Raw genomic sequence first — 142,474 nt, forward strand, 5'->3', positions numbered from 1 at the left:
GTACAATAAATTTGTAGAAAATGGGTAGAAGAACTAAGTTTTAGTAAATGGGATAACCGTTATAATGAGTTTCCAAGACAATCAAACAGAAACGAACCAAGTTTGTACAAGAAAGTTTGTCCTCGGCACACTCTGTGGAGGTCTGTTCTAGTATATATTGGATGATAATGGTTACAGGAGTTGTTGAGATTGCTACAGTGCTTTCTCTTCTCCTTTTTCTCCTTCTGATCTCTGGGGTCTCTACCCTTATTTATACCACATATCTTTCTTCATCTCCACCCTACACGTGGATAGTTGATGGTTTATGCTAATACTTGTCCCATCAGCCCCCTCTAGAAATCTTCTGGGGTGGTTGTAAGGCTGCAATAATACTGTGCAGAGGTCACTTCCTCATTAATGCGGTGATAGCAGTTTTTCCCAAGATATTTTGGGATTCTTCTTTGTCTTTTGTTCCTGCAATGCTTATCCATATTTCCAGAACTTCATGGATCGCACCTCTAGATGGCAGGCATCCTTTACGGACCTTGGCCTTGGCTAGCCGAGGACAAATTCATCCTCGGCACAAACTCCTAGGCCATTATGCTCAATATTGTCTTCCTTATCCACTAGCATGGGTTTCCTTGGCTATACTTACCCATCCTTAGATGGCCCCTTATCCTCGGCTTGGGCCTTAAACCCAAAACCCAATTGTATGATCTGGGCCCATGACCCCATAAGTATATTTTACCTTTTTTTTAGTTGATACTTACAATAAAGGGAGATTTGGACTTTATTTTTTTGCTAATCAAAGGAGGTTTAGACTAATTCTTCTTATAAAAGAGAATATGTAATGTCATTGAATTAGACAAAATGTATGTACAGCACTTAGGTGTGGTTACTTAGGTTCCCAATTAGATCACTACATGTGGTCAATTTATCAAAGTCAACATAAATGGTGTTAACCATACTTTTAAGTTTATGTAGAGATTAAATTGGGACTTTTTTTTTCAAAATAACACAATTTTTTTAACAACTTCATTAGTTAGCATCATTTCCCAACAATTTAGGAAACTAACATCTCGAGTCTGTAAGAGTCGAATTCACAGTAGCAACTCAAGTATAAGAGACTCGAATTCCATGAAACTCGATTGTTAGACACTCGAGTTCCCTGTTCTTTTTCCTTTGTTATTCATTATCCAAAGGCCAAACCCTTTCTCCAGACCAAATCAAGAACAAACCCACAAAGACGTGGGTAGAAACCTTTCTCCAAACCCAAATCATGAACAACCTCAGGAACCCAGGAACAAACCCACAAACACCCACAGCATAAGAAGAAGAAGAAGAAGAACACCCACCTTAGGAACAAACCCACAAACACCCACAGCATAAGAAGAAGAAGAAGAAGAACACCCACCTTAGGAACAAACCCGCAAACACCCACCCATGGCAAAAACCACACCCACTTTAGGAAAAAAGCCACAAATCACAAAAATGGTTTTGGTTTGGGATGAGAGAGATGAGCTGGAGATCGGACCCCCGCCAATGGTGGCAATGATCGAAGGAAGAGCCATGGAGGCTCGGCCATGGAAGTTCAGAGAGTAGAGGCATAGGTTCGTTGTTTTTTATTAATCTGGGTTCGTTGTTTCTGTGTTGATATGCCTTCTTCTTCTTTGTTGATCCGCCTTCTTCTTTGTGATCTACCTTCTTCTTCATGATCTCTGCCTTCTTCTTTCTTCGTTGTTGATTTCCACAACTTGAGTCTTTAGATTTCTTGGATTTCTTTTGTGGAACTCGAGTCTTTGATACTCGAGTTGCTACAGTGAACTCGAGTCTTTGATACTCAAGTTGCTACAGTGAACTCGAGTCTAAGAGACTCGAGATGTTAGTTTTCTAAATAGTTTAGAAATGATGCTAACTAACGAAAGTGTTTGAAAACGGGTGTTATTTTGAAAGAAAAAAATCCATTAAATTGTATAAGGACTTGGTGTAAACCCTTTGGTTTATATATCTTCCAAAAAGGACATGCCACATTATCATATTACTAAACATAAATACATTTGATAACATAGGATAATATCATAATAAACGCAAGTTTTAAGTAAAAGGCTGATGTTGTGTTATTAGGTATGGGAGGATGTATTGAGTTTTAAGTAAGAGGTTGATGTGACAAGCTCTTATTGGATGGTGTAAAACATTGGTTTTACACCCCATCCTAACCAAATTCAGATTCTTAAAAAAAAAAAAAAAAAAAAAAAAAAAAAAAAAAAAAAAACCAAAACTCAGCCACGAACGTCTCCCTCAAACAGATCTCAAACCTCAACCTCCACTACTCCTCCTCCTCCTTCTCCTTTCCTCACAACCTCTCCAAGATCTACAACACCACCACCGACATCCTCTTTTTTGCCGGTAAGTGCCCAGGAGTTGGAGAAGATCTTGAGAGAGAGAGAGAGAGAGAGAGACATCATCGTACAAGGTCTTGAGAAATACCGTCCGCCACACTGACGCTGGAGTTGGAGAAGGTTTTTTGGCAAACCTCCTCTCACATTCACAAACCTTGGCTTTTGTCCTTCAATGGTGTGGAGGCATCGCCAACCCACCACCCGCTGGCATGGATCACTCTTCTCTCTCCTCCATCGCTCACCAACACCACTCCTCCTCTTATTGTGTTTTTATGTTGAATTTTCAGTGGGTTGATTTATTTATGGGTTTTTCCTTCTTTTTTTTTTTTTTTTTTGGATTGGATTTTTCTAGTGTTGGAAATTTTGAGGTTGAGATGGTTTTGGTCTTCAAAGGGATGTTGGAGATATTTTTGGCAAGGTAAAGGATGTTGATAGTGGTGTGGTGGAGCTTAGAGTGGTCGTGAGGGAAGGAGGAGGAGGAGTGGAGCTATAGAGGTCAAGGTTTGAGAGAGACATCAATGGTTGATTGGATTTTATTTTTTATTTTATTAGACATAAGTTTTGTTAGCATTAAAAGTGAGGTTACTGCCGTTAATTCTGATTGGGATAAATTCACTGGATACAATAATGTAATTGAGAAATCTAAGGAATCACACCTAAGGTACTGTATTTTAGTTTTGCCCCATTGAATTACAAGGCTTTTGGTATGAATCCACTTAAGTTTTCATTCAACCACAATGCTATAATCACATGAAATTTTGGAATATATTTTTCAAAAAACTATTTTACATCCAAATAAATACAATGAGAGAATTTTAGAATATTATATATATAGAATGCTTATGATAGATTGGTGTTGACATTTCCCTTATAGAGTTTTTCTTTTGGGAATAATAGCTGGTAATGTGTTATATTTTTCTCTATGAAGAAATCCGGTCAAGAAAAGAATATTGAACTGGGATAGGGCAAGATTAGGTCCATCATTGTTGGAAAATTGTAATTTTTTTATATAATAATTCTATAGTTGAGGGTGGGAGAATTTGAATTTAGGATGTTTTCATATAAAACACTAGGAGATGCTAAGTAGTTTAGCTACATAACTCTTGGCTAAAATTGTAATTTTGGATAAAAGATTTGATGTATTTAGTGTTCCATGTGATTCAAATCCTATTTCTCCCCCTCTCACTATCTACCTATATATAAAAACAAAAAAATAATAATAATAAGAATAACTCCCTGAGTTCAAGGATTTAATTCTTTATTTTGAGTATTTTCAAGAAGGCTTAATTGCAAAAACACCCTTTAGGATTTTAATTATTCCTTATAATTCTTTGAGATTTCCTTATCCGCCAAATTGACTTCTAACACTAAATTTTGTTAGCTCTTATGGCTCACATGATCATCACACTAATGAATTTGACAAATATGTAAACCTAAAGTGGGCATGACTAACATGTAAACCAAAAATGGGCATGCTATTAATGTTTTTTTGTATTTTGGCCTTTTCTTCATTATATCAATTAGGGATGTTTGTCGTGTGGTTTTAGGCCATTTTTAGCACAGCACATTGCGATGCGGTTTTTAGCACAGCAATTAAAGGTGTTTGTCGTGCGATTTTGGGCCATCTCCTCAAATAAGAAACCTTTCCCACAAAGCTTCTCAACTCTTTTAGAGTTGTAGGAGGACTAAGAGTAGTTATTACTTCAGCCTTCGTAGGGTCCAAATCAATTCCCTTGTGATGAACAAGAAACCCTAAGAATTTTCCTGAGGACACTCCAAAGGCACACTTGGAAGGATTCATCTTCAAACAATGCTCTCTACATCTTTTCTCAAGTGCACTAAATGCTCGAAAGGATTCCTCGCTTTTACTTCAAGATCATCAACGTAATCTTCCACCTGCTTATGCAACATGTCTCCAAAGATTGAAGTCATAGTTCTTTGGTAATTGCACAAGCATTCTTTAGTCCAAAAGGCATCACCCTATAAAAGTAATTCCCAAAGGGTGTCCTAAAAGTAGTTTTTGGAGCATCTGTTAGGTCCATAAGGATTTGATTATACCCACTATAACCATCCATAAAAGAAACGCTCATGACCAGCTGCTACATCTACCAAAATATCAACATTAAGAAGTGGGAACTCATCCTTTGGGCAGGCTTTATTGAGATCCTGAAAATCTACACAAACTCTTATCTGGCCATTTTTCTTCTCTATAGGAACCATGTTAGCTAACCAGCTCGGGCATTCAATCTCCTCAATGAATTTTGCCTTTAAAATCTTTTGTACTTCAAGCTTTATCTTTTCCTCAACATCTAATCGATATTTCCTCAGTGGCTGTTTCACAGATTTAACATTAGGATCCATCTTCAGCATGTGCACTACCAAATTCGGACTTAAACCTGGCATTTCTTGATAACTCCAAGTAAAAACATTCTTATACTCTTTCAATAGAGCTACCAGCCTTCCTCTCTCCTTTTCGGATAGATTCTTGATAATCTTTACCATTTTCTCATCTTCTTCACCATCACCCAGGTTAACCTCAACGAGCCCTCCTTGCACGTTCTTAACTCCATCATTCATACACTCAGGGGCTTCCTTCACAAACTCCTCAGCTATTTGAACTTCCTATGGCTATTACGTTGGATTAAGGGAATTAGGCTCGCCATCCTCCTCATCCCCTCCCTTTAACCGTCAGAATTCATACACCACTCAGCCATCAAGCCTAGTGACCCTTCTTATCTTGGAAGGGCTTTCTAGTTCTACCACTTCACCATCATCTTCCTTTTCTGCTTGCAAGGCAATAGGATTGAAAGGAAGAATTCTATTCTCGCCTTCAGGTTCGTACTCTTAATATAAAGCTGCTTCAGCGAAATGAAGCTCTGCTCTATCAAAAGGCATCTTGGTGGCCTTGATAACTACCTGCTTGTTCCTCCAAATGGCCTTCACACATTGGTGATATGTGGAAGCCATTGCTCTATATGCCTTTAGCCATGGACGGCCTAAGATTGCATTACATGCATGAGAGTAGATGCCCAAATTAGCCCAACCCTAAGGTCCAAAGACACATGCCCAAGAGTATTCTACTGTAGAGCTCCTATTCCTACCACCTGCATTGGCTCTGGAATAATTCTTTCCCTCAGGATTCCCAAAGCATCAAAAGTTGGAAGAGACAGAATATTAGTGGATGCACCAGTGTCCACCAATGCCCTTTGATCTAAGATGCTCCCACAAAGGCAGTGACATACAAAGGTTTATCACCATCAACAGCTCGGTTGACTAGATCTTTATTAGAGAAAGTGACTGAATCTTTTGCTTCTTGGTATGCCACTTGCATCAAACTCCATTCAACAATAGCTACTTTGTGGTTCCTTTCCATCACCCTGGTCAAGGCTTGGGCTGTTTCTCTTCTAGTCATTGGTCCAAGATCTATTCCTTCGAGAAAGGAATGTATCTTATCTTCCTGCTAGATTCTCGCTATCATCTCTTCATCTACTAATGATGGTAGTGCTGAGCTACTGCTAGCCATGTTCTCTGTTTCTTCCTCTATAGGATCTTCGCGACCTATGAAGAAAGTCGTTGCCACCTCTGGCCTACACATTCTTGGGTTAACTCTCTTCCCAGCTTTGATAACCAAATCTCCCTTGGCTACCCTATCATAGAAGATATTTCTCAAAGCATAGCAATCCATAGTATGGTGGTCACATTTCCTATGATACCTACAATAAAGTGGATTTCGCTTTTCCTCATCTATAGGCTCATGCTTACATTTAGGCAATGTCACTACACCATCTTTCACCCAAGCTTCTAAGATGCTACACAACTCTTCAGTGGACATAGTAAAAGGAAGGGGAATACCACCTCTATCCCTCTTCTTTCCTTTGACTATCTTCTTAGATTCTTCTGTCACAGTAACCTCCACCTTCTTGTTTTCTCTCCTCCACGGTTGTCTAGGAACACTTACGATTTGTGAAGTGGATTCTTTTGAAGGCTTCCTTACAGACGTGCTTGTCCTCCTTGTAGCCTCTACAAGTCTAATAAAACTAGAGATCTGGAGATTCTCTAAGTAAGGCCGATATTCATACAACATACCAGCAATACAAACATCCACCTGCCTCTCTTCCTCCACAGGATCATAACATAGCAAAAAGAGATCTCTAAACCTCCAAATATACTCCAGCAATCCCTTAGACACCCTTTGCTTCTCATGTTGCAGATCTGACAACGTAAGCTTTTCTTCCAAAGCAAAGAACTTGTTCATAAACTATGTTGCCAACTCGTTCCAACTTAGCACTGACCCTGGTGTGAGACTGGTATACCAAATAAAAGCTCGACCTTCCAAAGATTTAGAAAACTCTCTGAGCCTCAACTCATGGTCGTGAGAGTGAACTGTCAACGCATCTACATACCACCTAATATGCTTTCTAGCGTTCCATGTTATGCCATCATACTTAGGGAATATAGGAGGTGTGTAGTTAGCAGGGTAAGGTTTCCCAGCTGTTTCTTCAAGATAAGGAGGCCTGGTATCAACATAGACAACACTTCCATCTTCATAGCCTCAAATAGAATAGCATGTATATCCTCCCTAGTCAGGTAAAGAGACCCCTAAGGACCTTGAGGAACTTAAGGTACAGCTGTCTCTTGACGTAAGGACTGGAACTCTGCCCACATAGTAGCTTGAGAACGTTGAAGGTCTTCGATGGCAGCCATCATCTCTTTGCTCTCACGATGAGCAGTTCCACCTAAAGACCCTGTGCCTTTAGAATGCATGGATATGTGGTCTGTACTTGGTTCTGACCAATGGTTCTCACCCACACCAATCAGTATCCCGGTACCCACCTTCTTCCTCGAAGGCATAGAGAAAGTGGCAACAGACAGGTGTATAACCCAACAAAAACACCCTTAAAAAGGAAAGTAACCATAGATCCCCAGCGGAGTCGCCAAAAATGTACGTGCAAGTTAGATTTGAGCTTATTTATGGAAGTGAAATAAGTTATCTAACAATACATTTACATGAGAAAGCCCAAAGAGATGCAAGCTTTGACATGATACTCAACAAGAAATAAAGAAAGTGATGGTAGGACATTAAAAAGACACACATTTAGACAAGAAAAAGAAGATGATTATCAAAATAACACAGGATGTACGTGGAAAACCCTAGAGAATGGATAAAAAACCATGGTTTGAGCAAGAACATCACATTCTTGCTCGACTTAGCTTGTATTATGTATCAGAAGGAGATCAGTTTACAATAAAGTGGCCTTTTTTTCCTACCAACTCTCCACTTTCATGTCAAAATATCCAGTTGGGTTCTTGCCCTAAAAGTTCCTCTGCATGTTCCTTTTATACTCTAAGGAACATGGCTGAGTACAAGGACAGGTGTCAAGTCATCATATTCTATCTTTTAAGATCTTTTTATAGCTGTGATGTTATTTGCTAACTAAGGAATAAGGACTGCGCCAACGTGGCACTGGGTCCCATGGGTGGGTAGCGTTACTACTACATGGGAGACAAGTCTTGAACATTGAGAGGGACATCAAGAGTATTGTGATTGGTACACGTGTGACTCATGGTGTACTCAAGTAATAAAGGGTGTCCTCATAGTCTCTGACCTTAAAAAGTCACTATATCCCTTTTGGTGAGTGCTTGAGTACTATGTCAGGTGTAAATTTTACTTCCTTCCCAAGGTAGTCACGCCTTTATCACTAACCAAGACAAAGCCTCTTAGCCAAGACCTACTCTCCCTTCCCTCACAGCTACTCCACATGTAAGGTCCGAATTCAACCACTCACGCATTCTCCCATGCCTTAGTGGTGTTCTGTACACCCTCTATGTAAACATAACACCGTTTACTCTATTTTGTGATGTAGTGTGGTGCGATTCATTGTTACTTACAGTGCAGTGTAGTTACTTCATTTTGCAAGTAGTTTTGGTTGGTTTGGGTGTAGTTGTGTGGTTTGGTGAGAATTCGACAATATACTTAATACTTCTATCTTTTCGGTATTAAAAAAAAAACTAGTCGCTAACCCGTGGCACGGGAACCTACCTATTTATGAGGTAAACTAAAATAATTTCATAAAATCTTAAATTGATTAAGAAACTAAAAATAGAAAAAGATAAGAAAAAAGAATGGGTTACATTCAAAAGAATAATTCATGGCTATAAGTTTGCACCATCTCATAAAATATCACGTTAGTGAAGTAGAGATATAATAATAATAATAATAATATAAACATTTGAGTTTGAGTTTAAGTTGGACTTGTTAGAGAGATAGAGTTTCATTCTTTGTTAAATTTGGATTAAACATAAATAATTTTGTTTTAAAAAAATGATGAGTTTGAGTTTAAGTTGAACTTGTTAAAGAGATAAAGTTTCACTCTTTGTTAAGTTTGGACTAAAAAATAATAATTTTATTTAAATAAAATGATAATTTTATTTAAATATTGTGCTGACATGGAAAATTGTAAGAGCTTCAGAGGCTTCGATTATATATAATAATAATAATAATAATAACTAGTCACAAACCTGTACTACACACGGGAACCTACCTATTTTTGTAACACCATATGTTTAAATTTGATAAAGAATCCATCACTTGAACGTGTAATGGCTTGCAAAAAATTTGCTAGACGTTTTCAGATTTTACAAAAAAAGAATCGTAAATTTAGATATAAAAACTTCCAAAATGCCAAAAAATATTAAAGAATCAAAAGATTCACTATCTATAAATTATTAAAACAAAACAATATATATATATATATATATATAGATATATGTGACTACACAATAGAGAAACATAAGAGATAAGAGAAAGATGTGTTATCTTCAAAAGAATGATCTATGGTTACCAAAAATATCGATGTTAAAACTTCTAAAATGACAAAAAAAAAAAAAAATTAAAGAATCAAAATAGTCAAAACCTACAAATTATAGAAACAACATAAAAAAAATGTGACTATAGCGTTACCTTTAAAAGAAATAATTCATCACTATAGTCGTGGAAATCTGTCAAATAATTTCAATATTGCAAAGTAATATCTCAAAAACCTTCCATCGCAAAGAGCTTTTAAGCCATTGTGTTTTCAGCTAATAAAATTAGTTTAATTATTAGCTGAAAACAAAACCATACGACAAACGCACCTTCAACTTATTTGTATTAATAAGAATCTTGACATTAATGTTTGATATGTCAAAACTCAAAGAGTCCAACAAAAGATGGATTTCAGTAAGAGAAAAAACTACCCCTCCATAGCTTTGTATGTTTTTTTTTTTTTTTTGACAATACAATGTAGCTAAACAATAACTTAACAGAAAACGGCCATACATACAAATATAAGACATTAACCAATCTTTATAAAAAGATGTCAGTTTCAATATTCACTTTGTGGTGAGGGTCCTCATTTTTGTTTCACCACAACATGGTGAAGCTCCAACATCAAACACTCAAACCCTTAAAAAAAATCAAATAAAAAATAAAGTCAGAGTTTTTTATTTTTAACAATATTATTATTAGATGATATTTGTTCCACATCACTTAAATAAATGTTCTAAGGCATCCTATAAAGGAAGAGACAATCTTATACTGATGTAGCCTATAATAAGATTCACAAGTAATAGAGATAACAATGGTTTATAACATGATCCTGCAAAGAGCTTTTGAACCTTCAACAGAGCAATATCTGATAGAGGACCTTATAATATCAGACAGATGGGAAATACTTGTTTAGATTGAAGGGCAGGGAATAAAATTCTTCACTCCTTGTGTCACCCTTGAAGGACCGGAACTTGTCCCACCAATGTTTACCTCTGTCTTTCCTGATTCTAGGGTCTTGATGCAATGTGTTGTCCAGGAAATATGACATGCATCCAGCAACAAAAGGTTCTGATCAAACATCATCTCTCTGCAATTAGTTTTTGGGTTTTAGGTCTTCTACACAAACAGTTTTTAAATGGGAGAGACTAGAGGCGGTGGGAGGGTATTATTGTATTTGGCTAGAAGTCTAATTTGCATTAGGTTTTTTTTTTTTTTTTTCATTAATTAATTATAATGTTTATATTTGTTGAAATATAAAAAAAGAAAATAGCGATGACGTGAAAAATTGTGGAAGTTTAAGAGGTTTGGGTTTTATATTGATAATATATATATAGATATATATAAATATATATATATATATATATATATAGATAAAAAATAAATAAAAGAGAAAAGAAATTAGAGTCACACGACACCGTTTAGTATTTCTGAAATCTGAAAAAAAATTGAAACATGAAACAACTAGTGAACCTTCCGTGTAAATACCGTTTCATCGTTAGCTCCCAAGTTTTTTGGACTCCAAACGGTGGCAAACGACCGCCGAGGCCGAGCAAGTCACTGAAAAGATACAAGACGCTAGTACTGTTTCATCAAAATTCCCAAAACATCACCAAATTTCCCTTATTATTTGTCCAAACAAAAAACAAATGTCACAATCACAGCCACAGTCAAAATCAAAGTCGGAGCAGTGGCAATGGGAGAACGCCACTGCCGGAGCCGCTGCCGGATTCGCCACCGTCGCCGCCATGCACCCCCTCGACGTCGTCCGTACTAGGTTTCAAGGTACTATCCTTTATTTTGTATTTTTAATTTTTTTGATTTGAGGTTATGAAGTTGTTTGAATCGAATTGGTTTTGTTTTTGTTTTTTGCAGTTAACGATGGACGAGTTTTGACTCTTCCAAGTTACAAGAACACAGCTCACGCTATTTTCACCATTGCTCGCTTGGAGGTTATGTCTGGTTTTATAGTTACTTTTTAGTCACTTAATACTTTATTTTAATATGAATTATAGTCATTGTTCAAATTTGTGACTTATATATCATTATTTTGTTAATTATATGTCCTTTAAATTTGGAAAATTCTTGACCAGACTTAGGTACATGTACAATTGTTCTTTCCATTTGTTCTTTATAAGAATCATAAAGAACCTAAGCTATCTTGGAAATGCATCTTACTTTTTATTGCTAGTACCTTGTTTTTTATGTGGGAAAAATGTTACAGATTTCTATTCATAAACTAGAAAAAATTATCACAGATTTATAGCTACATATTACTGGGTTTGCCTAGTTCACTTCACCTGTTAGAACTAAGGTTTGGTACTCGGCACCATTACAACTATGACTTATATTATTTCCATGAGCCTGTTATTGTCATTTATCATTTGATTTGAGTACTTTCTTTGACTCAAAACACTTCTTTCTATGGTATACTATTTTTTTTGATAGGAATGTTATTGCTTTGTGTTCAGGGTCTCAGAGGGCTTTATGCAGGCTTCACTCCTGCAGTTATTGGGTCAACTGTTTCATGGGGTTTATATTTCTTCTTGTAAGTACCAATGTTTTGGTTGTCTGAGATTTGAGTTTTTAGATTTTTCTTGTTCTTTACGTGGCCAATGCCTGTTTGAAAAATGTAGAGTTTTATTAGGTAGACAGTCAAATGTAAAACTTGTTGTCACACCTTATATACATTTAATAAACTTGTATTCACACCCTAAAATTGTAATTACCAATGCTTTCACTTGTAATTTCTAATTTAATTTTTTGAATAATTTTTTACTTTTATTTTTAAATTTATTAACAAAAAATTTTGTTTTATTTGTAGCTATGATAGAGCAAAACAAAGGCATTCTAAAAACAATGAAGGGAAGCTTAGTCCTGGTCTTCATCTTGCTTCTGCTGCAGAAGCTGGAGCTTTGGTGAGTTATGCAAACTTCTAATATATGATTGGGAAGACTAACATAGGGTATCAATTATTTTTTGTTCAACACATTTTGACGGCTGTTCATCAAAAAGTGTTGTACAAACCTGTTGTCATAACCTGCTTTACTTGTATCTGGCACATGATACCCATTTTGGCCCACATGTCCAATTAATGCTTTTATTTCCAAATCTTTGCACTTGTTTAGCCTGGGGTGTGGCGGGACAGAGGAATTTATCAATATTGAAATTATGTAATTAATAATTGGAGATTAGAAATGAAATTTGTGGTCTGTAAACTGTGTAGAAATGAAAGAAGTAAGTTCAGTTTATTGGGTACACAGCAACAACCATGAGGGGTAGCATAATCAGCTGGAAATCACGCCCCATGAAGCAGAGGTCATTGGTTTGAATCCACCTCCCTGTCCTTCCATACTCGGGGTTGAAGTGTTGGCATTGGCTCATTTTGAATTGTTATTGTTTTATTAATTGTTGTGACATTATCACTCCATATCCTGGTTGCTTTAGTTTCTAAGTGTTTAATGAGAAGAGAATACCTTATTCCTTACATATGGCATTTTTATGAGGTAGATACAGGTGTTACGTTTAGTTTTCTTACTGATGATTCCAAATATTTGGCTTTGCTAGGTTTGTTTGTGCACAAATCCTATTTGGCTTGTAAAAACAAGATTGCAGCTGCAGACACCTCTTCATCAAACTCAACCATATTCTGGGCTTTATGGTCTGCTCTGCATCTTACATTAAATTGCTAATAATCTGCACTCTCAGATATCGCTTTTCCTTGTGAGTCATATCAACTTTGGCTCTAAGTTGTAGCATCACATTAAACTTAATTATTTTCTCTTGTGCCACATAATTTCTTTTTTTTGAAGAAACATCAAAGCTTAGACTTATTCCAATCCCACCCTGCACCTTAATCATCTCAGCTAAAGATCAATCATAGTGATGTTGATTTTTAGAATTTGGAAGATAGCCTTTTTTATCAGATTGATTTTATTTTAGTTGTTTTTAGTATAATTTATAATATCAAAGTTTCCATCATGATCGCTTTGTTTAGATGACAAGAATTTTTTTAAATGAAGTGCTAATTAAGGATATTAATTGTATGTTGAACTAGTTTGCACTCTTTTAGTTGATTTTATTAGTTTTTTTTAATTATTTTTTATTTTTTATTCTGTTCTTCACTTGGAAACCAACTGATATGCTTATATCTTTTATCAACTTTCAGATGCCTTAAGAACCATAATGAGAGAGGAAGGCTGGAGCGCACTTTATAGAGGGATCATTCCTGGTCTTTTTCTGGTATTTTGTTGTCTCTTATCTATTGCCTTATGCTTTTTTTAGCTTGTATTATTCTCTTTCAATTTTGCCATTGTGCTCAAGCAGAAATGAAATTCACAATTTTAATACTGCAGGGCAGAGAGAATAAAAAATTATTCTAGAATGATGCTTATGTATATAAATTTGGTTGCATGTGAATATTAAAGAACTACACGTTGCCAGCATTAGTAATGCTACGATAAATTTTTATGCTTTTTATTGCTTTAGATTTTTCCCACTTAGAGGTGTTTGTGCTGCTTCAGCAGGTTTCTCATGGTGCTATTCAGTTTACTGCGTATGAGGAACTTCGTAAGGGTATTATTGACTTCAAGTCTAAAGACAGAAAAAAGGATTCTGAAAGTGATGATAAACTCTTGGTAAGTCACTACAATCAATGCTCTTTGGAATTTGGGTCTGCATAACTGTATAAATGTGCATATACTAGAAGTATCAATGTACACTTCTGCATTGACAAATGGGTCCCTTACTCCCTTTTGGCAAATCTGGAAATTTCCTGTCCTGTCATGTTCTTGAAAATTCAAGTCCTAGTTTAATGGAGAGATGTCACTAACAGAAATCTGTATGTTGAATCTGTGGGTCTATTAGTGGACCGGATAGGGTGTGTACATGTAGGATTGTATAGTGGATTTTAGTTTGTTTCTGCTGATAGTTGCTATACCAATGGTCATTTGGCCTTGATGTGGGTGGATATAATCTAACAAAATCTACCAAGGTGAGGTGCATGATAACTTGGATATATCTTCTTGCCCATGTCACACATCTGTCTAAATGGATCTCTTGTCCATTCCATCCTTTATTTTTATTTTTTTTTTTTTTTTATAAAGAAAAATAAGTATATAGGAGTATTAAAAGGTAGGATTTTGGTGCTATGGCCAGTGCCCTCTAAGTGTATAGGAGTATTGCAAGTATGTTCTCTTGTGCAGGAATTTATATCATACTTCATCGTTATTTATCTGTAATATTACTCCACTTAAAAGAAATAAGACACAATAAGTTTTAATGTCCACTATAATTTATCTAAAGCATTTGGAACAAGGGGAATTCTGAGTATTGTATACGAGGAGTGTTTTAAGTTTAAGAAAAATACATTGGAGTTAAGTATAGGCTTTTGCACTGCTTTTAAAACTCTGTAAGTTACGCATAGTTCTAGAAGTATAATTGCTTGCTTTGTGATATTATTAGCTGGCATTTGTTTGTATCTCTGATATGAATGTTTGATGGTATATTAATTCTTATAGTCTACATAATTTTTTTTTTCCCAGAATTCAATGGATTATGCTGTTCTGGGTGCATCCTCAAAAATTGCTGCCGTTCTTCTGACATATCCATTCCAGGTAGGCATTTGTCTTGGGTGGCGTTAGACCATGAATTGTTGATTTCATTTGTTAGTTGATCATTGCTTCTTATATGGTTGGGTGACTTGATTTTCCAGGTTGTACGAGCTCGATTGCAGGTTTGACAATGTGACCCTTTAATTCCTTTTTATCTCTGTATATGTTGTGTAATTATCAAACATATTGAAGGAAGATGACTGATCCATTCATCATAACTATTGAAGTTTCCCCTTGAAATATTGCATAGCCTTTAGTTTCATTTGTATTTTTTATTAATGGCTGGAATTTGGTCATATCTGTTTCCCTCTGCAGCAAAGACCTAGTAGTGATGGAATTCCAAGATACATGGATAGCTGGCATGTTGTGAAGGAAACTGCACGGTAAGTAATTTAGCCCAGATTTAATTATTATAGCCAAAGAAGGAAAGCTCTTACTGGAGTACAAACACATTGCTCTTTTGTAAATTGTAATTGATTGGTCATGCTTAACAGCTTGGCAATTGAGGTTATATAATCTTGGTGAATAAATTACTGTTCTCTGCTTTGGTCTATAGTGGATCCATGTTGTTGGAATTCCAGTCACCATATAGATGGGTGATATTTGGGACTGTTAACATGAATTTTAGTAGTCCATATCCTTTACAAAAAAACTCGACAATGCCAAAGAGAAACCCTCCACTAAGCATTTGTTGCTCCAACGAAGATCAGATGAGCTGATTTTTCTATAAGCAAAATACTAAATCTGTGCATTTTCTTGCAAATGCTATAAGAGAATAAAGAGCTATTGATCTCAAGTTGTCAATGTGAGAGATTTTGGCTCACCCCAGTGAGTAACAAACTTAGACCAGGTTTTTAGACGTTCTTACTTTCATTATAAACCTGAGACATTTCCTCATCTGTAAGGCTAATCTATTCTGTTGGGGCTTGCAGGTTCGAGGGTGTTCGAGGTTTTTACAAGGGCATTACACCAAACCTCCTGAAGAATGTTCCTGCAGCTTCAATAACATTTATTGTGTATGAAAATGTCCTAAAGTTGCTAAAAATGGCAAGAAGGAAGGACTGAATTTCTTTTTGTTCTAGGTTTCTTTTAGATTCTTTGTTACAGGCTTACAGCCTACTTTGATCTGAGGGTGAAATTGAGGAAATAAAAAGTTTTGGTATATACAGTAGTCTTAGTAAATAATTTTTCCCTCGCATTGAATGTTGAATTGGCTAGAGACATCTTGATTGCTTAATGGATGCATTATATGGACACTACTGATGGACTCGCTGTTATTTGCTAGAATAGTGATATATGCTTACACGTGACTGTACTATCTGCAAGTTTGGTTTAGAAGCATTTAAATGTGACTTTCCAAAAAATTTAGTACCACTACCGCATGACAAAGACAAACTGCGAATGATGGAGAAAAAATTGTGGGTTTATATGAAAGTGACAGGTAGCTTGCCATATATTACAGTTATGAAAAAAGTTGTGAATTTATTGTGATACTAGAAGAAGAAGTGAAGAACATACTTTTTTGCCTTTCTTTATAAGAAAAAACAAGGGAGGTAAGACTTTGTTTTAGACTAATGTTTGATTGGACCAAAAACAAATTTCAAGGACAAAAAATAATATTTCAACCAAAAAACTCTCTTTATAAGAGAAAACAAGGGAAGTAAGAGTATCCTTTCAAGGACATCCGATAAAATTGGAATGATATAGAGAAGATTAACATTGCTTCTGGGTAAGGATGACATGCACAAAACGAGAGATGGTTCAAAAAAGATGTCTTCCTATTTTGCCTTCTCTGCCTCTCATTTTGGACGTCAAATTCAAAGGTAAGCTCACACTCTGCCCATCCTTGTACGGTTAATCACTTGAAGGCAGAAAATTCCTGTATGCTGTTACTTTTAATTTGTATTTCCTTAGCTGTTTTAATTTCAGAAATCAGAACACACTGATACAAGGGTGATTTTGAACCTAGGTAATTGATATTCTTCAATGTTGAAGCTTTTAAGGTAGTCCCACATCTTAAATTTGTTGGGGCTTAATGAGGGTTTTTTTTTTTGGAGAAAGTTTGTTAACTCTTTTTTTTTTTTTCACCAAAAACCATTTAAAGTATGACCTTCTTGGCTAATCACTTAATCAGCTAAAGGGTTATTTTCCGCATATTCAGGCTGTTAAGCTATTAGAAAATATTGTAAAATATGTACATGCTGATTTACTTGTTTTTCTCTTTAGCATTTGGTGATGAGGTTCTAGTTTGATACTGTTTTAATGATTTAGATAGGCCCTAGACAATTCTTGGTGCTACTTGTTCTACAAGTTATTTTAAGGTTTACAATGACTATAAGTTTGTAGTATTGGTCCCAGATGTGGATGGCAGCCCTGTTAGGGTGAGAATCACAGACATAAGGATTTGAGTTTGTAGAGAGAATATATTTTGTTTTTCAAGTATATTGTCTAAATGAATGCCTAAAGGTATTTATAGGCAAGCACATATTCCCTGGAAAAGAGATATTTGTTGTGAACAGATATATCAATTTCAAGAGTTATACACTTACACAAATACCATGCAATTAATAATTCTCTACATAAACAAATTTCGCATATGTGAAGCGATACCATCCACCAAGTGAGAAGTTATTGCACGTATGAGGATATATCATAATATGGTGTGATCATCCATCGCAATTATACACTAACATGCAGTTCCATATGTATAGTGCTACTAGTATTAATCACGTTTTAATAAATTGCAAGGACTAAAGATTCAGCTAGGCAATGAGTCTGAGCTCAGGTTGGTTAAAATCTGTGTATGAGTTGAAAAATTGTTCAATAAGACAAAATTGCAATTTTTGCAAAGAAAATAAACCTAATATATTATCGACAATTTTTTTTTCCCTAATTGGTCCAATAAATCATTGTTAAGTTTTATTAAATTTTTAGTTACGTCTTTTAGTGTTTTGGATTGCAAGGCAAAAAAAAAAAATGGTTTGAGAAAGTTTATTTAAAACTAAAAAAATAATTTCCAAATTTTAGTAAACTTCATCGTGCAAGCTATGTTATAAATATTAGTACAACTATTTTCATGACCATCTCCAGAAGACATCTCTAAGAAAATTAACAACTGCCTTTTCTCTAAGTAAAGCTTGCCTAAGGCTTGTGCCCATTTGCTCATCATATGACAAAGCTCAAGGCAGGATATAAAATAAAATAAGAAAATTTGCAATCCTGAAGCTTATGCATGCAGACATACCTGCTACACAAGGTTTTTTCCCTCAAAAGATATTCACTGGGTAGCCAAGTTTACAACCAAATTCTGGCTCTATCATTTTTTGCCCAAACAGGATTAAAGAAAATGGAAACTAATCAAATTTTCCATTTAGGAAGGGTAGTCGGGCTTGGACTCGATTTAATTTGGGTTGTGAGTGCAAAGATTGATCGGCTGTCTATGTGCTTATAAGCACGTTGAACTCACCCCAACTTGAGGGATGTATATGAGCTGTCATAATCATGAGGGGCACTAGTGGAGTTGCAGACATTAGTGACAGACTCTGATGACTGGCCTTCCTCAGCAATCAGATTCTCTAACCCAGTGCCAATGTGTCTTCGATCATTAGATATATTTACCACCTTAGCCAAACTTTCAATTAGCAATCAGAGAAGGAGAAGAAGAAAAAGAGAGAGACTTCATACTTCTTGTCTTAATCGCTCATTCTCTTCCTTCAATTGCATCCCTGCATGATTCATGAATTCAAATAAAGGTATGACAAGAAAATGTCAAGCATGTTAGTACAAAAGTTTAACAATCTAGATAATTATAGAATATTCTTGCAATTACATGGATGTTATATAAGAACTGAGATCCCGTATGTTGTGCGGTACAATATATTATTAATTTTTTCCAATACTTCAATAGGTACAATATATTATTAATTTTCTTCAATACTTCAATAATTTTTTTCAAAAATATTGTAGTTTAACTGGTTATCATCTCATATTATTTCCAACAGAGACATTCAAGGCTAATTCAATGAACTAATATTTTGATATAAATGCAAATGTTATTGAAGTAAAAGCTTAAATAAAGAGAATATCATAACACAACCTCATACTTTCCAATATGAGGCTTTTGCTTTTATATATATATATATTGATTGATTATAAAAGAGTTTTATGGTTGATAAGTCTAATGAGGATCGACTAAGTAAAACAATCTATGAGAGGCTTCAGTCTTACCCAAATGCTTAAGTAAGCAACAAGGTCATGTTCAACTTTGAGGCCAATTCGTTTTGTGGATAATATAGTGTCTATGTTTAGGGGGGCTGAAAGGTGCTGAAAGGTTTAGATCTAACGGGGCAGCTGCCTCAATAAATTTTGAGCGATGACAATATTTCAATGACTAAGAGCTATTTGACAATATAAATTTACTGGGATTCTCTAGAATTGGTCTTTTACATAACAAGATAAATTTACTTCTTTTTTGTACCCTTTACCTTTCTGTAGTCATTTTCATCTTTATGGTGTATTCAACTGAAAACTACAACTCTAACGGGCCATGGAGCTGATGAAGGAAATAACTAGCCCTACTTTTACTGTAATTGCTTCTTGCGATGATATTTTGGTTTGGCTTGGCTTTTAAGGCCACTATAGTTTATAGAATCAGTGTGTTATCAGATGTAGGTCCTTGTTCATAATCAATCCAATTTAATCAGATTTGAATTCGTATTAGGTTTGTTATTTTTTAAAACTAACATAATTCTATTCAACACTATTTGTAACTCTAAGAATCAAATTAAAATGTTAACATGGAAAAATATGGGCTTTCAAAAGTTTACGTAGCAAAATTAGAAAAAGTCATAAAAATAAAAGGCTTTGTATAATAATAATAATAATAATTATTATTATTATTATTATTATTATTATTATTATTATTATTATTGTACGGTGTACGGTGTACGGCCATAGGCCCACTTACCTTGGGCCTAGGCCCAAGGAAATTTGGATATCACCAAGCCCAAGACCAAAGTTAGGATCGGCCCATTGCTCATAAACTCTGTATATGAATGCACCTCGCACATAAGGTGCTCGGGGAGTATCCTTACCTTGTTCAGCAATACGCCGATATCCCGAGAATGCCCTTGGGAACCATGCTGCCGAACAGTTTTTGGAGGCTAGCACCAGTTCCAATGGTTTCAACCCCATTTCCAATGGAGCATATTTCTCGTCAGGAATAATCAACTTGGGCCCCTCCCACACGAGTGAGATCAGGGGGGCAATGATGATCCCCCCACTATCCTAAAGCTATAAATAAGAAAGAGCAAGGGGGGAAAAGGGGTTGGATAATTGGAAGGTAAGAGAAGAGAGAGAAAGAGAGAACACACAAGCACGAGAGCATAAGGGTGAGGAAAGGCATCACGACAAGAGGGTAATTCCTCTTTAAGGCTGTGTTTGGTTCGCGTAAAACCATTTTCGGAAAATATTCTATTTTCCGAAAATGCTATTTTCCGGAAAGGAAAACGTTTTCATGTGTTTGGCTGTCACAAAATTCATTTTACGGAAAATTAATTTTGGTGTTTGGTTCATTTAAACATTTTACCAGAAAATGCATCAAATCCGGCAAAACGCTCATCCGACGAGCGGCACGATCGACAATCGCGATCGCGCCGCTCGTCGATCGACGAGAGACAAGTGCGCTCGTCGATCGCGATCGTCGATTGCGCCGCTCGATCGACGATCGCACAGCGCGATCTCATCGATCACGATCGTGCACCGCACCGCTCGTCGGCGCGGCGCGGCGAAATCTGGGCTCTCTCTCTCTCTCTCTCTCTCTCTCTCTCTCTCTCTTTCCGGAAGTGATTTGAAGTGAAAATGAGGGGAGAAAATGATTTCCGGGTCAAAGGTGAAAATATTGGTCAATCGGAAGTCATTTTCCGGAAAATAATATTTTCCGTGACAGCCAAACACTCCGGTTTTACGGAAAATGATTTCCGAAAACAGTTTTCACCCAATTCAAACACAGCCTAAACCTCACCTGGGAGCTACCTAGGGTAGGAAACCCAATACCGACAATATTAGTAAATTGTAAGCCCAAAACAATAGGCCCAGTTAGGGAGAAGGAATCTTGGGTACGTATAATAATAATAATAATAATTATTATTATTATTATTATTATTATAAAGATTAATTTCTCATAATTAACCTCATTAAAGTTCTATTAAATTTTTCTAGATTATACACACAAGATTTTAATTAGTTTTTTCAATGAACTAGTTATCATTTTTATTATTGGACTTATTTGATATTAATAAAGTACATAAAAAGTACTACTATCATTGTATCATTCAATAACTTATAAATTTTAATTCACATTAAGTGCTACTTAAAAAAATCAATTCATACCTATTCACATAGATCTACATATCACTTAAATAGAAAAGTGAAAGGTGTCGTGGGGTTTCTCTGACATAGGGGGCGGCTTCACAAACCCTAGACGTGCAGTAGAACGCGGTGTCTGCTTTGGGCAGTCTTCTAGTTCTCTTCGTTGCTACAGCAGTGAGTGAGAGGTGTCGTGGTCAATCATGGAAAAGCTATTTGTTTTGTGGGAGAAACTGACTTATCGAAGGGAGAGGGGAATATGTATAAGTCTGATTCTTTTGAACAGGGTAGTGGACAAGTGGTCACGGCCAAGTTTTTCACGCACAAAGCACTGAACATGGAGGCCATTGCTAGAACATTCAGGCCTCTTTGGCGGACCAAGAGTGATTTCGAAGTAAAGGATGTAGGAAACCACACGGTTTTGTTCGTGTTCTCAGATAAAACAGATGCGGAAAGAGTTCTCATGGGGGAACCATGGAGTTTTGATAAACATCTTGTTTCGCTTCGCCGCCTGGAACAGAGTATTGCGGTCAAGGATTTGGACTTCAATAGGACGCTCTTCTGGGTGCAAATCCATGATCTTCCTATTGGTGATATGAATCCTCAGTCCGCTTGTGAGATAGGTGCGATTATTGGGGAAGTACAATCGGGGATGAAAGAATGGGGAACTCAGGACGGCAGTAGTTATATGCGTATTAGAGTGTCAGTGGATACTTCGAAGCCGCTTTGTCGGGGACGAAAAATCTGTTTGAAGGATGGCACGGTTGGCTGGGTTCGGTTTAAGTATGAGAGATTGCCTAACCTGTGTTATTGGTGCGGACTCCTAACGCATAGCGATAAAGATTGTGATCTGTGGGTTTAGAGTAGAGGAAGCTTGACTGAGAGTGATCAGCAATATGGAGGCTGGTTGCGTGCCCCATCTGCCAACTCCAAGAAGTGCTCAGTAGTCCGGGTTAAGGGCAGTGTTGTTTCGACAGATAAGGAAGTTCACTCTTCTTCACTGGCTAGGGGTAAGGAGATGGATACTAGTGAGATAGTAGTGGTTGACCGATGCAAGGAGAATGAAAACCAAGAAGGCTTGTGTGAGGAGCAACCCGGGCTAAAGGTAAATGAGGCAGATCCTGATCCAATGCCGGAACAAAATTTGAATGTTCAACAGAATTTTGAGGATAAGTTAAACGAAATTGATGTGGAATTGGCTAGGTTCGATGGTAATGCTGATTGTGAAGGATCTAATGGTGGTAGTGAAGGAGTTAAGGAAGGAATAGACGTTGATTCGGGGGTTTTTTTGACAGCATCCATAGGTACTGTGCAGGAAGGGGTTGGGGATGGTGTTACTAAGATTGTAGTTATGAATGGAGTGCTTGATGAGACTGATGCATTGGGAGGCCTGGTTAGAACTTGGAAGCGTTTGGCCCGTGAGAAGGCTTCATTGGTTAAGGTTAGTCCTCCACTTACTGTAAAAAGGGGCATTCAGGATAGTCTGGAGGGGTTGGAAGAATTGGTTCCTAAGAAGCGACGATGTGCTAACATCAAAAATAAAGAAACGGTGGAGGCTGGAGTCCAGCCCCGCCGAGGCCAATGAGTTGCTTAGCTTGGAATTGCCGTGGGCTTGGGAACCCGCGTGCAAAAAGAGAGCTTGAGGATTTGATTCAAGCACAAGGTCCCCTAATTGTTTTTTTATCTGAGACGTGGGCTGATAAGGAACAATTAGAAAGTTTGAAAGTTAAAATTAAGTATGCTGGTTTATTTTATGTTCAAAGCCAGGATAGAGGGGGTGGGTTGGCTCTTTTTTGGAAGCATGGTGTTTCAGTTTGGGTAGATAGTTTTTCGCGTTTCCATATTGATGCGGTGGTCAATGGGGTACATTGGAAGTTTGGAGATTCACTGGGTTCTATGGCGAACCGGATACTAATGAAAGGATGGAGGCTTGGAATATGCTTAGAATGTTACATTCAAAACCTCATCTGCCTTGGGTTTGCATAGGAGATTTTAATGAAATCCTTTTCTCTGAAGAAAAGAGAGGGGGGCGAGTTCGTCCACATTGCCAAATGCAAGCTTTCCGAGATGTTTTAGATGTGTGTGGTTTTATGGATTTAGGGTTTACAGGTCCGGAATTCACATGGCAAGGAGTGAGGCATAGGCAGGTTATTTCAGAACGTTTGGATAGGGGAGTGGCGAATTATAATTAGATGGCAAAATTTCCTACGGCAACCATTCGACACCTTCATTGTATTTCCTCAGATCATCGGCCACTCTTGTTGACGTTGAATCCGAATGGTGAGTTGGCTAGGTGGAAAAGAAAGCCGTTTTGCTTTGAAGAAATGTGGCTGGCGGACCAAGGCTGGCGGACCAAGGCTGTGGTGACATAGTTCGTCGGGCTTGGGACATTGGGACGGATGGGCACAAGATGTATAAGGTGGTGACTAAGATAAAGAAGTGTAAAAAAATGTTGAAATTATGGAGTAAGGATCACTTTGGTAATGTGAAAAACCAAATCAAAGCTAAGAAGGACCTATTATGGAGGGATGAGGAGGCATCGGCAAAAGGTGGAGATTACGGTATAGTAGTTCAATTGAGGAGGGAGCTTAATATCTTACTTGACAAAGAACACCGCATGTGGGTCCAACGATCTAGAACCCAATGGCTTGCTAATGGGGACAGGAATACTCATTATTTTCATGGGGTGGCCACAAATAGAAAACGCAAGAACTTTATAAAGGGTATTATGGATATGCATGGCACTTGGGTCACGGATGAGGAGACTATTGGAGCCACTTTTGTGGACTTTTATTCCAAGCTGTTTACTACATCTTGTCCATCAGAATTAGAAAGAGTTTTGGAGGGAGTCCAACCCGTGGTCAATGACACTATGAATGCTGATCTTACAAAGCCGTATGTCCAGGAAGAGGTTGATGTGGCAATTAAGCAAATGGCACATTTGAAAGCACCAGGTCCGGATGGAATGCCCCCTCTCTTCTTTCAAACATTTTGGCCTGATATTGGAAGGGATGTGTCTGAAGCTGTGCTTTCTTGTCTCAACTCAGGTACAATTTTAAAGTCAATAAATCACACATTTATTACTTTGATTCCTAAAGTTAAAAATCCTGAAACCGTTGCTCAATTTAGGCCTATCAATCTATGTAATGTTATTTATAAAATCCTGAGTAAAGTTATTGCGAATAGACTTAAGCCAATCTTGAATTCTATTATTTTGGAGGCTCAGAGTGCTTTTGTGGTTGACAGAGTTATTATTGATAATATTTTGATTGCTTTTGAATCCCTTCACCATATGAAAACTCAGTGTTCAGGTAATACAGGTTTTATGGCCTTAAAACTTGATATGAGTAAAGCCTATGACAGGGTGGAATGGGTCTTCTTGGAGAAAATTTTATTGAAGATGGGTTTTCATGAGACTTGGGTGGCTATGATTATGCAATGCATCACAACAGTCTCTTACTCGATTATGGTGACTGGTGAACCCAAGGGTCTTATACACCCTTCTCGGGGTTTACGGCAAGGAGACCCTTTATCTCCCTTTTTGTTTTTATTTTGCGTAGAAGGATTGAATGCTCTCCTCACTCAGGCTGCTAGAGCTGGAGAAATTCGTGGCTACTCTATTTGTAGGTCGGGACCGAAAATCACCCATCTCTTTTTTGCCGAAGACTGCTTGCTATTTTGTAGAGCAACCTCTTCTGAGTGTGAAAAAATCCAGAATATCCTTACCTTGTATGAAGGGGCTTCGGGGCAACAAGTTAATTCTGATAAGACTACGGCTTTCTTTAGTCGTAATACTTCTGAGGCGATATAGGGGGAGCTTCAAATTTTGTTGGGAGTACCGGTTATTAGAAATTATGAGAAATACTTGGGTCTTCCCTCTTTTGTGGGGCGACAGAAGAAAGCTTGCTTTAATCAGATTAAGGAGCGAATTTGGGCTAAGATGCAAGGTTGGAAGAAGAAATTACTTTCCCAAGCGGGTAAGGAAGTGATGATTAAAGCTGTAATTCAATCCATTCCAACGTACTCCATGAGTGTTTTTAGACTTCCCATTGGTCTTCTCAAGGATATAGAAGCAATGATTCGAAAGTTTTGGTGGGGGTGTTCGGAGAATTCCAAGAAAATTCATTGGGTCAAATGGGAAACACTTTGCTCTTCAAAATCGGTGGGAGGTATGGGTTTTCGAGACTTGAGAATGTTCAACAATGCTATGTTGGGAAAGCAAGTGTGGCGACTTTTTCATGTGAGAAATTCTCTGGTTTTCAAGGTCCTTCAAGCTAAGTATTTTCCTTCGGGTAACATCTTTGATGCGGAGATACCTCCTCGTTGCTCCTTTGCTTGGAGAAGTATCCTACAAGCTCGCAAGGGGGTCTTAAGGGGCGCACGATGGAGAGTGGGCGATGGGCAGAATATTCATATATGGCAGCACCGTTGGTTGCCATCTGAAGGGGGTGGACGTGTTATTTCACCACAGCTGGACCCATCTGTGCGACTGGTGAGTGATCTGTTTCTACCTAGTTCGACAACTTGGAACGAGACCCTTATTGATCAGCATTTCTATCCGTGGGAAGCAGCAGCCATTAAAAGTATCCCAGTTAGCCCGTTTGGAGCTGTAGATGCTTTGATTTGGCCATTGACGTCTGATGGTGAATATACGGTCAAAAGTGCTTATCAGTTGCTATCTATGTTAAAGCAACAAGAGCAAGCTAGTCCGTCGGATATGGAGGCAGGGAAAAGTCTGTGGAATGGCATTTGGAAGCTTTGGGTAACAAAAAAAATGAGGCACTTCCTGTGGAGAGCGGTTCAAAATTCCTTACCCACTAAACTCAACTTGTATAAGTGTCAGGTGGTGTCTGATGGATGCTGTGACGTCTGCAGAACCTGCCTTGAAGACAATACCCATGCCTTGTGGTATTGTGATGTTGCACGGGCTATATGGCAGACGGATGTTTGTTTTAATTTTATTCAAACTAAAAAATTGTCTACCTTTGCAGACATTGTTCAGTTCCTGTGTTCGCATGGTTCTTCTAATCTGTTTACTCGGTTTGCCATGGTTGCTTGGAGCATATGGGAGCGTCGTAATAGGTTGTGAGTGGGACAACCCTCATGGAAGGTAGATGAAGTAGTTCAGCGAGCTTCAGAGCTCCTTCACGAGTTCTAGGATGTGCAGAAGCTGGTTCGTCAGGATGTTGGTCGAAGTGAGGATTTACGATGGAAGCCACCTGACTTTGGCCTTTATAAAATCAATTTCGATGGTGCTGTGTTTGGTGATCAGGTTAGTGCAGGTATTGAGGTGGCCATTAGAGATTGGGAGGGTCAGATCATCGCTGCCTTGAGCCAGAAAGTGCGGTATCCGAGCTCGATGGATTTGGTAGAGGCCTTAGCTGCGCGTAGAGCAATCAGCTTTGCCAAAGAACTTAGTATTCATCAGTTGGTGATTGAAGGTGACTTTGTGCGAGTTATATAGGCGATTAATGGGTCTAGACCAGTTCGGACTATGTATGGTCATGTTATAGATGATATTTGTTTTTTGTCGTCTTCTATTTCTTGTAGTTTTTTACATGTTAAGCGTAAGGGTAATAGATTAGCTCATGCCCTCGCTTGTCGAGCAGTTTCATCTGCAAATACTGATGTGTGGTTAGAAGATCTACCACAGGATTTGGATGATGTTTTTCAGCTTGATTTTCAGTAATAAAGTGTCTTTACCTTTTTCTCAAAAAAAAAAAAAAAAGATCTACATATCACTTTTTTAATTCATATTGTCATTTAAGTTTTCTATAAATATTTATTAGAATGTAAACCAATTAAATTCAACCAAGTTTTTGCCAACTTGAGAGAGAGAGTAATACCTATGTATAGCACGAGTTATAAGCTAGTATAAAATAAAAGAAAAATAATGAAATTAAACAAAAACAATTAAAAAAAAAAACTTAAGATATTCACAGGAAAGAATTATCATAACTTATTCAACACATTGTAAATTATTTTATTGGACAATTGTTGATTTTTATTTTAATATATACAATATTCACTATCCTATTAGACCAGGAACAAACGGAATTCCCGAACTTGGTAGCCAAATGGTTCCGTTGATAAAGTTTTCAACAGTATAGGGTTTCACTTCTTCGGAGTTTTTGGCAATATGATACCCAGGCCATTGAACCCTTCCTTTAGTATTAGCTCCTGGGCCACGGTTGGCATATTCTATGTAATTTAGTGTGGACAATGCTTTCTTATCACCACTCTCAAGCCACCCTTTAGGGTCTATCAACTTATCAAGAAAACTTTCCATTACAATGGTTTGAGAACAGTTATACCATGGCCTCCCTAAGAATGCTTTGGTTTGGTTTAGGTAGGGTTCAAGATCTTTGTCAGCCTTAACAGTGCAATTGTGTAGCACTATTCCATTTGTGTCATTGACCTTTCCACGACCTTGGGCTGTAATCACAAGTAAGTTGCCTGAGTTTGAGCGTTTTCTCAGATAAATGTTACAGTTTTGGAAGACAACATGTGCGAATCCAAATATGAAATCTACTGTGCCATAGATATCACATTCGCGGAAAAAGTGAATGCCATATGCAGTCAACAATGTATCTTGGTATCCTTGTATGGAACATTGATAAAGTGCAATTCTGTCACCGGCTAATCTAAGTGCCACAGCTTGGCCACCATCGGGTCCGACATAATTCACAAATCTGATGCCTTTGACCAACACATCGTTGGCACTAATATCTGAACGAAGAAACATAAGTAAAAATAATCAATAATTGGGGAGGGGGAAATCCTTTTTACTTAACAGAAAGAAAAATTCTAGAAATTAAACGTTTAGACCAGAACTCTTATAAGGGACAAACCTAGGATTTTAAGCTAGTAGAGGCCAGAGTATAAAGTAAATAAAAAAATTTAAAAAAAAAAACTCCAAATAAGCATTATTAAAAAATTATAAATACTCAAAATCATTATTTCTAAATACATTAAGATGTAACCATTTACTAACAAAGACGAAAACAAAAACAAAATAATACATTTTTTTTTTTTTAATACTAGGCTAGCTAGGATTTTTTTTTTTTTTTTTTTTTTTTTTGTGTGTGTGTGTGTGGAAATTAGAGCATTCATAGTGGTGGTGCTAAAAACTTTAGCTATTAGCATCTCAAAAAACTACTTTATCTATTTAACTACTTCATTTTACAATACATCCAATATCAAATGTTCTATTTTTTTTTTATCACTTTATCTAAAATAATATAAACAACTCATTAAAATAATAAAGAAAGAGAGAGAATTTGATTTTTTTAATTGAAGGAAGAGATATAATCTTGATAAAATATTGTATTTTATTATCAACAACTTGCTATAGTCAATTGGTATTTATACCAGTTTAGCAAAAAATTTAACTTCTCCAATAACACATGATTTTTTGGTTCTTTGGTGACAAAATAGTTTTGTTTTGCTAAAATACAATCACCATTATAAATGTTTTTATTGTTTTTGTTAAGTTTTTGGGTTAGATAGTTGCTATTTGGATGATGCTAGCTAGGCTTATTGAAGAGAATGGAGACTTAAGGTTTTAAAAGGGCCTAATTACAAAAATTAAACATATAATAACTATAAAAAATAAAAATAAAAATTGGACCCGGGGGGCCCAGGCCCCACATGGGTCCGTCCTTGACTCTTATGTAGCCGATTATGAGTGGTGGATCCATGTAAAAGTAATTGTTTGCCACTCATGATCATTCACTTCAACAAATTAGAGCTAAAACTGTGACCAATGGTATAGCCATAGAAGAATTGTTGTAGAATGAATAAGGTTGTATATAAATATAAAGATGTACGTAAAAATACAGTAGCTGAAAATTAATAAGTGAATAAGACATTACCCACTGTAGCCGAATCTGAAGTTGAGTGAACAGTTTTTGCGCTATTGTTGAATTGAATAATTGTTTTGTCCATACCTTCTCCAATGAGGACTAAATTTGACTTATTTTGTCCTATAAAAATGGCTTCATTGTATGTTCCTGCTTTTATTAAAACCACATATGGATCATTTCTATTAACTGGTATCTGTGAGATGGCTTCGCTGATTGTACCAAAGTTACCACTTCCATCAGTGGCAATTGTGACATTGGGAGTGCCATAAGTGGCAACCATGACATTAGGAGGGCAAGAGAGAAGGCTACCAAACAGGGAAAATAGTGTGAATGCAAATACTAACATATTAGTATTTAGTGCCATTGGCAAAACAAGTAATCAGAGAGACCGAATTTGAACTTCTAAATTCTAATGTAGAGTGTGCAAAACCATGAACAGTATTACAGTCTATTTATAATGTCGAGGGCAATAAGAAAACACTATCTCCTTGTGCACCTGTAAATCCATAAACTCCTTTGTTGACGCTTTCATTAGTGTGAAAAATTATCTTTGTTTCTCATCATTATTACTTTCTAGTAATAATTAATATTATGGGAGTCCCTTTTGCTAGTTTAAGATAAAGAACCGCCCCTAACCATTACTGATGAAAGCATTTGATTGCATGGACATTTCCTATCAATACAGTTTTTTTTTTTTTTTTGTGGGGGAGGGGGGATAGATAGAATTGCTGCATGGAAATTGCCTATCAAGATATGTTATATTTGATAGATAGGATTGCTTGCATGGAAATTGGGCTATCATATCATAGCTTTTTTTTTTAGATAGGATTATTATTCATAACAAGTACGAATTTCTTTTGAAAACTGCGAAGTTTTCATAGTCATGAAATATTAATTTCTAGTAGTAGTTAATATCGTGCATCCCTTTTATTCGTTGATGATAATGAACTTTCCTAATAATTAATGACCATGAGATGCATTATACGTACTGTTGAAAGCATTTGCTTGCATGGAAATTGCTTACCAAGGCTTTTTTTTTTTTTTTTTTTTTTTTGGTTATAGATAGGATTTGTTTGAATGGAGATTAAGCTATCAAAGGGCTTTTATTTTTTTGCATAGATAGGATTGTTTCTTTTGGATGGACATTAGGCTATAGATAGAATTTTTTTTGCTTTGGATAGATAGGATTATTCATAACAAGTACAAAAAATTTGTAAGTTTTCATAGCATTGATTATTAATTTCTAGTATAGAATAAACATGTATGATGGAGAATATCTAATAATCAAAGATTGCCTTCATGTATAATAATTATTGAAGAAGAAATTAAGGCACAACTCTGCTTCAAACACCAGGAAATCCATTAATCCATGGTAAATTTGCGAAGGAAGGAAAGTATTTCATCCGAGACTTCTTGAGCTTTCTCCTGTTGGATAAAATGGTGCCCGTCTATAATAACAACTTCGAGGTTGGGGACAAATCTCTTGAAAACATCTCCCGTCACATATTCCCTTGTACCAATGGATTCAAAACCAATATCTTTGTCACCTATTATGAACTTTGTTGGGACAGTAATTTTTGATCCTTGCCATGGTGCCAGAAGTTCCCAATTCCTGTCACATTTTTGGAAGTAGCTGATTAAACATAGTAATGGTACAGGCCTCCAATGTTCATAAAAATTTAGGAGATTTAAGTTTATGTGGGATTGACCAATCCAAATTTCAGTCAGTATAAGATGATTCATTTCTAGGAGGCTTTTGAGTATTGACTTTTGAGCAATTAGAATTCAGTTTTAGATGACTTGGTCAATAATATCTACTTAATTATACCCAAATGAACATTAGGAGTCAATGAGGTATATCTCCAGCCAAGTAATAAAATAAATAAAAACCTATGCTGCGATTTTGCAGACACAATTTGTTTATTTATTTGTTAAAATAATTAATGAGAATGAGAAAACTAAGCAGATGAATGACTAGGTTTAAGTTCCAAATCCACCTCAATCTAGAAAAATAATCATTTACTTTGCAGAGAAATGTATTTTGATTTTTTTTTTTTTTTTTTTTTTTTTTTTTTTTTTTTTTTTTTTGCATTCTGCATTTTGCTAAATGTGCCTAGAATTTGTTATTTCATATTGCTACACCTTTTAGTTATGCTGCAATCCAATATTTTTATTAGATGCTAAATCCTAACTCAAGCTCATATATAGATTGAATTATTGAAAGTAATTTGCTTGATTGCATCTCTTTTGAATGTTAAAATTAGGAAGTCCCAAGGTGTGTATGGACTTACAGGTTCATGGCTCGATAATAATTGAGAGGACCTGTGAAGCCAGACTCTTGGAACTTGTCAGCATAGACCTGGAGTTCCTCCTCAGTAATCCATTTTGGCAACACTGATGGTGTCTCTAGATAATCAATGATTTCCATTCCCGGAGGAGCTACCAGATAATCTGTCTTGGTTAAGAGCAAGAACTTCTTCATCACCGTCAAATAATCATACCTTGCAAAAGCCTTCTCTGCTCTTCCTGGCTCCTACTCAACCAAACACATCATTTAGATATTTACCAACTAATTATAGTCGCATACAATACAAGTATGCAACATATGTACATACATTATACATTACACATGAAAATGTATTTCTGAAGTACAGCTAATGTGCTATTCCAAGTCCAAGCCAATAAAAACACGTCACCTAATATACATATGTGCATCTCTGTGTTAAGTAACACAGTCAAATAAAAATCTTATGTTTTACTCTAAATGTTACATTTTATACTTCACCAATCATAGCTTCTCATACTTTTTTTTCTTTTTCTTTTTTTCATGTTATAAATTAACCATAATTTAAAATGTATACATGTATATATATATATAAAGACAGATAACATACTCTTTGTTAGTGAAGCATAAAGTGAAATATAAGAGTGGGATAGACGATTTGTATTTCACATACATATACAAATATAGGCATATATACCTGGAACTGATAGACGTAGCAACCATCACCAAAAAGTTCTCTGAAATAATCAACAACTCCAGAAGTTTGAGATCTTTGAAAGTATGGAGCAGATAGATTAACTAGCGCCTTAACTCTATCTGGCCTGAACAAGCTCAGATACCACCCAGCAGTCGCTCCCCAATCATGGCCCACCACAAATACCTTTTCAGTTAATAAAATTATTAAGACAGAGATACATGCCTATATAGTTATATTGATATACAAATCTATATGCATGCATATAAATCATACCTGTTGTTCACCAAAATGGTCAAGTAGGCCTATGAGGTCACCCACAAGATGTATTAGAGAGTATGAGTTGGGATTGAGAGGTGAGTCAGAGTCACCATAGCCTCTTAAGTCAGGTGCAACCACATGATAACCATGATTGGCCAAGAAGCTGATTTGGTGGCGCCATGAATACCAAGTTTCAGGGAAGCCATGAAGAAGAAGCACTAGTGGTCCTGTCCCTTGCTCTGCTACATGTATCCATATCCCGTTGGTTTTGACCCTTTGGTGATTCACATTGATTAACTCACTCATGGTCTCTCTCTGGCTTCTCTCAAACCCCACACAGAGGGAGAGAGGGAGAGAGAGAGAAAAAAAAAAGAGAGTGGTGCTCAATCAAATCAATGGCGGCTCAATCAGCATGATTGTGAATAATTGAATTGTATTGTATTAGAAATTTTTAGGAGGTTGGTGAGTTTGGTTGTAAAAGTCAAATTTGATAACTTTGACGCACGTACACTAGGCAAAGAAATGGAATGACTAGTTTTATGACCAACGCGCTTTTACACGCTTGATTTTCAAACCACGGAGGGAAATAATCAAATAGAGCTTTCACATTCATATTCTCAAAAAAATAAGTAGAGCTTTCACATGTCAATAACATATGAGTTGAAATGGTTCTAGCAAAGCTGAAATTTATTGTGTATTCTTTTTTTTTTTTTTTGGATAAAGGTGTACTACATAATTATTTCACATAAATTTGATTCTTATATAAAATCCATTTTCATGTGAGTAAGGTATAGTACACTAAATGTACGGAACAATTTCTCCTAATAGCGGGCTGTGACGGGAATACTTGGAAAACAGTATGAAAAATCACTAGCTGGTGAAGACAAATACCTAGTTGAATTCCTATATATAAGGCTGGCCATTTACAAATTTGTACACATAAAGCATAGTCCCCGACTGGTACTTTAAAAATCAACCTTCATTAGCTAAAAGGTTGTCTATGTATTTCAAATTCAAGAAAGTGAAAAATAAAACAATATACATAAACCCATTCCATATTTTTGTAGCACATTTGTTGAAAACAAGAAGCAAGGTGGTTCTCAGCAACAGGGAAAGCTTCAAGATGCAGCTGTGGCAAGTAGCAGTGATCAAGTGGTTACTGCCGAATCAGGATGGGCTAGCAAAGAATTAATGGACCTGATTGAAGCAGTACCTTACTATGATCAATTCATCCGTTCATTCGAGGAGATGAAGTAGTTGCAAAATTGATTAGCTAAGACGCACGTGTACCATTTCGATAGGATTTGTTGTAACTGCTTTTCCCTCCATTTTGGGAGTTTGTTATTTTGTTTAGCTTGTTTAGATCATGTATATATAGGAGCAGTGGTAGTGAATTATATTCATTGGATTGTATTCATTTTCTCTGATCAATAAAATTCAGTTTTCTGTTTAGAAAGAGAGAGAGAGTTCTGGAATTTTACTACATTTTTGGAGCCAAGAGAGAGGAAGATCAATTACACTAAATTTTTGCCTCAAGATAAATCTAATGTAACTTGTTAATAGGCAGCCATCAGAAATTGTTTGTGCTATGTATAAGAATTAAGAAGTTTAATTTTTTATTCAAGATTGCTTACATGATATAATTATCAAAGATGCAGGTTACAAATACAATTAAACTAAAGACAAATCCATTAGTCCACAGAAATTTTGGAAAGAAAGGAAAGAATTTCGTGTGAGACTTCTTGAGCTCTCTCTTGATGGATAAAATGGTGACCATCTAGAATAACAACTTCGAGGTTGGGGACAAGGCTCTTGAAAACATCTCCTTCCACATATTCCTTTGTGCCAAGAGTTTCAAAACCAATATCTTTGTCACCAGCAATGAACTTTGTTGGAACGGTTATTTTTGATCCTTGCCATGGTGCAAGATACTCCCAATTCCTGTCATCATTTCAATGGTAACATAACTAAGGCATGGGCAACAATATAGGTAAATCAAAGGCTTAGGCTGATGGACCTTATTCGGAAAAATCATGGAGGACCTTATTCTGATGTTATTAAAGAAGACAAATATTTACATGCCTCATCTTTATACTAGCCCAAACATTGCCGTTCTTCCTTGCCACTTCAAAGTATAAAATTTTATTTCTGTTGTTCCAATGAAATTGTCTTGGACAATAATTTACAAATATTTCTCAAATGATAATTTATGAAAAAGTCATATTGGTCCTATGCTAGTCTGCAAATATTTCTCTCAAGAAGTATCTGTTGTTTCGTGTGAGAATTTTATGGTGGATATGGATTGATTGTTGTTGTTGTATGTGGATTGATCAACTACTTAAGTTGAATCTTGACAAAAATAATCATTTCAAAGATGAATTAGAGCTTGTACATTCCGGGGAATGCAACTGGTGGGGGGGTCAACGGTCAACACACCTTAAAACAAATCAGTTGTGCTCATCAGATGGAATATGCTCTAGTGATAGAGAAACTTACATGCAAACAAATTAAGATGTAAATTAGATAATAAGGTGTGTGGAAGCTTTCACAGCAGACGTTCCAAGAGATTTGTTTCAATCCTTATCATTTTTCTTGTATTTTGAATTAAACAAAGAAAGTTTTATTTCAGAAATCAATCTTAGATTAAAAGGGAAAATTTTTTTGAAGACTAGTGATTATACTTACAAATCCATGGCACGGTAATAGTTGAAAGGACCAGTAAAACCAGATTCCAGAAATTTGTCTGCATAGACCTGGAGGTCCTCTTCAGTAATCCATGATGGCAACAATGATGGAGTCTCCAGATAATCAATGATCTCCATGCCTGGAGGAGCTACCAGATTATCTGTTCTGTTTAAGAGCAAGAACTTCTTCATCACTGTCAAATAATCATACCTTGCAAATGACCACTCTGCTCTTCCTGGTTCCTTCTCAAACAACCCCACAAAAAGCTCCAATTATATACAATCCTATACATGTCCCTATATTGTAGTGGTACACACATGAAAAAATCAAAAAGGCAAGCACATATGAATGTTGGCATATGGGGAAGTAGGAGTACCTGGAATTGAAAGACATGACTTCCTTCTCCAATCATTTGTCTGACAGATTCAATAGGTTTAGCATTTGAAGATCTTGGAAAGTATGGAACATTTAAAGTGACTAGTCCCTTCACTCTATCAGGCCTAAATAGGCTCAAATGCCATCCAGCAATTGCTCCCCAGTCAGTTCCCACCACAAATGCCTTCCCAAATCACAAAAATTAGAACAGTTAAAATCCCTCTCATTACAAACAAACACATAGATATACATGTACATATAAACATAGTATAGTACCTGTTGTTGATCAAAATGGTCAAGAAGACCAATAAGGTCTCCAACAAGGTGTACGACCGTGTAGGAGTTGGGGCTGAGTGGAGAATCAGAGTCCCCATAGCCTCTCATATCAGGTGCAACCACATGATAGCCATGGTTAGCCAAGTATGTTATCTGGTGGCGCCAAGAGTACCAAATCTCTGGGAATCCATGAAGCAGAAGAACAAGTGGCCCTTTCCCTTGTTCTGCTATATGCATCCATATCCCGTTGGTTTTGATCCTTTGGTGGTTAACTTCACTCATGGTCCTAACTCCTCAAATTTCACACGCATACATACCCAGAGACAAGAATTGTTCAATGATTGCAAGCCATGGTAAGGGTGTTCATAAATGATTTATAAAAATTGCATCTTGCTTTGGTCCTTTGGAGAAAGACGCAAAAGTTGTTTAATATGATGGCAAAGGATGATGGCAAAAGTCAAAGGCGAGAAATTTGACTTTAAATTAAGGGAAAAGAAGTTAATTATCTCATATATTATTAGGTGGGAGCACGGTCCAAGTGCAGTAGGTGATCCGCTTATAAAATGAATCCATGTGTCATGCACATAATTTTTTCTCACATTGAATAATTCTTTCTTTTACCAAATTCTGAGAGTGAGACACACTTCAAGTGAAGCAGAATGCAGCAAACATGCCAAAAGGCCCAAAACTCCCTTTACTAAGGAACTATTTCAATTTCTCTACCCAAAAAAAAAAAAAAAAATGAATTACTTCAATGGTAATTGAAAACTTTTACAGAACAATTATACACACGACAAGCATGTATACTATTGAAATGAGAATGGTAAGATCACTTTGCAGCCAAATCAACAGCAGAGACAAAATTTAACCGTGTGGACATTAGCACCACTTTATTATTAGAAAACAGAAAAAGGATCAATGGATTAAATTTATGTGCAGGTATTGTACCAAACACCTCTCATCTTCTCACCTGGGAAACAACCCCCCCCCCCCCCCCCCCAAAAAAAAAAAACACACACACACACATATATATATATATATATATGAGGAGTTCATTAGCAACCAATTGTTGCTATTCCTTGACATTCAGACTACAGCTACTGAGAAGTGAGAACAAAAAGAACAGAAACAAAGTTTTATTGGATTAATGATTATCAAAGTTTTATGGACATTGATTACACAACTAATGATGGAGAATCCTCCCTTTACACATATATCCTTCCAACCCCCAATTCTTCAATGTCTAGGATTTTGATCATTGAACTATCCAAGCCTAAAACTTTGTCAAACTAAAAGCCATATTAAAAAAAACAATTGATGTATATCTCCAACAATCAAGGACTAAAACTTCTCAAACTACTCACTAAAATCAAAGAAGAAGGGGGGGTGGTGGTGGGGTGTTAATAGAGGGGAAAATATTTGCTCACAGAGAAAAAATGCAAACAAACCTTAGTCCCACACCGCCCAAAAACAAAAAACAAGACCACTTCATATGCGAGAGAGTCCAACTGGCCAATCGCCGAGCTCGGAAGTGTGAGCTTGTAACCTAAACAGGGGCATAAGGGTAATGGAACAATGGTCCAACTCGACTGGTCGGGTGCGAGGGGGCTTAATGCTAGCTCGCCCGTTCCAAGCCAAGGGTTTGAATCATGCGACTTGAGCGAAGGCTCTGGGTTTCGTGGTTCTTAGAGAGGAGGGCATTGCGTGAGGCTGGTTTCACAGAGCAGCGACAACCTCCCGCCCCTGGCAGTGGAAGGATTACGGGCCGGCGCCTCTCCGTACCCCCCCATCAAGGCCCGATGAGTTGAACCTGAATGGACCATTACCTTTTTGTGAGACATTAGATTTTTGCTTTATCTTCTCTTTCCTCTAGAAAATTTTGCCAATCGTGGTGATTTTATGTTTTCCATTCACAAAGAGAGATAAAGAGGACAAAATAATATTTCAATAAAATTTTTAAAGGAAGATTATGAATTAGGCTTGTGAGGGGATGAGAATCCGAGAATACAAATAAATGAATTAAGGACAATGATGAGGAAACGAACTTTCGAAAAGCACCAACAGAATGTCCCCGGAAAAATACAAGTGACCTTATGCAAGTGCAAAAAGACTACAATGGACAAGGATTTTGAGAATGCCAACATGCCCTCAAAAACCTGAGAACCAAGGCTAAATATTGTCGGGTGCAAACCGCGGGCGAAGAGAAAGATTTGTCGCTGAGCGAGGAAGAAAGGAAGGAGGATGAATAAAGCAACCATCACCTTTGCATTTAATGCACTATAACCACTTAGTTAGCCTGTATTAATGAGGAAATGACCTATGAATAATGTCCACTTAGCTTATACCTCAGGGTAGAAACCTTTTAGTAAGGCATTGATGGGACAAATATCAAGGAAATTTGATCCTGACCTTCCAAATGTAGGGCTCAGATACATCTTGGTTGATTATATAAAGCCAAGAAGCCCCTGGATCGAGGGATGGATTTCTTGAGACTTAAAAACTACTTATAACCTCTATCTCGGACTAAACTCGAGGACCTCGATATAAGCATTTCAAGATTGTTCCTTATCAAATGTCACTTGTCTACACTTGGAATTAATTCTAACACACTCATTTAAATATTTTCATCTTGTTAAGGGCATTTAAGGTTGATTGAGCATCTCACCTCTTAAAAATTAATTGTGTGAGCAAAAGTAGCAAGTTAGTACCTGACATAATCCTTACTTACTTTTTGCCAGCCACAAGGCTGAAATACAATTATTCCCAAATTTTTAAAAACAATGTTATTTTCATGCTAATAAATTTGTTTCAAATCACTCCTAACTTCTTTGAATTTTTTTGGACAAAATTGCAATTTTGATCAATTGTTATGTCTCAAATCTTATTTCCCCCCTTTTCTTTTATAATGTTGTGGTGGGCCTTTTTGAATCCTAGGCTAGACTGTTCCTACCGTACTGAGGCCCAGTAGTTCTGGGGTAGGAGAGTCAGTACTAACTTAATTGAAACTCACCTTAACCAACTTTTGCACAAGCTAGGACCTCTTTGCAAAGATCTTGGTTACGTGCTCACGGCAAGAGATGCTGTCGTAAAAATGTTACGGCATGAGACACACAATATAACATGATAATAAACGAGAATATACTGCCAACCAAAAATAATATTTAAACAACTTAGCAAGAGGAGAATACAATAGTATGAGTACAGCAAAAATAAGTTAGCAATAATGAAAAGAATAATGTTAAATGCTTAAACGATCATGATAAAAGAAGGGAAGGAGATTAGTCTGCTGAACTTGGCTCCTTAGCAAATTTAAGTCCAAGAAATGAAACAATCTCCAATGTGGGCAATCTCACAGGGAAATTCTACCATAGAAATTGCCTATTTTGAAAGAATGGGCCTAAGTGGTTTATTCTCAAATACTTAACTTGCTAGAGAGTAGGCTATTGAGAGGGAGAGAAGGTAGTAGCCTATTGGTACATCCCTTATTACACTCTTACTTTTCTCACTTCATTTCCTACTCTCTTGTTTTTCTTTCTTTTTCTATTTATCCTCTCTGTTCTTCTTTTGCTTTCTATTTCTCTCTTATTTCTTTGTTTCTTGTTGTTCCTCCTTGTTTTTCCGTTTTTGTTTACTGTGCACAGTTAAGGCCCTTTTATACTACCTGTCGTGATGAGATTTACCATTTTACCCCTCAAGTACTTTTGGCTTGGTGTGGGTGTCCTTCCCAAGCCATCGACTAGTTTGCTGGCTGCTCAGCCAACACCACTACCCTGTGCTGGCTGTGCCACTTTCCATGCCCAGACAAAAGGAGTTTTGTTTTATTTTCTTGCTTTCCATGGCATTCCCATTTGGATAATGATTGGATATTCTCTCTTACTAACTCCTATGGCATGTACCTAGTGATTCCAACTCATCTTTTCCTCTTTTGGGTGGTATGTCATCCCAGCAGGACATTTCCCCTAAAAGAGGTTAAGTGGGGTTCCCAAAATAGACTACCCCCTTCTCCCCACCGCCAGACAATACCTTATCTTACCTCTGACCCATGGCCCACTGCACCTGTATTGGCTAGGTAGAAGTGGGTAGTACTTGAGCCTTGTGTGTGCTCCACTCCCATGTGAGTCCATGACTTACCTGCTGTTCATGCATTTGCCATTGCCTGGGGTTTGTCTGGTCTTGTTGCGCATTCTAGTGCTTATTTTTAACCCTTTGTGGTGTGGATGAATCATTGGGTCTTCATTCTTTGTAGCTCGTTTCTTCTTTGGGCTAGGTCTTGCTTGGGTATGGGCCCTTTCTTATTCATTTTAGCCCCAATCTCCTTTTACTTCTAGTTTGTGGATCGACTAATACTTCTGCCACACCATTGCACTGCTTCTACCATGATATCGTTTAACTGTGCTTGTTGGGCCTCCTTTGGGCCTACCATGTATTTTTTCTTCACTTAGTTTGCGTTGCCCAGCATTTCTACTGGGTCAGTTTTCATATTATCCCGGGCTTCCTTGGCCCATTTTATTTCTTTAGGCATCCTCAGCTTGCTTCATTCCTTTGAATATCCTTGGCCCATTCCATTCTTTCATTCCCATAGGTTCTTGCTAAATCTTTCGGGCTTCCCCGGCCTAATTACTATATCATTTGCTTTTGGGGTTTGTTGGTCTTTGCACCAACCCCCTTTACTAATTTCTTTCTTTGGACTCTTCCAGCCCATCTTTGCTCACTTTCTACTTCTAATGATTCCTATGAGCTTACTACTTTCTTCTCTGGGCTCTCCCGGGCCCGTTTGCTTTCTTTAGGTCCTTTTTTTTATTGCTTTATAGGCCTGTGAACTATTATTCCTGCCATTAGGACTTAATAATTTTTTTTCTTATTTTACTAATTCTTCTTTCTTCGCTCCTTTTTATATTGTTCGGCTTCTTCTTATTATTGGACCCTTTTGCCAAAGTGGGCATCAACAAATGTAATTCAAAAATATATGCGTTAAGAAAAAGTTATGGAAAATCAAATATCACTTTTACCTTATCACCTTATGAAAGTAAATTTTTAATTCTTAAGCAATCCTTTGCAATTTGTATATTTTAAATTAATAAAGTATTATAATTATTGATTTTCATGTTTAAATACTAACACCATTTTAAGGTAAATACAAGTATGAGATCCCGAATACTAGGAATGCAACTTTTTTCATATCACCGAATGAATGTTAGATGGAACAAACTGGAGATGATTAATATAAGTTAAATATGAATATATCAGCATTGAGAAACCTAATGGAGACATCATTCGAGATCTAATGGAGTATGGGTGTTTGGCTCAGTACTTGTTGAGACAATTGGTACATCTACAAGTGTTGAAGTGGAACTCTAGGCCTTGCGTGATGGTTTAAAAATCCGTTGTTCTTTTTCAAGTAGTTGAAATTGATCTCGATGCTAAAGTAGTGATGGAGTGGGTGTCAGGTAGTTCTTATAGTAACTCTGCTCACTATACTCTCATTTCGAATTGCAGGCAACTTATGAGACATGCCCCAAGAATGAAGAATAAGCACAATTTTCGGAAGGCAAATCAATATGCAGACAGACTAGCAAAAAATGGAACAAATTAACAGTAGGATTTTACGGTTTTTACTAATCCACCTACAGATATCATTTTATTGATGTATTATGATTCAGTGGACTAAGGGTGGTAAAATTGGATAGACCCGCAAATCCAACACGACATAACATGAAATTAGCAGGTTATGAGTTGAAACTTAATGGGTTCATGTCATATTTAGGTTGACATAACTGGCCCGTTTATTAAATGGGTTGGGTTAGTGTTCAACATATGGAACCCGTTTGACCTATTTGACCCGTTTAATTAAATGACATTTTACTAATATACCCATTAAACTCTAGGTACATAAACCTATTAGTGGTTGTGGTTTATTTTCTTTAACATATTGTGATTGATTATTTGTAATATTTAGATATGTTTTAGTTTTGAGTGAATATTTGTGATGCAATTACTTGTTAGTTACGAATTTTATATTAAAAATATTTTTTTCTTTGTTTTTTCATAAATATTTTTGGGCTCATTGTGATAAAATCTGATAAACAGGTCGACACGACTAACCTATTTAATAAATGAGTCATGTTAGGGTTGAGGAATCTTAACCTGTTTAATAAACATGTCGGGTTAGTGTTGACCTATATAGTCGAATACTCCAAGAGTTGACACGACACAAACCCAATACACGAACACAAATTGCCACCCCTACAGTGGACTCTATTATGAGAGATTATTCCTTTAACTCTTTAATGTTAGTTTAATGCAACCTAATGTAATCCATCTCAACCACTGTAAAGTGGTGGGCTATGCTAGTAGTGTTGGGCTGCTTCCTGCTACACTAGACCCAAGTTTTTTGGATAAGGGAGTTGGGACCAGTCCAGCTGCAACTCAATTTGGTCCGGCTTGTGCACAAACTATGTCTGGTTTGCCAGGAACGTGCTTGCGGCAGGCAGAGCTGTTTCAGACAAGTTGTGGCAGACAGACATAATAATAAAGGAAATAAAATATCTGGCTACTTAGTAGGAAATGACCGAATGATCTCCAAACACAATCACAGTAATAATAATCACTTTTATAGAAAGAAAAGAACAGAACAAAAGGGAGCAAATAGTAATATGTATGAGTTAATCAGAAGATGAAGAAATTAACTTAAACTTGGTCCGCAGGAGCAAAACCAGAGAGGAAAGAACATTCCTTCTCAACACAATTAATCTCTCAGAAAAAGTCCTACCGTGGAGATTAACTACCCTGAGGGAAACGGACCTGAATGGTTGATGCACAGATACCCCTTTTGGTTTTAACAAAGAGCAGGATTTCGTGAGGGAGAGAGGGAATCAATCTACTAGTGCATGCCTACCGTTCTAATTCTCACTTTATTTTCTTTCTGGTTGTTTTCTTTCTTTCCTTCCCACTCGTTTCTTTTCTATTTTCTGGTCTCTCTTTTTGAATTCCTATTTCTTAGTTATGGTTCCCGTTGTTACTCTGTTTTTTTGTTCACGGTAAGGTTCTCTTTTTATAGTGCCTGTCGTGACCGGATTTTACTGTTTTAGCCCTTAACCTCCTTTGTCTGGTCTGAATGTATTGGCCGACCACCACTGGTTCGTTTATGTGTCATCCCCCCCATCACTAGACAAGGAAGGGTATTTTGTTTGTTTGTTTGCCGTGACACCCTTTCCTGCTACGGTATGGGTTCTTTCTCTCTCTCTATCCCTCATGGCATGCACCTAGTTATTCTAACTAAGCTTGCTTCTTTTGGGTAATAAGTCATCCCAGCAAGACACCTCCCCAAAAGAACCTAAACTAGAACTTCAAAAATAGATTTTCCCCTCTCCACCACTAAACCATGCCCTCTGAATCTTTGACCCACAACCTCACCATACCCTGTATTGGCTGGGTACAGGCTGGTGGTGCTTGGGCCTTGCGCGTGCCTCTCTTCCATGTGTGTCCAAAATCTGTCTGCTGGTCATTCGCCTGCCGTAAGCTGGAGGCTTGCCTGTATAGTCTGCCGTCCGTTCCTTTTGACATTTTATGTGAGCTGCTTTTCGATTTCCCGCTCCCCTGAGGAGCTGGGCTTTATTTGATACTGGATTTTACATTTCTTTCGGCCCATTTCTTGATTATCCTCATTTTCTGCCATATTACTCTGTCACTCCTGCTGTAATGACTCATTCCTGCTGGGCCTCTTTAGGCCAGCCGTTTACTCTTTCCCCCAGTGGCTTGGTATAACCATTGGTTTTCCTACTTATGGGCTCCTATGTCCCTTTGGGCATCCCTGGCCCACTTGCTTTCTTTGGGTTTCCTTGACCCTTTTACTAACTCTGCATTCCCATGGACTTTTACTAACTTCATAGGGCTTCCCTGGCCCAATTACCTTATTCTCATTCTTGGGGTTCATAGGCCTGCCATTAACCCCTTACTTTCTTTGTTTGCATTACTTTGGGTCTACGGTGACCCTTTCTCACTTTTCTACATCATATACTGCCCATGGGTATGCTATTTTTCTTTTTCGGGCTTCTTTAAGCCCACTCGCCTCTTTAAGGCCCATTTGTTTATTTCATGAGCCTGTGATCCATTATTTCTGCCGCTTGGGCCTAATGGTTTTACCATCTGTTTGCTAGTTCTTTGATGCCCTTGTTGTTGGACTTTCTTCTTCCTACTTGGATTCTCACAAATGACCCTCAACAACCACCACCACCACCACCACAACAACAACAACCAAAAATAAAATAAAATAAATCATATCATCATTGTCACACCTCCCATTGACACCAAATTTATTGTGCACATTAATTGAAACAAGCCACATAAGCAATTGTCAAAAATGTATTAAAAGTTGTATCCTAAGACTTATTTTATGAGTTCACTTTATAATTAGCAGCACTTCAGAAATTCTCACGTTTTAAGTTCAGAAAGAGCCCAAGTAACATTATAAATGATGGGAAGGACTAAATCATCTAATATAGATAATAGATACCATATAAAATTACAAACTACTTTAACAGTTAACAACAAAGACATGAGTTTGTTTGTCCCACACCGCTCACAAACAAGAAAAAATATAATGTCAAAGAGTCCAACTAAAAAATTCGCCAAGCTCAGTCGGTCACTCGATCGGTGGGCTAGTGGGCTCTATGTTTGCTCGCCTGTAGCAAATTGGTTTGGACCGCGAGACTTGGGCGGACTCTCATGGTTTCATTTTTCACGACTTAATTAACACAAAATTTTTTTAATGGAAATTATATCATTCATTGTCTATAATCAAGTTCGTTGTCAAATTTTGTCTTTAAAAAATAATATTTCAACCAAATTTATACAAGGAAGATTACAAATTAGAATGAAACCCAGTTAACTTCAATTTAAAAAAAAAAAAACAATTATTTCAACCAAAAATTTTTAATGTTTGTGTCCTTAAAAAATAATATTTCAACCAAATTTATACAAGGAAGATTAGAAATTAGAATGAAATCCAGTTAACTTCAATTTTTTTTAAAATACAATGTTATTTCATCTCTAAAATTTTTAATGTTTGTGCTTTTAATATTCCCGAAGGACAAAAACAGTATTTCAACCAAATTTATTTAAGGAAGATTAGAAATTAGGAAAAAATACAGTTATCTCCAAAAAAAATTAAATTAAATTAAACCCAATGCAATTTCATCTCTAAAAAGGTAATTCAAACTATTAAATTTAGTCCAAATCACCCCCTTCTTTTTAAAGTACCATGTTAGGACTCCATTTTATAGGTCAATACTTTCTTTAAATTTTTTACGACAAACCTGCAACTTTTAAAAATTTGATCAATTGTTACGTCTTGTAGCTTATTTTCTCATTTTTTATCCAATGGTTATTGTAATTCAAAATTGAGACTAGTTAACGGGTGTCCTTATGTTAATTTTTCAATGAACCATTTTAAGAAAGTTATAATACCACTTTCATGTAAAATATAAAAAACTATCAAAGAATCGATTACTTTTTTCTTTTCCCATAACAAGTTTCTAAAAATGTTTTCTAAACCACCCTTAGAGCATCCGTTAACTTTCCCTTTCAAAATATACACATAAAGAAAAAGTTTATGGAAAATAAAATACTCCTTTTGAATACAAATCTTATGTATCACATTTTGTGAGATTCAGATCTTCTAGATTTTCTAGAGTACTCTACTAATAGATTTCCTTAAATCCTAACCACTCTTTTATGATTTAAAGTTCTAAATTCTTCCATGTCAGCATTCCACTAACAATACTCTTAAAATAATAAAATAATATTGCAAACAAAACAATTAAGATTATTGTTAGTGAAATGCTGACATTGCAAAATCTAGACCATTAAATTATTAAAGAATGGTTAAGATTTTAAAAAAAAAAATTTATTTGGTAGAGTGCCCTAAAAAATCTAGAGGATCTAAATCTCATTTTGTATTCCACTTTATATTCCATCAAGCACAACTTGTCATGTGTTTATATGTTTATTTTTCATTTTAAACTATGACTATTTTATAAGAAAAGTTAAACAAATACTTAGCAAGTTATAATTGGTAAAACATAAAATAAAACACAAAAAATAGTTCAGAGCATTTGTATTCATTGCTTTTACCCATCAACTTATGAAAGCAAAGTTTCAATTTTTAAGTAATCCTTTCCAATTGAGTGGGTCATAATTATTGATTTTCACATTTAAATACAATATCATTTTACGGTAAATACTAGAAAAAGATTGAAAATGCTAACAAAACCTTTTTATATCATTTTTTACAGCTTAGGTAATAAATTACAATTAGAACACCCCACAATTAACACTTATTATGCACGCCAATCACAAAATTCACAACAGGCCCCACATAAACAATTGTTAAAAATGTTTGAAAAGTTGTATCCTTAAGACTTATTTTATGAGAGCACGTTTTAAAATAGTAAGCATAAAATAGTAACACTTCACAAATTTTTACGTTTTTAGTTCAGAAGGAGCCCAAATATCATTAGAAAAGATCGGAAGGGCTAAATCATCTAAATTTAGATCCCATACCAAGTACTCTCACTGTTAACCACAAAGACACGGATTTGTTTGTCCCCTTGCTTTGAAACACAAATTGTCAATCTTCCTTTACAAATACCAGGCATTGCCAATATACACGAGTTATTACGCATTTAGACAAAATCCTGGTTCAGAATACTTTCTTTCTTTGCCTTCATCTTCCTTTAAGAAGGCTAGCCACCCACTATTTCTTGAGCAACCGATTAAGGAAGAAGATGCTTTAATTATTACACTTTATCATCATGGAACCACCACCTGGTCTCCTTGGGAGATCTGCCATTCTTACAGTTCTTTACATAGCGATCATTATCTTCAGGGCGTTGCTGTAAGCAAGGTCAAGAAAATTAATGATTTAGATACAACAGGAATTAAGTGTGCGCCCATCATTTTACCAAAACATTGTGCGCTCATTCTCTGGTTATAACAATTTAGTACAATCATATTTATACTCTCATTGATCAGTAGTAAAATGCAACACAAGAAAAATATGACCCAATGATTTGGAAATGGAAGGAACTTGAAAATTCCTAAAAGTTAAAAGCAGATGATTAGGTACAAACCTTCACAGTTGAACTTGAGAGCATGGAGAGAATGCTGATACAGATGGAACTAACAGTCATGGCTGGGGACCATGAGTCGTACAAAATATCTACAAAATGCCACATTCAGGTAGTAAATTAAATGTCAGTCTTGCTGCAAGGTAATCAACTGCAGATAATCCATATACCTCAAGTCAGAAAATATTTTTTTTTTTTTTTTTTCAACATGATTTCATTTAATAATAATAATAAAAATAAATAAAACACTAAACTAAACAATAAAAAAACTAAACTAAAAATTCCCTGCTATTTCAAACTCATTCAGGATGAGAAAGTAAGAAAAGGCAGGTTTTGATTACTCTGCCCATATGCTCATGCACAGACAGAAATCTTACATAGTCATTACTTTTGAGTAGCAAAATGACCAATTGAAATACCATGCTTCATTATGAGCTATCATAAATAAATATCATTTCCAACTTTCTCAATGGCCGAAGAGATTATGATTTTGATGTTCCATGCATAACTGCAAGTGACATTAATCTTAAAAATGTAGGATAAATTTAAAATAATGATAATAATAAATAAACACAAATGTAAAACCCTAGCAATTCAAAACTGAACTCGTACTAAGATTTTGGAAAACTGATACGTTCATAATTTAAATGTCAATAACAGGAAGAAATCGGCACAATTAAAACTATCTCCAGGAAGAAAAGATAAATAATACAGCATACATAATAATATAATATACTTGCTTGTTGTTACTTTGATGTTAACCATAATGTCATCTAAAACTAATTAAGTTAACCTGCAGATACCATAACAGATATAAAGCCAATTGGCACTGCCCTAATTAATCATAACCATATTAGATAAGTATAAGCTGTGAAGCAATTGTAACTAAAATTTTAAGCTTTACTCTGGAATTCTTTTCCTCTTATTCCCAAACCTTTGGCTGCATATCAGAGGCCTGTCCCATATAATTCCAATCATCCACCTATGTTTAAACTAAGCACAAGACAGAGGGACAGGAGCAGGGGAGATGGGGATTTGAAACAGTTGAGTATAAAAGTACATAAGCAATTATGGGCCAAAATTCATGACCCCAAGATTTTGAATAAAAAGCAGAAATTCAACTTCACCCTTCCTGTTTGATGCCAGTCATGAATAATGTAGAATTTCTTATAGTCCCAGTCACTTGTTTCAAAATCTCCTTTTTGGGTCTTGAATTATCAAGGAAAGAAAGCAATTCAGCTGCTCAAAGAATGGTGCCAATTATCTGAAAAGTTATTTCATTACCCTCGTGACTCTGAACAAATTAAAGAAAAGAAATGTTCACATGTACTGTAGAGACACTATTCATGGGAACTGTTCACAAAGTACTGTAGCAGACTAGTTTATTTCAGGTTATTTAAATGTTGGGTCTTTTAGGTTTATTTTTTATAGTACATCAAGGATTAGTCTAAATTAATTAGAGGATTTTGAGGTTCCTGTCATAGTTTGACTTGTATTATCAATAAATGAATAAATTTTTTTTTTTTTTTTTTTTTTAAAGATTAGTTGTTATTTACAAAGTCCTCTCAAGAACATGATGTTTGCTCGATTAAACACTAAATAAGAGATCTTCCCTTGTTTCCCTCAAAGAAGCTAAGATTTCAATGGACAATATCAAAGTAAACCCTTGTCTCATCCCGCTCCCAAGTCCCAACTCAGTCAGTTAGTAGCAAAGCTGAAAACAATCTATTGCTTTGCAACAAAGTAGATTGCAAGAGATTAAACTCCAAATGGAATGGACATTGGAGTGGATTTGTAAGTAGATTGATGAAATGGAAGCCTGTATGGACATTCTAGAAAACGATGACAAGTCCTTTCATGATGCCTATTTTATTAAGCTCTAGTAAATTTGCTGTTTGCTTGATAAACTTTGTACTCTTTAAGTGTCTAAGCTTTGTATTATTAGGAATTCAATGATGGTTATGTTGATTTTCTTTCAACACAAATAGCCCACATAGCTAAATAAGAGAAATTACATTTTATGTAGAAGACTTATTACTACAAGATCAAACAAGGCAAAGTAGTAAATTAACGTTTATGTGGGGAAAATAATTGTTCATGTATATACAGCGCACCACTCATGAGGACCATTCATGCAGCCGGCAGCACTTAGCAGCCTAGACTTGGATCTTCTTGCCCTTGGTTTGTTTTTATTATATATTGTTAGGATTAGTATAAGTTAATTATTTCTTGGGTTTTAGGGTTTTGTCTTCTTATGAAAAGAAGATTATGAGGCTCTTGTAATAGCATTTTTATTATCAATAAAATTTGTCTTTGGTTTACAGTTTGTCTTAAGAACTTAGGGTCTGATACTCTGATTGATTAAGCACCCTAAAAAATAATTTTCCTTTGCTTCCCTCTAAGAAATGTAGGAAAAGGTGGAAAATCAAAGTAAATCCTTGTCTCATCACACGTATATTTCAATACTTAACCAACTAAGCATTCAATTCATTTGTGCTACCTTTAGTTCGAAGGAGGTTATTCTTATCTCATGTCTCGGAGAGATTTAAAGCTATGTATATATATTTTATAAGCATTAAGGCAACATATATTAATTTCATATCCCTTCAGACAATAACATTGACCTCATGTCTAAAAACACGTGAAAATCTACCTTAAAAAAAAAGAAGTATCAATATTACGCAAGAATTGGGGACAAAACCATACCAATCAACAAATGAATTGATGCACAAGAAGGCGCAAAAACACTCATGATGTAACTATAATAAATCATAAATCAAATACCAAAAACCTCTAAGAAAGAGCAGGCCATAATAACAAGGATGGTATGTATGCTAAGAAGGGGGAAAAAGGAAGCTAGTAATATGATTTCCACAAAATTACCTAAACAAATATGGCCATTGCTGTAAATGTGAGGATGGAGCGGAGCAGGATGCAGAAATATCACCTGTTAAACCCACCAACAGAATAAAATATAAATATATATATATATATATATATCATCACCAAAAACAAATACACTAATTGAACTCTACCCAAGGTTAATTACATATTACGAAAATAAACGGCTTTATGCAAACCTGTGGGGCTTCCATTGGGTAATGCTCAGGAAAGTCAACCTGAAGTTGATAAGTTTCATTTGCATAAAGAGTTCCCTGAGCTCCATTGACTTCAATAACCCACCTTTGAATCCAAAATTCCCACAAAATAACAAATCAAATTCAATAAACTAACTGAAGAAGCAGGACATCATAGAAACTTAAAGTGGAATATGCATGAGGCTTGAAATTTCCACAGCCACAAAAAGTCTGGTCATAGTTCTGACTGAATACAAATTATAGAAGGAGTTCCATCTGGCTGACCTAGTGTGCGGCAAGCACTTCAGCCCTAAGTCAACCTATACATATATATGTTAAGCTACTCATTGTTTTTCACAAAGAGAGAGCAGACCCATAAAAGAAAAGATCGTTTTCTAGTCTTGTTCTTTTTTGAAGGAGAGTCTAGGGTGTATTCAGAGTTTGGGTTTCTTGAGTGAATCATTGTGTCACTGTTGTAAACTTTATCCCTATCACCACCCGTGGACGCAAGCACATCACTGCCGAACCACGTAAACTGCTGTGTTTGTTAATTTATTTAGTCTTTATTACCATTATTGGTTTTGAATCCCACCCTACTTTGCACAACATTCCAATAATTTGAATTATCAAGAACCAAAACATACATACACATAACTCAATTCAACAACCCTAATATCACTATGTTCCTAAATTTTGCTTAGTTATGAACAAAAGAAATCAATCAAAACCCAAAGAATCAATCAAAAAAACAAAAACCCTAAAGAAGGGAAGAGAAGAAAACAAAACCTTTGGAGGTTATCGGTGACTTTGTGTTTGAAACCAGCAGGAGGGTTGACCTGCCACTCCAGGAGCTCCTTCTGGAGCCGATTGCAAGCAATCTTACTCAGAGCCTAACAAAAGACCCAAAATTCACAATCATCATTAACAAAATCGAACAAATTTAAGGTTTTTGATAAGATATATGAAACACATATATTAGTATTTAGTTTCTATAGTACATAATTAACAGCTGATTGAAAAAGAGTACGATGTGTGAAAGCGAGGAAATTAGGGCAAAACCTTGCGAGCGTTGGCGGAGGAGCTGGTCATGGTGAGGTTTCTAAAAATGGCGGAGAGTTAGAGAGAGAGAAAGAGAGAGATTGTGATGGTGGTGGTGTTTGACGAAATAGACAAAGAGGACCAGCGACCGTTTATAATGTTAATGAAATATATGTATGAATGAATGACCCAAGGTTGTGTTATTTTTTTGTTTATTGTTGTTGTTCCTTGCACCCCACCATATCTTTTCCTTTTTTTTATTTCGATGTTTCTGTTCTTTTTTACTTCTAATCTTTTGCTAAGGCGGCTTTTCGTGCATATAGGGCATTACTACAACTTTATTTGTAATGCACTCGTCTTATTTCACAATTTGAGATAAGGTACACCAAAGCTATGAGTAAACAATTAGTGTTTTCAAATCGAGCTACTACTACTACTACTACTACTACTAATGGACATAGTGTGCTTTTATTTTTCACCACTCACAATTTATCATTATGGGTGTCACTTGTTTTTTCATACGCTGATAATACTCAAATACACCCTTTAATTAACGATGTTATATTCTAAGTTCTGCACTCTAATCCCTAATGTAAGGATGACAATAGGATAGCACAGGATTGGATTAACGATGTCTTCTTTTTAGGATGAGGAAAACTCGTGTAGAGTAGGAGCGATGCAAGGTCAATTATAGGCAAGTTGAAGGAATTTGGTCATCCTTGATGCGGTGGCTTTGACATTAGGTAGATATGAAGTTAAACCAATTATTGAGCATAATGCACACCCATACAATTTAGGGCTGCCATAAAACATAAAGCACATATTTAGACACAACAAAGTTTTTAGTACATAGTGACCAGACTATGCAATGAATTCTAGAGCCATGACTATTGTAAGAGAGATAAAGGGAAGAGATAACAACTATTTTAAGGGATGATAATAGAGTATGTTGAAAAAATAAAGTATATATACACATTCAGGCATGTCGAAGCAAATAAAACCTATCATCGTCACATCACCTCTTAGGATAGAGAAATCCATGCAAAGAGAAAATTTATTATATATCGGATACATGCATCTACTATCTCACATTTGGGTCAGTCTCACAAATGTGAAAATCTCTATGTGAAAGGATGGATACATGTAATATCACCTTTCATGCAAGGGAAAGCAAGACATAATTAACCAAATGAGATAGAGAATTTTTGTCATCCCTACTTTCATGACACATGAGTGCCATATGCAATGTGCACAATATTTATATTTTTATCTTGTGTCCCTACCCTACACATGGGCCCCACCACAAATCACAAGTTAAAAATTTTTAATCATCTATATGTAGGTTAATTAAGGAATATTGTAAAATTGTTGTGATTTTTATTGTGTCTTACAAGTCTTCTTTTTTTTTTTCTTTTTTTTTTTTCGGTTCCCATTTGCCACCATCTATTGATTCTGTTCACTCTTTGGCGTTTGGCCACCAAAAAACGGGCAATTTGTTCTAACATTTGGCTTGGAATTTTACTTTCATCAGTATTAGATGGTAATAAATAGTAACTTAGGCTCATTACTACTGTCCAATATTTCCCATTAGGAGAAATGGAGAATCTAGTTTGATTCTTATCCCTCACTTCTTGTAAAGGAAAAAAGAAACTCTTACTTTTTTCTTTTTCATATAGTATACATTTAGAAAGAACACAATCATGCCAGCTTTATTCTTGTTTTAGCTCGCCACGCTATAGCTATTGGCGTTTGGGTATTGCGTTTCTTGCATTGCATTTTTTTTTCTTCCTAGACGCGCGTCTGGCACTGTTCGTTGTCCATGAACAGTGATGTTAGGCTTATGAACAGTGCCAAACGCGTGAATAGTAACTTTTTTATTGTTTTTAATTTTCAGCAAAATAAGCGGTATCCAAACGGACCCTAAAACTCTCCATCTCTAGCTTGGAAGAATTGAGCTCTTAAAGTTGGCAACCGTTGCACAAGATTAGAATTGTTACATGCAAGATCTATTAGGAGTATTAGTTGACAGGTTTTATTATTGAATAATTATCCTCTGTTTTGTATTTTCAAACGGAAATAAGTGTTATATTCTCTCTTTGTTTTAGGATAACTTAAGTTTAACTTAAGCAGAAAATTAATCAATAATCAGTAGTAATGCTATTTGGGAGGTTTGGTATTTCTTTGAACTAAAACCATTTTAATTGCTTTGTGATCCTGGTGACTTGGGTCATGACAAAGAAAGTCCCTACCTACACCAAAAACCAATTAGTGTCTTGGTCTAATAATAAAAAGCTATTATTAGAAGCAAACATCATAGGTTGAAAGCTGAAACTCTCTAAAAGAAAAGTATTCATATTCAACATAACTTGTAGTTTCCATCATAACATTACAAATTAGTGTCAAATGTACCAAATCAGTATATGGTTGGATGGTAGATAGCATTATTATGTCAAATTTAACCGATTAGTTCTATTAATTATCAATCTCCATCACAACCATCACAATTAATTTGTTGATTTTAACATTGATCTATATTGTGGGGTTGATAGACAACTTAAAATATCTTTTTTGAGTAAATTAATATAGATTTAGGGGCTGTTTGATAAGGTGCTTTAAGTAACAGTTTTCAATGTTTAAACAATATTACACGTATTTCCATACACTTTTTCATCCACACATATTTCTAAAAAATACAAACAACTTTACTAGAACAACATTACCGAACGACCCCTTAATGTTTTTTTTTTTTTTTTTTTTGGTCTAAATCAACTCTCATGCTTAAGCTATAATTTCTAGAGTGTGCAAACAAAAGACAAGTCAAACTGAGAAGGCAGCCCGTTTGTGGATTTGTAAGTAAAGGTGGTAGCAACTTTTTAGATCCTTTTACTTCGTAGTTCGTATGAGGATTGTTTTATGTCCCAATTCCTTCTTATTATCCAGCACCAACCACGAAGCAATAAAGAAAGAAACCCATTTTCTAATTACTTTGTAACTTTTTACTTTTTTTTTCTGCATCTTTTTAGGTATTTGTATGCCCTCCCTTTGACTTTAAGTTTATTCTCATATCTCAATCAATTTAAAATTCGCGGGTCCGTATAATTTAGCATTAGCATATTCCAGCCTTGATTAATGGAAATGTCCCCTACCAATTTGTCTATTGGAAAGGCCTTCAAGGTAAGGACCTACAGGTCTATTTTTAAAAACTAAAACTAAAAGCAACATTCCGGGCTGCTCAAATTTTTATTTTAAAAAATAAAATTTAATTAGCAATATAAAATTCATTTTTGGCTTTGATTTCTTTTTATTTTTTTAATTAAAACCAACAGAAGAGGTATTTCTGTTTCAGACTTTTTAGTTCACTTCCTTTCCTTTGTTTTTTAATTTCCCCTGAAAGTTGAAAGCCGAATATGAAGATGCGGATTTCATAATTTGATTTTGCTCCATTCATTAATGCTATATATTTTAAGACATTTTCTAAAAGAAGACCATAAAAAATTAAGAGATGGTGCCTAATAAGAAACGCATCTAATATGAGTTGGATGAAAAAAGTTATTCAATTATTCCTTTACGATTGCTTTTACATCTCTCATAATTCTGATGCCTTTTCGAAAAATGTATCTTTTTTATAAAGGCATCAAGCAGCAAAAGTTTTAACAAAAAAACGAAAATGCTTTCCCAAACTAAAGAAAACCGTACAAGGAGTCATGGGCCCACAACCAAACCACTTCATTGATCGAACATCAACATGCACAGTCAAGATGTGCTGAACAACTTAGATTTTGCTATGACACGATACATTTTGTCCAAACACACATTTTACCACAACTTAATGACATGTGCAATTGATTGGTGAATCATCATTTTCACATGATGAACTCGCCACTTTTTTCTCCAGCACCACTTTTACATGATGAACTCACCACTTTCTTCTCCGCCACAATCGCACATGTCGAGGTTGTGACAAATTTCTGTGTAAAGCACTGTGCCAACAACCGACCGGTCTATATGAACTCAGAAAATAGCTTATAGAGGCATTATCAAATCGAAGAGAAAATTTAAAGTGACTGAAGCCTCAGTCAAAAGATTAAAGTGAACCTGAACATAGTGGATTCATAGGAACATGCTTTTATTTCATTTAATCTTCAGTACTGTTTAGGTACTCATCAACTACACAACTCATTGCCACGGCATGGAGATTACTATCTTCAAGTGCCATACAATTACTAGTGCTTTCTATTTAATAGAACTTGCTCCTTCTCCAATCAGATGCCAGATAGTATTGAACATCTCTAACTTCATAGTTTAATAGAATTGCATCCTACTGAGCTGTAGCTCAGTTATGTCCACTTGCTACAACTTGAGACAAAACCATCATGCTTGCTACCTCAGGGAATGTTGAATTTCAGCTTTGGACCGCATTAGAAAAACATGAAATGACATCAGGTAAAAATAACACAAAATAAGACATAATTCTCTAAAGTATTACATTTGAAAGGCCTGAACAATATTATTTGGTGCTTTCAGTTTAAACTGGTTATATAATATGAGTCATATGCATCTTGCATATTATCAATTGATTTGCCACATGGTGTTTTAAAATCCAGATTGTTAAAAGAACTGAAAAAGCGAGAATCAAGATTAATGTCCCATTGAAGTTCTAACATCATAAATAATAATAAAAATACTAATTAAAGAACACACCAGTCTTTCATTGAAAAAATGAAGGGAAAATGTTTTAAAAAGAAGTGTTGCAAGTCCCGTATTGAAAGAATGAAAGAAGACGTAATGATTCTCCTTGTTATAAGGGTAGGATTGCTTAGCCAAAAAAAAGGTAAGGTTTTAACAAGAAGCGTTACAAATCCTATGTTGGAAAAATAGAGGAAGATGTTATGTTTCTTCCTCTATAAATAGCACACTCATTCAAGTATCTTAAGTATTGAACACATGGACTAACTTTTACTTGGCTTAGTATTCTTAAGTTTGATGAATAGCTTAGTCCATCTATTTTTAGTATAATAATAACAATAATGTATGTGAATATTTGATCTCTTTTCCTCAATTGCTGGTTCAGTTGCTAGTTGCTGAGACAGGCCCAAAAACAAGAGAAGGATATCTTTTTTCTTAAAAATTGGAGAAACTTTCAGTGTAAAAATGAACAAAATGATTCCCTCTCCCTGTGTACACATATAATTTGCTTTTTGGGTTGAATGGACTTCATAACAGGTGAAATTTTTTATTCGGAGAATTTTGCAAATTTCTTTTTAATGTCTATAGTTATCATTGAAAGAAAGAAGAAATGGCCCGTCATTCCATATTTCAGCTGCCTTAGTTCACAAAAACTTCAAAAGCAAATTTGCAAGCCCTTTTCAGGAGTAAAACTTCAAACGCAAGTGTGAAAGTTCAGAATGAGAAAAAAAATAAAAAATAAAATAAACAAACCTTATCTCAGATGTAAGAAACAATTGAGTATGGAAGAACTTTATATGGGTTCAGTATCCCATTGGGGTCCATCAACTTCTTAATTGAAGCCATTAGTTGCACCTATACAAACAGATTCTTATTTTAGACATCAGTATAAGAAAACTTGGCATTCTAAATCTAGAAATTAAAAGAAGAACAAGAAGCACATCTTAGATGTCTAGCTATTCACAAATTCTCACGGTTTCATGTGACTTGCTGTAGAAAATCTTATTAGCCTTCATCAGTCCCAAGCCATGCTCTGCACTAATACTTCCCCGCTGCTTAGATGTCCATTCATAGACAAAGGGTTCAATTTGTGCTAAAATCTGCAATTCATTGAAGATATCAATACAAAGCCATGTTTTACAGAATAAATACACAGCTTTTTAGGGTATGCTGAAGGAAATCACCGCATCATCATACTGTGGAGTTGAAATATTAAAATGCAAATTTCCATCTCCAAGGTGGCCATATCCAATTACTTTAGCTGAATTACCTGATATTAAAATAATAATTCAAAAAGTGGATTTATATACCAACCCAGTCATAGTCTGTGACATGCAAGATCATGATACTATTAGCATAAACAATTTTTCAAGTTCAAAGAAATAGTACTGTTTTCACAGGAATATCTTGCAACAAATTTGAAACTGCACACTCTTAACAAGTTAAGGGCACATGAAACTGATGTTTCCGCTGTTCAAATTATTCTTTTGAAATTTACTGTTTCTGCAAGGACACCCTTCAGTTTCACATCCACACCTATCCTACCCAACCACTAAAGAGAATACATCTGATCACCAAAGCGAGAAAGAAAACAATATTTCAAAATGCATGTAGCCATTACAAAAAGTTGTCTTACCAAGTATTGTTCGCATTTCCTCTACAAGATTGTACATCGTTTCAACAGGTAATGACAAGTCATATTTGTAAACAGCTCCTGCTTTCATGAGTGCCTCTGGTACACCCTATGGTGGGGAAGAAAATCCACTGAAGAACTTATAATGATTTACAAAGACATTTAGGTTATAAATAATTCCAAAATACTTGACAGAGATAATCACAAGTTAAGATGAATAAATTTGAAGAAATGGCAACTGTAAGTGGCCGTTGAGGATCAGCAAATGGTTAGTTTTTGTTACACAATAAAGGTCGGAATCAAAAGGGAGAAGCATCCAAGAGAAGCAAAAGGCAGAACCAATTGCGAGATAGATATGAGAAAATCCACAAAAATAATTTGCTTATGATCAGCAAAGACCACTTAATCACCATAATAATAATAAGTAATATCATTTAAGTTAAAGGAACTTTAAAGATGCGCACGACAGAAAAAAAGCACAGGTTTCCATCATAAAACAAGGGGTGGGGTGAGATGATCATTGATATAGAAAATATGATCCAGACAAATAGTAATAAGAAAGGAGTTGTAAAGCTGAAGAACCGGACTTCTCTTAGTATTGGTCCACAACAATAGGTGAAATAACTAACAGTGGAATTTATAGAAGTAATTCATTACCATATGAAGACTAGGTGTTCTTTCCTGAATAAAAAGGAAATGACGAAACTACACTATTAGTTCCTGAAATTTACCTTGTGAGTGCAATTGGTCTCTTAAGTTTTAAGTGAGTACTATTGGTCCATTAAGTTTTAATAATTAGCATTGTTAGTCCGTTTATTAACTGCCGTTAATATTATTATCTATGTGTCTATCGAAATAGTGACATGACATTTTTTTAATTGATGTGGCACTATGCCACATCAATGATAAAAAAAAAAAAAATTAACAGATCATATTTTAGATAAAAAATTCATAACGATTTCCTTAAAAAACTCATTAAAAAAAAAAAAACAAAAACAAAAAATAGATCAGTGGCAAGCAAGTCCTACAGGTCAGTCTATTTGTGTCCTCCCAGGTCTTTCCATCAATGTCCAAGCCTCCATCTCACTGCCAGAGCCTCCAAGCTTCTTGACCCTTAAAATCCTTATGAAGCTGTTCAGCCACATTCCAAACATACATATTGCCTTCATTTCCATCCACCATGGCAAGTCTTCCATAACAACTCAACTATCCATATCCAGAGATTCTCCACCAACCCAAGTACCAAATTACTCAAACATCTCCATCCCATAAATAAGTGGAAAGCATAGAAAGGAATTGCAAATGTAACAAAGTAAAAATCGTCAAATTATAATTTATGTTTCTCAAACCATACAAGGTTTAAGACATTATCCTTTTTTATTTAAAAAAATCCTTCCAACCTCACTAGGTTGATAATTATTATTATTTATAAAAAGGCTAATAGCTGGTTCATCTGAATGAAATCCAATAATCATGGATTCTAAAAGCAAATTCTCATCAATGCCTCTAGCAAGCAAAGCATATCTTTACACAACACTCTGGCCAAACCAAATATCATTTGCTGTAGTAGATTAAAATGCAATATCAAGAACAGGACGATGATAGCCAGTTTAGATACAGGCTAGGATGTGGTGGATACTTTGGCAGTGAGGTGGAGGTTTTGACAAGTCGAGACCAGTGAGGACGTGGGTGGATAGTCATCAATGGTGAGCAAGTCTTGAATGTGATGCCGACAAAGAGACTTTGGGAGGAGATGGACGGTCACTTGAATGATTTGGTGTTTTAAGTGATTTTAAAGATTCTAATGAATTCTTTAATCTTAATAATCTGACCTGTTTTCTAAATATAAATAAATATGACTTGTTAATTTATTATTTTAATCTTTCAATATGACATCATGCCACATCAAATGTATCGAGTTTATTAAAATTGAATTTTGTAATATTTTAATTTTAAAAATTCCATATAAATTTAAAATATGTCAAGTCACTATTCCGCTAGCCACATAGGCAATAAAACTCAAGGCAATTAACAAAAGGACTAACAATACTCATTATTAAAACTTGAGAGACCAATAGCACTCACTTAGAACTTAAAGGACTAATTGTGCTCACATGGTAAACTTCAGGGACCAATAGTGTAGTTTCGCTAAAAGAAATACATACTAACATTATTTAAGTCTGAATATAAAGTAGTCCATGTATAATGAAATTCAATGAACTGAAAAAATGGTAACCTCACGAATACGCCAAAATGATGAAGCTTGGTTAATGTCTTGTGCAATAACACCATCAGAAATCAAACCATCTTCCATTGATCGAAGTAGGAAAGCTTCAAGCTTTTCTCTGGATATGTATAAATAAAACTGTAGGGTCTTAGAAATTCAAACATGCCATTGATTCAGAAGGCATTTAAGAAAACATTATATTTCTAAAAATATAGCTACAAAAAACACTAGACATTACAAAGCGAGGATGCTATTGTTGTCCATAAAACAGAAAACTGAAGAACATGTTAGTTTGAGAATCTGTAGTTGATTTAAGCATGCAGTAAAGGTTCATGGTGGAGAATTCCAGGAAGGAATCCAATCTAGTTTTATGTGAGGTGACTTTTCAGGAAAATTAGAAAAATATAGAATCACTTTCCATTTTCTCCTAGGGTGCAGTTAGACGCTATATGTCACACAACCTTTCCATGAGTTCTATCTAAAAACTGAAGAGTCACAACCAAAATGAGAAAAGCAATTACACAATGTCTAGATGTTATGGATTGGTTTGTGAACCTTCGAAAATTTTCATTTTACAGTTTTGTTTGTACTAGTCAATTGATAGGGGTCCAGTAGGAACTAAATTTCAATACTAAAAAATATTTTTCACAAGAATATAATCATTCTCATTCAAGAAGATAAACAATCAAACTTAAAGGAGCTTACTTGTCATAAGATTCATCACTGCCTGTTGTCTCAATCAGAACATAGAAGTTGTGCATTGCGGGAGGTAATGGATTCCTTACACCTTCTAAATGATTCAGAGCCTGTTACATAAAATACAATGAGTATGCTTCAAAAATATAACAATGATAAAGTAAAAATGCCATGCCATTCACTTTCTCTTCAAATGTATAAGTGGTTCTTCAGAAAAAAGTTCTTAAAATTTTAGGAATAAGAATAATTTAGATCACTTTCCAACTGAAAACAATGAAGATGTAATCTGTAATTTCTAACAATTATCCTCATAGTAAACTCCTACAAAAAACGAAGAGCAATTTTGTTAACTACAAGAAAAATAAACAAGAAAACACAATCCCACTAAAAAACTAACATAAGATATGGTTGCCCATGAAAATTGAAAAATGAAAACTTTTTTTATAAACACTGAAAATTTTGTTAAAAGAAAAAAGGGAAAGCCCAAGTACTCGTGAAGTACAAATTACAAAGATAAAAAAACCACAAACAAGAACAACTGAAATCCCATATGATCTTTAGCCAATCAAACAAAGATCTATGAAAGATGAACTTCAAATGAAGCAGGGATTCAATCCCTTCAAAAGACCTAGAATTATGTTCATTCTGAATACACCACACAAGACATAGAGGAATAGCGTTCCACATATTGGTGATTTGATGGCCCTTGAAGCCACCTCTCCAACAAAATAGAAGGTCTTTTACTGAATAAGCCATGACCAAAGAGACACAACATAGAGAAGAAAAATAAAAAACAAGACCAAAGGTCCCTTGCTATAGCTCAATGAAGAAAAATGCGGTAATGTTCTCCCCATCCCTTTAGCACATACAACACCAATCAACCATGTTGATCTTTCACTTATGAAAGTTATCCATATTAAGAATTATACCATGGGCAGCTGTCCACACAATAACAACAAAAACCAAGCCTTAGTCCCAAAATTTCAGGGGTAGCTGTCCACACACACAAAAAATAAAAAGCAACCTTCCCAGGAAGTTTTAGACTTCCAAATTTCTCGCCAAGGAATATCCAACATAGGGTCACCTCAAAAAGCTCCATAGAAGGATTTTACATCAAATTTGTGGTTATTGGATAAAGTCCAATACATCCTATCCAAGCCCCTCCTGGAAATATGAGAAGTATAAAGAGTATCAAAGAAATTTTCAGTAGTTTCAAGCTTCCAATCATTCTAGGCCTGAGAGAAAGTAGGAAACCAGTGGATTGCATCATTGTCTATGCATATACCCAGAAACAGTAGCTTGTTAAGGACCGCAGAAAACTGTGAACTTCCTTTTTATGGACACATCACATAGATAGTATACCTCCAACTTTCATAAAAATGTAAATTGAGATTCACCATTAAAATTACATAGGTAGAAACGAGAGGCAAACTTAAAAAATTCTCATCAATTACACAATCATCAGAATGCTTACCAGATTCAGTGACTCATTATCTAAAAATTCAAATGCAGATAAAATCTCCCCAAGTCTTCTCTTCGCTTCAAATAGAAGTTTCTGACAAACATTAAGACAAAAGGTGGGAGACAGCATAATTCATTCATTTTTCTTGCTTAGAGTCAAGAACAATTAAGGGTGCATAAAGGTGTAAAAAAAGGTTAAAATCTATATTTGTAGCTAAATATCGGCCATTCTAGAAAACACAACAGAAGTCGATATGGCTATTAAACACGGGAAATTTATAATGGTATAAATTTCAGGAAACCAAACTATTATAGCTAGACATTAAGTGACAATTAAGTCAATAAGGTTTGAACTAGAGCATCAAGTTCTGGTATACAGGATATGATGAGACATAAAACTCCAATTTTTTGATTTAGCACATGTCACAAAGGAAGATTTTCTTTTTTTCTTTCTGAGGGAGGTGGGGGTGAAGAGAATTTTGTTGTTTCAGAATTAAACTATCATGATCTTTCTGGCTTACCCTTACTAATAACTTATTGTTCTATTTGAAGATTACTTTTCATTGTTCTTAGGATTCTTTTTTTTTTCTCCAGATTATTATTGGTCACTGTTTCTTTTCAGTATAATCTGCTGAAAAAGAAAAGAGAATGAGACTGTAAATTGTAATACTTTCTGTAATGTATTTTGGCATCTGACTGATAGAAATATATTGTTGATTTTGATTGCTTAGGGCATCAAACTTATGGATAAAATATTACATGTAAGCAGAAGAAAATTAAAGGTAAAAAAACTAGTCATACCTGGCAGCTGGAATAGTCTTTACATGCAAGAAAAGCTAGATTCACCGAAGATAGCTTTGGAGGAGTGAGAATGGAAACCTTAGTTACAATTCCTAAGGATCCTTCACTTCCTGGATTGATGATGGTGAAAGTTAATTCACTTGCATTATACACTTAAAATTACAGTTGTTTACTGTAAAATATAATACAGTTTATAAACTGTTTGATACATACCTATAAACAAATGCTTTAAATCATACCCAGTATTATCTTTCCTGAGAGTCCCTAGCATGTCAAGCACATCGCCATTTGCTAAAACAGCCTCAATGCCTGTATTATTAGTGGAAAAAATGCTTCAAAATTAAGAAACTAGAGCAGCCAATTTTACCAAGTATCTGCAGTTAAAATTGCAAGATATTGTCAATAGCAGCACAAATACTTTGGATACTGAGATGGCTATGCTTTTCTGCTCATGGAAATGAGCTAGTATGTTTCAATTGCTAAATAGCCAAGTGCATATTAAATCAAACAAAAGATGAAGATTGAAACAGAACAGACAGTAGTCCGTTTTGTGCATTAGACTTTAACAAATACCAGATTTTTTTTTTTTTGAAAGGTTAATAGATACCAAATATCCTCACCTAGTACAGTTCCATGAAGAGATCCATAACGGACAAGACGTAAACCACCAGCATTAGTTGAAACATTTCCACCAATCTGGCAGCTTCCTTTTGCACCTAAGTCCAGTGGCATAATAAATCTGAATAGAAGCATAAATTACTAAAATAGGACAACAGAAAAAATGTCAAATTTCCATGTTGTATAATTTAAATGGACAAAGAGCCGTGACAGCCCACCAGTTCAACATTCCGACAAGAGTATACTTATGTGACATCTATTAACACTATACTTCTATGAAATTTGAACTGTCATTCTAATAAACATAACACATTACAGATCTTATGAGAAAATAAATGATGGTTAATGGAAAATTACCCCTGGTTGTCTAGGAAAGAAACCAAATTTTCCAAAATGCATCCTGCTTCACATACCAATACACCACTGACCTGAAAAAGGTGCAAGGAGAAAAATATAAAATAAACCCAAATTTGTGATGCTGAAACCATGCTTAGCCTCCGTTTGGATACCAATGAAAAATGAAAATTATTTCACTATTCAGCTTATAGTTGCTACTATTCATGGACCCCACTGCACTTTTTGGTACTATTAATGGGTCTCATTGTACTATTTCAGCTAACTTTTACCTTTATTTACAGTACTTTCAACAATAAGTTTTCAGTTTCAGCAAAATAAGCGATATCCAAACAAACACTTGATATTGGTTTGGGAACACTACATTACTCCAAAATGCATCTAAAGGTAAAATTTATTGGTGAGAGTCTTCAAGACAAGGATAGCAAGTTATCTCTCTCTCTCTCTCTACCAGCTCTTACACCCCTAACTTTAGGGTCTTCAAATTTCATTCAAGGCCAACAAGCTACAAAGAGAACTAGCACTAGTAAGACAAGAAGAACAACCATCAGAGAAGGAAGGTGTGAAAATGTTGTGCTATAACTCCAATGAAATGAACAATTGAGCAAGTTCAAAAACTGAAAGTGTTCACAGCAACAGTCCCAAAAGTAAAAGCAAGTACTACAAATGGAAGGAGAGAGTTCAAAACAAGGACAACATAATGATAAGAATCATAACTGCAAGGCATAGCGGGGGAGGTCATAAGCGTCTATACTCTAAAATCTATTTTAGACAGAATTGTAACCATAGTGTTAAAGACTGAATGCCTCATTGTTTTCAACTGTGTGTTGAATACTGTACAAGAGACTGCATTTATATAGTTAGAGTATGAGTGCTATACAAGAAATCGATGTGCAGTACAAGCGAATGTAATAAAAAATATTACAATGGGCCTAAAACCAAATAGGCTTATATTCTAACACAGAATACGAACACAAACATAATCAAAATGCATTAATTTGTTGCATACACTATGGAAAATGGTGCAATGTCTACCTTGTCAAAAGATATGACCTGTTTCATTGAACCAACATTGATAATGACCTGTAGAAGATATCATAGAACAGCAATTCAGATGTATGATAAATGAGAAACATGATGTTTGTGAACTGTTATTCATTGAATCCCACAGAAGAGAGAGTCAAAGAAAGCGAAAAAACGGAACAAATTACATTACTTCATCAAAGACGGGAACACTTCCGCCTACAAGGCCAGTATTTCCACCTTGAGGAACAACAGCTAAGCGTCTCGAATTACAGTATTTAAGAACCTCAGAGACCTGCATCACCAATGCAAATAGTCAATAATAATAATAAGATTAAGGTGAAAATGCAAAACTCGAACTCTAAGATTCACTAGAAATCATTTCAGTCTTCTAACTTTGCTTCCGTTAAATTTAGAAGACTGAAATAAACGAATGCAAAGTTAGAGGATTGGAATGAGAATATTCTCATGAAACATAGTGGGCAAGTTTTTCATTTTAGCCTAAAATTAAATTACAAACTGGACACTCTAACTTTACCCAAAATTCAATTCAATCCTTTAAATTCCAAGTTATTCATTTCAGTTCTTTAACTTCCATTTTTTTTTTTCAATCAAAGGAGTAGCCGTTAAGTGCCCCTCAAACAACATAGTTTTAATATTTTTGAATTCCCAAAACAACTTAATTTTTTAAGACACCTAACGGCACAATGTGACAGAATAAGACGGAATGACTACGTTGAATAAAAGTGAAAAAGGTTACAAGATTGAAATGAATAAAACAAAGTTAGAAGGTGAAATTTGAAATTGAGCACAATATTAATTAATAAAAGAAATATAAAGGACCTCTTGAGTGGTTCTAGGTTGTAGCAAAAGCTTACTGGAGCCCTTATATTTTCGCATCCAATCAGTGTTTGCAAAGAGAAGCGTGTCTTCATCTTCAATCACATTTTTATCGCCTAATATACCTTTGAAATGGTTGATATCATCGGAATTCAACGTTGAAAACGATGGGTTTCTTTGAATCATCGCTGTAGCAAAGTGTCTGTAGTGGAGGATTCTGCTTGTCCATGATTCAAAACCTAAAAAAAATATATATAGCATAGCAGTTAGAGGGAATTGCTTTTAAATTTTTGTGAGCTAATTGTAATAGGTTATATATATATATATATATATATACAGTACCTGAGGAAGAGCGGGAAATTGTTGTGGAATGATCAGAAATTGGATTGGATCGAGGATGATCAAAGCGGGACTTGGATGAGTAACTGTTGAGGAGGAGACGACGTGTAGCTCTCCACTTCTGCATTCTACTTTTTTTTTGGTTTCCAAATGGTTGTTGCAATTTTTTCTGTCCGGAATGGGGATTCACTTGGAGGCAAGAGCAACTAACTATTTAGCAGTATTATCTCAAAAAAAAAAAAAAAAAAAAAACTATTTAGTGATACGGACACAATGACCATAATGCCCTTGGCGAGCAAACCTGTCCAAAAAATTGTCTATTTTCATCAGATGAACCTACTTTTTCCTATGTTGTGCACTTAGGGCATATTTGATAGACTGTAATAAGCACCGTAATGTAACAACTAACTATTTAGCAATATTATCTCAAAAAAAAAAAGCTATTTTGCAATATGGACACAATGACCATAATGCCCTTGGCGAGCAAATCTATCCAAAAACTTCTATCTATTTTCATCGTATGAACCTACTTTTTCTATGTTGTGCACTTAGGGCATGTTTGGTAGACTGTAATAAATACTGTAATGTAACAACTATTCCTATAGTTTAACTATTCAATAGTTTGGTTATGTTTTTATTATAGGAAATAGTCATTCCTTATGAATAGATATTCTTCAAAGAGAAATGATATGTCTACAATATTTCTACAACATTTTTACAACAAATCCTAAGTGAAAGGTTGTTATTGTTGGAGCAAAAAAGTAATCTTAGTGTTGGTTTCAAATTTGAACCAATAACAACTAACCACTTGTGATTTGTTGTAAAAATATTGTAAAAATGTTGTAGACGTAGCATCTCTCTTCTTCAAAATGAGGAATAACTATTCCTCTCTAAAAGAGTTGTAATAACTATTTCTTAGTAGATGTAATAATCTCTAACATTAATACATTTCCAAATAAATAAACTTTTTATATCCACCTAACAATTATGGAAATAAAAAATTATCAAAAAATAACTTATCTCTCTAAAATTTAAAATATATTATTTTCTAGGAAATATAATTGTATGAATGAAATATTTCCTAAAATAGATCATATGTTTTATTCTAATGTTACAACTCACAATCAAACTAATGAATAGGTTTAGTTATTCAATTACAACACATTTATTTACTATTCATGTTGTAATCCACATTCAGTGTACCAAACGTACTCTTATTTTTCAAAACACATAACATTACATTTTCATTAAAATACTATTTCCTTATTGAAGTTTTATTAGAAAAATGCTAAAATCATGAACTATTTTACAAAATATGTTACAAATTGATAATGTGATGGGTAGTTATTAGTAAGTAAAAAAAGATGTTAATGGTGAAGACAATTTGTCATATCAACCGTTTATAAAAATGTTGTAAAATAATTTGTAACTGTAGCATTACTATTTTTATTATTATCTCAAATCATGAAATCATATCTCTCTCTTCCTCATGGGGTGAAGTAGAAAATTATTAAAATATGCATTTGTAAAGTTGCGGTGTGGATTTAGACACACGGTTATTATAGAAAAAATGGATTTTTGCACAATTTTATATTAACTAATGTGGGAGGTTTTTTGGGTTGGTTGGGTAAAATGTGGGATTTTTTCTATTTTACATAAATTGATGTAAATGCTCTTACACGTTGTAGAGATTTACAATTTAAAAAAAAAAAAAAAAAAAAACCCCACATAATTGGATAAAGTTTAATTTGATTCCTTGCGTATTAATGGTAACAATTTAGTCCCTTAATTTTTAAAATTAAGTCATGTCATCTTAGGTTACCTCTTCAAAATTAATAGTTGAGTGATTTAATGATTTAATGATCTTATAGGATCATTCATCTAAATGAAAGCTTTGGAAGACTCGCAAATGATTACTCAATTGGAGAGCACTGGTGTGGTACCAACTTAGAATTTTCTAATACTCAAGTAAGAACTTAGTAAAACTCAATTTACAAAAAGCAAAAGAATCTTCTATGATTTTTCTCTCATATGTTGGAGTGGGTGCCGCCTGCTGTTTATATGGGGTCATTTCTAATCACAACTTCCTCTATATTCTCACGGTGTAATGAGTGTTATGACATTAATGGAAGGCGAGAATCTTATGATTTACGCCCATAATTGAAGATCGTGGATTGATAGAGCGAGAATCACACAACTAAACTCAAGAGACTACATCTTTTCTTGAATAGGAACCTTATTATTCCTCCCTTGTCCATGCTTAGTTGGACAAGGCAATATTGTATGATGAGGATAAAAAGGAGAGAGAGCCTCATACTGACGGTGTTATGCTGTCTTCAATAAATAGACGGAGCAATAGCTGACGGTTGGATTTGATGGCCTCCAAGACTGACGGTTTTATCAAGTGACGCCCAAAAAGCTGAAGGAGATGCGTTGAGGCAGACGGTCGAGTCATGAAGTCGACTTGCTTCCCATGTGATAAGTCAAGAGTTGACTTGTTTCCCACGCAAGAGAATATTCAAAGGGACTCCTATAAGGAAAGGATCCCGGAAATTACGCCCAAAAGGACTCCTATAAGGAAAAGACTTCTACTCCAAGGAAAAGAGGGATGACCCTCGCTACTATAAAAACTTTAGCACTCTCGTTACCCGAGGTACGCATAATTTTACCCTCTCTAGCACTCTAGAGCAGTGAGAATAGTTCTAACTTGACCTTCGGAGGGTATTTGGCCGGTACCACACCGGTACACTCCGCTAGGTTATTCCTTTTCGTTGTGCAGGTGCCGTTTGCGATCGAGTGAGGAGCGTGTGACTCATTGGTGGTATTGTTTTCGGTATCATCAGTTGGCGCCGTCTGTGGGGACGCTTTAGCACGTTCTCGCCTTCAAGACAAGAGAGTTACATGGTACTCACTCGCTCAATGGCGACCAACAACGACATTCAAGAAGAAGAAACTCCTACAACCGCGCTTGAAAGACAGGTGAGGACTCTCGCCGCCGCCGTGGAGCGCCTCACGAAGCAAAATCACGACCTAGAAGAGCAACTGAGACAGAAGGATGCAGCTCCCAACAACCAAGGAGCAGAGCAGGAAGGAACCAGCGCGGACAGGAGAAACCAGGAAGGACCCCAGGCCAGCAACGCCCCGAGCAAACCTGAACGACAGAACACGAGCATCCCCTCCCTCGCGGAAACCACTCCGCCCCTCGTTCTCGCGGAGATGCAAGCCATGAAGGAACAAATGGAGGTTATGATGAATGCTCTCAAGGGACGAGTATCGAGCGACCTTGACGACCTTGTCAACCGAACGGACTCGCCGTTCACCACTACCGTCAACGCCTACCCATTGCCAAGTAAGTTCCGCATGCCGCAGATAGACAGTTATGACGGGGTCAAGGATCCACTGGACCACCTGGAGACCTTCAAAACCCTAATGCACCTTCAAGGAGTAGCGGACGCCATCATGTGCAGGGCCTTCCCTACAACGCTAAAGGGCGCAGCAAGAATTTGGTTCAGTCGACTGGCCCCAAACTCCATCAGCACCTTCAAAGAACTCAGCGCTCAGTTTACCGCACACTTTATTGGAGGCCATCGGTACAAGAAGTCTACGGCTTGCTTGATGAGTATGAAGCAGCGAGAAGACGAAACTCTAAGAGCCTACATCTCCCGTTTTAATAAAGAGGCGCTCTCGATCGACGAAGCTGACGACAAGATACTTGTCGCGGCATTTACAAATGGGTTGAAGAAGGGCAAGTTTTTGTTTTCCATATACAAAAACGACCCAAAAACTAGGTCAGAAGTGCTTTATCGTGCCACAAAGTATATGAACGCTGAAGATGCACTCTTAGCTCGGGAAGAGAGGCCTAGAAAAAGAGAACGGCAGGAAGACGGTCGGCAGGACCAAAACCGAAAGAAGGCAAGAACCGCGGACCGAAGGGACGAAAGACGCCCTAAACCCCCGGGGGGAAGGTTCACAAGCTTCACTCCGCTGACAGCCCCGATAGATCAAGTCCTTATGCAGATCAAGGACGAGGAATCACTGACGTTCCCAGGAAAGCTGAAGAGTGACCCCAACAAACGTTCCCGAGATAAGTACTGCCGATTCCACCGCGACCACGGCCACGACACAGCAGATTGCTATGACCTCAAGCAGCAGATTGAAGCCCTTATTAGACAAGGAAAGCTGCAGAGATTCGTTAGCAAGGAGAGGGCGGATCCCCCCGCACAAGACCAGCACCCCCGACGGGACAATGAGCGACCAAGGCCCCCAATTGGGGATATAAGGATGATCGTAGGAGGGATGACCGCTGCCGGGTCATCCAAAAAGGCCCGTAAGACCTATCTCCGGATGATACAGAATGTTCAACTGACGGGAGCTGTGCCGAAGATAGCAAGAAGAGAAGGTCCCATAATCGGATTCTCAGAAGAAGACGCGCGACGCCTTCACCATCCACATGACGACGCACTCGTCGTCAGCTTGCGTGTAGGAGATTACAATATGCACCGGGTGCTCGTCGACAATGGCAGTTCAGCAGATATCTTATACTACACCGCGTTCCAGCAGATGAGGATCGACAGGGGGCGACTGATCCCAACAAATGCCCCGCTAGTCGGCTTCGGCGGGAGCCGAGTATTCCCATTAGGCGCGGTCACCTTATCCGTAATTGTGGGTAATTACCCCCAACAGATAGCCAGGGACGTGACATTCTTGGTTGTTGATTGCTCATCAGCTTACAACGCTATCCTCGGGCGACCCACGCTCAACTCATGGAAGGCAGTAACCTCCACCTACCACCTAATGATTAAGTTCCCAACTGACTACGGAGTAGGGGAGTTGCGCGGGAGTCAGATGGCCGCGCGCGAATGTTACATAGCCATGGTGGAAATGGAGGATCAGGTTCAAACTTTAAGTATAGAAGAGCACCGGACGGTAACGGAGCCGGTTGAGAAGCTAGAAGAAATACCCCTTGACAGTTCCGATCCTGGCCGAACGACCAAAATTGGAACACTCGCTAACCCCACGACCCGTCAAGAGCTCATAACATTCCTTAGGCAAAATCAAGACGTATTCGCATGGGGTCATGAAGATATGCCAGGAATAGATCCTTCAATCATGGTGCATAAGCTGAATGTGTCGCCCGCCTTTTCACCCGTCAGACAAAAGAAGAGGGTGTTTGCCCCGGAGCGAGACCTAGCCATAGCAGAGGAAGTCAGAAAGCTACGGGAAGCAAGCTTCATCAGGGAAGTGTACTATCCCGACTGGTTAGCAAATGTAGTAATGGTGAAGAAAGCGAGCGGGAAATGGCGGATGTGTGTGGACTTCACCGACCTTAACAGAGCTTGCCCCAAGGATAGCTACCCCCTACCCAGGGTCGATGTCCTAGTAGACTCCACGGCCCGACACCAGTTGCTGAGCTTCATGGACGCTTTCTCAGGATACAACCAAATCCGAATGCACGAAGCCGACCAGGAGAAAACGTCGTTCGTAACTAGCCAAGGCCTATTCTGTTACAAGGTCATGCCCTTCGGCCTCAAGAACGCAGGCGCAACGTACCAAAGGCTCATGAACAAAATGTTCGCACAACAGATTGGGAGGAATGTCCAGGTCTACGTGGACGACATGCTAGTTAAGAGCCGGAGGGAGGAAGATCATCTAGGAGATCTCAAAGAAACATTTGATACACTCCGCTCCTACAATATGAAGCTCAACCCAGGGAAGTGCGCCTTTGGAGTAACGGCAGGAAAATTCTTGGGATTCGTGGTGTCTCAAAGGGGAATCGAGGCGAACCCGGATAAGATCCGAGCCATTATGGAAATGACACCGCCAAGAAGTATAAAGGAGGTGCAGAGCCTAAATGGAAAAATAGCGGCACTTAACAGGTTCGTGTCAAGAGCAACGGACAAGTGTTTGCCATTCTTCCGGACATTGAAAAAATCCTTTGAATGGACCAACGAATGCCAGCAAGCGTTCGAAGAATTGAAGATTTACCTCTCCTCTCCACCGTTGTTGAGCCCGTCGCAGCCGGGAGAAGAGCTTTTTCTCTATCTGGCCGTCTCCCCCGCAGCTGTTAGCGCAGCCCTGATGAGAGAAGAAGAAAGAGTGCAAAAACCCGTATACTACGCAAGCCGAGCGCTTCGCGGTGCCGAGGAAAGATACCCGCCGATGGAAAAACTTGCCTTCGCATTAGTTACGGCAGCCCGAAAGCTCAAACCGTACTTCCAAGCTCATACGGTAAATGTCCTGACTGACAAACCTTTACGGCGAGCAATGAGCAGCCCCGAGGCCGCGGGCCGACTGGCATTATGGGCGATCGAGCTAAGCGAGTTTGACATTCAGTATCGTCCGCGGACCGCCATCAAGGGACAGGCTGTCGCCGACTTTATAGCTGAGTTCACCCATGACGAGGACCAGGGGGCAGCAGAGTCCCCTCAATGGAGCATACATACGGACGGATCATCCAACAGGCAAGCCGCAGGGGCCGGCATTGTGTTGCTATCACCTGAAGGAGACACCATTGAATGTATGGTCCGTCTAAACTTTCCCGCCACCAACAATGAATCAGAATATGAGGCTCTGATAGCAGGACTCGACCTTGCCAAAGCAGCAGGAGCCGCAAGGGTAGTCGTCTACTGCGATTCACAGGTTATCACCAACCAGATAAATGGAGACTACGAGTGCAAGAGCGAAAAGATGAAGAAATACCTTGACGAAGTAAGGACAAGAGTGGGCGACCTAGAAGCCAAAATCATCCAGATTCCCAGAGAGGAAAACGAGCGAGCAGACCGTCTCGCGAAGGCCGCCTCAGCAGAACGAGTGGTCGTCCCTGGTAATGTACTCTCCTTTGTACAGCTTTCCCCGCTAATAGATCTCAGCAATATGCAGGAAATATGCTCCGACAGCGGCTGGGCAGCGCCGTTGGTTTCATACCTAAAAAGCGGGGTCTTACCGGACGAAAAGGAAGCCGCAAGGAAGCTTAAAGTCCAGGCGGCAAGGTTCGTCCTGATAAAAGACGTCCTATACAAGAGAGGTTTCTCCCGACCGTATCTGAGATGCTTGGGTGCGGAAGAGGCGGACTACGTCATGAGAGAAGTACATGAAGGAATCTGCGGAAACCACTCAGGGTCCAGATCATTGGTACACAAGCTTGTACGAGCAGGGTATTATTGGCCCACTATGCAGAAGGACGCCGAAGCCTATGTCAGGGCCTGCGACAAATGCCAACGGTTCAGCAATATTATTAGACAACCAACCGAAGAGCTGACCCCAATGACAGCCCCATGGCCGTTCGCACAATGGGGATTAGACATTATGGGACCATTCCCTACAGCTATGCGGCAGCTGAAATTCCTGGTAGTAGGCATCGACTATTTCACGAAATGGGTGGAAGCTGAAGCTTTAGCCACGATTACGGAGAAAAACGTTCGGAGCTTCGTCTGGAGATGCATCGTATGCAGGTTTGGCATTCCTAGAGTCTTTGTCTCGGATAACGGAAGACAGTTCGACAACGACCATTTCCGGGATTTTTGCTCACAGTTGGGAATAAAGAACCACTACTCCTCCCCCGCCCACCCTCAAGCTAATGGACAAGTCGAAGTCACAAACCGATCCTTGCTCAAGATCATCAAGACTCGGCTCGAGGGGGCAAAGGGTATATGGCCCGAAGAATTGCCAAGTGTACTATGGGCATACAGAACGACGGCAAGAACACCAACAGGAGAAACACCGTTCCGCTTGACATACGGAAGCGAAGCAGTCATCCCGGCAGAAGTCGGACTCGCAAGCTATAGGGTACACAACCATGATGAGGACAAAAACGATGAAGCTATGCGACTACAGCTCGACCTAGTGGATGAGATCAGGGCAGCAGCAGAACAAAGGCTCGCTAGGTACCAGGATCGCATGGCCAAATACTACAACTCTCGGGTCCGACACAGAGACTTCCAAGTCGGAGACCTTGTTCTTAGGAAGGTCATGGGCGCCGCTAGGGACCCTACCCAAGGGAAACTCGGCCCTAATTGGGAAGGTCCTTACCGAATCTCGTCGTGGCAGAGAAAAGGGACTTACCACCTTGAAACATTGGAGGGACAGAAGCTACCACATCCATGGAACACCGAGCACCTACGGAAGTACTACCAATAGAAGCAGCAGCATGAAGACCAATTTCTTTTATTTTTCAGCAAATTATAGTTTAACTCCTCAGATTTATCGTTTACTTTAGTTTTTTCGCAACAATACCTTTTTTTAGCCCAAGGGGCAGGGTTTGGTTTTAATTACTTTTATTTAAATGCATGGCAATAAGAGGAGTTTTATTCAGAAATCACTGAAGTATATCTTTCCTCCGACGGTCCACTAAGTTTACGACCCAAGAACGACTAAGTCCATAACTCACGGACCAAGAAAAAACCCAACGGACTAATGAAAGATGTTAAGGCATCAAGGCTAAAAAAGCCAGAAAAAACAATGGTCCGAGAAGGCTAAAGCTAAAAGCTGACGGTCCAGTAGAAATATGGATCAAGCCTTCAAAACCGACGGACCAACGGAGATGTCAAAAGGCATCGAGGCTAATTGCCATCAAAATAACGGACCGAAAAAGCTAAAGCTAAAAGCTAACGGTCCAAAAAATAGAGTTCTCATATGGATCGGGCCCTCAAAACTGACGGTCCAATGGATGAAAATTTATATGGTTGACGGTCAACTTACTGACGGTCTTACCAAAAAATGAGACTACGGACCAACAGAGATGTCAAAAGGCATCGAGGCTAATCGCCATCAAAATAACGGACCGAAAAAGCTAAAGCTAAAAGCTAACGGTCCAATGAATAGAGTTCTCATATGGATCGGGCCCTCAAAACTGACGGTCCAATGGATGAAAATTTATATGGTTGACGGTCAACTTGCTGACGGTCTTACCAAAAAATGAGACTACTTACAAATAAATTTCTCCAACCAACAAGCCTGTAAAGATGACGAGCTAACCAAAAAGGCTAAAATACAAAATAATAGACGATCACATTAAAATTAGTCAAACAATAAAAAGACAAGTGTATATGTGCAAAGTAACGGACAACAAGGGATAGATTGAATTACAAACGAAAAGCCCCAACAAACATACGGGCACTTAAAGACATTGTTCAAGAATTACAACTAATGAAGGATTAAGCGGCAGGAGCGTCCTTGGAGACCCCGTCAGCTTTATCCTTCACAATCTGATCTGAAGGCCCAGCAGGGGTAGCAACAGCAGGCTGGGCCAGAACAACCCCAGCGTCGTTAAGCAAGGAATCCAAGCTAAGGGGTTCGTCATCTCTGTCAGCGGCAGGAGTCATTGGAACGGAAGTGTCCATGGTGATTCCAGACAGATCCAGCTCCGGATAAGCTAACGACACTTGCTTCAGACAATCATCAAAACCTGCGCCATAGTAATCAGCACAAGAGTCGATGAAGGACTGAGTTGTCTTGAACTTTTCAACTGCGTCAGCCCCAGCCGTCACCACCTGCGCACGCAGAGACGAAACCTCCTCCTCAAGTCTCTTCTGCTCACCCTCTGCTTCTCCTAGCTTCTCCTTCACATCCTTCAGGTCTGTGTTTAAGAGACGGACGGCCTCCTTGTATTGCGCCTGCTGATCCATCAAGGTGGAGTTGTGCCTCCTCACCCGAGAGACGACGCCTTCTTTGGCCATGCAACGATCTTGGAGTGCTTTAACACGAACCAAGGCCTGAAGGAAATACAACCGTCAGCTATTAAGCAAGGAAAAAATATCAGATTAATCAAAGTAGGAAACATACCCGTGCAATATCAAAGAAGGCTGACGCCCCCAGGTCATCCGTCCCAAGCTGAGCACAAGGATCCAGATCCGTCTGTTTGATAAGAGACTCCAGACTCTCGACAGCATGATCTTTGTGAGTCAGCAAGCAACGGGGCCCCTCAACGACAGGACCAGAAGAAGTCATCACTCCTTTCCCAGCACCGTGACTAAGCTTGGGAGGTGACTTCTGGGAGGGCGCGTCCGTAGGAGTGACGGCCACCTTCTTGGAAGGAGGATCATCCTTTCCGTCAGATTTCCTCTTGATTGAGCCCTTCAAAGAGGAATGAGGAGTTGACGCTCCATCCTTCCCCTTAGCTTTATCTTCTTCCTTCTTACGGGCGGCAGCGGCCCTCACCCTTTGCTTCGCGGCCTCCATCTCTGCAAAAAGAAAGCTAACGGATAAGTAATCTGACGGATGAATAGTAGCAGACGGATTAAAAAACGCATTTACTTACGTTTTCTTGAAAATTCTTCCAACTTCCGTGCTTCGACCGTCGGCTCAGGACCACCACAATACAAATGTAGAGTGTCTAGGGTTATCAAGTCCCTACACCTACGTTGCTCAAGTGAGATGGTGAGTATCCGACGGATGAAATCCCTCTGTTCGTCAGACACCTCCGGACGAGTGATGGCTGAGACAAGGAAACAGTGTTAAAAAGAGACGGTGAAAATGAAAAGCGACGGTAAAAAGAAAGAGACGGGGGCAACCTGACTCCCTAATATAAGCCCAAGTGTTATCAAAATAACCCCCGGGCAACTTGTCCCATTCATCCGGGCGACACACCCAGTCCGTCCCTTTAACAAAGAAAAATCTATTTTTCCAATTCCTATTTGAATCCGGCATATCAAACACCAATCTTAAGTTCTTTTCACGAGGTGCGAAGTGATATGTCCCCTTGGCGGATACTTTGTGCTGGGGTCTGTAGCAGTAAAAGAACTCGTCTAGCGAAAGTTGACGGTTCCCCCCACTCAAGCGACCCCAAAGAACCTCAGCTCCGATAAAGATCCTCCAGGCATTCGGAGAGATCTGGCTGACGGACAATCCTAAGAAATCCGCCAGCTGACGGTGTAAAGCCGTCAGTGGGAGCCTAAGGCCAGCTGCGAACATGGCGTCATACATCCCCACATCAGCCGTCCTCCCTGTATAACACTTCTCATTCTTTTTAGGGAGACGGAGGGGAATGTGATCTGGGATCTGGAAACGGATACGCAACTCAGAAAAAACCCTGTTGCTCATCTTTGGGAGAAATTTATTGACGGCCCACTCCTCTGGAAGGATGAAGGGACGGTTGCCTCCAGAACTCCCTGAAGTTCCCTCACTGGACTCTTCGTCATCCTCATCCTCATTACCGTCACTACTAACCTCGCTACCGTCACCCCTATCTTCGTCACTATCGATCTCTACGTCACCTTCCTCCCAGGTCCCGTCGTCAACAACTTCCTTGTCGACCCTCTCGACCTCAACCTCACTTAACACCTCTTCCCTGACTCCCTCAACACGGTCCTCTACGTCAATACTAAGGGATTGGGCGGACGTTTCTCTTCCTGACGACTCCAAAAAGCCGTCGGACTCTTGACCTGAGCCAAAGACTTCGTCGTAGCCCGCTCCATCGCGGACTGACGACTGATCACTCGACGCGTCACTTGACATCTGACTACCTACAAGTGACGGATACACCCTAAGTTCCTAGACTGACGTTCTCAATAAAAGAAATTCTTGGGCAAAAATAAAAATAAAAAGGAAGCAGAAAGGAAAAGGAACTTACAGGTGAAATAGATCTTGAATAAATAAAACAAAGTGTGACGGTATTGGTAAGAGCTGACGGAGCGAATCGTGAGTAAAAGCGACGGGTTCTCTCTTGAAAGATCTTCGAGGTTGAAATAGCGAAATAAGGCTGTGAGGCGTGATATTTATATAAGGGGAAAACGCACGAAACGCGAGGCGACGCCTGTGCCAGAAACGAGACCAACTATCGCGCGCCACGTGACCTTGCATTGAATAGCTCGCGACCCGAGGAATCATTCGTAATTCTTCTTTAGAAATAACTCCACATGCTGACGGTTCTAAACGTCAAGCATATAGAGTAGGGGGCAACTGATGAGGATAAAAAGGAGAGAGAGCCTCATACTGACGGTGTTATGCTGTCTTCAATAAATAGACGGAGCAATAGCTGACGGTTGGATTTGATGGCCTCCAAGACTGACGGTTTTATCAAGTGACGCCCAAAAAGCTGAAGGAGATGCGTTGAGGCAGACGGTCGAGTCATGAAGTCGACTTGCTTCCCATGTGATAAGTCAAGAGTTGACTTGTTTCCCACGCAAGAGAATATTCAAAGGGACTCCTATAAGGAAAGGATCCCGGAAATTACGCCCAAAAGGACTCCTATAAGGAAAAGACTTCTACTCCAAGGAAAAGAGGGATGACCCTCGCTACTATAAAAACTTTAGCACTCTCGTTACCCGAGGTACGCATAATTTTACCCTCTCTAGCACTCTAGAGCAGTGAGAATAGTTCTAACTTGACCTTCGGAGGGTATTTGGCCGGTACCACACCGGTACACTCCGCTAGGTTATTCCTTTTCGTTGTGCAGGTGCCGTTTGCGATCGAGTGAGGAGCGTGTGACTCATTGGTGGTATTGTTTTCGGTATCATCATTGTATATGACTAAAATGAACAAATTTTAGCTACAAAATTGGTTGTAGAATTAGGATACACCCTTACTCAATATCTTTTTATTGGAGGTGAATTTCGAAAAATCCACCATTAGATTATATCTTCTTCTTATATCCTTCATGCTTGCAAAATTTCTAGAAAATTAAAGATAAATAGTAATGTCATCAATAAATTGTTTAAATTGCAAGTTTTTGTAATTTAAAATTATGCATAAAATATAAACTTATAGATCATATAGTAAATAATATCCTATTAATACAAAATTTGATATATATATATATATATATATTAAGAGTGTAAAAAACATGCAATTTAATAATTATATTTTCAAAATATGTAATAATATTTATTTTATTGAGTAAGATTGTAGTCTAAAACTACAACTAATTTTGTAGCTAAACTTTGTCTAGCTAAAATATTCTCAACGTACAACATTCTAAAACAAGGATGAGTGGATGGTTGGTACTCATCAAAATTGACTTGATTTTGAAAATTTTACACTTTTCACAATAATCTTTCAATGTATGCTTCATTTCCATATTCATTATTTTGTTAAAATTTAAATGAAACATGAGATCTAAGGATAAAATTGATTTGATTGTGAAAATTGACGGACTAAATTGAAAAAAAAATTAATATTGGAGCGACAAATTTCAACATTTTTCCAATAGTTGGGGTACCATATGAATTATTTAAGTCTTTTCCTTTATTTATTTGTGAATTCTACAATACGTCATGTCGTTTACCTATTCTCCGTAAGATGGGCTACTTGCTTCTAATGCCTGATTTCGGCCCATCGTGGCCCATGATCAAAGTCGATTCCCTATCCAAATTCCAAGTCTCTCAACACAAAGCTCACACGCACTCTCTCTCTCTTTCTTCAATGGCGTCGTCGTTCTCCTCCGTCCTCAGCCACAGTCGATGCGGCTTCAGTCTCAGGCTTCTCTCCGGAAAGAAGCCCCAGGCTTCCTTTTCTCGGTGCTTCCACCACCGCACGCGACGGACACTCCGAAAAACCATTCCTCTCACTCTCACTCTCTCCAGAAGCTTCTCCCAAGCCCAACTTTCGGAGGGCCCAAGCCTCCGCCACTTCGCTCAAGCTTCTCTCACCGCCTCCGAAGCCCAGCCCAAGTCAGTAACATTTTATTCCAATAATGTTTTGTATTTTTTTCTTTAGTAGTACGAGTATTTCACTATTTCTATAGTGGTTGTTTCGATTTCATTTCGAATGAATATCTAAAATGCGCTAATGGGAATGTAACTTAGTATTGAGCTCATTTGCTAAATTATGGTTGAATTGTTTGTTTATATGAAGCTTTTTCTAGAAATCTAGTTCTTTCTTGCTCTTCAGCCATTTGCTGAGACTTAAGTTATGGCATTTTAACACGTTACAAACTCACAATTTAATGAATTTGTAAGCTTGTCATTGTGGGTTTGTTAATATAGAAAAGCTTAGATACTTCCAGCTCAATAAATATCTTACCATGTGAATGTTATCCTTCTTTATTAGACTATGACTTTGGATAGAGTAGAATTGAGGAAAAGAGTACATTTGGCTGACCCTAACTAATCTGTTGAGGATCCTTAGCCGACCTCAAAAAAAATTGGGACTATAAAGCTTTGTTGTTGTTGATTTGCTAATGAATTAGCTAAAGCCAGAACCTTTACTTATTTTCTTGGTTGCTTCTAAGAGTGAAGTGACATTGGAAAAATCATATTCAAAATAATCTGCATTGGTGTTAGAACAATCTTATTTCATTTCACTTTGATATTATTATTATCATTGTCAATATTGATCTGCTGTAGCACCAACAACTTCTAGCTCAAGTGAAACTTCCTTATCCTACAATAATGGGTTGGAGGGTGAGATCATGTGTTCAATGCTGTAATGTTCTCTGACTTGGCTCTATATATGCGATCACTCAAGGATACCCTGTGGTAATTTAAAACTAACCTAGTATTTTAAATTCCAAAGATAATCTGAGTTTTGTGTTTTGTTTTTTGTGGTTGGACAAATGATATGTAAACTGCACTTTGAAACTATACTTTGAACAAAATATATGATACTAAGTGCAAACATAGATATACGTTGGGGCATCCCCTAATACATGTGACCTACCCTAATTGGTCTGTTGGGGATCCATAGTCAACCAAAAAAATTTGGGACTTAGGCTTGGTTGTTGTATTCCTTAGTTTTATGAAAAAACAACCACAATAAAACACAAACCAATTAATCTTCATCCACATCATCTTATTTTTGTTTTTGGTAACTGGGGAGGGAGGCTCCAATGGCTTTCTTTATTTCCTTTATTGTTTTTACCTCTGGACTCGTTTTCCCCATCATCAGCATTCTCTGCACAGGAATTGTTGCATGCAAAGCTTCTGATACTCTTTCATCAAAATTGCAAATGATGCAAACTGTATCTCATACCTCTACTTTTTTTTCTTAACTATCTGTCTAGCCAATTGCCTGCTTCAGAAATTACTTCAAGAGGGCGTATCTATCATGAGACTTATGGTTGTCAAATGAATATTAATGATATGGAGATTGTCCTATCGATCATGAAGAATGCCGGGTATAGTGAAATTGTGCATGATCCTGAGAGTGCAGAACTCATTTTTATCAACACTTGTGCTATCAGGGATAATGCAGAACAAAGGGTGTGGCAAAGGCTTAATTATTTTTGGTTTCTTAAGAGGCACTGGAAGAGCAATGTTGCTATTGGAAGGTCACACTCCATCTGCCCTCCAAAAGTAGTTGTCTTGGGATGTATGGCTGAGAGGTTAAAGGACAAGATACTAGATGCAGACAAAATGGTTGATGTGGTCTGTGGACCTGACGCTTACAGAGACTTGCCACGATTGTTAGAAGAGGTAGACTATGGCCAAAAAGGGATCAATACCCTTCTTTCACTTGAAGAGACTTATGCTGACATTAGCCCAGTTCGAATCTCCAAAAATTCAGTTACTGCTTTTGTCTCAGTGATGAGGGGTTGCAATAATATGTGCTCATTTTGCATTGTTCCTTTCACTAGAGGCAGAGAGCGTTCACGCCCTGTAGAGTCAATAGTGAAGGAGGTGGGAGAGCTTTGGAAAGAAGGTGTGAAAGAGGTAACAATTCTTGGCCAGAATGTAAACAGCTATAATGATGCTTCTGGAGATGAAAATGAAGTTGAACCAGGAACTAATTGGAGATTAAGTGAAGGCTTTTCCAGCACGTGCAAGGTGAAAAAAATGGGTTTACGTTTTTCTGATCTCTTAGATCGGCTTTCCACAGAATTTCCTGAGATGCGGTTCAGATACACATCCCCACATCCTAAAGATTTCCCTGATGATTTACTGTATCTAATGCGAGAGAGACATAATATTTGCAAATACATCCATTTACCTGCACAAACTGGGAATAGCGCAGTACTTGAAAGAATGCGTCGGGGATATACCCGAGAGGCGTACTTGGATCTTGTGCAAAAGATACGAAGAATTATTCCAGATGTGGGAATAAGCAGTGATTTCATATGTGGTAAGTCTTGCCAGATTCTTGGAATTCATGTGTGAAACTTGGGTTGCACTCTAGTGTAGAAAGAATTTCATAATTAAACTGTTTGATACTTATAAAAAAAAAAAAATCATAATTATACTGTTTGATTGAATGGGTTTCTAAATTTTGACACTTTACATACTTTAAACATATCTTCTATGCAGTTCAAATTCTTGATAAAAAATAAAGGGATAATTACACTTATACCCACTTGTGGATTAAGTTGCACTTGACCTACCTGAAGTTTAATTCCTTAATAAAAATTGGTCTGAAATCGTTAAAAAATCGCATGTTTAAATCACATTATTTGAAAAGGAAACGCAGAAACAAACTAGAAATCTCATCACAATCTGAATTAAATTCAAATACAATTCATCTCAAGTTGGTGGAGTGCAACTTTTAAAATAATAAGTTGTAAATCAAATTTGATTCAAACCACAGGTGAGTAAAGTGTAATTAACCTAAAAAAAAAATGATGTAATCACAGCCATTTTGGAAATGAAGCTTCTTCAACTGGACACCTTTATTTATTTACTTTTTTTCATTTATACTTCAAAAGAACACAAGATATCAGATTGCTAATCATGTGATGATTTCTATCTTTTCTTTAATGCTACTAATGTTAATCAAGTATTGGCCTATAGCCCTATGCACAAATTCCATATTCATTCTCAATTTTCAGCTTAATACAGTGAGTTCTTGACAGTTTGTCCAATTTTTTATTGTAAATCTATTTTGAGCACTAAGTAGTGATTTGCTATCACTGATACATATCTTGGCAGGGCCATTCCTGGTGCTGGTTCTTTTTTTTTTTTTTTTTTTTTTCAGGCTAGATTGTATTGATGTGATATTTTCAAGGATATGAGTAAATACCAGTTTTATCCTCTTACTCATTATTGTGAAAACTTGGACACATTCCTCACTTCCCTATGCATACATTTTATTCCTTTTTACAGGTTTCTGTGGAGAAACAGAGGAGGAACATGAAGACACGGTAACCCTTATTAAGACTGTTGGTTATGATATGGCATACATGTTTGCATATAGCATGAGGGAGAAGACTCATGCCCACAGAAACTACATTGATGATGTTCCTGAGGAAGTCAAGCAGAGGCGACTGACCGAACTAATTGAGGCTTTCCGTGAGAGCACAGGTCAATGTTTCGACTCCCAGGTTGGAACTGTCCAACTTGTGCTGGTTGAGGGACCCAATAAGAGAGCTCCTGATACAGAGCTTATTGGCAAGAGTGATAGAGGCCATAGAGTTTCATTTGTTAATCTGCCAGTACCACATTGGGATGATGATTTTAATGGAAAACGGAATCCCATAGTTGGTGATTATGTGGAAGTTCGTATATTGAAGTCTTCCCGAGCATCACTCTTTGGAGAGGCACTTGCAGTAACTAAATTGAGTTCATTTTACAACTATCTGGGTGAAGAAGCTGTTGCTTGTGAAAGCAGAACTTGAAACTTCATGGTTTTTGAAATGAAAATTTACGAGATTATTCTTGTTGGGCTATGTGCAAGCAGATCCTTACTGGGGAGCTAAAACGGTAAGGCCTTCTTGGGTCACAATGATGTGCTAAATTGCTCTTGCCTTGAAAATGGTTTAGGTGCAGAGACTAAGGTACAAAGTCTTTGCTTTAATCTGTCAAAAAAAGAAAAGAAAAGGTCTAGCTTTGAAATTATCACTAATAACTTGAAACTTCAACATAGTATAGAGATGCAACGTTATTTTTTGTTCCACCTTCAAATGTCACTGATAGAGCTCAGATGGAAGCATATGCAGGTTGACAATTGTAATTTGCATTCCATCAACTTTTTTGGTCAGGCACTTATTTGTTCCTTTATTGTGGATCTTGTAGATAAATTTATGAAACTTCTTATTTATATGAAAATCAAGAAAATTCAAAGTCAGAAATATTCAAAGAAATGAAGGGTAAAGAGAGCTTCTAATTTGAGAACCTTTTGTGAGTATGCTTCTTTTGCTGTACATGATGGAGTCGGCCATGTCTATATATGAAAAACAATTTATTTGAAAATGATGGAAAAAAAATGAAAGGTCTCGATATTTCTTCATACATGTCAATGCGATGGAAAATAAAATATATACGTTATGTATCTGCAAAGTTTGTCAACTTTTTCAATAATGATATGAAGAAAGATGTCTTTGTTGACAATAATTTTTTAATTTTTAATTTTTTAATTCAAATACTATAATGAATTTGCTTTTGAAATTTGTGTCCATTTCTCTATGTTTATGTAGTTACTATATAATCCACCCATTATTTTTTCCGAATAAAAAGCTTTATTGCATACAGAAACAAGCCCACAAAAGCTTGAGTGCAAGCCTCTTCTTCTCCTTCCTTTAGAACAGCAATAGGAGTTGAGGAGACGAGAATATCCCGAGCAGTTACAAAAAAAAGCCCATTTACCTACACTACTGAATTACGTGCTCTAATTAAGTGAGAAGCAGTCACAAAACAAAGTCCATTTAGCTACCCTATGGACTACTGAATTACATTCTATAAAGTCTAACTACGTGAGAAGAATTCCGAAAAAGATTTACTTTTAAGGTGAAGTTTGACTTCAAATATGTTTGGATCAAAACATCAATACGAAAATAACATTAATCCTTGTTATGTGCAATGCACATGACTTGTTTAACTTAATCAATCAAGTAAGTTATGTACATTACACATGATGAGACATATATCATTTTCGTATTAGTGGTTAGAGTTTAAGGTTATAAACATGTTGGAGCCAAACCTTTTCCTTTACTTAATATAACAAATAATATTGTCTATTGACTAATATTGTGTTTGTGCTCCCTTAATGTCTTGGAGCCTTGGATCATTACACGAGAATCGCCTTCCAGGATCAATGAACTATATACCCTGTCTCTTTCACCTTTCTTTTAGCTAGCCATCATCTAGATTAGGAGTTTCAACCTGTATCTTCAACTTCCACATGATTATCCACTCCAAATTACTAAGTGGGCCTGAATTTAGAAAAACAATTCTTTTGGTCAGTCCAATGGGCAGGTGAATTGTGATTGATTCGGTTCCAATGAAGTGTATTTTTCATTTTGTCTACGGAGGCTATAGAGTCTCAAAATTTCCGTGATTATTCATTTGACTAAACAGAGATGGTAATTGGAAAATCATTAGCAACGATACAATAATGTGTCACCATCTGGAGCTTCACTTCCTAGTAATCCATGATCATGATCAATATGACCATATCATATGTATGGCCCATGTTGCATTAAGCCTAAGGAATGTATGTATATTTATAATTAAAGTGGAACTCGATGGTGGTCTGCGCAGTGCGCACGACCACATACTTTCACATTGCAAAGAACCAGACCACTTGCCTCCCTTGCAAGCCATTCATTTGATATATATATATATATATATATGCTGCTGAGAGGAAAACGAAAATCACTTGAAAAATGCGTTTTGGGGGTCAAAAAGACATAACTCGTTCCTCTAAAAAACATGGCAGTGCAAGTGCAAGCGTGTAGAAGATGAGAAGTGGGTGGTGGAAACTGTGGTAGTACTAAGAATGATGAAGACAAGACGATAGTTTGGATTGTCCCAAGAAATAACATGTGGAGAAGAAAAAGAGGCTGACAATTGCGGCGCCCTTTTTTGGCCCAATAGCAATAGGCTACCACTGCCAGCCCGTTTGACTTTGAATTTCAAGGAGAATAATTGGATAGTCTTTCGGTATTAGATTTTTTATGATCTCTCCACATTTACTTTTACGTTATGTTTAACAGATATTTTTATTTAAAATATATTTTAAAAGAAAAGTTCATTCTCTCATTCTTACTTAAAAAAAAATAAATGTAATTATTTTGATAATCAAGATTAAAAAAAAAAAAAGAGAGAGGATATAGCCTTTTTTTGTTAATTTCCAACATAGGACTCCTCTCTTCAAGAGATGATTTCTACTAAAAATATGAAATTTGTCTCTCCAAAAAAAAAATTTTAAAATTTCCTAAATAAATTTTTAAAAAATATTGCTATTTTATAAAATATTATTTAACAAAAATGACCCAAAAAAAAAAAAGGAAAGAGAGCATGCTATTTTTTAATTTTTTTTATTAAAAAAAGCAATATCTTCTTCCCCTTCTACCTCCAACCCAAAATAATGTACCTCAGTATAATTTACAACCACTATCAATGAATAAATGTAGACACCACACCTCAATCTTCCAAAATTTGAATAAAAATATATTAAAATAAAATAATGGAGAGAGATAATGAAAGTAAAAGAATTAACATGGTTTACCCAACGAAAAGACTAATAAATATATAATTTACAAAGTCAAGTAACTCATAATATTCTACCAAACCTAATTTACATATTTATGGTAATATCTTTTAACAAAAAAAAAAAAAATCTTTGACATATTTTAGGACATGAATTTAGTTGTTTATATACCTATATTCAATAAAAACTATCTCTTAATTTTCTTTATTTAGTTTGGCACGAGATGAGGTTGTTTTTTGATAAATTTTTTAAAAAAAATAACATTATCTCATGCGAAACTAAATAAAGAAAACAACTATTTCTCACACGAAACTAAATAAGAAAAGTCAAAGATAAACTTTCAACACATTTTTAGGTCGTTATCAAATATAGAAAAATGATATAATTTTCTAGAAAATGTTTTTTGAAAAATAATTCATTTTTTCAAAAAATATTAATATCAAAATAGGGCATTAGAGTAGAATATTGTCCATTTCTAATCAAACAACTCATTATAATGTATCAAGTTGTCTTTAATAGTTAACATGATTGTTTATATGACTTAAGATCGAGTTATTTTAGGATTGCAATTAATTATATTCTTATTTTTACAATTATCTTAAATGATAGACTGTAATTAATTATCTGTCATTTATACATATATCATTGCTTTATTACTTTTTTTTTAATTTTTTTTTTTTGGAGGCTACTCACGATTAGTTACATTGAATAAAATTTATAAAAATAGAAGAATTGGTTAGGTATGATTATTGAATTTTTCCTTACGATATATATAGATGTATATCAAGGAGTGGACAACTTTGGTGGGTCGGGTTTCATGCTCTAGAGTCTAGACAACTAGGGGCCAATACTTATCTAAACGAAGCAATCTCATTTAATGATTGCAGCAAGCCCTAGATTTTCCGAATCTCCCATTGAAGACTACAATAACTTTCTCATTCAATTATCTCACAAGGACGTACAATAAAAAGTTGCTTTCTTCTCTCTCTCTCTCTCTCTCTCTCTCTCTCACACACACACACACACACACACAAAGAACTGCATGGAGTGAGAAGTTACAAAAAATTTGCAGGTGTAACTAAGATTTCTGCTTTATACAAAAAAAAAAAAAAAAGTGGAGTTTGAGTGAGAATGGAATGGATTATTGGGTGTTGGGTTTTGATAGGTATAGTTATAGGATGGTATTGGCTTAAGGAGAAGAAGTTAGAAAAGCGTGGGGTTCCAAAAGGGAGCTTAGGTTGGCCTTTCATAGGAGAAACTCTTGACTTCATTGCTTGTGGCTACAGCTCTAAACCTGTTAACTTCATGGACAAACGCAAATCTTTGTAAGCTTTCCTCACTTATTTCATCTCTAATCACTTCTTGATCTATATTCTATTCTAGCCAGGCTAATATTTTCCCCTCTTAGATTGATGTACCCTTTTTCTTTTTATTAATTTGTTCTAAATCAATTTTAAATTTCGTTTCTCAGACTAAGTTTAATTAGAACAAAGCTTGAGTTTCTTTATTTATTTATTTTTTTCTTATCAGTTAAAATCCTAGAGAGCTACAATCTCTCTCACCCTTCCGTTTTGCTATAGTCACCCAAAATCCTCTCCAGTACTATACCGAACTTTTTTACTATATTACTACTATTATTAGCATAATAGTGGTAATATAGTAAAAAGAAATATTGGTTGAAATTATTATCAAAAGCTAATTTAAGGACACATTAATTTTGTTTTCCAAAAAAAAAATTTAGGACACATTAATTTTTAAATTTTTTTTTATTACAGTGGATGACATGTTCGGTTGAAATTGGTGTATAATAAGAGTAAGCGATGGATTAATGTTGCTTAAATCATTAAAAAAAGGTTAGTTCAAACTTCAAATCAAAACAGATCATGCCAATAATTATGAGAAAAGTCAATGCAAAAAATATTGTGTTAACTTTTAATTTTATTTGTCATATTTAATATAAAACTTATTAAAAGTTATAATTTTTGATAAACAGTAAGTGAAAAAACTACCGACTCTCAAAATTATGTTGTTATGTAATTAATATAATGTATGGTTTTATTTGGGATTAATATATATATATATTTTTTTTAAAAGAGAAAAAAGAAAAAAAAAGAAGAGTTTTCTTTCACTATGACAGATTGTGACAATACTATAGCGAAAGAAAGGAACAGCACAAGGAGTACAAGGTAGAAAGAAAAGCCTGCTGTGCACTAACTAAGACCTTTCCAGTTTCCGCAGTGAATCTCTTTATATCATTTGCTTGTCCAGACAGCAACCACAGGCTATCCCTATTCTCCATAGATTTATTTAAGCCTCCCATGAATAATTGACCATTTCCCTTCCATATATTGCACTACTCTATTGCAATTACAAAGCCCACCTTATAACTTCCTTCAAATCAGTGAAAATTCACAAACAATCGTGTCAAACACAACAAATAGTACAAATTTTATTTATAAAAATTAATAATTTCATAAATTTGTTTTACGGTTATTGAAATGATAAGTTGTGATCGATATAAAATAAAAAGGATGTTAATTTGTAATAATCTCATACATTAAAATGGTGTTAAGTGATCACAATATGCCACTTCACACGTTTTAAAAAATAAAAAATTAGTGAAATTTGTTTATATACGTTTGGCGGAGCAACAAAATTCAAGTAATGAAACAAATAGTACCTGTTAATCTTCTAATCTCTTCCTCTGTCTCTTCTATTAATAACAGGTATGGGAAGGTGTTCAGAACAAACATATTGGGAACACCCATCATAGTTTCCACTGATACGGAAGTGAACAAAGTGGTGTTACTGAACCAGGGCAACATATTTATCCCTGCATATCCCAAATCCGTCAGAGAATTATTTGGAAAAAATTCTATACTCCACACTAATGGAAGTCCTCATAAGAGAATGCATGCACTGATCCTAGGGTTCCTGAGATCCGCACCACTCAAAGCCCGTGTTACCAAAGTCTTTGAAAACTCTGTAAAACTCTCCCTCGCTACTTGGAAAGACAAAAACCCTATATACGTCCAAAATGAATCCAAAAAGGTCTCTATATATAATATAGTCTACTCTATACCCTAAACACATACTATAATATTATACTTAAAACTGATCTGTTCTCTCTATGTCTAATAAAGTTTTTGGCTTCTGGGTGTCTCAGCTTACGTTTGACGTTTTGGTTAATACATTGACAAGCGTGGGTCCAGGAGAAAATTTGAACTTTCTGAGAAGTGATTTTCAAGAATTCATCAAAGGGTTGATTTGTTTACCTATTAACCTCCCTGGAACAAGGTTCTATAAATCTCTCAAGGTAATTTAACTTTTTTTTTTGTGTGTGTATTTTTTAAATAAATCAGTCTTAAATATCTTTGTTGAATATGTTTTTGTAACTCTTTCTACATGGATATATTGTTTGAGTTTTAGTGTGCTTTTGTTTTTTTGAGTGTGTTATTGAGTGCGTGCATGTAGGCCAAGGAGAGGTTGATGAAGAGGATGATGACGATATTACAGAAGAGAAAAGAGAGCATGAATATTACAGACGAGAAAGCTCCAATAAATGATGCAGTGGACTTGCTGTTACGGGATAGTAGTGAATCAAGCGAGAAGCAAAGCCTGCCGTTGGATTCCATCTCTGGAAATATCATAGAGATGATGATCCCTGGAGATGAAACTATGGTCACCGCTATGACCCTTGCTGTCAAATTCCTCAGTGACTCCCCTGTTGCTCTACAAAAATTAGTGGTACGTAAACTTACTTGAAAAAAAAAAAAAAAAAAAAAAGTTTTTTCAGCTCGGTCGAGGTTTCTATATCCCTCTTATTGATTTTGAGGATTACCTTTCATTTAACTTCTACATGTATAAGTATTTATGAAGTATGAGAGATTTAAGTTTCTAAAAATGAGTTTTACACACATTTACATAAATTGAAACTTGCATTTTTGACAGGATGGTTACTTATAAATATTTGTAGAGTGTGAAAACAAGGACCAAAGAATGAGTTTTATACACATTTACACACAAATTGAGAGTGTGAGAACAAGCACCGAAAAATAAGTTTCACACACATTTACACTAATCAAGATTTGTGATACTGTTTAATGTGAAAGCTTAATTAAGGAAATGACTAGGAAAAATTGAAACCTCTAGGAGTGGCTCTTTACAACAAACGCAAATGCAAATGGGGTGTTTTTGCATTTAGGTAAAAGAAATATTAGATATGGGCTTTTTTTTTTTCTCTTTTGACCTTCATTTTAATCAACGGCTGCGATTACTAATCTGATTTCGTTACATCGATGAGTACTGTTTTTTAAGTGTTTGACTTTTTTCCGAGTAAGTCCTTTTCAGTAGAAATAAAGAGACAGGGTACGTGTGAGGGTCCACGTAGGCCAAAAGACAGACTGGACGTCGGCAGCCGTACGATTTAGATTGAACGGCTGTCAGGAGAGGACCATCTACTTACTTTGCGTGAGTTTCGACCGCTAGCTGTCAATTGTCATATTGTCACTGTTCAGAAAATTATTATTTTTTAAAAAATATTCCAAATAACTTTTATTATTTCATTAATAATAACAAATTTGAAGAGATAATATATATTTTTTTTTTCGGATATGAATTTTGACAAAATTTAATGTTAGACTGCATTTTTTAATATTATATTCTCATTATTTTTGTAAAATTTCAAGAAAATCAAAGGTTAATAGTTATATTATTAACCAAATTCTTAAATTTTAAGTTTTTGTATTTTTAAGTTATGTATAAAAAACACGTTTATAAAAGGAAAGTAATTAGTATTGAATTTGAATGAAATTTGGCTTGTATATTAAAAATATACTATTCAAATCAAAATATATAGCTAAGTTAGTTTTGTTGTGGAAGAGTTTGGAAAAATCTTGTAAAAAAAAAAAAAAATTCATTAACTATATATATTTTTCTGAGTACTTTCTTTTACTAATTAAACATTCAAAAACATTATTTCAGTATATAGCTATTCATACCCAGCAAACAAAAGGATGACAGACAAAATATTGCATAGTATTTAGGTGATCATAAGAAATGGAGCTACATCACGACTTAATAGACTTTAAGAACCATTAAACTAACCTTAGCATATTTACCTAAACAAACAATAGTTTATTAACAAATTCACAATCTTTTCCCACCTTATTTAATTTACAGTGACTAAAATCGTGATGATAGTGACACTAATGGCATGGCCTTAAATGTTTGGGCCAGATTTTATTTCATTTTTGATATACATGTGTTTGGTTTTAATGTTTTTACGTGATAATGTAGGAGGAGAACATGGAACTGAAGAAGCAAAAGACTGATTCCGGTGAAGATTATGCTTGGTCTGAGTACATGTCCTTGCAATTTACTCAAAATGTGAGTCTCAAAAATTAGAAAGAAAAGGAATGGAATTGTTAAGTACCTTCACGAAAAAAAAAAAAAAAAATTTACTAATACATCAAACCCTGTTATTTTTTATTTTTCACAAGGTGATTAGTGAAACTCTTAGAATGGCAAATATCATCAATGGGGTCTGGAGGAAAGCACTCAAGGACGTAGAAATCAAAGGTCAGTTCTTAGAGAATGCAATTTTTCTTGGGCTGTGTTTTTTGGCTGATATGATAGTTAAATTGTAGGCAAATTCATTTATGATTGTTAACAGGTTACTCCATACCACAAGGATGGTGTGTCCTGGCATCTTTTATTTCTGTTCACATGAATGAAGACAACTATGAAAACCCATATCAGTTTAATCCATGGAGGTGGGAGGTAAGAATTAACTAATAGTTACTTTTACATGAGCATTAGAAACCATGTTTCTCAGCATAATCATATATATATATATATATATATACTCTGTGACCTTTGTAAGTATATTATATGTGATTTCTTTGTTTCCAGAAAATGGAAGCTACCGTTAACAACAATTTCTTTACACCTTTCGGTGGTGGACAAAGGCTATGCCCTGGATTAGAATATTGCAGGCTTCAACTATCAATATTTCTTCATCATCTTGTCACTACTTACAGGTAAATCTTGTCCGCTAAATCTTCAAATTTTATACAGGTTCACTTTCCTCATTTTTTTGGGGTTTGGTACCAGCTATAAACATAGCTGACCCTAATTACTTTGTTGAAGATCCATAATCGACTTAAAAAAATTTTGAACTAAAACTTTATTGTTGTTATTGCGATGGATCAAATTAAAAGTTAAAACTGTCAAGATATATGACACTAGGCACTTAATATATAATAAAGAAAAAGAATATAATACTCTTGAAAACGGTCAAATAATGTTCTTTCTCCCCTGCAGATGGGTAGCTCAAAAGGATGAAATTGTTTACTTTCCAACTGTGAAGATGAAGAGAAAGCTCCCCATCACGGTGACCTCCATAAATACTCCTTGACATAGTTGTCAAATTGTGAATCATACTGTAAATTGATTTTTTTATTTTTCTGTATCGTGTATCGTATCGAATCGTATATCGTAAGACATACAAACACCTAATAAAATTATAAAATAATTATAGATATATATTCATTATAAATTCAAAATATATTCAATTAATGACCAATTTAATCATTACTTATGTAATAAAATTTAACAAAGCTAACTAAATAAATCAAATTAACTTATGTTTATAACATTCACATTTAAATTGATTAAACTTAGAAATAATACATGATATATGATCCAAAATGATAATATATTTTCATCATCTTGGCTAATCAACTTTATCTAAGTCAATGTTATCATCATGTTCAGCATCTTGCAAAATTATTTGTTCATACATTTTCTTTATTATTATCAACATTTACTCTTTTTTTTTTTTGGTTTTTTTTATTCTAATATTTTATTCTTTATATTTTTTCTTGAAATTCTAGCTTTTTAGACTCAAAATAATAAAAACAAAATAAAAAACAATTATATTTTCATTTAATACATTATTAATAGCATAGAAAATAATTTGCACATATGAAAGTGAGTGTTATGAGTATAGTCTAAATTTTGTAGGAGAAAAAGAAGGAAGGAAAAAAACTAATGGACTTGCAATTTCATTAGACTCAATTAAGTTTTCCAATAATTTTGTGTTAACAAAGTCTAGCAACTTGTTTAATTAAATCAAATAAAACCACAAATTTTAACAAAAAAACTCATTTTAAACCCACATGTTTATGTATCGTATGATATGTACGATTCATGGATACGATATAATTCATACGATACATACCTATGTATAGGACGATTCATAAGCACTTACGATACGTCCTTACGATACAAAATTTTTTGTACACAAGACGATACGTATCGCGTATAGTACGATATTGACAACTGTGCTCCTTGAGTATTGTTAGGCTTGTATAGGAAATCCAACATATTAAAGGAATTTCAATTCATGCATTGTGATTTACATTAAAAAAAAAACGATTCTCAAAATAAAATAAAAGATAAAGTTCAGCGGCAAACTTAATTAGTTATAGCCAATAACTACAACTTCACTCAATATCATTTTTTTGGATATGAATTTTGTCAAATTTATTATTGGATAAATTTTTTTTCTTATATTCTCCATGCTTACAAATTTTCCAAATGATCAAAGATCAATAATTATAGATCAAAATAATAAATAATGTTCGATTGACACAAAATTTGATGTGCGTGTTAAAAAAAAAATATATATATATATATATATATATAAATGCAATTCAATAGTTAGATTTTCAAAAGAATCATGTTATTTTTTTTAGCAAGAGTTGTAGTTATTAGCTACAACTATGTTTATACTTTATAGGCAACCTTTGTCCTAAAATAAATGTTTAAAAATTTGGGATTGAGGGAATACTAATCAAGACTAATTTACTGCAAAGGACGAGATTCAAGTTTTTAGAATTGAATTTTACATACATATATACTTAGATTAGATTAGAGTAAAATTTTTATGTTGTAAAAAAAAATAAAGACTGTGAGATAGGGTATATAATTTCAAGAAAAAATATCTTATAAGACTATTATCTCGACTCAAAATATAAGTACAAAGACCCACCCACGAGGGGGCATCCCCCAATCAAATGGAAACTCTATAATTGTGTTAGCTATGATGTCACTATCTATGTTCATAGTAGGACGGGAATTTGGGCCACTGTCCGCGTCCTTAAAATTGAATGCACGTGGGGTAAAGATTTAATCTAACTTTAAATCAAAGTCTCCAACAATTGAATTTTTCTGTTTGATTCGATAATAGCATTAATTTGTGGCGGTTATCAACTCTTCATGGCCATGGGTCATGGTGCTACCTTCTGACTCCATGCCCTGCATGTGCACTTCTGGTTGGTGGAGCCCCTTCAATGTAAATCCCCTATCCCCAATTACTTTCTTATTTTTATTTCATGGGTAACGATATTATATGAAGCAAGCGCACGATTACATGTTCTGTATTATTATTGGAATATTTACGTGTAAGTAATATGGTTTATTTTATTTTATTTTATTTATTGACTGTAAACAGCGTAGTTGGTTGAGTAGTGAACTCTTCAACAAATGCACATACTCTTAATTTGTCAAATTAACAAGCTAACAACTATATAAGCAAACAACATGAATCTCATGTTAGATCTAATTAGTTCTGTTGTAGTATATACTTGATTTTTGCCCAGTGAAAACAATTAACCAAATTTAGAGAGATTGTGGGTTTCAATTAGTTGAACTGGTTAAGTGGAACGTCATAGGTATAAGTTTAAATTCTACTAAGCTCATAAATGTGAAAAATGTGAATATGACATGAATGAATCAAATGGACTAATTTATGAAACCCAACTCCCTTGGTAAGTGAAGCACACTTAATTATGAAGTCTTGTTGGATCCACTGAATTAGTGCCAATATAAACAATTAACCAAATTTAGAGATCTGATTAGTTTTGTTGCACATACCTGATTTTTGTTGAGAGAAACAATTAGCCAAATTCAAAGAAACCAAACTTATAAATGCAAAAAAGGTGAGCTAGACTAGAATGAAATAAAATGGACTGACTTATTAAGTCCAATTTCTCAAAAACTGACACATGAGCAGAAGTGGCAGATTTCATCGCCAAACCCAAATGGAATTTTTTTTTTAACAATCACACACACAAAGAACCTAACATGAAACAAATTAAATTGACAACACTAAATAGTGCAATGCTTATTTTGCAATTAGACACTTAAATTGCTTTACAACCCCATATTTACCTTTTGGAATATGAGATCTCTCTCTCTCAAAAAGTAAATGGATGGGAGGGCAATAGGAATTAGGAAGCTCTTATCCAAGCACATTTAATTATGGAGTCTTGACTAGAATCCACCACATTAGTGCTAATATATAATCACACTCGAGAAGTATGAGATAAAAACTATTACAAAGTCAATTGGAATTGAAAATAATCATGACAAAACCCCTTTTTTGTGGTTAGAAATCTCCTACTAATCATGACAAAACTTAAGCTAGCTTATCTGAAGTTGTTTTTTTGTCTCACCTTATAACATTAAAAGAAGCTTTGTCTTTTGGTATCCTATATTTTCTTATGTTAACTTAATCGCTAAAAGACAAGACAAAAAAATGGTTTTAAGCAAATAAATAGACTTATTTTCAAAAAGTCATTTACTTATTTACTAAAAATTTGGGAGAAAAAGTATGTTCAAGCAAATAAACTAGCTGAAAATATGAGATGCCAAACGTTACGCGCATAATTAGGGTTGTCATTCTTTATTTCAAGACCCCGATTATACAGTTGAAACATTAACTACCCTCAAGGCCTAAATCACCCTTTAAATCCAATAAAATTTTATCAAGATTTGGTCTATTCCTTTTTATCAATCATCAATTCAATCCCCAATTACACATTCCAAGGATCAATTTCAAGAAATTATTACTGATAAATAAAACCTATCCATGGAGGTTTGATTTGAAGAATAAAACTACAAAATAATTGGCTAAACGAGCTTGAGTAAGGCCGAATTGAATCAACCACAACCTACGGCAATTGTTTCCAACATTGGGTGGACGGTTGAGGGTTGTGTCAACATAAACGAGGGATGGAGACAGAAGTAGGGGGACTGGATTTAAAATGATACTTTTTTATAGTTTGTGAATTGAATGAAGGTATTCCAAGTGATTCAAACCCATAGTTGGGTTTAAAATGGATACTTTAATATTGCACTGACTATCTCCACACGTATACCTCCTACCTGATGAGTAATTATTGTGTAGTCCGAGGGCAGTATTGCTTGGAATGGTAATAACAGCCAATTAAGTCGCCAATAATCATGTAGTCTAGGCTGATATGTATGTTATTAGTAGAGAACCACGCAAAATGGAATGGGTAAATGCTACTACACATCATGCTACACACAAGTTTACACACCCATAAAATGCACTAAAATTGTGACTTCAAATCATAATTTCGAACTTCAAAACATGACTTGAAGTCACGATTTCAGTACATTCTATGGGTGTGTGTAAACTCATGTGTAACAAGGTGTGTAAAATAAACACCACCCAAATGGAAATAGCCTCATCAAGACATTAATTCAAGAAGAGTGAGGGACAGAGCGGGTAGGGGAGGATAGCCAACAGAGTTGCTTGCTCCATGCCTCTCTAGTTTCATAACCCAGCATACCAGAGTACACGCTCCCAGTATACAATTGAACAATGTGCAAAACATGACATGTCAGTATGTGTTAAGAATGCTAAATGCCAATAAATTAAGCACAGGCTCACCCATCTAGCAGATTGAAAAAAAAATGTGGGTATTGAAAGAAACTAGTTTGAATGTTTAGTGGAGAATGGGCAAAAACCATAAAAGCAGTGACATCATCTGCATATGAGGTCCAGCAAGAATGCATGTTAAGCCATGGATTTTTTCTTCTCTTCCTCAAGCTGCTGCAGTTCTGCCAGTCTTTGAGCCCATGCTCTTTCCCTTGCCACAGCAGCCATTTTACGCTCTACCCTCTTTATGTTCTTCTTCCTATTAGCCTCCTGCAACTGAGCCTTCCGTTTCTTTTTTTCTGCCTGCACATGCCCAACATCCAGATTACATTCAAGAACACAATCAACTATACAAGTAATTTATATCCGTGGCCTACACATAAAGCCTGTCTATTTAGGAGATTGCAAGTGGGGCAGGGAAAAAAATCTCAAAGCATATCAATAAGTAAACAACAATAGCAATAACTAAGCCTTTGTCACAAAATTTTTGGGTCAGTTATGGATTCTTAACATACTAGTTAGAATTAGTCACATGAATTCTTTTCCATCATACCATTCTATCCAAAGCCATACATTTTGTAACTTCCTTTATTGATATGTCTTTTTTTTATAACTTCTACTGATGTTATATTTGGTCTTACTCTACCTTTTTTGTACCTTCAATTTGCATTGAATCACTCATTCTCACCGGTGTATTAGTTACTCTCCTCTAAACATGACCAAAACCATTTCAAGCAACTCCCTATCATCTTTTCATTAATAGGAATCACCCGTATCTTTAAGCGAATTAACTCATTTTGAACTTGCCCTATACACGGAAAAATAGGTTTCACAATGAGGGGGCATTCAAAACCACCTATCAGACTTCAAAAAGTATTTCATCTGTCACACATGAATAGAATATTTACAACAATTGACAACAATTAATGAATAAGAAATCTGAAAATTTTCATTTAATAATATACATTGCATGATGAAGGATCATAAAGGGTGTATGCAGGTACCACAGATATACACTTATCAATGCACATATATATCCAGGAAAAACTGAAGTTAGTTTTAAAAACACAAAGACAACATCCATTTTCATAGGATGTCCCCATTTAATGTGTCAAGAAACTCAACTGGATTTTTTATCACTGCCCCTTTTGATGTGGAAAGCTACACTATGATTGAACCTTGTAATCATCCATAATAAAGTTAAAAAAAATAATGACAACACTCAAACTGAGTACATTTTGACCAATCTACTACAAATGGATAAAGCTAGGCCAGAGGTCGAATTTTCACATCCGTAAGGAAAACCTTATGGATCTGTTAACTGGTCACTTCACCATTAGTAATGATATCTTAGTTACAACAATAAATACAGTTCCTGTCCACTGTTTTCTTAAGAGGGAAGTGTTAAGTGTGAGAAGATAAGCGTTCACAGAGTTTAGTGGATGTGACAAACAACAGCCTATCCCAACTCCCCAGAACAAAGGTTGAACTAGTTCCATGATGGTACACCATCTCCATGACACAAATACTAGTAACAATTTATGTTTGAGTACTTACTGTATCAGTTCCAACCTGCTTATACCATTACACATTTCAAGCTGCCATTGCATTATCATGATTAACAAGAAGCATGTAACGAATCAAAAATCCGAAACCATAATCTGCAACGTTCATATTTCAAACTTCTAGTCAGAAGTTTGTTAATTTTAAAAAATTAATCTTCATCTAAAAAGCTTCACTTGCCTAACGATTAATTATGCACAAACTGCATTTATAACAAAGCACAAGGGAAGAGAGTTTCTGAATCATCCTCTCCAATCAAATCAATCATTCACTTTAGCAATTTATGCTCATGCCAAATCAATCATTCACTTAAGCACAACACATCACCTAGTTAAGCACTTTGAGCTTTATTATATCAACACAAAAACCGACACATCCTATCCTAGGCGATACACTAAACAAATAAATACAGTTTAGCTAAAACCAATTAAAACATGAAATGAAAAACAAAACCCATTTAGGAAATAAGTAGTTAAGTGTATTCAGAATCACAAAAAGACGCACCAATATAAAAGCACGACGCTGCCTCAAACGTTTTTTCTCGTTCCTTCTTTTGACACTTCCTTCATTGGGTCTATTGGGAAGTATGGGCTCGCCTGGTGTGTACTGAACCCAAGCATACGGCCCTGCAAAGCAAAACCAAAATTCAATTCCCTTTTGGCTGCAAAGGAAAAAGAAATTGAACAAAGAAGTGGGAGTGAAATGAGGAACACGAACCTGGTGGTTTTGTGCTGGCTCTTTTGCGACGAGGCTTATCCATGGGCCGTCTCTTTGGGAACCGAGTGTCTGTCAAGCTGTGCAAATGGTTGGCGATCGGAAACCATGGAAATGGGGCTTCGCGATGAAGTGCGGATTTAGGGGATGCGAATATGGAAGAAAACGGTGTCGTAGTGGAGGATCGGGAAATTAGGGTTCTTGATAACGGTCGAATTAGGGTTCTTAGAGCTCCAATTCCAAATCCCATTTCTATCTCTTTTTTTTCTAAACTGTCAACTGCTTCAACTGTAATTCTGTAAACAGTGAGGGTAAGAAGCGAGTGACCGGAGTGAGCGTCGAAGATGAGGGAAAATGTGATGGGCTTACTTTAAAAGCCCAAAATGGAGAGGGACCCTGCTACAAGCCCATCCCACTAATTTCGGCCGAGCAAACACATGACTGGATTGATCTGTTCCAATAACGTGTATTGGGCCTTTGTTAATGATACATATTTAAATTTCAAAATGATCATACGTGTTAATTAAAAGCCTTCTAGCTCAACTTACGTTTCCTAATATTTAACAGAAGTGTGAGAATCATTATTCTTATAGAGATTTTAAATGAAAAATATGATACATGAGATTAATGACAAGTGTTCTAGGAAGTTAAGGATGATGCACATGCACCAGTCGGCAACAATAATCATTAGTGACTATTTAGATCTCAAGTATAAATAGACGTCAAACTTTTCAAAACGACACACATTCAAAACACATCTCAGCTATAATCTCGCTTATCAATAGTAGTTTGATTGTAATTGTTACTTTTTTTTTTTCTTTTTTTTTTCTTTTTTTTTTTTTTTTATAGATATGCAATGTTGTTAGCAACTTGTTTAGATTCATAGATTAATATTGCAGATTATTTACTTTCCAGTTATCTTGTAGTTTAGTGTTTTTCATTGATCTAGTTGCTGCTAAGCATTTCCTTAATTAGATAATCCACATAGTTTAGTTAAATTGTCATCAACGTCAATATAATAAACTATTTAAAAAAAAATGTACTCAAGTTAACTCAACTAGTAAAATATATTGTTTTCAAATACGAGATCTGATATTCGAATTGATTGGTGTCTTGGCTTTATGATAAAAAGTAATTATCATGAAGTGAATGTCATAGGTTGAAATTCAATCATATCCATATATATATATATATATATATAAATAATTATATTAGATCTTAGATTGATTGAGTTATATAAGGGTGTTGAAAAATCATCTTGGGTTTTATGTTGTAATTAATTGAGGAATATACCAAGCTCCCTATTTAAACAGGGAGTGATTTAGCTAGTTCTATGCATGTGTACATCTTTGTCCGCCAAGTGTTTCGATATATTTGGCCCATGTTCATTTTGTGAGTAATATATGCTCAGACCATATCAAGCCCAGCTGGTCCCCTGGATATAATTTTACTCCGCAGTATGGTGTCACAATTTGAACAAGCAGTTTTGATATATCTTCCTTAATTGGCACTTCAACTTCAAGTTGCCCTCCAACATGATCTGACCATCAAATAATGAATCTCACTGGACATTCACATTCTATTGCAAATCATATTGTTTTTTTTTTCCTTCGCGTTTTCACTAGTAGTCCATCTATACTCATAAAGATCAAAAGACAATAATTTAATCACTACAATTAACTAGATTAATCACTGGTACAACTTTTCTTTAATCTAGTTTTTTTTTTCAGCTTTCACAAAGTTTAGGAGAGATGATGGCGGAACTTTTATAGGCCGTCTTAGTTTCTTTTTTTTGAAAAGGTTGATTCCAAAATTGACTAAAGATTGAGAATTCATGCTGGGGGGGGGGGGGGGGGGGGGGAATAGAAGAGTAGGAATATTATTATTTTTTTTCTTTATTTAGTGACCTAATATGATCTGGTCATTCATTTCTGGGCATGAGAGAAACACCAGATCGAGTTTGAGATGGGCCAGGTTGCTTGATCTCATGCAATTCTAATATACAACCCTACGTACGTTGGCACTGGTCATGCAATTTCACAGTGGAGCCCTATGTAGCTAGGCACCGGTAGAAACTACCAAATCAATATTATTATTACTTTTTTGTGTGGATAAAACTACCAAATCATTATTGCTGTCTAAATTCTGTATATTATACGAACAAATTAAAGAAACCTTTTTTTGATAGTTACGTTCAAATGTATGGTGGTACTTGAAAATTGATCGAGTACAGCATGGAATAACTCTCATAATAGTTTATTATTTTGGTACATAATGATAGCTTCTAGATGTATTATATGTGGGTGGTATATAATTACTTTTTAAAGCATGGAAGCTAATTAAAATGATTATTCTTGCTTGGTTTTAGGACGTACCTAATTATACTGTATTAGGAAGCTATTACTAGTTAATCTTTCTTTGGCCTTGTTAGGCCTTTAAATGACAAAACCAAAACAAAATTATGAGTTGGTTCCCTTCTTCTATGCCTGGAGTACTGTAATCATGGGACCAATGAAGTTATGTTTTAGAGTATGAAACAAGGTTCCTTGAGGCCTTCCGCTAGGCACTTTAGAGTCCAATTTTGCATAACCTGTTATTCGAAGTAGGAATTGATTCCAAAGGTACATACATGTCCACTTGATTTCCCTAATTCCCCTAAATTCTCTTACAAGCTACAACCATAACAAGTTAATTATTTTGATTCTTATACCCATATTTACCAATGTTTTATGCACCTCTTTAATAGTATATTTTACTTCTGAATTCATTATTGGCCAGCATAATTTCCTCACATAAACCAAAACAAAACCTTTTAACAGCCATTGTGTAAGTTGGTGCTAACTACATTTTTTTTCTTCCTTTCTTTTCTTAGTTGAATGAGAAATGTGGAATTCTATAAGCAAGTCACCTTTAACCATATTAAGTTAAACCTCCACGTTAAATTATCCTGTCAACTCCGATACTAATGAGTTCCACACAACTCGAACCTAAGCATTAAGGCAAGGCATATGAGGTGCTGGACCATTTCAATTCCTTTTCATCATGACCCGCCAAAACAAGGAAAGCAGAAGGAGAAAATAAAAACTAAAAAATAAATAAAAATTGGGAGGAATCCAATTCAATCTACTTTATAATAAGTGTTGTCTGGTTGAAGGAACATAAAGAGATTGGTTAGTTTCTAGAGGGGTGAGATTATGCCATAGAACCAAAAGAACAATAAAAAAAGGGCCACTATCTAAGGCCCCAAAGAGGGGTTAGAGGGTGTCACACAAGCCATGATGGGCTCAAAAGGTGGAGAGAGCATTTGAGTGAATCGTGTAAATGAAGGATAGGCCTATGTGAGCGCGTGCAAAGCATGCAAAATCCTATAGAAATTAAATTTTCACTTTCCGGGACTAGTTGATTTACTTGATAGGGTTTGGTGCCACAGTCTTTATTTGCTTTGTAACAGTAATAATAGTACATGTGCTAATTAATCATTGTTTTTAGAAGTTTTGCCTAGTTACACTTTTTGCTTTCTTTCTTTTCTGATGAGCCACATGGATCAAAGAAGATTAAAGTTTGAATATTCCCTGATTTTTTTTTTTTGCTTTCACATCTAATGTATGATAAATAGTGTTAAATTATTAATTTTAGATCCCTTGGTGTGGAATGCTTTCAGGACGGCTTGATGCATTTGGGAGCCTAAGGTGAAAATTAATTATCTTATTTTAGATGTAAAGTTTTTACTCATTAATATGAACTACATAGAATTTTTTCTTTTTTTTAGAAATTTTATAGATAGAAAAAGTTTGACAAAATTTTTCATACTTGTTATGACAGATTGATAGTGATAAGTAAAAAAACGGTGTTAGTGGTAGACTTAAATTAGAATTAGTAAAAGCTTGCAAACTCAACTCTTATTATTATTCTTTTTTTTTTTTTAGAAATGCAACATTCACAATATTTTTTACAATAAATCTTAGGTTTTAAGTTGCTTTTTGTTTTCTATTTGAAAATATCACTATAATTATTTTTTTTGTCATCAATAACAATCTATTACTTAACATTAGTTGTAAAAGTATGGTGAAAAATATTGTGGACGTTGTATTTTTCTCTCTCTTTTATGTGTTTTTTATCTGGTAAAAAAATATTATTTTATTTATTGATTATAAATAATCCTATTGGTTAAAATTTAGGGGCCTTTTTTTTTACTTGGGGCCTTAGACGACCGCATTTTTTGCTCTAACATTCAGTCGGCACCGAATGCTTTCTCAAATTTTGGGCTTTTTTGGACCGTTTCATTGCTCCACAAATTGCAGTAATCATGAGTAGTTTAGCTTCATTTGTTTGATTTGAGGATCGGAAATTTCCTAAACATTCTGTTTTTTTGGAACATATTCACCTAAACTACAATTTCCTTTTTTTTTTTTTTTTTTTTTTTTAAAGAAACCTAAACTACAATTTTAGATAAAGAAAATATAGATGAAAAAAATGTAATAAAAACAAAGGTGCCCCCTTTCCCTTTTTTTTTTTTTTTTTTTTTTTTTTTTGTGTGTGGGGGGGGGGGGGGGGGCATTTTACTCTTTTAATTTGTGTTTATTGTCATTTTGATCAATTGTGTAATAAAATTTTCAATTTACACCCTTAACTTTAAGAACATAGCCAAAAAAGCCAAAATGCCCACTCCGTCAAACTCTGTAATGTTTTACGGCTAACTCTTCATCAAATCACTCTAAAAAAAAAAAAAAAACTCTTCCTCAAATTATTATTATCAATTATTAATTAAATAAGACAAAAAAGAGAGAGGATAAACTAGAGTATAGAAAGTGAATAAGATCCCTTCATAAAATTTAAATAGAAAATTATAATTAGTAATTTTGAGAGTGTTGGGGAAAAGATTTTTTTTTTCTTGCTTTTTGTCTTATTTTATTTTTAAAAATAATATAATTTTTATCTTTTTTGAAAATAAGCTAATTTTTAATTTTTTTATCACACATTTAGCATAAAAATTACCAAAAATTACATCTTAACATAAAAATTATGAAATTATATCTTTAATAAATAATATACAAATAAGCTGCCAAAAATTTCTACCTTAAAAAATAAGATTAGAGATTTTTTTTTAATAAGAAACATAAATAGTATATAATTAATATTTGAATATTAAAAAATCCATTTTAATTTATTGTCCGAGATCTTAAAATGTATTCAACGTACCCGCCCTACAATACAAAGTGTTGGCGAAGTGCACATCGTGTCGTGAGGAGATTCTCTTTTCTGCTCAATGATGAAAAATTGGAAAAAATTGACAAGAAGTTCGCTTAACGGCGTCGTTTCTACCGACTTTAACGGCGGGAGGATCCAGACGCAAAGATCAAATGACGGTGGGTTACGGTGTTTAGTGATTCCGCTATAATGTGATTGACGGTGTTTTGGTCGCAGAGGGCAGCAATCATGTACTGCCCGTGCACCGACGCTTTTATTCTGGACCCCACAAAAAAAAAAAAAAAAAAAAAAACCAAAACCAAAACCAAACATAACAAATTGTACCCCATCGTGTATCACGTGGACCAGCACCAAGTGCCAACCAATCAAGCGGTCCCGACACTTGACTCGTGTAGCTCTCATGTTTCTCTCACTTTTTTTTCTTTGGCTGAATGTGTACGTAGCTCTCATAATCTTGTCTAGTGAGTAGTGACTTCTCCTACTACTCACTACTCTGTTTCTATTAATAAATAAAATACTGCAATACAACCAAACACATTGAATGATGGATCGTTTATTTTATTTTTACTTTTTTATTTATTTTATTTTATGGAATGGATCTTTTATTCTTTATGATTTCTTGTGGATTGCGTCTATTTAGCTAATGATATTTTGTGTGCTACTAATATTTTTTTTTGCTAAAAACAAGGATTTCAATGTAAAGAAATTCGAGGTGTCAATTTCTAAGATGTGCACATCAAAAGAAATATTTTTCAGTTGATTGAGACTTTTTTTATATATTTATTTTTCAAAAAAAGAAAACATATCTTGTTTAAATCCTCTCACTTTGAGTTATCAATTAGCCACACACCAAAAAAAATATTTAAGATGTTCACTACAATCACTTATAACAATGAAAGTTAGTAAACATATTTAAATCAATACGTCAAGAATTTTGTAGTTTAACTAGGATTTCTTAATGGTTCTAATAAATACCTCCAAAGTTCAAATAGTGAGACCTTTAATTTTCAATGTATAAAAACAAAATTTGCCAAAAAAAAAAAAACATACGGAATACGTTTTGTTAGAGAGAAGAAAGATCCACAGCTTTTTTTTAATAAATTGTATCTGTACATGACAATATATGGCACTTAATATAAAATTAGGGGGTGGGTCCCTAGCCTGATTTAACAATTTATATAGTGCTCTGAGGTAGTTGATGCGTACGGTATAGAGTGTACCACACAAAAAACACTTATGTCAAGCAAAAGGAAACTCATAAAAAAAAGGATTCAATTGAATTTTCTTAAAAAAACTACAACCATACATAAAGATGGTTAAGGCTGAAGGGGAATCTTTGACTCTTGGCTAGCTCTTGAGTGCTTTCTAACCTAAAGCCTAAAGCATTAGGATTATTGCATTGCTTATATATGCATGATGCAACTAATACTAGTGCCTCTTTCAAAAAAAAAAAAAAAAAACTAATACTAGTGCCAAACAGTCTAATCTATTAATCTATGAATCTCACTCTTGCACTTTAACATAAATAAATGAAAAGATACTATCACTCATATTCAAGAGGTCAGGAAAATGCAGAAACCCTTGCTTGAACTCAGTGATTTAAGATGGTGCTATTCATTTCATATTATATAATGAAACTGCTCAAATTGGCAACTTTGCTAGTGCTCTCTCTTTTTTTAGGTGGATGTGATGTCAAGGACTCACTATACGGAGTACGAAATAAAATATGTTAGGTGTGTAGGACTCTCGCACCTAATAACCAAACCTAATTCTCCTTTCTTTTTCTTTTCTCTTGGATAACTATCCCTCTAATTCAGGGGTTGGGACCAAAGCTAGCTAAAGCGTTGTGAGTTGTAACTTCTAACTTTAAAATCTAGTTATGAAGAAAGTAGTTAGTTAAGTTACTCATCAGTCTATTAGCTAGGAAACGTTTTAAAAAGTTACTAAATCATGGGTATTGTGCAGTCAAGTAAAGGAGGTCCTACCCTTTCTAAAGCCATTGCTTTGCCATGGAAGTTTTGCTTTTGCTGACAAAGCTTAAATTTCATTTTCACTTATAGATAAAGATAAACATTTCAGACAAGCTTTTTTCAAAGGACCAATCATACTAATTCTATTTTTAAGACAAATGTCCAAATTTACATGAGAAAAATGTAAAACCTATAATTGTAAATGTGGTCTTATTAAAAAAAAGATATAAATGTGATTTGTATATATATTTAACATATTTTTTCTTAAAAAAATTAACACAATATAACATAAAAAAAAGTCGATAAAAAAAAGTGCACTGAAGAATGGTGTGGAGGCTCTCTTAAAGAAAAGAAGAAAAGGTGTTGGTTTGGAGAAACGGCATGCACAATGTGACATGATTGAAATCATGCAGCGCAGCAGGATTGTGAAGCAGTTCAATTGCTACTAAGCTAAACATCTCAAAAGGACTCATGCGAGTACTTGAACACTTACACACCTTCAAATTAATCCTTGTGTGTGACCTATTTGTTCCCCCTGGCTCTTATGCAAGTGAAATGATATTTTAATACATTCTAAACCATGCTGACAAAAGCATCACTTGTTATTGTTAAAGAAGATAGTAGTGCAACTTTTTCTTTTTTAATAATTCAATATTTATAATGTGAAATAGTTCTCCATACAAAATATCAGAAGATATCAATTAAATTATAAAACTTTTGGCGATAGATCATCTGCTAAGTGGGGCAAATATATAGCTGGCAAGTGCAAAATACACGCATGTGTTACAAATCTATATGGTCAAATTAAGTAAACTCTTTGAGCTAATGAGATTATTTCAATCTGTTTAAAGAGTAAACTAAGCCTGAATTCTAATAAAAACAAGACATTGAATTGAAATCAGCTTGTAGGGTTTGGACTTTGGAGTAAGATCTACACAAACTTTGAATGGGTTTGCCCACCCTTGTACTGCAGTTGTACTCGAGCTGAACCCAAAGGCCAGCCAGAAGGGTTTCACTGCACCCACTTGAGGGGGCACATTGTTGTCATCATAAGATGGTAGTAGTTAGTCAATTTATTTACGCAATGGGTGTCGACATTTATGATCAGTGGGTGACCAAATAAATTAGACAATTTTAATTTTTTTAAGAAACCGAAATCTGCGGTTAGAATTAAGTGGCTGACCAAGCTGTACTAGTAGTAGTGGTCAGATTAAGCTAGCGGAGTGCGACGAAGGTCCCACTGTCTTAGGGTTCCCATTCCCTTCCGTCATTCTCGCCGTTGAAGGCTAAACAAAACAATCAAAGATATGACAAACTAAAGGGAAGCAACTTCACAAAAGTAAGGTTATAGGAACCTCACTTGCTTGTTTCCTTTTAGCCCACTCAACATGCCATGTGGGGGCTTATATATATATATATGACATAAAGAAAGATTATGACTATATCTATGTAATTAAAACCCCAGTTGACTTTAGACTGACAATAAGCAATTAGTAGAAATTAGTTAAGAGCATTTGAGAAAAGTGGGATTATTATTATTATTAAACTCATAATCGATTACTATTTGTGATGCAGGGCGCGCATGTGATGATTTTTACATTTTCTCTCGCTTCCAGGACCGTTTAGAGTAGGTATAAAGCCAAAATATGGAGAATGAAACCAGAAAAAAGAGAAAAAGCAAGCTCCAACAACTTCTTTAAAACTCAAAAAGTTTTCTGCTAATTAATATTCATTTTTCAAACCTGATGTATTACTGTTCATTAAAAGTAAAACATAATAAAAAATTAGCAAAAAAAGAGTGGGGATGGGGTATAGGATACCGGTGTTAAAAAATGAATAAATAATGAATAAAAAATAATATTTAAATGAGATAGACAAAAATTAAAAAATTTATTAAAAAATATATTTAAAAAAATAAATAAGTAAAAAATAAATAGCACTATTTATTATATAAACAGTAAAAATACGGCTGGAGATACTCTTATGCTTCTTATACTTTCTGTTTATTTTTCTTCTTTGTTTACCTGGGTCGTCGTGAAAGCTGTAGGCCACTATTCATGTTAGTGCATGGCCGCTTGTGTAATACAGCTTTCTCAACCTAAGTTTTTGTGCTAGGTACGTTCTGCACTTTTCGTACTTTAATGGATTTCTATCTTTGGATGTCAAAAATATAGAACTATTGTTGATAAGTTACCGACTGCCTTTAAAAAAAATTGTAGTATGTTAAAAAATTGTGAATTTAATTATTTAATTTTAAAATATATATATATATATATATTTTTTTTTATGTGTGGGCTAACTGAGCCGCCTTTATTTGTGGTGTCCAACAAGTAAATTTTTCTCTAAATAGGGTAAAGTAGAGATAGAGAATTATTTAATCATTTAATTTAACATTTCTCATTTATGCGTAAACTGCTTGAGTTACTTTTATTAAATGAGACACACATGTAACATTTTTTCTAAATATAGGAGGTAAGATGGAGACAGGAAATTAAACTTGTGTTATTAAATTAATAGCGAATTTAACATTTAATCTAACAATTATCGGAAGATCCTTGTAACTTAACCAACATTTCTTAGTATTTTTAACAAAAACGTATAAGGATTAATTCTCTCCTCTGATTACTTACAAGAACCTTTTTATTTCTTTTATAATAATTAAAGATACAGATGACAATTCCTTTTTCCGCCAATCAAGTAGTTGGCGAAACTTAACTAGAATTTTAAGGTTAAGCGGCAAGTTTTTATTGGACAATCCTAATCTTTGGCCAACAAAATCTTGCTATTGATCCATGCTTCTACTTTCTTTGTTACAATAATTATGGTTTCCAATGTACCTGAGTACTGTTTTTACAGGTAAAATTATAGTGCTTGCGGCTAATTAGTAATTACTTTACTGGAAATCTTCTAACGAACTAAATTCCTAGCAATAAAATAATATTGCATTATTTCTATTTTCTTCTAGGTTTTTTTTTTTTTTTTTTGGTAAGAATATTTATTCTTCTAGATTGTTTTGTCTATTACTTATATATACTTTTCATCGGTTAACATCAATTTTGATAGTCTGTGCCAGTTCTATTCTATGTATCGCGACAATTCAACTAGTTTACAAATTAAATCTTAAAACAAACAAAAAGACCTGTCAAAACAACATTTCCCCAAAAAAATATTGTGGGATCGATAATTCAACCGACACCGCAGGAACAGCTAGCAATTTAGGCCGTTTCGTTAATCAATTGTAAATTCCCATCAAATCTCAATTTACAACGGGTTGATGATGTGACACTGCAAATCATTGAAGCCGCCCCGATTAATTGCTGACTGAAAGAACCTTAGCTTAGGGTACATAATTTCAGTATTATTTTTTTATTTTTTTTTTATCTTTTTTATAGCAGGAATACAGTAAATTTGTCAAAAATTAAAAAATACATATAAAATTCAAAATTTTATTATAAATAAATAAGATATAATTACGAAGTTATAAATATAATTCCAAAACATCCTTTAAAGAAGTACTATATGACTGTGTCTATGTTTTCTTCTATTAAAAAAAAATTGTCTATGTTTAACAAACACAAAGTGAAACATACTGAAAGTTATCATTTACACTCAAATCTTAATTTGTAGCATCCACTTTTTGTTTGATGCGCCGCTTGGTAGAGGAATGGGAATATATATAAAAGTTATACAATCATATATATATGATAAATTCTTCATACGGTGACATTTATATAGCTAGGTTGAGTTGTCATATCATATATGTGTCATATGCAAACTGTCTTAATGTATTTAGCTTGTATGATTGTTTGAACTATCAATTTTTGTTTGTTTGTTTAAGAAAAGATATGCAATCTATTACCTATTACGTTTACAGTCACTTTGTCGCATTTTTTTACATGCATCAGAGGAAAAACATTTGAAAGTGATTTACAATCCAAAATCTGTATGAAGGTGTTTTTTTTTTTTTTTTTGGTTAATACAAAATGAAAAAAAAAAAAAATTATCCATTTGAACGAATTATCAATAGCATTTCGTTTGAAAACATGAATAAATTACTTCCTGTGAGAACTACATTTGTGTGTTGAAAAAAAATAAAATAAAAAGAAGAAGAAGAAGAAAAGCCATTGTTATTAAAAGGATCCAGTTAATGTGTAATTAACCATTCATTTTGGAAAAATTTATATGAAAAATTGAAAAAACTGTCAAAACAGTGAATTACTTTTTCGTTTTTCATAAAAAATTTTCTAAAATGGATTATTAATATATACCATAATAGCACATATTAGTAAATTTCCTAATTAAAAATCAAACTGAACTAAATGAATTGGCGCGGCGAACAAACCTATTTGTATATACTATAGTTAGTAGTCAGTAGTACTATTTGTTTGTAGCTTGAATAACAGCTGGTCCTTGCCCTACCTCTTTTGTGATCTTCGACATAGACATGAAATATATATATAAAGAGTTTTTTTTTTTTTTTTTTTTTAATTTTTTTATTTCTTTGAGAAAGATACTAGAACATGTAAAAGACAGTTATATTAATAAAGGCACAAAAGGTAATATAGGGGTATTGTGTCATTTGGAAGAAATGTGACAAAAAGAGGTGAAATGTGGACATTGAAGGAGGGAGTAAGGATTTTCGGGTTCACAATCACATGACTCAATATTCCCCAAGTAACCAAAAGGGTTGTTCGGGTTCTCGTATTAAAATATAAAAAAAGAGAAAAAGGGTTCGGGTTCACATGGATATGAGCATTGTGGGTCCTATTTATTACAATGCCCCGAGACAAAAGCAGCAAATTAGGCATGCCCTATTATCTTTCCCACTTTCCATCCACTAATAAATAAATAAAATAAAAGAGAAAAAGAAAAACTCCTCCTATGACTGACTATCTTTCCCTTTTTCATATTTATTCCCATAATGCCCCTGGTATAATGACGTGGACAAGTCAAATTCCACAATCAAAGTGAGACTGTTTTGAGATGCACTATTGTCGGGGCAAATAGTTTTAAAGTTGGAAATGGAATTACCTTAAAGAAGGGTAAAAATGGCTAATTAATGGAATGTAAGCATAAACCAAAAAAAAAAAATGACTGCCCAATGCAAATTAGCCAGTGGCTCAGTAGTGGGTTCTATTTTCGTTGGTCCTAGCCTTATAGGAGAACTTATAGTGTGAAGTGCTGCTAAAAGTAAAAGAGAAACTGCCTTTATGATTTTCCTGGGCCACAATGAAAGAGTTACAATTTAAAGAGGGTCACATCATGGTATATTAGACTGAAAAGGTAGGCATAATATGTTATGTCATTGCTGTTCGTTTTGTGAACCATGAACAAATGAGGAAAATCAACTTCAAAATTGCGTATAATAAAGTGAAGTTCCTCCCTACTAACTAGAACTAGTATTTTTTTTTTTTTTTTTGAGAAAGAACTAGAACTAGTATTTTTGAACAACAAAATTGATATTACTTTTATTCTATGAAAAACTTTTGGGAAAAATATATCTTGTTACAGGTTGATGAATTCTCTTTCTCATAGCTTGAGGGTCTCATCCGTTTATGAGAGAGATAACTCATATAATTAATAATTGTAATATGGTATAATTCCTCAATCTCTTGGGACACATCTAAATCCACACCAAAATTTACAATATCTTTAAATGTTAACTCGTAATTGGTGTACTTAAATTTATTTATTTTTCACTAAATACTAGTGGTGGTATCACAAATTGACGTCTAAATATAATGTGAAAATAAGTATTTATTGGATATCCCATAAAAGAAAAAAGTGTTATTGGGTAATTCACAGGCATACTGTACTTTTACATAGAATGGAATAAAGCACGCTAGTCTATGATAAATTTTTTTCAGTGAATTGTATAATATTTCTCAACCAAAATATTACTTTTTTAGGCAAAAAAAAAATTAACCAAAAAGAGCAAAAGGAAGCAGATAAACCTCTTTACTAAGAATATACTTAAAACAGAGCGCACTTTACTCTGTTAACCCGTGCTGAACACTCACCATTTACCAAGACCAATTAAATTTCACCCAACAACCTTATAAATATAATAATAAAATTTTAACTGTTTTGTTTTCCTTTTCCACTGTTTTCAGTGTTTTGTCATGTTTGTGTTTTTTATCGTAGCTCACAGCCACGCAATACGATAGCTCTCGCCAGTTGTGAGCTGTGACTTGTGACAATAAACGTGAAAGCTATTGAGTTGTTTAAGTGTAATAGTATTTCTTTATATATAAATTGCTCAGCTCAGAGTCTCTGAGAGACCTTTGAGTGTGAAGTCCAAAGCACAATGGACCCTGTAGTAGTCTAGTTCTTGTTGCTCTGCACTAGTAGACCAAAATCTCCATTAAAGACCTCTCTCTCTGTCTTTGCATTTCACAAAAGATTATAACTTTAGTGTGTACACAGAGAGAGCAATGGAAATCAACTCAGTTTCCAAGTTGTTCTTTTTATTTGGTTTAGCGTGGTTCATTGGTTTCTTCCAGCTGATTCAGTGTAGTGTGACATATGATAGGAAGGCCATTATCATAAATGGGCAAAGGAGAATTCTCTTCTCTGGCTCTATACATTACCCCAGAAGCACTCCTGAGGTACAATAATCATTTCCCATTTCTCTCTTTGTTTTGGTTTAGTAGTTTAATTGTTTTGTTGGGTTTGTGATTTTCTTGGAAATGAAATGAAATGAAATGAGGTGCTTGTAGATGTGGGAGGATCTGATACAGAAAGCAAAAGATGGAGGTTTAGATGTGGTTGAGACCTATATTTTTTGGAATGTTCATGAGCCTTCTCCTGGCAATGTACTTCACTTTTCTCTTCCTTGCACTTCCTACACTCTCTACTCCTTTTTAGTTTCTCTGATTCTGTGTTTAATTTTTTTCCCCTCCGATGGTTTCAGTACAATTTTGAAGGGAGATATGATTTGGTGAGATTCATTAAGACCATACAGAAAGCTGGGCTTTATGCTCATATCCGCATTGGACCTTATGTTTGTGCAGAGTGGAATTTTGGGTACCAACCAATTTTTTTCTCCTTAAGATCTAAATCAGACTCTCAGGCTTTACAAGTTCTAAAGGGTTTTTCACTTTCAGGGTTTTTCTTATTTTTTTTTAATTTTCTGTTTTTTGTGTTATGTTCAGAGGATTTCCTGTTTGGCTCAAGTATGTCCCAGGCATCAGTTTCAGAACAGACAATGAGCCTTTCAAGGTTTTATTTCTCAACCTTTGTTCCATGCTTTTATATTGCACGAGTAGTGAAAAGGAATATCAATGAAGAATATAGAAACTCAGGTATTCTTCACTATTTAGTATGTTAGTTGTATTAAGCACATACTTATGGATGTTGCAGAGGGCAATGCAAAGGTTCACTGAAAAGATTGTTGGACTGATGAAGAGTGAAAATCTGTTTGAGTCTCAGGGTGGACCCATCATACTCTCTCAGGTACAAGTTTTAGGACTTTGGCTTTTCAATTTTAATGTGTGCTATCACCTTTTGCATCCGGGCTGCAAATTTTTATGCAACCCTGATTAGAGGCTTTGTGTTAAAAAATTAACCATATGTGAACTATGTGCAAGTTTTATGAATTGTTTGAAAGAAAGGTAGAAATATTTAATGCAGCTCTTATAGAAGTAAATTTGACTAGCAAAATTACAATAATAATTTCTGTAAATTATTTTTGTATAGATTGAGAATGAGTATGGGGTACAAAGTAAGCTATTTGGGGCTGCTGGCTACAATTATATGAGTTGGGCAGCAAAAATGGCTGTTGATTTGGGAACTGGAGTCCCCTGGGTGATGTGCAAGGAAGAAGATGCCCCAGATCCAGTGGTGAGTCCTGTTGACTATTTTTCTTGCAAATATAAATTTCTGTCCACTCTATTATGCAATTTGATTAGTAGTCCTAAGCGTTTTAATTAGTATTTCTCTGCATTTTCTTCCCCCTCAGTTTCAAAGAGAAGGTGCCCAAATTAGTCTTTTTTTTTTTTTTTTTTTTTTAAGTCTAATTCTATCTTGTGAGAAAAGTTTTTTAGTTGCCTAAAAAATTCCTTTCCTTTCCTCTGCTGACAGATAAACACATGCAATGGTTTTTATTGTGATACATTCTCTCCCAACAAACCTTACAAACCCACAATATGGACAGAGGCTTGGAGTGGCTGGTATGTCATAAATATATTGTTTATTTTTGCATTCTAATCACAGATTTGCAAGTTTGTTGTAACGTGAAAGTACACCGTTTCAATCTCTTTTTATGTATATTTTAAGGTTTACGGAGTTTGGTGGCCCAATCCACCAGCGACCTGTCGAGGATTTGGCATTCGCAGTTGCTCGATTCATACAGAAAGGAGGATCTTTTATTAACTACTACATGGTTGGCTTTCGTTAGCAAATATTCTGAGGAGATGTGAAATTTGAATGTTGAATTCTACTATAATAAAATTGAGTATCTCTGTGTTGTTGTGTATGAAACAGTACCATGGAGGGACTAATTTTGGACGCACAGCTGGGGGCCCTTTCATCTCAACAAGCTATGACTACGATGCTCCATTAGATGAATATGGTGATAATAAGAAATCTTTTTTCTTTTATTTTTCCAATTAGTTCATATTGTTGAGCAATTCTGCTTGAATGACTGTTCCACCCAAAATAAAAGAGAGAAATTTAAGGATGGTAGTGGCAATGTCAACAGGACAATAGATGTAACATCACTTTAGGGTGTTTAACTTGTTCAGTGATTAACTAGGGAGGATTTTTTTTATGCATTTGAATGCTTTTAGGTCTTCACCATTTATCAGCCTGTGCCCAAATTCTACAAATTGAACTGAAAAGAATATGAGTCTACTTCTGAAATGCTTATGCATTCTTATATATATACACCCCCAGCATGCTGCATACTCTTGTTTGGAAATATAACTGCCGTACTGCAAAAACTTGATAGGTCTGATTAGGCAACCAAAGTATGGTCATCTAAAGGAGCTTCATAGGGCCATTAAGATGTCTGAGCGAGCTTTGGTTTCATCCGATCCTATTGTCACTTCATTAGGGAGCTTTCAACAGGTTTGGACGCCCATTCTCAAACTCTTCTGCTTCTGGCAATGCGGGATTTGTTATTGTTCACTGACTAAAGTAAATTGTGTCTTTTCCAGGCTCACGTATACTCATCAGAATCAGGAGATTGTGCAGCTTTTCTCTCCAACTATGACACAAAGTCAGCTGCAAGAGTGCTGTTCAATAACATGCACTATAATTTGCCTCCTTGGTCCATCAGCATCCTTCCTGATTGCAGAAATGTAGTCTTTAATACTGCAAAGGTATGAAACCTTATCTAATGAATTTTTTTGGTATCTCAGTAGTATATGTAATTTGAGGTGAAATTATATATATTGTTCTCTTCTCAACTTATTTCATTCCAAAATTAAAATGGTGCAGAATTTTCTGTGGTATTGACTAGTTCTTATCCCTCCCCTTTAGGTTGGAGTTCAAACAACACAAATGGAAATGTTGCCAACAAATGCTGATATGCTCTCATGGGAAAGCTATGATGAAGACATTACTTCTCTGGATGACAGTTCAACAATCACTGCTCCTGGTCTCTTGGAACAGATAAATGTCACAAGGGACACTAGCGACTACCTGTGGTACATAACTAGGTGAGGATGATTATCTACGTGCCTTAGTCATGTTTTGTACATGGCTCTTGTGTGATTTTGTCTGAGTGCTTTGGAAAGATTTTCTCATGGAACGAAAGTAGTGTTTTCCCACTTGTGGTGACTGTTTATTTTTCTTTTTCCATCCACTGGCACAGCATGTGCAGTAATTCATCTACACCTTATTTGACTCTATAATCTTATTCTCTCCCTAGGGGGGTTAAAAAAAAATAGAGATAACCACACTGGTAATGGAAAGAAATATTAGTGAATATAACAAACTTAGGAGTAGGTTTTAATTAGCTCAACTGATAAAGTCTTTGATGATTGAATAAGAGATTTGGGGTTCAATCCCCGCCTCCACCAAAAACTGATAGGTGTCTTAGTCTGAAAATAAAGAGTTATCATCAAAAGCGAATACCATAAGTTGAAACTCAATTAAAAAAAAAAAAAACCCTAGGAAAAAAATGTTTTAATTTGAGCTACCTTGGTTCCCATGATACAACCTTTCCTATCTGGATGACTTAAGACTTTATATTGTTGGACTTCGCTACATATGTGCCTAATTCTTTCATTGACACAATTCAATAGATGATCTAGAAAGATCATACAATTACACGCTATTACAATCTTCTTTTCAATATGCCTACAGTGTTGAAATTGGCCAATCTGAATCCTTCCTGCGTGGAGGTGAACTCCCAACTCTCATTGTTCAATCAACAGGCCATGCTGTGCATGTCTTTATTAATGGACAGCTTTCAGGTACATGTTTTGTTTACTTTCTCATGGATTTCCTTTTTATTTATTAGCAATGAGAAACTTAACATATAATATTATGTTATGTTAGGCTCTGCATTTGGGACAAGGGAGAATAGGAGATTCACTTATATTGGCAAGGTCAATCTGCAGGCTGGAACAAACAGAATTGCACTACTGAGCGTTGCTGTTGGTTTGCCGGTTAGTTCCCTTTCCATGTCTATTGTGTTTCTGTAATTCTACCCTGGTAATTTTGGAACCTAGTAGACGAAGAAACAGAAGGTTTGTCTTGTACTCCAGTCCTAATGGGAGACAGCTAAACCTAAGATAACTTGCCATCATACTTCTCTATTTTGGGGGAACTCAGCAAAATCAAGACCAGATGTGAAAAAGGCTAAGAACCCATCATAGACTTGGCCAATCTTAAAGTAAAAATTAATTAATCTTTAGATGCTTTATTGTTCAAATCATGCGAGTTATACCTGATAGATTTGGTGCTTCTTAGTGTTTACTGGCTCCTAGTCTAGACAGCTATGTGGTTCAAGCATCCTACAAATCCTGGATCCTGAAATCTGACCATGTTGCACAGACCTTTAACTGTTGCTAGCAAGGTTATTTCTTCTATTTAAACAAGGACTTAACTTTTGTGTTTCTTGTTGAAGAATGTGGGTGGCCACTTTGAGACCTGGAACACAGGAATCCTTGGACCAGTTGCACTGCATGGACTTGACCAGGGAAAGTGGGACTTGTCCTGGCAGAAATGGACCTACCAGGTAGGCATATGTTAAATACCAATTTTGTTTAATTTCGTGTTGATTCAAATGAATTTTGCCTCACAGCTTCCTTCTTAAACAGGTAGGTCTAAAAGGAGAAGCCATGAACCTTGTTTCTACAAATGGTTTTTCATCTGTTGAATGGATTCAGGGATCATTAGCCGCACAGAAGCAACAGCCATTGACCTGGCATAAGGTATTAACATAGCAAATGCAATGCAATGATATAGTGGAAGACAACCTGATGGTATTGAATATTGAAAATATTCTCTTATAAATTGGCAGGCATATTTCGATGCACCTGAAGGAGATGAACCCCTGGCCTTGGACATGGAGGGTATGGGGAAAGGTCAAATATGGATTAATGGGCAGAGCATTGGGAGATACTGGACTGCATATGCTAGTGGTAACTGCAACGGGTGCAATTATGCTGGAGGGTATCGACCTCCAAAGTGTCAGCTTGGTTGTGGCCAACCCACCCAGAAATGGTAACTTCTTAGGAAATTTATGATAAATTTTGTAACACTGGACGATGATATATAGTATTGAATGCCTAACTGAGGCAAAAATTTCTTCATTAACCCCAACAATATTCCCCCATCAGGTACCATGTGCCTAGGTCTTGGTTGAAGCCAACACAAAATCTTTTGGTGATCTTTGAGGAACTTGGGGGAGATCCCTCAGGGATTTCTCTCGTGAAGAGATCGGTAACCAGTGTTTGTGCTGATGTCTCTGAGTACCACCCAACCATTAAGAACTGGCACATCGAAAGCTATGGAAAATCAGAAGAGCTCCACAGACCTAAGGTTCACCTGCGATGTAGTCAGGGGCAGACCATATCTTCCATTAAATTTGCCAGCTTTGGAACTCCTTTAGGAACTTGTGGGACTTACCAGCAAGGAACATGCCATGCCTCTACCTCATACGATATCTTGGAGAAGGTACAAAACTTGATTACCAACATATTAGAATCTAGAATGCATGCTTATTTTGATCATGTTTTAATCTTTTATATTCACTTTCCACAGAAGTGTATAGGGAAGCAGAGATGTGCGGTCACCATATCCAACAGCAACTTTGGGAAAGATCCATGCCCAAATGTGTTGAAGAGGTTATCAGTGGAAGCTATTTGTGCTTCTAACCCAACTACAAATTGGGGCGGTTAATTAGGTAAAAAGAAGACTACTAGTGCTCATAAAAGGAGCTATCTTGTGACTTTTAACTATATACTACCAGCAAGAGAAGCAATCAAGGAAAGAAGAATAAAAGAAGTATAGGAAAAAGTTTTCTAGTTTGTTAGGTTGAGTGCATAGGTTTTGTCAGATGGTTAGTACCTCTGGCCAAAGAAGTGTTTGCAGCCGTAAGGCAATTGGTTCTTAATTTAAGTTGGGTAATGGACTAATGTAATATAGTGATTGTTAGGTAGGTCAGTTTGTGAATTCCCGGGGTCCTATAATTTGGGGCCTTAGGTGAATTTCGAGCCCCAGTCCCCGACCTTTTAACCGGAAATGGGCACTGGGAAAAGAGGTGATTTCTGTTAGTGTGATTTATTTATATTTATGTTTGTATCACTGGGGAAAAATCCAACCCAGTTTGAGTTAGGTTCATGTTGGGAGCGGATCCTACTATGACCATTGTTTTATGTGCAGTTACTCAATTTGAAGTCCATTTCATTTTACTTCCAAGTGGCATCGTTTTTTGTCTTTGCCTTGTTAATTTTTTTAGTAATGGCTACAATTAGAAAATTTTTCAAGTTGCTGATGTGGTTAATTCTTACTATTTCTCATTTGGGTTCGCTACTAATATCACTTTTCCATTTACCAATCACCATATTAGCATTTCGTAAAAAATGTTGTAAAATAGTTTGTAGCGTAATTATGTTTTGGAGCATGAATCCAATGGGGGGTTTCTTTTCTTTTTTTGGGAGCCCCTAGAGACTTAAATACTTGACTTCATCTAGACGGTCTAATCCAGGTGATACAAAATTTCAAGTTCTTGGATTCTAACAAACAAACCTTATTATAGGCCGATCTGCATTGATGTACGGTTTCCCAAATGTTGATGGCTAGCAAGGGAACACATAACCAAGGAGGTATATGAGGCCGAAAGATGTCTCGGAATTACTTTGTTTTGGATGTTATAGAATGTTTAATGGCTTGCAAGGGATAACCCCCACGAATGGAGGAGCTCCAAGGAGAGAGAGAGAGAGTTTGTGGGATATAAGTAGAGATAACAATTAACAACCGATGTAATGGTTTCCGTGGAAATTTGGAATTGACCACCATTGTTATAAGATAATAGAAATCTAATTTCCAACTGATATTGGCGGTAGAGCTTGTCAGCTTTGTCCTAGTTTAAATTCTCCAATTAAAAGTTTTCCCCTCGCTTTATAATCAAAGGGAAAAAAAAAATATAGGAAACCTCAATTGGTTTCACAGTTGTGTCCCAAAAATCAGCCTCATACGCCAGTGAATTATCCATATCTAAATTCTCTCTCTGGTTGTCTGAAAACAAAATTTTCGTACCTATTTTCTAGTACATTTTAAGCTGTTCAAACATGTAAAAAGTCAGCCAGAGGGACGAATGTATCAAACTCAAGAGAAAAAGTAGAAAATGGGAAGTATACATATAAGTTAAAATTAGTTTGAAAAAAAACTGACTTTCATGCACATTCTGACATAACAAATTGATGTAAACTAGACATGCTCAAGTATTTAGTGTGATGGTGTGCCACTTTTATAAACCCAACATCATAAGATACATACTACCATCTTCATATGCATCCAAGTATTCCCATTCTTCAAGCAAGAAAACTCAGCAAAACCATAAAATGAGCTTCAAGTATGTCATGCAATTAAAATATTCGCACCAAACCAACACACTTTCAGTTCCAGTCTACACGATATATAACATAGATCAAGATTAAATAGCATACGGAAAGGTCTAAGAAACACTTTTAGAAGTAGTGAACATCATCACCATGAGGATTAAGCAGTGGCAGTGGCCAAGTGCTTTGCAATAGTCTGCTGCAGTTCATCTTTCTTTGCTCCCACCACCTTGTCCACAATCTTTCCCTCTTTCAGGAACATGAATGTTGGCATTGCCTCCACGGCCCAATCTTGAGCAACCGACTGCAAACACGACATTTTTTTTTTAATGAGAAAGACAAATATAAGTTGAACAAACAATGTTTCTAAAACTAATTCTAAATTTGTAAAATGCTATCTTTTTTAGCAGAGAGAAATTTTATAATCTGACTTCATTTTACCTTCAGCTCATCCACATCCACTTTAAGAAATGTGACATTTGGCAATTTCTTAGCCAGCTCTGCCAGGAATGGTGCAATGAAGCGACATGGTCCACACCAGGAAGCAGTGAAATCCACAACTATCTGCATCAATTATAGAGCTGAGTGCATGCTAAGAATGAAAAAACCTGTTGAAGTAATGGGAAACACATGGTCCATACAATGAAATGGTGACATTGACAACCATCGGCATCAAATAATAATAGCTGTGAAACTAAACATGACAAACATGCAAGGGAACCTTTACCTGCCGGTCCAAACTCACCAGTTAATTAATCATTAAAACATGACTAAATCGTTTCAAACATTGGATGATTTTTATTTATTTAGTTATTTATTTTTAATATTACTACTAGCAGTACCACCACCACTACATCCTCCAGTCTCTGACCCACTCTTGCTAACACAAACCATCCAGTTATTAACCTAATAAGTTCAACATTTATGGTCTCTCTCTCTCTCTCTCTCTCTCAATGTATTTTCTTAAAATTTGCATTACTTCGTTCCTGAATCAATAGTTTACCACTGTAACAAGTGGCATGTCAAGTCAGACTTCATAGAAAAATTAGACAATAAAACGACAATTTGAACAAAACCAGTACATCTAAGGGTTGATATTCAACATATAAATTTTTAGATTTGATTGGAGGACACAGGTTTAACAAGCCTAATTCCCTATTACAGACTGATCTAGCTAACTCTAAAACTCTAAAAAAAGAATCTACTACCTAATTCTTATCTCACTCACAAGTCACAACATGCCTCTACCACAACTTTTTGTGTATCCTCCATTCTATGTGTTCAGCAAAGCCCCGTCATTAATTTCCCAATACAATGATCAAAATAGCCACATCAATCAAATCCCAATATCAATTTTATTCCAAAACCAAAGCTTTGTTTGTTTTACTGGAGATGGATCAGCAAATAAAAAAAGCTAAAACATGATATATATTTCAAATTTTCAAGTATAAATATTTTTCCAAAAATCGTCCAAAAATGTCCTCTTTGCCTCTCTGATAATATGGGGAAAAATGGAACAAAAAAGGTTTAAATTAAAGTAGTTGTTCACCATTTTCTTGCATTCCAATCATATTTTCGTAGAACCAACTAAACAGAATGAGAGACTTCATAAATTTTGCAACTATCACAAAAAAGGTTGACAGTGACAAATATCCTGAGATATATTGACATAAAAGAGACTTGGCAAGAAAAAAACTCAACCAAACAAATATATCAAGGGGTAAAAAAAGAATGTAAATGCTAAAGTCCAAAAACTTTATCCAATCAGTGTCCGCCATAATTCACAAAGGCATCAAGATCAATCTTAAAGAAACCACAATTCACAAACACACGTAAGGTGCGTCCAAAAAGTCCTATCAGAAAGTGCTTTAAGAAGCTGTTTAAGATTAAAGCTAAAATTTAGAACTTTTCGAGAAATCTCTACCATTCGCTGCACTTACTTTATATATCCATAATTTTAAAGCACTTCACTTTTATTTGCAAAATGCTCAAAAATACTCAAAACGCTAAATAGCTTTTCAGTTATAGCTCTATGTTATTGAAACTCTACTTAATATAATAATGCCAAACCCATGGGCGAGTTAGGTGTTGAGGTCCCCAACATTTTTGAAAAACGTGTTATTCCGTCTACAACTATATATAAAAATTTAAATTTTGTGCTCCTAATAAAAAAGGCAAAAATATTGGTTTCGTCGCTAAATTTTGCATGATCTAATATTAAAAAGTTATATTTCTTTCAAAAAAAAAAAATTTTAAAAAAAGTTCTTTATTCATCATTGTACTAAAAAAACTTTAGACTTTCTACTCTTAAAATTTAGAAATATCTTCTTCTTTTTTCATTACTAAATTTTTTTTAAAATATTTTTTATTTTATATTTTCCTATTTTCATCCCTACACTATTGAAAAATTTTATTTAAAAACAATTTGTTACATTTTCAAAAATTTAGGGACAAAAAACGAAATAAATTCAAAATTTTAGCCATGAAGGTGTGTATATATGTCTAATTTAGATTCATATTTTAGTATAAAATTTTCACTAAAAAAAATTGTACTAAAAGTTAAGCCTTTAACCAAAATAAAAATTATACTTTGATACTACCGTCTCACTCTAAACAAAGATTTCTGTCTCCATCTTGCTATAAACACCATAAATCCATATATAATCTAAATAAATGGACCCACCAACACCAAGCTACCAACACAAATGCCATCAGCAATAATCCAGATTAAGCTGATCAAATCAGACAAGAACTAACCAAACCAAACCAGACCCATTAATCAGAATCCAAAATAAATGCCACCCCAATCACCCAAAACACCAAACAACAATCATATCCAGAACATATATAAACCAAACAAAAATATAAAATTAATTATAAATTGAAAAAAAAGAAAAAAGGAAGAAAGGTGACAAACCAGTTTCTTGTTTTCATTGCCCTTCTGGAGCTGCTCGTTCCAGGCCTCGACGGTGTGGCAACCGATCACTTGTCCCTCCTCTGCTGCCATTTCTCTCTTTTTCTCAAAGATTTTCTCGGAAACCAAACAGATAAACACACAAAAAGAAATGCGTATACTTTGTTTGGGTGTCTTTTCTTGCTTCCTATAAATAAGCAAACTAAATTTAAGTGATCCTTAGAAATATGGTATGGACCTCAGTTTTGTAATAAATTTACGATGTTGCCATTGAGGATGGGGACCACGCAGTAGATTCTCATGCAAGCGACGTAAAGGACGAAGTCCAGCTGGCTGTTAAGCTTTTATTGTGGGTAGGATGTGTATAAAAGGAAGGTGCTCAAGCTGCTTATGGTATATCCTCGTAATTTTAGCCACCCAATTCGTCCAATTTCTTCACGCTCATTGATGCCTACTTGGGCCACAATTTTTTGGTCTCAAAAACCCTTTAGACATGGAAAAAAAGTATAAATAAATAAGAACATTTTGGACATATTATTAATGTTCATTTTGTTTTCATAGGAAATTTTATGTAAAAAATTGAAAATAATTTTTCATATTTTCTTGTTTTATATATATATATATATATATATATAAATATAAAGTAGAAGGAAAGTTAGGATATGTTTGGTAACTGTTTTTTCCCCTTATTTTCTGTTTCCAAAAACAATTTTTTATTTTTAAGACTAAAAAAATTTGTTTAGCACCCTAAAATAGACAAAAAATAAAAACTGTTCTCAAAACTCATTTTGTGAAGAAAATTGAAAACATGCAAAATGATGTTTTTAGTTTTTAATTTTCAAAAGTCAATGAAAAAAACTATTTAATTAAATGAATCTATCACATTTAATGAATTAGTATTAGAGTTCAAATCTTAATAATAACATATTTTAGTATTTTTCTAGTTTTTTTATTCAAATTTTTTTTTTTTTTTTAATTTCAACTAACCAAACGTGTTTTTGGTTTCAAAAATACAAGAAAATTGTTTTTTTCTTTATATTCCCAAAAACAAGTTTTCGAAAAATAGAAAACAAAAACTTTTACAAAACATAACCTTATTTTTTTATTTTCTCTTATTTAGTTTGGCATGAGATGAAGTTGGTTTTTGCTAAAAAATTTTGGAAAATAACTTTATCAAAGAAAACAAATCTATCTCATATAAAACTAAAAAAAAGAAATTAAAAGATAATTTTTCAACTCATTTTAAGGTCGATATCAAATATAGTGGTTTTTTTTTTTAGAAAATACTTTTTGAAAAATAATTTATTTTCAAAAAATATTAATGTTAAAATAAACAGAGTTTATGTCAAATATACTTCTTCCTTTTTTTTTTTTTTTTTTTTTTTTAGGAAACATGTCAAATATACTTTTTTTTTTTCTCAAATATACTTAATTCAAAGAATGAACAAGGTAGGTATTAAAAAAAAAAAAAAAAAGGAAAAGTGCGTGCCATAAAAAGTGAGCAAGGTATGAAATTTTCACAATATTCTCTGAAACTTTCTTCCCTTTATTGGGTCCAAGTGGATATCCCCTGCAGTAATTATGGAGGAAGTAAAAAAAAAAAAAAAATTGATATATCCATGCTTTGAATGCTATGAATAGAAGTTAATTTAATGATAATTGATATCACTCCGAATCAGTAAGGTTGATGATCTGGTTTCGGTGGGCTATTGAAGTGGTGGAAAGGCCTACAAGAAACAAACAGTCAAAGAGGAGACCGAAGAATACCGGCCAAACCCTCTCCTATGAAGAAGTTAGTTTCGCAGAGAAGGGAGTTCCAAGTATTTGGGGGTAATGTCTCAGAGAAATTCTTACCTTTGTCGGGTTCAGACCGGTACTTTATATAGTGATCTTGGGGACGGTTATTTGTCCAATAACCTCACCAAGATTTGTGGAAGCCAACGAGTCCGGAGTTAACTTCCTCAATGGCTACTAAAATTGTAACCGCTAATGGAAGTTAACTTATTTGATGGATTCGTCGAGATAGTTGCGGGCTTAGTAACCGCTACAGAGAGTCAAAAGTTCCAAGTGTTGCGTATTCGTCCATCTGGTGGACGACTGTTTGGTCGTCCATGGACATCTGAAGGTCGTCCATGGACGACCTTCATCATGGACGACTTTATCGTCCATGGGAGACTTCATTGATCAAGAGTAGTATTATTGTCCATAAACACTTGGAACTTCTTCTGGGGTGATTCCAGGTCGAACTTGCTCAATTGGATCTGGACGACAACTTTGGACGAACCGGAGTTAGACTAATTTTCTGCTCCCCTATCAGTAATAATCAAGAATTTTATTCTTATGTAATGTAGCTTTTTTTTTTTTAGGAGAATACTTTCTCCCCTCTCTCATATTTATGTAATATAGCTAAGACTCTTGAGTAAATACCAAATTTAGTAATTTAGTTTTTTTTTTTTTTTTTTTTTTTTTTTTTTTTTTTTTTTTTGAGAAGACTAAGTATTTAATATGCACACAGAGAAAGGAAGAGAAGGTATTAAGAGTATTTAGTAGGTTTGTAACAAAGTTTAATAGTTTTAACACATAATGTATGCATGATAATAATGGTAATTGTTTAGATGATGTGGTAGAGATTGAACATACATTAATGTACATAGATGATATATATATATATATATATATTATATATATATATAGTGAATGGGGCAATTTGAACTTTGAAGCCATTTGACCTAAAATTCAGGTCATTATACAAAAAAAAGAAAGGTGATATATATATATATATATTTTTTTTTTTTTGAGAAACAAAAAGAAAGGTGATATAATCGTTCTGAATCGAGAATTAAAGGACCAATTGAAACTCATTGTAAAGTCCAACAGTGATATAATACGTAAAAATGGTTAGCCAAACATAGCCGAATTGTTTCACATGATTAGACTGAAAGCAAAGAAACAAAGGTTCATTTTGTCAAAAAATACAAAAGCCCATTATTATATCGGGTGGGCTTTGTCGTTTGTCACTTGTCAGTTGCTTTGTCTTTTTTCGTCTAGGGTCATGCATCGGTGGGCTCTACAAATAGTGGGCATTGATGGGAATATATGTAATAAGTATTTTAGTTTTGGTCTGTATTCTGTTGCACGTTTTAGAAAAAGAGTAGGGTAAATTGTAAATTATATCCTTAAAATTTGGGGTTATTTGAATTTTACACTTTAATGTTTTAAAATTTTGATTTTACATCCTAAAGTTTGGTTCTGTTAGCAATTTACTCTCTACGGTTAGTTTTTGTCATTAAATGACACATGTGCATGCTGATGTATTTTATTTTTGCCAAATTAGCACTAAACAGTATTGTTTTTGTGAAGACCAAGAGACTTGGCACTATACAAACAATACAGTTTTGCCCAATGTTAAAACACAAAACTCCAATCCTAAGCAACACCATTTCAGCCAAATTCTAAAATCAAAATAACTTAGTATTAGCTACTTCCAAATTGCAGAGCAGGAACTCAATGTGAACCCATCCTCCTGAAAACTACCGACTCATCGTGAACCCATTAGCCTGGCAGCAGCCAAGGCCACAACCACTGATATGGAGAGCAACATTAGAGAAGCCCGAAAAAGAAAGATTATGGAAAGAGGATAGACTGTTTAATAATAACTTAAAAAATTAGATCTAATCAGTAAAATTGATTAAATAATAAAAGAAAAGTACGAACATCGAAGGAAGAACTGCTCCACTAGAATGAATATAGCTTCAATTTCACCTCATTCTTATCAACACTTGGTCCACTTCCACTTCTACTTTTCTAATCCATAATAATAATAATAATAAAATATCACAATTAATTTTACAAAACAAAAACACGATATATATAGTAATTGGGAGTGGTAGGCTAGCATACCATTAAATCCATCCAACAGTGTTTTGGTTTTGTGAATCTGAATTTTATTACAACACTTGCAAATTAGCGCCGTTGGTTTGGATTGATAAATAGATAAAGATAAACAGTCGTTTCTTCTTTTCATAATCTTCCATCTTTGAGCTTCTCTATTGTTGCTCGCCATATTTGTGGTCATTGTCGGGCTAGCTGATGGGTTCACGTCATGATGAGGCGATAGTTTTCAGGTGGATGAGTTCACGAATGATTTTGATTTTAGAATTTGGCTGAAACGTTATAGTTTAGGATTTGAGTTTTGTGTTTGCTCTTGGTCTTCACTAAAACGGTACTGTTTGTTGTTGATTTGGCAAAAAATAAAACACGTCAGCATGCATATGTGTCACTTGATGACAAAAACTAACCATGGGTTGTAAATTGCTAACAGAACCAAATTTCAGGATGTAAAATCAAATATCTAAAACGTCGGGGTGTAAAATCCAAACAACACCAAACTTCATGTGTGTAATTTGCAATTTACCCAAAGGAATATAAAGAAAGAAAAATAGGCACGAGCAAGAGTGGTACGGCTACAGAGTCCAGACAGTTGTGTTAGAGTGAGACTCACCCTTTCTTTCAACCTTATCAAAGACAAAGATGCTACATTGTTTGCCTGTAATGCAAGGCCCATTGGATGTGGATCTATAGCAACCTTGTCTTCAAAACCCATCAAACTATCTAGTTGTTAGCTAATTGTCAACATTATCTTTACTTTCTGTCTCTCTCAAATCTCAATCAACAGAATATAGTAATCACAATCACAATAATAATAATAATTAGCCTTATTGCACGCGTGTGTGCACTAGGTGCATGGCCTGAGGTAAATAATCCCATTGAGAGGAAGTATAGCTCTTGATCCATGGGATCAGCTATAGAAAGCAAAGGAGATGAACACTGAATTTCCCACCAAAAATAGTTGTGTGTACCCAAGGTAAAAGATTTTTACATAGAAGATATGCTATCTGAAAATATTCCCTAGTAATTCCGAATATGTAAGTATCTGAATCAAAATACCATTGTTGAACTGCAGTTTTATACATCCAAGTATTCAAGCAACAGAAATTCTACAACTGGATCAAATCTTTAAAACAGTAAGTACCCAGAAGAAACCAACCAACAAGAAAGCAGGTGAAAAAGGCCCAGTAAGTTAGGAATGTCAAACCCCCGAATGCGAGTCCAAGAGCAAATGTTATAAAGAATGGCAAGACAGATCGCACCATGGATCCTGTGCTCACCCAACGACCCTTGAGGAATATGAGAGCAGCAAGGTTCACCACATTCCACCCGCCCGAATGAAGGCCCAACCTGTTTAGGTTGTTTGCTACAAAAGAGTGGCAATTGCAAGTTAAGAGGTTGTAAGATCGGTGCTGGAATTCCTGAGTGCTCTTTCGTAGTGCATCATCCCATGTTGATACTTCTCGTCCAGGTTCATCCGGAATGTATCCATCCTCACTATTGTATACTGAAGGATAGGGAGAAATGCAACACTGCTTGCAAGAATTATAAAGAGCATAAATGAATCTGGGAATAATCTGAAAATTAACTGATAAGCATCTTGACAAGGAAAGCAGCTCCTAACTGTTTCTACAATTGTCGCAAGTTGCCAGTAAACATAGTTTCCAATCCAATTCACCAAATCAAAGGTGAAAAGGGGTCTGGCAGTCCTTTCACCAAGAAAGGACGGGCATTTTACAAATAGCTTGCTTTCTTTTTGGTTCAATGACAAGGTGTGCATAAAACATTAGGCAGGCCATATTACCGGTAGGTGCCACACTGGTAATTGCAGCAACTGTAGAAACAATGACTGCAGAAGAGCCAAGCCAAACCATTAATTCAGATACTAAACCAGTACAAACCTTTTCTTTGCTAATTTGAAGGTAGCGGGTTACTGATCCAAATGCAAAATTGTCCACACACACAAAATTGGGCCCTGCAAAGTCCAAGATCACTCCATCCTCTCTGCATATGCCAATGTGACCAATGAAAGGAATCAGCCATGAAATAATAGGAAGGGGTGTCCACACAATGCAGTATGGGAACCTAGCTCTTCTTGGATCAATTTGCATAGTTTTTGGAACATTTCCTTCAATCATCAGCTGGTTCTCAGGGTCTGCACTTTCTTCCATTGCCAAAGTTGGGCAATCTGAATTGCTTCAACACATTAGAACTTATGAATGTATGTAGACTATCACAGATTATTTGTATAAAAAATAAAGATGATACCTAATATTAAAAATTTAGTTTTACTTTTACCACACCTAAAATTTGCAAAATGCTTCCTCCAAAACATTTATGTGTAAATTCATTCTTAACCTTTAAAGTTCAATTCTCCAAAACAAAGCAAAATAAGATTGTAACCTCCTCAAATTTACTTTTCCTTCTATTGGTTTATAGATCATCTTTTACCACTCAATAACGAGCCAAAAGAAAATATCTACACTTCTATCAACAGAAGCAAGTTTCTGGTGAACATGCTTAATTTGAAGTCAGTTTCTAGTACCATTCTAAAATTCTAATCACATTCAAATTCCAACCAAAGTTTAAAATCTTACACAAAATCTATAGAAATTAAGTACGCTTGGCACTGCGTCCATTTTGCATGGCCTCTCAGCTCATACATAACATCCATTAATATAACCATTAAATGAGCAATTATCTTACATTTGGTTCTTCTGCAATGTATGATGTGACACCTTTTTTTTTTTAATAAAATAAGGTAGGCCCTAGAGATCAGGTCTTGGTGTAATGGCAAGTACCTTCCACCAAAAGCAACAAGTCACAAATTCGAGTCCAGGAATCAGTCTCTCCCAAAAGAAAAAAAAAAAAAAGTAAGGCTGTCTACGAATCACTTCTCCCAGACCCCGCAAAAGTTGGAGTTTTATACATTGGGTACGATGTAAAAAAGGTTGGCCCCAAAGTGAGGGGCGAAGGGGAGATTCTCCAGACCCGATTGTGATATCCCTATGGGTAAGATGTGGCACATTTTGGTCACATTCAACTCTCAAATCAAATCAAACCCAGATCCACTTAACCATCCTCCCTCCTACTCAGTTGAACATGGACCCTGGAAGGAAAGTAGACAAAACTTTCCCAGACATTACAGTTCCTTACTCTTTGCAACCCCAAAATTTTAGGTAAGGGCTCTAAATTTTTAACAAGTGACTAAAAGCTATACAATAGCTATGATTATATTTCTCACAAGGCCAAACAAATTATTAAAAAAAAAAAACCTTATCTAATAATAAGTACCTATAATTAAGATTAAGATAGCAGATCAAATCTAAATCAGATGAAACACAAGCAAGGGAATCTCATGAAAATCAAGAATTAAGTGTAAAAGCAAATTAGGTAAGTAGATCTGAGCGCAGAGAGGAAAATGAGAGTACCTTTTTGGTTTCCCAAACGAGGAGGCGACGGTTGGTTTGGGGAAGTGGAGAGGAAGTGGAAGTTAGGGGCGTGACGTTCGCCAAAATCGGCTTTTTATGGGGGGCGGTTTTCCCTGCGCGGGTTAGATTATATGGAATATGCTGTTGGTGTTGGTTTCTTCTGTTTTCATCTTAACTCCTTTTTTTTTTTTTTTTTTTTTTTTTTTTTTTTTTTTTTTTGGGGTGGGTGAATTTTTTGGGGTTGGGTAATGGGTAACATCAATTTAGGATTTATAAATGATTTCTAACCTCTTTTATTATTATTTTCTTCTAAAAAAAAGATTTTTATTATTTATTCTTTAGGTTGGTCATGAAATCAAATCATTGTATTGTATGGTGTAAGAAAAAGAAAATTCATTGTGGTTCAAATTTCTAACTCTATCAAGATTTTTTTTTCTTCCAACGGCCTAAAGAGCTTTGCTCCTAGATATTTAAACTGAATAGCTAATTTTGTGCCACATATTTCATGTAATTTTTTTTAAAAAATTTGTGCCAAAATAAATGATGTATTATCACTTGAGCCAAGAATACCACAATAACAACACTCATATCTCTAGGAGAAAATTTAATTAAGTTTCAAATAATATTTCATTTTTGAATCTAATTTGATGCCAACTGTCCAATTCAATTTTTTAACTTTGTTGCAGCTATTTAGAACAGTACAAGAATTAAGGAGTGCAATTAAAAAGACATTAAATAATGCAAATAGTATCCAATTGTGATTGTTCTTAATTTTTCCTAAGCATATATATGGGTCACAAACAAGTTTTTTTTTTTTTTTTTTTTAATAGTTTTAATAATAAAGACTTTACCATAAAATAAAATAAACCTAAATCATTACTGTAGGGTCGCAATTTGGAGCCCAAACCCAAAATATATGGAGTCTTGGTCCAATGAGCCCAATACAATGAATTTGTAGAGAATGGGTCAAAGAACTAGGTCCTAATGAATTGGACAACGGCTAATATTGGACTAAATGACAATCAAGTACAAATAAGAGATATTGATGTCAGTGGACTTTTAGTTTGAGGAGGCCACAATTATTGTATATTGATCACAGTTGGATACTAAAACAGTTCAGATTGCTACAATGTTCTCTCTCTATTTTTTCAATCCCCTTTCCATGAAGAGTCTTCCACCTTATATATCTTCTTTTGAGTAATTTTCACCCTCCACTTGTTGATTATCTGAACCTCTACTTGAGTACTTGTCCCATCAGCCACCTTCCCTAACTCTCTGTGAGTTGTAGTAGCCAAGGTAGCACTGTTCAGAGGTCTTCTCCATATAAATGCGGCCAGTAGAGTAGCTGTTGTGCATTCAATGCCGTAGTGTCAGCTTTCTCTTAGATATTTTTAGGTTCTCTTCCTCCTCACATGTCCATGAAGCACATCCCTGTCATTGAACCTTCTCGGTAGGTCACTTTAATTGCTGGGTTATATATTATGAATCATATTCATTAAGTCCGAGCAGTATGTACTCGGACAGCCATTCATTTGCTCTCTACTTATGGAACTTGGTTTGAGAATATCTCATAATTATTTGCTTCTCCTCGGACTTATTTATTCCCTTGGATAAAACCCAACACCCAATATACAATCTTGGGCCTTGCCCCTACAATTACTCTTTTACCTTTTTCTTAATCAAACTTCAATAAAAAGGAAAATAACTATTTTTTTTTCCAAATAAAATGAGAGTAACAACTAAGAACTTGAATCAAACTTTTTTGGATAATCTAACTTGAATCAAACTTCAAAAAATATGGTTATCCCAAGAAATCACTTACAAGCATAAATTCTTCACTAACAATATAGACTACAAAAAGATCTCCAAAAAACTAAATGATTCTTAACCCTATAGTGATTTCAGTGTGACAAAAAGTTCTTCAGATTCTTTGATGTGTCATTTTTTTGGAAATGAACTTGAGATTTTGACAATTACTATTAGTTACTTCTTCCACGTGTTTCTTCCTCGTAAACTTGTTGAATTAGCAGCAAATGCGTGCAACTTCCCCAACTGCTTAAAATTTTATTGTCTTAACACCATTTGTCTTCATCGTAGATCTTACTTTTGGTTTTAAAAACTATCACTAGGATTGCCTAAATTACAATTGTATGCTCCCTAAAATTTTAATTACCACCAACGGAAACTACCCAAAAACTTCAATTATAACCTTATTGCTCTAATTCCTAAAACAAATTACTTTTTTTTTTTTTTTTTTTTTTTGAGAAAGCTAAAATAAATTACTTGAGATAGTGTCCCAATTCCATCCCATTAGCTTCTACAATGCCATTTGCAAAATAGTGTCAAAAGTTGTGTCTAGCTCCTCTCCCATTTTAAATTTTCATATTTTCTCCCCCATATATATATATATATATATATAAGCTTAAGTATAGTATTTATTGTTATTGCGCACCTGTTGAACCACATTAGCGGCTACATCATCCACCCATTTCTAACATTTTCTCTCTCTTTTTAAACTCTTTTTCTTTTCTTATTAATTTCCTAACTTATTGTTATACTTTCTCCAACTTTTCCCCTTTATATATATATATATATATATATATATATAAAAACTTAAGTGTAGCATTTATTGTTATTGCGCTCCTGTTGAACCACATCAGCAGCCACATAATTCACCCATTTCTAGAGACTTGAACCCTGACCCTTACCCCCCACACCCCACAAGCACTTATATTTGTGGAGTGACCATCACACCAAGGGTGTGCGGTGGTTATTTTATTTTTTTTCTTATTCCCCTCCTCTTACTATAGATTTACAATTCTCTCTCTCATTCCATACATATTTTTCTCACTCACAAAAGGTTATTTCTCTCTCTCTTTTTCAATTTTTTTTTTAATCATTTTTTGGTGAATGTTTCATTTATTTTTCTTGCATCTTTACTTTAGGTTGATGTGATTAAGTTTGTTTTTAAATTGTTATCTTTTTTCTTCTCATATTATCTATATCTATACTACTATTTAAGGGGTTTCCCTGTTTGAATTCCTCATTTTTTTTTGGTTTAAAAATACCCATACACTCCTATGTTTATGTAGAGACAAAACTAAAGGACAATCTGGTAAAAATGCAACTCTAACTCCCACTAAAACATTACCTAAAAAATAGAACCAATTTTCTGTTAATTTTCAAATTGCTTTATCCACTTACAAGTTAAATTCTTAAAATAAAAATTATATATATAAAAAATAAAAATACTTTTTTTTTGCTAAAAAAGAAAGCCTCATTGTTTAAATAGAGAGAAAACTAAAGGACAATCTGGTAAGAATATAAATCTAACTTTCACTAAAACATTGCCTAAAAAATAGGACCACTTTCCTGTTAATTTTCAAATTGTTTTCTCCACTAATAACTTAGATTCTCAAAATAAAAATTATATATATATATAAAATAAAAATACTTTTTTTTGCTAAAAAAGAAAGTCTCATTGTACGCGTAAAGTGTTTGTGATGAGACTAGTTTTCTATAACTTTCTTATTATTCTCTCTCACATTCTCTCTTGAAAATGTGGTTATTCTCTCTCTTTTGATTTTTGATTTTTTCTTGCAACTCTATTTTATATTGACGAATCATTGTGATTTTTAAAACTCTATATTGAATTCATACGTTTTGGTTCTGTCTTTTTTTAGTTTCCCATTACAAGTAGTACCTCTCTCTCTCTTATAGTATTAGTTTGACTTTTGTTTGAGTTAATACTTAATTATTTTGGAAGTAAGAATTTGAGTTTATACCAAAACACAACCTTGGCTATGCTAATTACAAATTGGCATTCGGTCTATTTTGGTCCACTTCATCTATGCGGTTTGGTTCGATTAACTTCAGTCCAATTTGGTCTACTTCAGTCCACTTCAATTCAATTAGGTCCATTCAGTCTACTTCGATCAGTTCAGTCCAATTCGGTCCAGTTGATTCACTTCGGTCAATTTGGTCCTTTTTAGTCCACTTTTGTCCATTCCATCTAATTCAGTTCATTCATTCCACTTTGGTATATTCAATTTAATTTGGTCCATTTGGTCCACTTAGGCCTATTCAGTCCAATTTGGTCCACTTCAGTCTATTTAGTCAATTTGGTCTATTTTAGATCATTTCAATCTAATTTGGTGCACCTATTTAAGAATGGGAAAATAAAATTTTGGCTTGAGAGTACAATCAATTATTTGAGTAATATCTATTATAATTATATGATAAGTTTTTGTTATCATAATAATTTCCTTAAGAGAATTAGAATTTGAATAATAATTTGAAACTTAAAAATTTTAATTGTACCTTAAAGAAGCTAGAAAAATATAATGCATAATAACAATAATTAGAATAATATGGACCATTTCAAAAAAGAATAATATCAATAAAAAAATAAAAAATGATAAAATTATATATTTGTAAAAATAGATTTATGGAAATTACTTTTGAAATTGTTTAATTTTTAGGGCGAAAAAATTTTGTACAATAAAATTTAGAAAATAAATTAAATATATTCAGTATAAGTTTGTTATGAATTTTAATTATCATAATAATCTCTTTTAAGATAACTAGCCTCGTCACACGCGCTTTGCGCATGCGATGAGGCTCTTTTTTTATTTTTTATTTTTTTTTATTTTTTTATCTAGTGTCATATTTTTCCATTCATCTCAATTTTTAGATTATGGCATACAAAAAAAAAAAAAAAAAAAGCCTTAGAGCTGTCATTTAATGATGCCATCTCAATTTTTTTACACACACACACACACGCACATATTTCTTGAAGGTATAATCAACCTCATGCAATTCATTTAAAAGTCAAAACTTTAAAACAAATGAGTAACTACCCTAAAGATTAGATTTGTATATTCAAAGCATTCATGTTTAGAAAGGCTTTCACTTAAATTTAGCCAAGTCGAAGTGGTCTGAAATGTCATGTTAATGTCACCCAACAAAAGTGTAGCAACCATAAATGCTATTGTACGGCACCGAGCTCCCAAAGCCCATACAGGCCTTGGGCCCAGACCCATCTAGGCCCCGGGCCCAAGCCCATACCAGCCTTGGGCGCAGGCCCAGCAGATAGTTCCCGTTACCTTATGCCCTTCTTAAAACTGCCTTAGGGCCAAAAACAAGTTTTGGTTATTAAGCTCCCGGGGTTGACCGGTTAACATTTCTCGGTAGAGCACATGAGTCAATACCCGGGAAGGTCATGATATGCACGGGAACGTGAGTCGCCGAACATAATCGGTGAAAATGGAGCCAAGTTCCAAGATCATAAATGCTGCACCGCCCTCTCACCTAAAACAGCCACTTTAACCAGATAATACTGGACCTTCAATAGCACTAACGATGAACATAATCATGGTCTCCCCACTAACCTTGGCTATAAATAGAGGAAAGTTGGGAGAAGAAGGGGTTCAGAAAAATGGAGAGAAAAGGAGTGAAAGAGAGAGCTTTTCAGCTGATTGTTGCTTTGAGTCTCTCTGCCGAGAACGACCCATTGTAGGAAATCCTTAAACCCACTATAAATAAATTGTGAGCCCAAGGGATCTAAGGCCCAGAGTTCTTGTACTTGGTTCTTACAATTGGCGCCCACCGTGGGGCCATCCTACGAAGCTGTGGTTCGAGTGAGACTCAAGCAAAGAAGATGTCTGAGGAGCGTTCAAGAGGGCACGTTCCGAGCAATTCCGCAGGATCTTCCCGGGGATCGACGTGGAGGGAGAGAAGGCAGAAGCGGCTGGAGGATAGGGAGCATTCAAGAGGAGAGGAAGGGTCCGGATTGGGAGAAGGATCGGACCAAACGCACCGGACGATTTCAAACGTCTCAGCACATCGGCAACCTGATGATAGAGACCGGGAGCTGGAGCGGTTGCGCAGATTGGTAATGGACTTGGAGCTGGAGGCAAGGGGTCGGCGCCACGAAAGGGACCACAACCCCCAACCCAGAAGGAACCGTGGCGAGGAAGGTTCCAGCCGACCTGTTACGCAACAACACCGAGACCGATCCCATTCTCAAGAGTCACGTCGTCACTCCCGGGATATTCGTCGTAGACGGGACCGTTCCCGGTCACATGGATATGACAACCACGGGTCAGAGTCGCCAGAGGAGCGGCAGCACCACAACGCCGCGATGGATGCCATGAGCAGGGCCTTGCGGATGGCGGCCCGGTCTCCATTCTCAGATGAGATTGAACGGGCACCCATGCCGAGCCGATTCACGCGTCCACCATTCAATTCCTATGAGGGGAGAACAGACCCCGTGGAGCATGTCAGTCATTACATCCACATGATGTCATTGCATGCGCACAACGATGCATTGATGTGTAAAGTATTCCCCTCTAGTCTCGGATCTACCGCACTGAGATGGTTCAATGGGTTGCGGAAAGGTTCTATACACAGCTTCGCCGAGCTGATTCAGGAGTTCGGCAGCAGGTTCGTAACATGCAGCCGAGTGCAACAACCAGTCGACGCGTTGCTTTCCATGAAAATGAGGGTCGGGGAAACCCTTCGGAGTTATGCCAGCCGATACTGGGAGCTCTACAATGAGATTGGTGGGGGAAACGAGAAAATCGCGGCTAGCACCTTCAGGATGGGGCTCCCCAAGGATTCTGAACTACGGGAGTCGCTGACAAGAAGACCCCCGGAGGACATGAGGCAACTGATGAGACGCATAGAGGAGTACAAACGCCTGGAGGATGACCGGCTGCAAAGCAGGGGGAAAGCCCCTTTTTCAGGGAGAGCTCGGCAAAGCTTCTTGCCGCCAAAGCCGAAAAGGGACTTCAGAATGCAGGAGCCGGAGGTGCAGATCGAAGGGGTTAATGTGTTGTTTAAAGAGCCCGTGCACAAGATACTGGAACGAATAAGGAACGAGCCATTCTTCAGATGGCCGAACAAAATGGGGGGCGACCCATCTCGGAGGAACCAGAGCCTATACTGCACTTATCACAGAGACAAGGGGCACACCACCGAGCAGTGTAGGGTATTGAAAGATCATCTCGGGCAGTTAGTGAAGGCAGGGCACCTGAAAGAGTTTGTAGCAGATTCCACTGACCGGGAGACCGAGCAGGGCGCACCACAGAGAAGGAATCCCCTTCCACCGCCCCGGGGTGTAATCAACGTCATTCATGCCGCACCGAGAGGGGCAGCGGCGGCTAGGATGGTGATGACAGTGGCTTGCGCGGAGGGAGAATCATCCAAGAAGCAAAAGAGGGCTGGACGGCTAGACATCTCGTTCGGAGAAGATGATTTCGAAGGGACAATCCAACCCCACGACGACGCTTTGGTGGTGACAGCCCGGATAGGCGGATTCCTGGTGAAGAGGGTGATGATTGATCAGGGTAGTGGGGCTGACGTCATGTACCCGGACCTCTTCAAAGGGCTCGGGTTAAGAACCCAGGATTTGGCGAAGTATGACACGCCATTGGTCTCGTTTGACGGGAGAATTGTGATTCCCGAGGGGCAAATCTCACTCCCAGTGGACATGGAGGGCAAGGAAGTTGTAGTTACATTCATAGTAGTCCGATCGTTCGCACCTTACACCGCAATCCTGGGGAGGCCATGGATTCACACCATGGGGGCTGTTCCGTCCACCCTTCACGTGAAAGTAAAGTTTCCCACTGAGTACGGAGTTGTGGAGGTAAGGGGGAATCAGCAGGTGGCGAAGCAATGCCTCATAGCCGCGGTCCAGTGGGAAAAGGAACAGCTCGGCCAAGCTGAGCACGCCGAGAAAGAGACTGCATAGCAATTACAGATACCCCAGGAAAAGGGGGCGGACGTTGCCGAGGAGTTACTGAAGGTAAGAATTCTCCCAGATAGTGACAAATACTTCCAGATAGGTACAAGCATGAATGACCGGGAAAGGGTGGAGATGTTGTTGTTCCTGTTGCAGAACATAGATGTCTTCGCGTGGAACCCGTATGAAGTGCCCGGCGTAGACCCCGAGTTCATTGTTCACAAACTCAATGTGGACCCATCATTTCCTCCGAAAAAGCAGAAGCCGAGAAGAGCGTCAAAGGAGCACGTCGATGCAGTAAACCTGGAGGTCCAGCGGCTGAAGGAGGCCGGGGCCATAAAAGAAATATTCTTCCCGAGATGGCTAGCAAACACTGTCGTAGTAAAGAAGAAGAGCGGTAAATGGAGAGTTTGCGTGGACTTCACCGATTTAAACAGAGCGTGTCCCAAGGATCCGTTCCCGATGCCCAAGATTGATCAGTTGGTGGATGCCACGTACGGGCACCCGAGAATGAGTTTCCTGGACGCCTTCCAAGGCTACCACCAGATTGCCTTAGCACCCGAGGACCGAGAGAAGACAGCATTCATATCCCCGAACGCAAACTACCACTACGAGGTCATGCCGTTTGGATTGAAGAATGCCGGAGCTACCTACCAGCGTATGATGACAAGGATGTTCCGGGAGAAAATTGGCTGCACGGTTGAGGTTTACATCGACGACATGGTAGTAAAGAGCAGAAAAGAGTCGCTGCATACTGAAGACCTTCGGGGAGTGTTCGAGATACTACGGCGACACAGGCTGCGCCTCAATGCCGAAAAGTGCACTTTCGGAGTGGGGGCTGGCAAGTTCCTGGGTTATCTGATCTCCACTCGGGGAATAGAGGCTAACCCCGACCAAATAGAGGCAATCAATCGCCTAAAACCACCGAGCAATCCTAAGGAGGTGCAGGTGCTCACCGGGATGTTGGCCGCCTTAAACCGGTTCATCTCCAAGTTTGCCGATCGCTGCCGGCCATTCTATCAACTTCTGAAGAAGTGGAAGGGGTTTCAGTGGGACGAGAGCTGCGATGAAGCTTTTCGAGAACTAAAGGAGTATTTGGCAAAGGCGCCGAGGTTGACGGCCCCGGAGCCCGGGGAGGATCTGTTTATGTACCTTGTAGTGACCAATCATGCCGTAAGTGCTGTATTACTAAGGGACCGGGGAGTGCAAATACCGGTGTATTACGTAAGCAAGACCTTGGTCGATGCCGAGACAAGGTACCTGCCTCTTGAAAAGTTGGTTTTGGCCTTGGTACACGCCACGAGGAAGTTACCACACTACTTCCAGGCACACACAGTGTTCGTCCTCACCGAGTATCCATTACAATCACTGTTGAAGAGATCCGATTTCACAGGACGGATTGCTAAATGGGGGACTCGGTTGGGATCGTTTGACATAAGATACCGACCTAGAAGCTCGGTGAAAGGGCAGATTCTCGCTGATTTCATTGCGGAATTCACACCTAAGACTGAAGGCCAGGTAATCTGTAGTGCGGAGATTCGCCCGTGGAGGTTATTTGTGGACGGCGCATCAAACGCTATGGGGGTCGGGGCTGGTATTGTCATAATCACCCCTGAGGGTATGCGACTGGAACATTTCTTCAGATTGGGGTTCAAAGCCTCGAACAATGAAGCCGAATATGAGGCCCTGTTGGCCGGACTAAGGGCAGTATTGCAGCTGGGAGCCAGGGACGTAGAAATCTACTCAGACTCTCGGCTGGTCGTTTATCAGATCACCGGGGACTTCGAGGCTCGGGATCCTCGAATGAAAGCTTATCTGAGTACGGCAAAGCAAATTATCGGTCAGTTCGGAAAGGTAAAGATATCCCAGGTGTCCTGGTCGCAGAACAAGCATGCTGACTCTCTTGCGACGTTAGCCTCATCGGCTACCGAGGACACCCCGAGGCTTATCACGATTGAACTTGTAAGGGAACCAAGCATCTGTGTGCAGACTGCCCTCGACCAGGCCGGAGTAGAAGTTGCGCGGGTGGCGGTGGCCGGACCATGCTGGATGAACCCGATCATAGACTTTCTTTCCAAAGATAAAGTTCCAGAGGATGAGGCCGAGGCCAATAAGATTCGACGAATGGCTCCCAGGCACTGGTTGTCTTCAGACCGAAAGTTGTACAGAAGGTCCTTCGCGGGCCCTTACCTCTTGTGCCTGCATCCTGAAAAAGTTAAGGAGCTTCTAACCGAGCTGCATGAAGGAGTATGCGGCGGGCATGCCGGGGGACGATCTTTAGCACACAGAGCAATGACGCAGGGGTTTTGGTGGCCACAGATGCAGAAGGACGCCGCCGAATACGTTCGGAGTTGCGAACAATGTCAAAGGCACGCCCCAATGATCCATCAGCCTGCCGGACATCTAAATCCTGTCAGCAGCCCGTGGCCATTTGCACAATGGGGGCTTGACATCCTCGGGCCATTCCCCCGAGCAACGGGGAACCGCCGTTTTGTACTGGTGGCCGTGGATTACTTCACAAAGTGGGCTGAAGCTGAAGCCTTGGCCAATATCCGGGATACCGACGTGAAAAAGTTTGTGTGGAAAAACATAGTTACAAGGTTTGGGGTGCCGAATTCACTAGTGACAGACAACGGGCTACAGTTCGACAGCAACGCTTTTCGGACCTTTTGCAGCGAGCTCGGCATCAAGAGCAAGTATTCAACCCCGGCATACCCCCAGAGCAACGGCCAAGCTGAAGCAGTAAACAAGACTATTTTGAACGGGCTCAAGAGAAGGTTGGATGGAGCGAAAGGAAGGTGGGCTGAAGAACTACCCAGTGTCTTGTGGGCCTACCGCACGACCCCCAGGAGATCCACGGGGGAAACCCCATTTTCTCTGGCATACGGAGCAGAAGCAGTGATACCGACCGAGGTGAGCTTATGCAGTGTGCGGATCGTTGGGTTTGACCCTGTACAAAACGCCGACCTTATGATGGAGCAGTTGGATTGGCTAGAAGAATGCAGGGAGGCTGCGACCGTACGTCTTGCCGAGTACCAGCAGAAGCTAGCGCAAAGGTACAACCGGAATGTAAGGACCAGGGAATTCAGTGCCGGGGAATTGGTGTTAAGAAGGGTAGTAGGGAACATGCGGGACGTGGCTGCAGGGAAGCTTGCTCAGAGCTGGGAGGGACCATACAGAGTCACAGCCGTAGCAGGGGCAGGGGCTTACTACTTAGAGGACCTGGACGAGAGGCCGCTCCCCCGACCATGGAACGCCAACAACCTAAAGAAGTTCTACGCGTAACCATCGATGTAAGCCGAAACTTGTATTCTATGAAGATTAAGAGTATGATGAACTTTTTTGTCTTTGCTGTTTTTTTTTTTTTTTACCCTGTAGCCACACACCAAGAGAATCGCCAGCAGATCCTAAGGACAGAAACCTGACCCTCGGCTCGATCAATATCGCCGAGCAGGTGAAAACCTTACAAACAAAAACCTAAGGACAGAAACCTGACCCTCGGCTCGATCAATATCGCCGAGCAGGTGAAAACCTTACAAACAAAATCCTAAGGACAGAAACCTGACCCTCGGCTCGATCAATATCGCCGAGCAGGTGAAAACCTTACAAACAAAAACCCTAAGCACAGAAACCTGACCCTCGGCTCGATCAATATCGCCGAGCAGGTGAAAACCTTACAAACAAAACCCTAAGGACAGAAACCTGACCCTCGGCTCGATCAATATCGCCGAGCAGGTGAAAACCTTACAAACAAAATCCTAAGGACAGAAACCTGACCCTCGGCTCGATCAATATCGCCGAGCAGGTGAAAACCTTACAAACAAAATCCTAAGGACAGAAACCTGACCCTCGGCTCGATCAATATCGCCGAGCAGGTGAAAACCTTACAAACAAAAACCCTAAGGGCAGAAACCTGACTTTCGACTCGGTCAAAATCACCGAGCATGTGTGAACCCTGTAATTAAATCTATGAGGGCAAAAAAAAAAAAAAATGATTCTCGGTTAAAGTCAAACATCCGGACAAACGGAAACTTTGCAAACAAATGCTCGAAGGACGGAAACTCAATTCTCGGTTAAACCAAAACCTGATAAAAACCTAACCCTTTTTACAAAAACTAAGTCCAAATAGCGCTCTCAAAACTACTCACAGCTCCGCACAACAGGTTCTCGGGGGTACATTCTATTAAGCGGCCATAGCATTGGTGTGATTCAAGCAGGGCACAAATGAATATAATTCCATTCAACAAAATTGAAACAGGAAAAGAAAACGGACTTCCAATTAAAAGAGTAAAAGCAATTGTTCGGTCACCACAGCCCGGTGACATAGGCAAGTAAAACCAATAAAATAAAACAACGGTTCAATCACCACATCCCGGTGACATAGGCAAATAAAAACGAAATAAAAATAAAATCAACTAGGGGGTTGAGTCGGTGGTGGCACTTCCTGTTGGACGATCAGGGA

At 36.2% G+C, this 142,474-nt stretch overlaps 12 protein-coding genes and 1 non-coding gene across 17 annotated transcripts; 5 read left to right on the plus strand and 8 right to left on the minus strand.

Annotated features, from left to right (window-relative positions):
- Positions 1-10,642: 10,642 nt before the first annotated feature.
- LOC126733126 (folate transporter 1, chloroplastic) lies at positions 10,643-16,054 on the plus strand. 3 transcript variants are annotated; one of them, XM_050436311.1, is made up of 11 exons: positions 10,643-10,968; positions 11,059-11,135; positions 11,655-11,731; positions 12,008-12,101; positions 12,751-12,844; positions 13,352-13,425; positions 13,689-13,820; positions 14,727-14,798; positions 14,897-14,917; positions 15,111-15,178; positions 15,728-16,054. In XM_050436311.1, the coding sequence occupies exons 1-11, from the start codon at positions 10,833-10,835 to the stop codon at positions 15,858-15,860; spliced, it is 978 nt and encodes a 325-aa protein (XP_050292268.1). In that variant the 5' UTR covers positions 10,643-10,832; the 3' UTR covers positions 15,861-16,054. The 3 variants fall into 3 exon arrangements, with proteins under 3 accessions (XP_050292268.1, XP_050292269.1, XP_050292270.1); XM_050436312.1 differs by having other exon boundaries at positions 13,707-13,820; XM_050436313.1 differs by having other exon boundaries at positions 10,644-10,968; positions 13,710-13,820.
- A 409-nt stretch (positions 16,055-16,463) lies between these two features.
- Positions 16,464-16,566, plus strand: LOC126690686 (U6 spliceosomal RNA). The gene has a single exon (XR_007644723.1). It is a non-coding gene; the product is annotated as a U6 spliceosomal RNA (small nuclear RNA).
- A 10,623-nt stretch (positions 16,567-27,189) lies between these two features.
- Positions 27,190-29,306, minus strand: LOC126689948 (pectinesterase 2-like). Its single transcript, XM_050385101.1, has 2 exons — positions 29,111-29,306; positions 27,190-27,890 (listed from the first exon to the last, which is right to left on the minus strand). The coding sequence occupies exons 1-2, from the start codon at positions 29,304-29,306 to the stop codon at positions 27,190-27,192; spliced, it is 897 nt and encodes a 298-aa protein (XP_050241058.1).
- A 921-nt stretch (positions 29,307-30,227) lies between these two features.
- Positions 30,228-32,690, minus strand: LOC126733128 (uncharacterized). The gene is made up of 4 exons (XM_050436314.1): positions 32,281-32,690; positions 32,008-32,190; positions 31,318-31,559; positions 30,228-30,638 (listed from the first exon to the last, which is right to left on the minus strand). Exons 1-4 carry the CDS (start codon positions 32,569-32,571, stop codon positions 30,389-30,391), a joined length of 966 nt encoding a protein of 321 aa, XP_050292271.1. The 5' UTR covers positions 32,572-32,690; the 3' UTR covers positions 30,228-30,388.
- A 1,170-nt stretch (positions 32,691-33,860) lies between these two features.
- On the minus strand, positions 33,861-36,215 carry LOC126733129 (uncharacterized). Its single transcript, XM_050436315.1, has 4 exons — positions 35,602-36,215; positions 35,327-35,509; positions 34,951-35,192; positions 33,861-34,206 (listed from the first exon to the last, which is right to left on the minus strand). The coding sequence occupies exons 1-4, from the start codon at positions 35,881-35,883 to the stop codon at positions 33,957-33,959; spliced, it is 957 nt and encodes a 318-aa protein (XP_050292272.1). The 5' UTR covers positions 35,884-36,215; the 3' UTR covers positions 33,861-33,956.
- A 9,870-nt stretch (positions 36,216-46,085) lies between these two features.
- Positions 46,086-51,031, minus strand: LOC126733130 (probable ubiquitin-conjugating enzyme E2 16). Its single transcript, XM_050436317.1, has 6 exons — positions 50,864-51,031; positions 50,591-50,694; positions 49,808-49,910; positions 49,611-49,674; positions 46,731-46,819; positions 46,086-46,493 (listed from the first exon to the last, which is right to left on the minus strand). Exons 1-6 carry the CDS (start codon positions 50,891-50,893, stop codon positions 46,398-46,400), a joined length of 486 nt encoding a protein of 161 aa, XP_050292274.1. The 5' UTR covers positions 50,894-51,031; the 3' UTR covers positions 46,086-46,397.
- A 3,920-nt stretch (positions 51,032-54,951) lies between these two features.
- LOC126733131 (D-2-hydroxyglutarate dehydrogenase, mitochondrial) lies at positions 54,952-65,718 on the minus strand. 3 transcript variants are annotated; one of them, XM_050436318.1, is made up of 16 exons: positions 65,524-65,717; positions 65,185-65,420; positions 64,535-64,636; positions 64,354-64,401; positions 63,322-63,392; positions 62,967-63,085; positions 62,560-62,655; positions 62,347-62,456; positions 61,559-61,639; positions 60,094-60,194; positions 59,398-59,506; positions 57,165-57,270; positions 56,713-56,798; positions 56,503-56,628; positions 56,282-56,383; positions 54,952-55,248 (listed from the first exon to the last, which is right to left on the minus strand). In XM_050436318.1, the coding sequence occupies exons 1-15, from the start codon at positions 65,645-65,647 to the stop codon at positions 56,288-56,290; spliced, it is 1,611 nt and encodes a 536-aa protein (XP_050292275.1). In that variant the 5' UTR covers positions 65,648-65,717; the 3' UTR covers positions 54,952-55,248; positions 56,282-56,287. The 3 variants fall into 3 exon arrangements, 2 of the variants coding, with proteins under 2 accessions (XP_050292275.1, XP_050292276.1); XM_050436319.1 differs by lacking the exon at positions 65,524-65,717 and having other exon boundaries at positions 65,220-65,416; XR_007659635.1 differs by lacking the exons at positions 54,952-55,248; positions 56,282-56,383; positions 56,503-56,628 and adding an exon at positions 56,927-57,080 and having other exon boundaries at positions 65,524-65,718.
- A 13,033-nt stretch (positions 65,719-78,751) lies between these two features.
- LOC126733133 (CDK5RAP1-like protein) lies at positions 78,752-83,464 on the plus strand. The gene is made up of 3 exons (XM_050436320.1): positions 78,752-79,124; positions 80,456-81,513; positions 82,488-83,464. Exons 1-3 carry the CDS (start codon positions 78,754-78,756, stop codon positions 82,997-82,999), a joined length of 1,941 nt encoding a protein of 646 aa, XP_050292277.1. The 5' UTR covers positions 78,752-78,753; the 3' UTR covers positions 83,000-83,464.
- A 3,177-nt stretch (positions 83,465-86,641) lies between these two features.
- Positions 86,642-92,356, plus strand: LOC126733134 (3-epi-6-deoxocathasterone 23-monooxygenase CYP90C1). Its single transcript, XM_050436321.1, has 9 exons — positions 86,642-87,137; positions 88,539-88,863; positions 88,979-89,128; positions 89,287-89,559; positions 91,111-91,200; positions 91,314-91,392; positions 91,487-91,593; positions 91,726-91,853; positions 92,137-92,356. The coding sequence occupies exons 1-9, from the start codon at positions 86,944-86,946 to the stop codon at positions 92,228-92,230; spliced, it is 1,440 nt and encodes a 479-aa protein (XP_050292278.1). The 5' UTR covers positions 86,642-86,943; the 3' UTR covers positions 92,231-92,356.
- A 4,067-nt stretch (positions 92,357-96,423) lies between these two features.
- Positions 96,424-99,150, minus strand: LOC126733135 (uncharacterized). Its single transcript, XM_050436322.1, has 3 exons — positions 98,846-99,150; positions 98,633-98,754; positions 96,424-96,868 (listed from the first exon to the last, which is right to left on the minus strand). The coding sequence occupies exons 1-3, from the start codon at positions 99,090-99,092 to the stop codon at positions 96,704-96,706; spliced, it is 534 nt and encodes a 177-aa protein (XP_050292279.1). The 5' UTR covers positions 99,093-99,150; the 3' UTR covers positions 96,424-96,703.
- Positions 99,151-112,266: 13,116 nt separating this feature from the next.
- LOC126733136 (beta-galactosidase 3) lies at positions 112,267-118,893 on the plus strand. The gene is made up of 19 exons (XM_050436324.1): positions 112,267-112,628; positions 112,740-112,835; positions 112,934-113,046; positions 113,175-113,241; positions 113,383-113,475; positions 113,719-113,862; positions 114,103-114,191; positions 114,298-114,403; positions 114,505-114,592; positions 114,971-115,089; positions 115,179-115,343; positions 115,504-115,682; positions 116,332-116,441; positions 116,527-116,636; positions 117,098-117,208; positions 117,291-117,404; positions 117,494-117,696; positions 117,813-118,149; positions 118,237-118,893. Exons 1-19 carry the CDS (start codon positions 112,455-112,457, stop codon positions 118,372-118,374), a joined length of 2,556 nt encoding a protein of 851 aa, XP_050292281.1. The 5' UTR covers positions 112,267-112,454; the 3' UTR covers positions 118,375-118,893.
- A 1,146-nt stretch (positions 118,894-120,039) lies between these two features.
- On the minus strand, positions 120,040-123,131 carry LOC126733137 (thioredoxin H-type). Its single transcript, XM_050436325.1, has 3 exons — positions 122,953-123,131; positions 120,477-120,599; positions 120,040-120,339 (listed from the first exon to the last, which is right to left on the minus strand). Exons 1-3 carry the CDS (start codon positions 123,040-123,042, stop codon positions 120,196-120,198), a joined length of 357 nt encoding a protein of 118 aa, XP_050292282.1. The 5' UTR covers positions 123,043-123,131; the 3' UTR covers positions 120,040-120,195.
- Positions 123,132-127,838: 4,707 nt separating this feature from the next.
- Positions 127,839-130,459, minus strand: LOC126733138 (protein RTE1-HOMOLOG). Its single transcript, XM_050436326.1, has 3 exons — positions 130,269-130,459; positions 128,739-129,025; positions 127,839-128,369 (listed from the first exon to the last, which is right to left on the minus strand). The coding sequence occupies exons 2-3, from the start codon at positions 129,006-129,008 to the stop codon at positions 127,947-127,949; spliced, it is 693 nt and encodes a 230-aa protein (XP_050292283.1). The 5' UTR covers positions 129,009-129,025; positions 130,269-130,459; the 3' UTR covers positions 127,839-127,946.
- Positions 130,460-142,474: the final 12,015 nt, after the last annotated feature.

Source organism: Quercus robur, chromosome 6 (genome assembly GCF_932294415.1).
Source record: "Quercus robur chromosome 6, dhQueRobu3.1, whole genome shotgun sequence".
NCBI lineage: Eukaryota > Viridiplantae > Streptophyta > Magnoliopsida > Fagales > Fagaceae > Quercus > Quercus robur.

Coding starts and splice junctions, on each gene's coding strand:
- LOC126733126 (XM_050436311.1), top strand. CDS start 10,833: ATGTCACAATCACAGCCACAGTCAAAATCAAAGTCGGAGCAGTGGCAA. Junction 11,732..12,007: donor TGGGGTTTATATTTCTTCTT/GTAAGTACCAAT, acceptor TTTTATTTGTAG/CTATGATAGAGCAAAACAAA. Junction 14,799..14,896: donor TTCTGACATATCCATTCCAG/GTAGGCATTTGT, acceptor TTGATTTTCCAG/GTTGTACGAGCTCGATTGCA.
- LOC126689948 (XM_050385101.1), bottom strand. CDS start 29,306: ATGGTTGCCACTTATGGCACTCCCAATGTCACAATTGCCACTGATGGA. Junction 27,891..29,110: donor TTTAGTCCTCATTGGAGAAG/GTATGGACAAAA, acceptor TTCTTCGTTCAG/ATATTAGTGCCAACGATGTG.
- LOC126733128 (XM_050436314.1), bottom strand. CDS start 32,571: ATGAGTGAGTTAATCAATGTGAATCACCAAAGGGTCAAAACCAACGGG. Junction 32,191..32,280: donor ACCATTTTGGTGAACAACAG/GTATGATTTATA, acceptor TTAACTGAAAAG/GTATTTGTGGTGGGCCATGA. Junction 31,560..32,007: donor GCTACGTCTATCAGTTCCAG/GTATATATGCCT, acceptor TTGGTTGAGTAG/GAGCCAGGAAGAGCAGAGAA.
- LOC126733129 (XM_050436315.1), bottom strand. CDS start 35,883: ATGAGTGAAGTTAACCACCAAAGGATCAAAACCAACGGGATATGGATG. Junction 35,510..35,601: donor ACCATTTTGATCAACAACAG/GTACTATACTAT, acceptor TGATTTGGGAAG/GCATTTGTGGTGGGAACTGA. Junction 35,193..35,326: donor GTCATGTCTTTCAATTCCAG/GTACTCCTACTT, acceptor TTGTTTGAGAAG/GAACCAGGAAGAGCAGAGTG.
- LOC126733130 (XM_050436317.1), bottom strand. CDS start 50,893: ATGACCAGCTCCTCCGCCAACGCTCGCAAG. Junction 49,675..49,807: donor ACCCAATGGAAGCCCCACAG/GTTTGCATAAAG, acceptor TGGGTTTAACAG/GTGATATTTCTGCATCCTGC. Junction 46,820..49,610: donor CAATGGCCATATTTGTTTAG/GTAATTTTGTGG, acceptor GGCATTTTGTAG/ATATTTTGTACGACTCATGG.
- LOC126733131 (XM_050436318.1), bottom strand. CDS start 65,647: ATGCAGAAGTGGAGAGCTACACGTCGTCTCCTCCTCAACAGTTACTCA. Junction 65,421..65,523: donor AATTTCCCGCTCTTCCTCAG/GTACTGTATATA, acceptor TATTTTTTTTAG/GTTTTGAATCATGGACAAGC. Junction 64,637..65,184: donor AACCTAGAACCACTCAAGAG/GTCCTTTATATT, acceptor TTGGTGATGCAG/GTCTCTGAGGTTCTTAAATA.
- LOC126733133 (XM_050436320.1), top strand. CDS start 78,754: ATGGGCTACTTGCTTCTAATGCCTGATTTCGGCCCATCGTGGCCCATG. Junction 79,125..80,455: donor GCCTCCGAAGCCCAGCCCAA/GTCAGTAACATT, acceptor CTATCTGTCTAG/CCAATTGCCTGCTTCAGAAA. Junction 81,514..82,487: donor AAGCAGTGATTTCATATGTG/GTAAGTCTTGCC, acceptor TCCTTTTTACAG/GTTTCTGTGGAGAAACAGAG.
- LOC126733134 (XM_050436321.1), top strand. CDS start 86,944: ATGGAATGGATTATTGGGTGTTGGGTTTTGATAGGTATAGTTATAGGA. Junction 89,560..91,110: donor TTGCTCTACAAAAATTAGTG/GTACGTAAACTT, acceptor GTGATAATGTAG/GAGGAGAACATGGAACTGAA. Junction 91,393..91,486: donor CAAGGACGTAGAAATCAAAG/GTCAGTTCTTAG, acceptor GATTGTTAACAG/GTTACTCCATACCACAAGGA.
- LOC126733135 (XM_050436322.1), bottom strand. CDS start 99,092: ATGGGATTTGGAATTGGAGCTCTAAGAACCCTAATTCGACCGTTATCA. Junction 98,755..98,845: donor AGCCAGCACAAAACCACCAG/GTTCGTGTTCCT, acceptor TTTGCTTTGCAG/GGCCGTATGCTTGGGTTCAG. Junction 96,869..98,632: donor AGCGTCGTGCTTTTATATTG/GTGCGTCTTTTT, acceptor GGGCATGTGCAG/GCAGAAAAAAAGAAACGGAA.
- LOC126733136 (XM_050436324.1), top strand. CDS start 112,455: ATGGAAATCAACTCAGTTTCCAAGTTGTTCTTTTTATTTGGTTTAGCG. Junction 116,442..116,526: donor TATTAATGGACAGCTTTCAG/GTACATGTTTTG, acceptor ATGTTATGTTAG/GCTCTGCATTTGGGACAAGG. Junction 117,405..117,493: donor AGCCATTGACCTGGCATAAG/GTATTAACATAG, acceptor ATAAATTGGCAG/GCATATTTCGATGCACCTGA.
- LOC126733137 (XM_050436325.1), bottom strand. CDS start 123,042: ATGGCAGCAGAGGAGGGACAAGTGATCGGTTGCCACACCGTCGAGGCC. Junction 120,600..122,952: donor GCAATGAAAACAAGAAACTG/GTTTGTCACCTT, acceptor TAATTGATGCAG/ATAGTTGTGGATTTCACTGC. Junction 120,340..120,476: donor TGGATGTGGATGAGCTGAAG/GTAAAATGAAGT, acceptor TCGTGTTTGCAG/TCGGTTGCTCAAGATTGGGC.
- LOC126733138 (XM_050436326.1), bottom strand. CDS start 129,008: ATGGAAGAAAGTGCAGACCCTGAGAACCAGCTGATGATTGAAGGAAAT. Junction 128,370..128,738: donor TTCAAATTAGCAAAGAAAAG/GTTTGTACTGGT, acceptor TCTTGCAAGCAG/TGTTGCATTTCTCCCTATCC.